The 143,831-nt window shown below is 45.9% G+C and overlaps 4 protein-coding genes across 6 annotated transcripts; 2 read left to right on the top strand and 2 right to left on the bottom strand.

Annotated features, from left to right (window-relative positions):
- Positions 1-26,805: 26,805 nt before the first annotated feature.
- On the top strand, positions 26,806-27,888 carry CCR4 (C-C motif chemokine receptor 4; the record flags this gene model as incomplete). Its single annotated transcript, XM_084247503.1, has 1 exon — positions 26,806-27,888. One exon carries the CDS (start codon positions 26,806-26,808, stop codon positions 27,886-27,888), a length of 1,083 nt encoding a protein of 360 aa, XP_084103629.1.
- Positions 27,889-47,829: 19,941 nt separating this feature from the next.
- GLB1 (galactosidase beta 1) lies at positions 47,830-110,007 on the bottom strand (the record flags this gene model as incomplete). The annotated part of the gene is made up of 16 exons (XM_084246578.1): positions 47,830-48,030; positions 60,049-60,303; positions 62,637-62,768; positions 63,849-63,962; positions 66,898-66,987; positions 68,417-68,491; positions 78,242-78,354; positions 81,337-81,377; positions 81,464-81,585; positions 83,006-83,060; positions 85,786-85,970; positions 89,777-89,871; positions 90,908-90,968; positions 91,422-91,572; positions 93,848-94,017; positions 109,936-110,007. 16 exons carry the CDS (start codon positions 110,005-110,007, stop codon positions 47,830-47,832), a joined length of 1,932 nt encoding a protein of 643 aa, XP_084102704.1.
- On the bottom strand, positions 106,060-107,403 carry TMPPE (transmembrane protein with metallophosphoesterase domain; the record flags this gene model as incomplete). The annotated part of the gene is made up of 1 exon (XM_084247607.1): positions 106,060-107,403. The coding sequence occupies one exon, from the start codon at positions 107,401-107,403 to the stop codon at positions 106,060-106,062; it is 1,344 nt and encodes a 447-aa protein (XP_084103733.1).
- A 16,430-nt stretch (positions 110,008-126,437) lies between the features above and the next one.
- On the top strand, positions 126,438-143,617 carry CRTAP (cartilage associated protein). Of its 3 annotated transcripts, XM_084246424.1 has the most exons (7): positions 126,438-126,995; positions 131,979-132,128; positions 135,043-135,214; positions 136,082-136,210; positions 140,268-140,413; positions 141,087-141,170; positions 143,546-143,617. In XM_084246424.1, exons 1-7 carry the CDS (start codon positions 126,522-126,524, stop codon positions 143,597-143,599), a joined length of 1,209 nt encoding a protein of 402 aa, XP_084102550.1. In that variant the 5' UTR covers positions 126,438-126,521; the 3' UTR covers positions 143,600-143,617. The 3 variants fall into 3 exon arrangements, with proteins under 3 accessions (XP_084102550.1, XP_084102552.1, XP_084102551.1); XM_084246426.1 differs by lacking the exon at positions 131,979-132,128; XM_084246425.1 differs by lacking the exon at positions 136,082-136,210.
- Positions 143,618-143,831: the final 214 nt, after the last annotated feature.

Genomic DNA, 143,831 nt, shown 5'->3' with positions numbered 1-143,831 from the left:
TTGTATGTCTAAAAATGTCTATTTTGCCCTTAATCGTGTATATTTTTGCGGGAAATATAGGTTGAAGTTAGCTTCTTACAGCCTTTTCCAAATTTTTATTGTGCTAAAATACAACAATTTACCATTTTGTATTCAGTGACATTAAGTACTTTCATAATGTTACACAACCATCACCACAATCTTAGCCTTTTGGAACTGTTGTATTCAGGCTTCTGTTGTTTTTGTTGAGAAGTCAGTTGTCAATGTTAGCATGGCTCTTTTTTTTTTTTTTTTTTTTAAGATTTATTTATTTATACAAGGACTGGGTACAGTCAGAAGTGCAGGAGGGTGAGAGAATTCGCCAGAGCCAGAGCCGGGAGCAGAGCAGGCAGAAGGACTGAAGTACACTGCTGAGGGGAGCAGCAGTGGGCAGGAGAGGTCTGCGTGCCATGTGGGACCCTCCTCCAGTGGCCGGGGAGCAGCCTAGGATCGAACCGGTGCTGCAGAGGCTGAGGGCAGCTTTGCAACCCAGCGCTCAACCCCCGCGCCACTGGGGAGGCCCTCAGCATGGTTCTTTTGAGGGTAACTTTATTTTAATGTCCACTCTCGGATGGTTTTCTTTTTATCTTTGTTTCTTAGCAGTTTTACTATGATGGTTTTACATGGGGATTCCATTTTATTTATGTTATCTGACATTCATAGTTGTTTTCAATCAATAGCTTGACATGGCATTCCATTAATTTTGGAAATTTTATATTTCCATATAATTGCTTTTACCTTATTTTCTGTGTCTGGGACTATTAAAGATAAATCTTTTTTTTTTTTTTTTAAGATTTATTTATTTATACAAGCACTGGGTACAGTCAGAAGCGCGGGAGGGTGAGAGAATTCACCAGAGCCAGAGCGGGGAGCAGAGCAGGCAGAAGGACTGAAGTACACTGCTGAGGGGAGCAGCGGGCGGCAGGAGAGGTCTGCGCGCCATGTGGGACCCTCGCCTGGTGGCCGAGGAGCAGCTGGGGATCGAACCGTCACTGCAGAGGCTGCAGGCAGCTTTGCAACCCAGCGCTCAGCCGCTGCGCCACCGGGGAGGCCCTCTTGTTTTTTTTTTTTTTTAAGGATTTATTTTTATACAAGAACTTGGGTACAGGCCAGATGTGGGAGGGTGAGAGGACCCACCCGAGACAGAGCTGGGAGCAGAATAGGCAGACTGACCGAAATACACTGCTGAGGGGAGCAGCAGGCGAAACAGGTCTGCCATGCCATGTGGGAATCTCCGTGGCCTGAGGGGATCGAACCAGCACTGCAGAGGCTGCAGACAGCTTCACAGCACTGCGCTCAACCACCTGTGCCACCAGGGAGGCCCTTTCTTGCTGCTTTTTTATTAAACTATTTCAAAATACTTTGATTACAAAAATTTGCAAAGATTATACAGTTTCAGTATACCCTTTGCCCAACTTCTAATGTTAACATATCAAAACTAAGAAATTAGCATTGGTTCAGTGTTATTAACTGGACCACTAATGTACTTTTTCTGTCCTAGGCTTAGCTCTATTACTAGTTACCGTCGCCCTAATCTCCAATCTACTAGTTTTTATCAGTTTTTTAATGACCATTGAACATGAGTATTTGTCAGGTATTTACTATATTTCCTTTCCATAATTTGTTAGAAGATTCTATTTTGGGCCTCCCTGGTGGCGCAAGGGGTTAAGCACTGCACTATGAAGCAATCCACAGCCTCTGCAGCATGAGTTCAATCCCCGGCTGGCCAGGGAGCAACCCACATGGTGAAGCAGACCTCTCCTGTCATGCCTGCTGCTCCCCTCAGCAGTGAATTTCAGTCAATCTGCCTGTTCTATTGCCCAATCTGTCTGGTGAATCCTCTCACACCCCTGCATGTCTGGCCTGTACCCCAGCTCTTATATACATAAATAATCTTTTAAAAAATAATACTCTATTTTAAGTATAATGTTTTCTTAAATAAAATTTCTATTTAGCCTTGGCTTTGTCTGTCATAAACCTTTGATATTCTCTCTGATAATGGGTAGTCCTGTTTTCCTTCTTAATTTTCATATTGGCTGTGTCATTAAATTCTGAAACTCCATAAAAGACACCAAAATTTAACATTTTAATGGATTGAAGCAAAACCATGTCGTAGGAAACTCAAAGTACTCATTTTATGGGAAATCTATAAATTTGGGGAAAGTGGTTAGAAATTTCAGAAGAACTAGTTTACATAACTTCAGAAGTTCATGTTTATGTTAATTCTGTACAAATTATTCATGGTCTTTGCACTCTGACCACTAAAAATAATAGTAAAATCTTGAGTGAACTAAGAATAAAAGTCTAAATTTCTTTTCACTGCAGGTCACAAAATAAATACAACACATGGTAAAATGTCAGAGTCAATGGAGATTCTACTGTCCAGGTATGGAATGGCTCTGGTTTTAGCCTGAGCAACCCAAGAAAGTGACCTCACCCCATTGCCTTACTCCTCAACATCAACCGTTTTGCTTCCCATAAAGCTCAACAAGATGCCATGTCACTATACGTAGGCAATCATGAATTAGTGGCCTTATTATAGAAGTTAGTAACTTAAGAAAGGGACTATCAAAGTTTTGTCCGTTCATTGAATTATTCCCAGAGTTCTTCAAGTCAGTTACAGAGGAATCTCTTCTACAGAAGTACTTCATACAAAAATACTATTCTTTTGTATATATAAATGTATGGGCTTTATTTTTTAAGCATGAACTTTATATATTTTATAATGTCAGCAAACATTTTGTGCATTATAGTTTGAGGAATAAATATTAGACGATGTGGGGAGTTCAGGAGTTGAAGGACTAGTTCAAGGACAAAGTTTGGGGACTAAATTTGTGGCTGACTTCCAGCAGTTCCACATACAAAACAAGTTCATGTCCCCAACTGCAAAAGGATTTGGGATGTCATGGCTCATTCCTACTTTATAGTCAGTGAGTGGTAGGTTAGGCATTGTTTAGGATGATTTAAAATCAATTATAGTCTCTATCAGTTAACCATTTCCAGTGGTGGTTTTTTCTTTTTTTAAAAGATTTATTTATACAAGAACTGGGGTACAGGCCAGATGCACGGGAGGGTGAAAGGATTCACCAGAGACAGAGCGGGGAACAGAACAGGCAGACTAATGAAAAACACTGCTGAGGGGAGCAGCAGGAGAAACAGGAGAGGTCTGCTCACCATGTGGGTTGCTTTGAGACCAGCGGGGATCGAACCAGCACTGCAGAGGCTGCGGACAGCTTCACAGCGCTGCACTCAATCGCATGCGCCACCAGGGAGACCTTGTGGTGTTTTTTTTCAATTCTCCCAACAAGTCTGATTTTTAAGGCAGGGTTATGACTTACACTTACTCTGATCCTCCATGCTTAGCCTGCTGCCGGAATGAAGGCACACCCGTAATTAAGGAGGAGGATGGTAGCTTTTTGATAGGGACTAGGATGTATGGAGTTTGGAGCAGGATTTGGAAATGAATACTCCTCTCAATATGATCTTAGCTCAAAGTCACACATGGTTTTTGGCTGGGTATTCATATGCTTTCGCTTGGTGGGTTCTGTGATATGTATGTGCTTTGCTCAGCCAAGCCCTTTTGGAGCCTGCTAGGACAGGTGTCCTGGCAACTTTGTTTTTGTGGGTGGGGTAATTTCCTGGTGTTTTGCTCAAAATATGTCAACTTTGATTTTAATGATTGAGGCTTATCTTGGCAACTTCTACAGTCAAGTATTCCCTATGTTTTGTTTTTTTTTTTAAAGATTCATTCATCTATGCATACAAGAACTGGGGCACAACCCAGAGGAATGGGGAGTGAGAGTATCCACCAGAGACAGAGTGGGGAGCAGAACAGGCAGACTGACTGAAATACACTGCTGAGGGGAGCAGAGGGCAAGACGAGAGGTCTACTGAGCCATGTGGCCGGCCGGGGATCGAACTCGTGCTGCCATGGCTGTGGACAGCTTCATAGGTTGTTGCAGTGGCTGTGGATAGCTTCATAGGTTGCACCTCAACCCCCTGCGCCACCAGGGAGGCCCTCCCCATGTATTTTAAGATGCCTATCCAATCTCTTCAGACCTATTTCTACCAAGATGTACTATCCCTGGCTGAAGACAGTATTTTCTCTGAGCTGATCTTACTGGCATTGAATCTGAAATTTTAATGTTTCTACACTGTTTTGGGGCCCCTAATGCACAGGGAAATTTCAACAGCATGCTGGGTCATCTGCCAGCTGAGTCCAGTTAACTGGAGGGCTGGCACCAGGAGTGCTTGCTAAAAATGGGGTAATACTGGAATTCTGACCTGGTCAGTTCAGGTTTGGGGACTCAAGTTTAGGAACGTGCCCACAATTTAAAGTTCTGTGATGGGAATGAGGAGAGGAAGGGTGAGGGACCCTCCCAGAACACACTGTTCTACACCCCTCATGTACGGAAGGCTGGGCAGGAGCCAGCATGTCAACATTCTCAGCCAATTCCAGCAGATTCTCTGAGAAACAGGCTTTGTCGTGATTCCAGTACTGCCTGTTATTGCTACACTTTCCACATAACATAACCTCTCTTGAAAAGTCCCTCCAGGACATTTTTATCCTAAAGCAAGGCAGGCCAGGATCCTGGCAGAAGACCACCTGGAAGAAGTGGGAAATAGTATTGGCAGTGTGTGCCTTTTGTGGGTGGGACAGTTTGCCCCGTTGGGACTCAGGCCAGTTAATACCCTCTATTTTTTTAAGGGCCTTTCTTTACTCATTTGGGTTCTGCTTTTAAATATTTTTATTCTTAGATAAGCATGTGCAGATGCATAACTGTGAACCTAAAAAGGCTCATCTTCCTATTTTTCAGCTCACTAGTATGTATCTGCCACCACCAAACTTGACGTGCTGTAAAACTGAATCCGTCTTTCTTCCCCATCGATGGGCTTCCCTCTGCAACTTCCCCATCCCTGCCAGGGATACCTCTATTGTTACACTTGGAAACTTTGACAATGCCTTTTATTTATTTATTTTTAAAGAATTGTTTATTTATACAAGCACTGGGTACAGTCAAAAGCACAGGAGGGTGAGAGAATTCACCAGAGCCAGAGCGGGGAGCAGAACAGGCAAACCGAAAAAATACACTGCTGAGGGGAGCAGCGGGCACGGCAGGAGAGGTCTGCGCGCCATGTGGGACCCTCGCTGGCTGGCTGGGGATTGAACCGACGCTGTAGAGGCTGCGGGCAGCTTCGCAGCCCAGCGCTCAACCACTGTGCCACGAGGGAGGCCCGACAATGCCTTTTATTGTTGAATAGTTCTTTCTTGCTCACTAGCACTTATCACCAGGTTATCTTTTTTTTTTTAAGATTTTATTTATGCATACAAGAAAAGGGGTATGGGCCAGAGGTGTGTGTATGGGGGGGTGAGAGAATTCACCAGAGACAAAATGGGGAACAGAACAGGCAGATTGACTGAAATACACTGCTGAGGGGAGCAGCGGGCGAGTTCAGGAGAGGTCTGCTGCACCATGTGGGTAGCTCCCTGGTTGGGGATCAAACTCATGCTGCAGTGGCTGTGGATAGCTTCACAATGCTATGCTTAACCCCTTGCGTCACCAGGGAGGCCCTAGGTTATCTTGTATATTGATTTATTTATTATCTTTTACCTCATCACCCTCTGTTGAGCTCATTCACTGCTGTATTCCCTGTACCTAAATAGTGTCCAGCATAGAATAAAAACTGAATACATACATGAAGTGAATGAAGAAATCTATGTAAGATGTTACACCTTAGGAAGCAGTTAAATTTCAACTACTTGGGCCTCCCCGGTGGCGCAGCGGTTGAGCGCTGGGTTGCGAAGCTGCCCGCGGCCTCTGCGGCGCCGGTTCGATCCCCGGTTCGATCCCCGGCTGCTCCCCGGCCACCAGAGGAGGGTCCCACATGGCGTGCAGACCTCTCCTGCCGCCCGCTACTCCCCTCAGCAGTGTACTTCGGTCCTTCTGCCTGCTCTGCTCCCCGCTCTGGCTCTGGTGAATTCTCTCACCCTCCCGCGCTTCTGACTATACCCAGTGCATGTATAAACAAAACAAACAAACAAACCAGCAAACAAATAAATAAAGCATGCCTCTATTAAAAAAAAAAAAAATTTTCAACTACTTATGCTTTTGTTTTTTTTTTTTTTTTAAATCTGTGGTCACTCTGTGCATTGTCCTAGAGCAAATATTTCTTACATGGCTCCATGAGCGGGCTCTGTTCAAGGCGCTAGGGGTACTGCAGTGAACAGGGACAGAACTCCATGCTCTCATGGAGCCCACATGCTGCGTTTCCTGTTTTCAGTCTCTGAGCATACATGTCATTTCTCCTGAAATGATGCTGTCCCCCCGTTGCCACTCTCATTGTACTTCTTCTCCCTGTTGGTGCGATTACCACGACTTCCTCACTGCTGTCTCTAGTCTCCTGGCCTCATCTTCCCCGTGGGCATTTCCTCCTGTGTTGTTACCACGCTGCAGACCTGCGCTTGGGAATCCCAGGTCTGTAACTCACAAGCTGATAGCACTTGGGCCAAGTGACAGTTTCTTCACCCGTGTCATCAGGGAGTATAGCAGATACTGCTGTTCCTCTTCTGTGTCCTCTGAGATCCCCTTCCCATTTCCTGGCATAGCTGGTGTACGCCCCCTTCCAGCAACTGACACCAGTGTCTGCTGGCACTTTCTGGAAGATGGCAGCTTATGCTGCGATGGGAATCGTGTCAGTCACCTACCGAGCACCAGGCGCTGTGTGTCATATACATGCCCTTATCCGCAGTAGCCTGAGATAGGTATTATGAGCCTTTGTTAGGTTTGGGCTGTGTCGACCAGATGTTGACTATGAAATGAAGATTTTTGTACGTTTTATCCGGAAAAAGCGGGACTAGAGGATGGGAAGGAAAGGGGAGGGGGGGTCAAGCAAAGGTATCATAGGGGATAACTTAGACTTCATCTCACAAAGGAGAGCACTGAAAATAGCAAAGCACATATGCAGGCTTGTCCTAAACAGGAGCATGGAAACTGGACTAGTCATTGGTTAAGGAAGTCATAAACTTCTGTGCAGTCTGATGCTCTGTGCTTAGTGACAAGATGGCTTCTGTCTCCACCAGTGAACACTGGACTTGGTCATCAAGAAACTTGAAGGGCCTCCCTGGTGGCGCAGGGCTTAAAGTCTAAGCGCTATCAAGCTATCGCCAGCCACTGAGGCATTAAGTTCGATCCTCAGCTTGGAGCTAACCCACATGGTGCAGCAGACCTTTCCTGACTTGCCCGCTGCCCCCTCAGCAGTGTATTTCAGTCGATCTGCCTCTTCTGCCCCCCACTCTGTCTTTGTTGGATCCTCTCACCCCCTGCACCTCTGGCCTACACCCCAACTTTTGAATACATAAATAAAAGTAAAATCTTAAAAAAAAAGAAAAGAAGGAAAACTTCTATTTGTCAAACACCTAATAAGAATTTTCTTGTTAAGGGCCTCCCCGGTGGCGCAGCGGTTGAGCGCTGGGTTGCGAAGCTGCCTGTGGCCTCTGCGGCGCCGGTTCGATCCCCGGCTGCTCCCCGGCCACCGGAGGAGGATCCCACATGGTGCGCAGACCTCTCCTGCCACCCGCTGCTCCCCTCAGCAGTGTACTTCAGTCCCTCTGCCTGCTCTGCTCCCCACTCTGGCTCTGGTGAATTCTCTCACCCTCCCGTGCTTCTGACTGTACCCAGCGCATGTATAAACAAAAAAAACAAAAAAAACAAAAAAAAAACAAACAAACAAATATAATAAATAAATAAAAACATGCCTCTATAAAAAAAAAAAGTTTTAAAAAAAAAAAAAAGAATTTTCTTGTTAAGTATCACAACAAACAAATGAAGTAATAATATGCTAATTTTACGGGCTTCCCCGGTGGCGCAGCGGTTGAGCGCTGGGTTGCAAAGCTGCCCGCGGCCTCTGCAGCGCCGGTTCGATCCCCGGCTGCTCCCAGCCACCGGAGGAGGGTCCCACATGGCGCGCAGACCTCTCCTGCCGCCCGCTGCTCCCCTCAGCAGTGTACTTCGGTCCTTCTGCTCTGCTCCCCGCTCTGGCTCTGGTGAATTCTCTCACCCTCCTGCACTTCTGACTGTACCCAGTGCATGTATAAACAAAAACAAACAAAACAAACAAACAAATAAATAAATAAAAACATGCCTCTATTAAAAAAAATAATATGCTAATTTTACAGGTGAGGAATCAGTGGTAATCTATCTGCTTAAGACAGAATTAATAAGTGGGAAAGCCAGAATTCTACCTTAGTTCTTGCTGACTCCAAACATTCTGAGATTGCCATGCCACCAAGCAAAACAAATTTCTTTTTGGGAAACTGGGTTGCAAACAGGCCAGAAGTATAAGAAAAAGATGGGGTTATCAGAAAGCAATCCCTTGTAGAGTGGAAGATTGTTCTGTGAGTTTCTGGAAGAAATTTATATAAAATTAAGTATTATTACAGCTCTTACAATGGTTTCATAACATTTTAAATTAACTCCTGTACTTACCTCGTTTTTCTCTCCACAACCACCTTTTGAGAGAAGTTGCCGTAGCTAGCCAAAGCAGAGAAAACCCTAGCCCCAAACTGTGACTCTGAAAACCTAGGGCTGCAGTGTAAAGGAGAGATGACGAAATTGGGAGAAATTCTGGCAGATGGGGGCTTATATGCTGGGGTGGGAAGGATTCTGTGGGAGGTATAGATGGGGAGGAGTTCAGCTTCTGGGAAAAGAAAGGGTTCTGAGAGAAGACAGAGGGGCCTTGTAGTTACAGTGGTTTGATTTTGGTGGGTGGGATGTTGCAGGGAGGGTTGGGAGAGACTGGTTCTATAGGCAAGAGGCCAAGAGTGAGTAAGAAGCAGGAGACAGTCTCAAAGGGGAGCCTGGGGTAGGTAAGGAGAGCTCAGACTAAGAAAACCCAAGGGGAAAACATGTTAGTAGGAATCTGTAGTTATGGTGACAGGTGAAATTGGTGGGAGAGGAATGGTAAGATTCTGCCTTTTTAAAAAAGATTTATTTATACATACAAGAATGGGGTACAGGCCAGAGGCGTGGTGGGGGGTGGGTAGGCGGTGAGAGGATTTGCCAGAGATACAGCAGGGAACAGAACAGGCAGACTGACTGAAGTACACTGCTGAGGGGAGCAGTGGGCGAGTCAGGAGAGGTCTGCTGCGCCATGTGAGTAGCTCCCTGGCCAGCCGGGGATCAAACTCATGCTGCAGTGGCTGCAGACAGCTTCATAGGTTGCGTCTTAACCCCTTGCGCCACCAGGGAGGCTCAGATTCTGCCTTTCATTCAGAAACTCACTCAGTAACTTAGGGTGGGAGTTGGGTATGATTCTGTATTTTGGTTTTGGTGAATCAGGGAGAGCTTCTCTTTCCCAGATTTTGTTATTCAACCCTCAGGAAAGAGCTCTGGCCCAGAACCCCCTAAGGCAGCCTTTACTGCCTCATCTCCAAGTGTGGTTTAAAAACTCATCTACTCCATGCTGAGACACTGGACCTTTTTGACTTCCCTCAAAATCATCTCCCCTCCTAGTCCTCACTTTTACCAGGATTTGGTCCACTTTTGAGCAAACCAAGAGACTTTGGAGAAGTCTCTGAACCTCCTGCCCTAGCTCAACTCATAGGACCATTGCTGGACTCAAATAATATGCTCTGTGGGAAATGCCTTAAAAATAGCTCTGTGGTGGGAGTTCAATGCTGTCATTAATTCCGCTGCACTGCAAATTACATCAGTCAGAAGGGGACGAAGAGGCCCTGTCCAGCAGTTGGATTAAAAATTTTGGTATCACAGGGCCTCTCTAGTGGTACAAGGGGTTAAATCTCAGCACTATCAAGCTATCCACAGCCACTGCAACATGAATTCAATGCCCGGCCAGGAAACTACCCACATGGCGCAGCAGACCTTTCCTGCCTTGCCCACTGCTCCCTCAGCAGTATTTCAGTAGATCTGCTCCCCATTCCCTGTTCTGCTCCCCACTCTCTAGAGAATTCTCTCACCGCCCCCTGCGCCTCTAGCCTATACCCCAGTTCTTGTATGCGTAAATAAATAAATCTAAAAAAAAAAAGAAGAGACAAAAGAGGTTTGGTGCCCAGAGAGGAAAGTGCTGCAGGGGCAATTCCCTTCTCAGTCACATGTTTTGGTCTGGGATGGTCTGAGGGCTCCTGTCTAGTTCTTGTCCCACCTGAGCAAGAACCCTCCTTTCTGCTAGAACCCTCATAGTATGGAGACGCCTCCCCCACGACCTCCCAACACCCAAACCATTTTCTTTTTTTTTTTTAAAGGTTTATTTATTTATGCATACAAGAAACAGGGTACAGGCCAGATGCGCAGGAGGGTGAGAGGATTCACCAGAGATAGAGTGGGGAACAGAACAGGCAGACTGATGAAATACACTGCTGAGGGGAGCAGCGGGCGGGACAGGAGAGGTCTGCTGCGCCATGTGGGACCCTCCCTGGCCGGTGAGGGATCGAACCCACACTGCATAGGCTGCAGACAGCTTCACAGCGTGGCGCTCAACTGCCTGCGCCACCAGAGGAGGCCCCATTTTCTTCTTGTTAAAGAACATTTCCTGGGATTTCCATTGGCTGGGCCCAGTCCTGCCAAAGCCATCTTGATCTGCCCCAAATCTGGAAATGCCTGCTCCCAAAGAACTCTAGGTAGCAGGAGCTACAATCAGTCTCCCTCCACCCTAGCCTGACCTCCTCCCATTCTTCAGAAGGTTAGAAATTACAAGATTCTGAGCTGGATTTACTTGCCTGTTTACTTACAATTCATTTTGTCCAGCAAGGCACATGGAGACATTGCTATCTTCCTCCTTTCTGCATGAGAAAGCTCATCTCGGGTTTGATTCCCTGCCCTGAGGTCACATGGCAGAAAGCCGGTGGAATCTGGCTCTACCCGAAGTTTGGACTTCCTACTCCAAAACTTTTGCAAGTTGTTCCTGTACTCTTTCTGCCTCCACTCCCTGGCTGTGTGGCAAACCCCTAGTCAGATGGGGAAGGACAAAAGTAGGGCAGTTTCAATGCAGGATGAAGATGGCTGGCTTGTGTGAGTTGAGAGTGTAGTCGCCCAGGCTGGATGAGGTTTAAAGAAGGTGATACCAGGCCTCCCTGGTGGCGCGACCGGTTAAACACAGCACTATGAAGCAATCCACAGGCTCTGTAGCATGAGTTCAATCCCCGGCCAGCCAGGGAGCTACCCACATGGCGAGGCAGACCTCTCCTGCTTCCCCCGCTTCTCCCCTCAGCAGTGTATTTCAGCCAGTCTGCCTGTTCTGTTCCCCACTCTGTCTCTGGTGGATCCTCTCACCCCACCATGCCTCTGGCCTGTACCCCAGCTCTTGTATGCATAAATAAATAAATCTTAAAAAAAAAAAAAAAGGTGGTGACACCAAGCAGGTCTTTGGGGAGAGAACTGGAGTCAACTTGGGGGAAAGTGAGAAGGGAACTGATGTCAGATGGGACAGTGTGAGCTGGGCTGGGGTAGTACATAGTTCTCAGCCTCCTGTTCCTCACAGCGCTGAGCTGACAGCGCGCACGACTGAGCTGTTCCTCTGGCTCTCTCCAGAAGCGCCCCTAAGACGCGCTTCTCTTTGTGGCCTCGATTGGTCACAAGGCCAACGACCCGACACACGTCACTCCTTCGCGTCTGCGAGGCCAGCGAGAACAGCCTCCAGCGTCGCAGGGGCTCACTGCACTCTGATTGGCTGCGAGGCCGGTGCCTCCAGATGAGCCACTCAGAGGCAGCCACCTGTCTTCCTTGCCTCTGATTGGCTGGGAAGAGCGCGCCTAGAACGGCCACCAGCTGCGACCTGGGAGTCCCCGTGACCCCGCGACTGTTAAACGGCCCAACCGCCAGGTGCCAAGTTATTTCATTTCAAGCTCTCTGGGCGCTGAGAGAGGTAACTTGACTGGAGGCGCGTTTGGGTCAGCGGGAGGCTGGGCCCGGGATGTGGGAAGGAGCAACGATAGGGGCTGGGCAGAGGCACCTGCCTCTGAGCGTTGGAAAGTGGGTTCACTACCCCTATGAAGGCTAAGTTGTGGGGCGACTGGAGCTCAAAAAATTGAGGGGAACTCCCCCAAACTCCACCTCGGTGTATAGAAATCCCCTCCCCCGCTTCCAGCGGGTGACCCTGAGTCTTTTCTGCCCTTTAGTGACTCTCTAATTGTAACACCTGGGCAGGCTGAGGGGTGGGGATGAGGTGTTTGGGGCCCGGGCATCCCCTGGCCTCGAGGGCAGGGCGGGTGTGGAAGATGATAAATTATCTAGTGATGCCCTGAGTGTGGGTTGACTCCTCCGAGTGTCAGAGCTGATGTGAAGGAAAAAATCGTTCCGAGCTCTGGGCCTCCCTGGTGGTGCAAGCGGTTAAGACGCAACCTGTGAAGCTATCCGCAGCCACTGCAGCATGAGTTCAATCCCCCAGCCTGCCAAGGAGCTACCCACATGGCACAGCAGACCTCTCCTGTCGCCCCCGCTGCTCCCCTCAGCAGTGTATTTCAGTCAGTCTGCCTATTCTGTTCCCCACTCTGTCTCTGGTGGATCCTCTCACCCCCCGCATCTCTGGCCTGTACCCCAGCTCTTGTATGCATAAATAAATAAATCTTTTAAAAAAATTGTTCAGAGCTCAGCCCTGGGTATTAATGTAGGCCCATCACTTCCCAGTGCTGTGATGCTGCTGGGGCAACTAAATGCATTTCAGTTTCCCTACCAACATGTGGAAGATAATGAAATAACCCACGTTAAAGAGTTGTTGTGAGGAATGATTAGAGAGCAGTCGTAGATTAAGTGTATGCCGGACAGAGTGTGTGTCACAAGGTAAACATCCAAGCATTCATGTTAGAGTTGTTATTCATGTGATGTATGTGAATGTGAGAGAATAAGATGATGATTTTTCATATTTGAAAAGGATCCTGATCCCCAATGATAACTTCAGTTTATGTCTCCTCTTGATGACTACTGTGATCTACCACACTATACATTTTTGTCTCCAAACTAGATATTTTCCCAGTCTCTGCTGCTGAACCTGCAATTTTTTTAAACATTTATTTATGCATAGAAAACTGGGGTGTAGGCCAGAGTTGTGGGGATGTGTGTGTGAGGGGGCGAGTCAGGAGAGGTCTGCTGTGCCATGTGGGTAACTCCCTGGCCGGGGATCAAACTCGTGCTGCAGATAGCTTCATAGTGCTGAGACTTACCCTTGCACCACCAGGGAGACCCTCAAGTTTATTTTAAATTAGTACATTATATCTGTTTTAATCTTTTTTATTCTAAAGTCAGTGATGAAATGGTTGCACATGGATATAATCAGGCAATGGTGCTTAAATAACTGCCAAAACAGAACTAATAAATTCTAGATTGGGTCAAGAACTGCCATATGATATAATAGTTGGTGTGATATCTTTACCATAGAATTATTTGAAGTTTTTTAGGTTTTAGCCTGTAGTAAGATTTTCTTCCTAAATTTTCTGAGCTCTGTAATAACAAACTATGACTACTAAACCATGAGGTGTGTTAGAATGGCACTGTTGATGATTCTCTTTACATGCTACATGTAAGAATTATGAAACTTATGGGCCTCCCCGGTGGCGCAGCGGTAGAGTGCTGGGTTGCGAAGCTGCCCACGGCCTCTGCGGCGCCGGTTCAATCCCCGGCTGCTCCTCGGCCACCGGAGGAGGGTCCCACATGGTGCGCAGACCTCTCCTGCCGCCCGCTGCTCCCCTCAGCAGTGTGCTTCGGTCCTTCTGCCTGCTCTGCTCCCCGCTCTGGTGAATTCTCTCACCCTCCCACGCCTCTGACTGTACCCAGTGCATGTATAAACAAAACAAAAAAACAAACAAGCAAACAAATAAAGAAAAACATGCCTCTATTAAAAAAAAAAAATCTAAAAAAAAGAATTATGAAACTTAGCTCTCAATTTCATGAGAAATGTATATATCTCTCACATGTAAATTTTCCGTGTTTTTAAGAATGGTGTAGTATTCTTTAGATCTTGTAAATTAATTTTGAACTTTTGAGTTTAATTTTTTTAAGACTTATTTATGCATACAAGAGCTGGGGTACAGGCCAGAGGTGTGGGAAGTGAGAGGATTCACCAGAGACAGAGTGGGGAACAGAACAGGCAGATTGACTGAAATACACTGCTGAGGGGAGCAGCGGGCGAGACAGGAGAGGTCTGCTGCTCCATGTGTGTAGCTTCCTAGCTGGGTATCAAATTCGTGCTGCAGAGGCTGCTGATAGCCTCATAGGTTGCATCTTAAACCCTTGCGCCACCAGGGAGGCCCCTGAACTTTTCAATTTAAATGTTATATATATAAGATTGAACTGAAAAGCTGGTTTTGTTACTCCATAGCACCTGACCTAAGAAAGGCCCTAGTATGCAGATGAGGATGTGACAGTGAGATTGGAGGAGCAATGGACTCTGGAGACAATAGGAGCACTAAAGAGAAGCTAGTAGAGAAGGTGAAAGAAGCTATAGTAATTTTTAAGCATATTAAATGGGTGAGTTTATATATTTAAAGATTTTATTTATGCATGTAAGAACTGGGGTATAGGCCAGAGGTGGGGGAGAGTATTCACCAGAGACAGAGTGGGGACCAGAACAGGCAGTTTCGTATGTTGAGATGTTTCATAGAGCTTGACTGACACTTTTGACCAAATCAGTCCTGCTTCTCAATTATATGCAAGAGTAATCCTTTCCCAGCTCTCAGTAATTAATCATAATCAGTCAGCCTTTTTTCCCCGTAAATAAGCTAAGAGATTCAAATAAATACATCTTGGAAGAACTAACATTATGTGTGTCTCATAAAGTAAACTGAGCCAAGTTTCAAAAAGGTACAAGGGAATAGGGCTTTTATGATCAAGACATACTGTAGTACCAGGGATACATTTTTCTCTCGTGAGCTTTCTTACATAAGGCCATTGTATAAGTGTGAATGTTGTTCATCTAATAATTTTTTCATCCAAAATTCTATTAATAGGGACACACACACATAAACATTCTTGTTTGAAAACATCTTCACAGAATCACTTTGTGTTTATTCTATAAGGTTTAAATATTTTCAGAAAGGAGATTTTGGTAGCACTGGTAATATGTGAAAATGTTTTTTATTAAAATAGATTTTATTTTATATACCAGGTAACTGTTCTTACCTCGCCATGTTCTCAAATATGGCACAAGAGAACCTCAGTGGCCATGTGGACATAAGGTAAATCCTTGGTCTTTCCTGTTTCATCTCCTTCTCCACTTGATTTTGGCACAGAGAGAGGCTTAGTATATCCCAGCCCACAGCTCTGTGCGGCTACCCATATTCTGGGACTGAGTGTTGATGTGGGAGTGTCAGGGAAATGGCAGGGGATGGAGGACAGGGAAGAGAGGAGGACAAGGATATTTATTCCTAAAGGATGGGAGAGACTGTTCGACATCTGGGAACACTAAGGGAGGGAGTGTTCCTGGGGAATATGGCCCATGATTTCTCCTGCTGCTTCTAAACAGTTTCATTTCTCTTTGTTGAGAACTGTGGGTTTTGCAGTTTTTGGTCTCATTATTTGACTCATCATGGTTCCCTTATTTTCTGATATTTTTTTTTCTCTTTAATCTAGACCAAAAAATGATGGTGCATCTCTGCAATTTGTCTTCCAGTCTCCACAGCCACCTCTTGCTTCCAGAGGAGCTCTGCTTTCAGAGCTGTAGGAATAAGATTTTTTTCCAACTTCTCTCCTTGTGGTGCCTCATGTCACCTTCTTGAAAGTCAGAACTTTCTCTGTCATGGAAATATCTGTGATACTCTTTCTCTACTGCCCCTCTCACATATAAGATGGCAGTGTTAAAACTGTACTGAATGTTAAAAAAAAAAAAAAAGTAAAAAAAATCTACTCCTTAAAAGAACCTGTATGTGTACATTTTGTGTCTCCAGCTGCGTTTAACCAGGAAGGTATAGAACCTTGGGGTTAAGGAAGAAGAACTTCAGCCAGGCCTTACTTAACGGTAGAAAATCAGGGTAGAGGGAATTGGTTATTCTAGAAACATGATTTGGTGGATGGTGTGTGTGTGTGTATGAATTGAGTATGTCACTTCAGAGGAGGAAGTGTATGTGCAGAGTGTATGTCCTGACGAATCCTACTCCTTGGGTGATGATGTTGACACTAGGCACTGTTCCACAGAGCCGCTGTTGCCCATCAGTAATCTCCCAGTGTTTTACTACATGGGCTCCCAGTGTCAAACAGCTGCAGTTTCACCAAAGGGGCTAGAGTCTAGTAGTAAAACAATTATTTGGGGAGCATCCTAATAATGTAAAAAGTATATCTCTGAAACAAAGTCATTGAAATTGGCCTCCTGAATTGAGGAATGAGTGAACAAACTCAAAAGCCAAATAGTTACATATATGTTTCAGTTGATTAATACAGCAAAGATTAAGAGGCATGTGTTTCACCAGCCATGCTCTAGTCTTTGACATTCTTTTTTTAAGATTTATTTATGTATACAAGAGCTGGGGTGCAGGCCAGAGGTGTGGGCAGTGGGTGAGAGGATTCACCAGAGACAGAGTGGGGAGGAGAACAGGCAGACTGACTGAAATAAACAAACAGAGTGGGGAGCAGTGGGCAAGACAGGAGAGGTCTGCTGTGCCATGTGGGTCACCTCCCTGGCCGGGGATCGAACTCGTGCTTCTTAGTGCTGCGACTTAATCAATCCCTTGCGCTACAAGGGAGGCTCCCTACACCACTCTCTTTTTGCTACAATCACAGCTGAGCTAATGTTCAGTTTGAAAGAAGAGGATGAAGACACTTTTTTTTTTGGTTTTGTTTTAAAGATTTATGTATACAGGAGCTGGGGTGTAGGCCAGAGGTATGGAGTGGGGGGGTATGAGGATTCACCAGACAGAGTGGGGAGCAGAACAGGTGGACTGACTGAAAAATACACTGCTGAGGGGAGCAGCAGGTAAGGCAGGAGAGGTCTGCTGCTCCATGTGAGTAGCACCCTGGCCACGGATCAAACTCGTGCTGCAGTGGCTGCTGATAGCCTCATAATGCTGAAATGTAGGCCTTTGTGCCATGAGGGAGGCCCTGGAAGACCTTCATTTTAAGCAGCTTTATAGTCAAATATTTAGAGGTCTGGACCTTCCTTCTTTAGTCTGCCAGCATCTACATTCAGTAGAATAGAACTGTATTGCTCATTGGGACCCAGTTTGTTCCAGGTTCTGGGTTCTAGTTTATTCTTTCTGTCCCAACTGACATCGGGATTGAGCAAAGCCAGACACATGACTTGCAGCGCTGCTCCAGTCCCTCTGGCTCCAACAAATACGAAGAGCAGGGGACCAATCCAGGATGCTTCATGGCCTGCCTGGGGATCTGGTGGACTGTGGTTACGGGAGAGGTCTTGGGCCAGGAAGGAGAGGAGAACAGATCTGCAAGTCCCTGCACTCTCTGCTTAGAATTCTCTCTTTATTCCAACGAACAAAGCCAGGTATGATTTCTCTTTTGTGAGGGAATGAAATATAATACTGTGCTTTATAAAATTACCTGCTTATTTTACAATATAATTCTCCTCAATCTTATATTTTACATATTATACACTATTATGTCCCCTCATATACTTGTGTCCATCACCTATTGTGGACTGTTAACCTGACAACATGGATACTTCATCTTGAAATCCCCAATTTCCAGTGTGTAGGAGGGTTCAGGAAATTACGTTGAATCATTGAATGATTTTTCACATAGGAGAATTGGTCAGAGCTTAAATTCCTAGAAGAAATCTCTTAGTCAAAGGATAGGTACAGTTTAATCTGAAACATACACTCTCAAATTGACCTGCTTAAAAGACTGTTCCAATTTATATTCCAAAACACATTTTTTTGTGTGTGGTTACAATTACCTTAATTTGGGGGTTACATTTTTGTTCTTCCATAAGTGTACATGTTCCACTTACCTGTGTATGGCTACAATTATTCCAACAAGCTGCTTTAGCTTAATTTACATCGTGGTGCTAACAAGCTTATACCATGCTTTGTTATGTTTGAAATGTAACCATTTTCATTTATCACTAAATAGCCTAAATATAATTTTCAAGTCTGCATAAATGGCTCAAGACTATATAAATAGGGCCTCCCAGGTGGCGCAGCCGTTGAGCACTGGGTTGTGAAGCTGCCCGCAGCCTCTGCAACGCCGGTTCGATCCCCAGCTGCTCCCCGGCCACCGGAGGAGGGTCCCACATGGCGCGCAGACCTCTCCTGCCACGTGCTGCTCCCCTCAGCAGTGTACTTCAGTCCTTCTGCCTGCTCTGCTCCCCGCTCTGGCTCTGGTGAATTCTCTCACCCTCCTGCGCTTCTGACTGTACCCAGTGCATGTATAAACAAACAAATAAATAAAAATACATGCCTCTTAAAAAAATGTACATGAAGATTTTATTAAAGATAAAAATATTAAACATATATTTTTCTTCACCTGTTTTACCCATTAATCCATTGATGGACACTTAGGTGAGTTCCATGTGAATATGAGTATAGCTATCTTTTTGAGCTAGTATTTTTATTTTCTTTGAATACCCAGAAGTGGATTTGCTGGGTCACATGGTAGTTTTAATGTTAATTTTTTCAGTGCCTTCCATCCTGTTTTCTATAACGGTATAATAATTTATATTCCCTATTCTCCACATCCTAGCCAACACTTGTGATTTCTTGTCTTTTGGATAGTAGCCATCCTAAGAGTATCTCATTGTGGTTTTGATTTGTGTTTTCCTGATGATTAGTGATATTTAGCATCTTTTCGTGTGCCTGGTGTCCATCTGTGTGGATTGTTTGGAAAAATGTTTGTTCATATCCTTTGCCCATGTAATTGGACATTTTTTTTTTTTGGTTGTTGAGTTATGTGAGTTCTTTATATACTTTGGATATTAACCCCTTATCAGATAAACGATTTGTATTTTTCCCCTCTGATTTGCTAGGTTGCCGTTTTGTTTTGTGGATGGTTTCCTTTGCTGCACGGAGGCCTTTTAGTTTGTCCTATTGTTTAGTTTTGCTTTTGTCGCCTTTATTTTTGGTGTGCAAAGCCTGATGTTTTATGAATAAAATTCAAAACTTTTTCTCTGTGACACAGATGAAACTGCATTAGCAGAGAAGCCTTAAGACAATATGCAGATGCTGACTTCCAATGGCTATGAATTTTTTTCCTTTATTCAGGTCTTCCTTATACTGAAACCATGGTGGTCATAATGGGCTTTTCCTGTTTCTGCTTATCTTGCAAGAACAGCAGGGTGGCCTTGCAACAATGGGACAAAAACTCTCCTACCCATTTTAAAAAAGGGGGAAAAAAACCTGTTCTTTCATAAATTGACCACTTGTGTCTAAGAGTGCAGGCCCTTGAGCTGTTATTGCTAGGACCAAAATTATCCATGGAACATGGAACTAAGGTGTTTGGCTTGGTTTGGTGTTTGGTTAAATGGGCAAAATCAGAAGTGAGGGGAGCTTTGGACCCAAATTCAAGTTACCCCACGATTTAGCAGAAAGCAACTGATCAGCCTCTACCAACATGCATTTTCCACATTTTTACTTCAAGACCACAAACACTGCCAAAGCCCCATCTTTGGGGAGACTGATTTAATTAATACCTTTTGCTTCAGATTCCTTCTAGAGGACATTGTATTATAAACTGGTACTTTTTAAAAAAGCTGGTGGCTTGGTTTCTTGGCTTCTGTGCCACTGGGTTCTAGGCCCTCATTCTGCAATGTTAGATATATTTTTAAAAGATTTATTTATTTATGCATATAAGAACTGAGGTACAGGCCAGAGGTGTGTGTGGGGGTGAGAGGATTCACCAGAGATAGAGTGGGGAGCAGAACAGGCAGATTGACCGAAATACACTGCTGAGGGGAACGGTGGGCGAGGCAGGTGAGGTCTGCTGGGCCATGTGAGTATCTCCCTGGCTGGCTGTGGATTGAACTCATGCTGCAGAGGCTGCGAATAGCTTCATAGTGCTGTGCTTAACCCATTGTGCCACCAGGGAGGCCCAATGATAGATATTTTAAAAATATTTTTTAGATATTAGCTTCTTATGAGATACTTGAGTTTTAAAGATTTTCTCCCATTCTTTGCACTGTCTTCACTCAATGTCCTTGGATGCCTAGAAATTTTAAATTTGTTGTAGTCCACTCAATCTGTTTTTACTTTTTTTGCATATGCTTTTGGTGTTATGTCAAAAAATTATCACCAAATCCATCTCCAATTTGTCTTCTTCAAAGAGTTATATGATTTTTGCTTTTTTTCCCCAGAGATTTATTTATTTATGCATTCAAGAGCTGGGATAAAGGCCGGAGATACGGGGTGTGAGAGATTCACCAGCAACAATGGGGAGCACAACAGGCGGATCTACTGAAATCCACTGCTGAGGGGAGCAACGGACTAGACAGGAGAGGTCTGCTGCGCCATGTGGGTCACCTCCCTGGCCGGGTGTTGAACTCATGCTGCAGTGGCTGCGGATAGCTTCATAGTGCCACATCTTAACCCCTTGTGCCACCAGGGAGACCCTTGGTTTTTGCTTTTATAGTTAGGTCTTTGATTCATTTTGAATATGGTATAAGCTAGGGGACCAACTTTAATTTTTTGTAGGTGACTATCCAGTTTTCCTAGCACCTTTTGTTGAAAAGTCTGTGCTTTTCTCATTAAATGATCTTGGCACCCTTTTTGAAAATAATTGTCCATATATGTGAGGGTTTTTTTCTGGGTCAGTTGAACTGGTGAGGAGGGCTGTGTGTGGAGAAGCCCCCACCTTGCCACATACAGCTTTAGTCTCTGCTCATTGGGTGCTATCTGGGTTAGGACAGGCAGTGTCTGGCCACATGCCAGCCTGTGACTACCTACCCTACTTCCTTTCTTCTTTTTTCTCACTCCCTGTGTAAATAAATCCTCTTATTGTTGTTTCACACTGTCTCTGCTTTTGGGTGATGTCCTGCTGTTATAAGTGTTGAATGAGGGCCCACCCCCCAGGTTTGCTTGATTTCAGGCTTTTATACTCTGGGATGCTATGCACCAGCCCTAATAGCCCTGTGCCCAGGTATCAAACAACTGTGGCCAGGTACAGCCATATGTGTGACCCTGCCTTCAGCTTTCTCTCATTTTGAGCTGTAAATAACAGGTGTGACACTAAAGCTTGCATCTTTAAATTGTCACTGCATTGCAGCTGATCCCATGAAATTCCTCCTGAAGGGTTTGGGAGTTTATGGTTTCTGTGGGTTGGTGTGGTATGTGGGGCCAGGGGAAAGTTCTTTGCCATCTTTGGTGTAAAAATAAGGCTTGGTACACTAGGGGGCGCAGTAGTTTCATATTCTGCTTGCTTTCTTGTTGGATGCCTGTGCAGGCCCACTTACCACCTTGGTTTGGGGGTGGGTTTAGCCAACAATATCTTTTGTTAGTCTGCTTCTTGCTGGTCATATTTCAGAAACTCAGCCCAAAGGAAGATGATATCTATGAAAATGTCAAGATTGCAGGCATTAGCCCTGACCATGTCTCTAGCTATGGTCTCTTGAAAACACCACCTCCTCGCTCTGGGTTCTTCTTCCACCCATCTATGAAATAGGTATTATGACAAATTTGATCACTTGGGGTGAAGTGGAGGGTTATTTAGTATTGAAATGCTTTTTGGAGGGAAAACCTATCTAGTGTTTCTCCAGGACAGTAGCACTATTCCTTTGCAAACCTGAAGGAAGATTGACTTTCCTGAGGGCAGTAACCACTGTAACTTAGACATTTGAAACTTAACTTGAGTCACCCGGGAATTGAATGTGGCCCATAGAGTCTAAATCCAAATATTTTCTTGTTTCTTAGTTATGCCTAAGGGCAACATACCAGACTCAGGTGTTTTATGAGAGCAAATGATTTCTGTGCATGTAATTTATCCTAATTTTTACAACTAATGCCATTATTGAGCCTATATACATACCAGGACTGATGAATGCTTTACAAACGTAAACTCATTAGTCCTCCCACAAGTCTCATGCATTATCACCCCTTTTTCATAATTTTTTTTTTTTTACATAAAGTTGGTTGAACTCAAAGTAAGTGCTCTTAACCAACAAGGCTACCAGAGCTGTCTTTCCTCCCTCAGGAATGCAATCCCATCACATGGCCAGGTTCAGTTAGACCATAAAGGATCACCTTCAGGCCACCAACCAGTGATCACTTATAATGATTTTAATCTCTAGATATTTCATGTTCTAGAACCTTTTTGCTCCTACCCCAGGCCAGTGTCCCTGGGGATTCAGGCAAAGTGCTCGAGGAAATTGCCAGGGCTTATGCCTCACATCTTCCTCACAGTACCCTCAGCTCTCCTGCTTGTCCTGCAACATCTTTTATTCCAACATAGAAACTTCCTTAGTTTCTGCGCGTGATGGGCATAGATTAACTGGGCAAAGACACTTGAGACTGTTTTTTAATTACTTTTTAAATTTTATATATTTTTACATCATTGTTCATAAGATGTGGTATATATACATAATGAAATATTACTCAGCAATCAAAAAAGATAAACCCATGCGATTTGCAGCCACATGGATGGAGCTGGAAGGGATCATGCTCAGTGAAATAAGCCAGAAAGAAAAAGAAAAATACCAGATGGTCTCACTCATAGCAGGAATTTAGAAAACCTAAATAAGGGACCAGGAAAAATACTAATTATAATAAAGTAAAAATAAAAATCAACAAGCAACTATAAACCAGAGACACTTGAGACATGTTCAGTCTGTTTCTGCCCTCCAGAGTTTACAATGATTGGAAAACCCTCACAAGCCTTGCAGTGAAACACTCGACCCACTTCCAGCATTCCCCAAGTTTATTTGACTATGGATCAGCATTTATATTTTGCAGGATGTCTATGGATTTGGTGCCATAGCTCACATACTAGGGAACATTGCTCTAGGTCAAGTTTTCTGAACCTCAGTTAATCTGGCCTGGATAACTATTAGGGAGGGCTATTCTGTTCATTGTAAAAATTTTAGGCTCTTCCCATTAGAATTCAGGAGCAACTCCCCAAAGCCAAACTAGAATGTTTGAAAATAGTGCTCTCTGTCACCTGGGGGCAAAGAACATGGTTGAGAATCACTCCTGAAACACATGCTTTCTCAATAGAGGCAATATTGCCCTCAAGGAGGCAAAAATTGGTTCTTGGAGGTAAAAATATCATTTCTTTTATGTATAAAGCACAAATTTATATACACTACATCAACACATAAGCAGTTTACTTGTGGTATTCAAATTTCACTCAGAGGTGATTAGGAAAAAACATCTGAAAAGATTCCTTTAAAGCGGTGCTAATAAAAAGTTGATAAACTCTGTTCTAGCTCAGTTTTTTAGTGCCTATGCATTCCACAGGAAAAATAACATTTGTGGCTCTTTTAAGTTGAACTCGTTAGCTAAGCAACTATAGACACAGAGGGGAAAAAAAAAGCCATTTGGAAGCTGGCAGAAGCTTTTATTCCCCCCAAACATTTATTTTATTTATTTATGCATACAAGAACTGGGGTATAGGCCAGAGGTGCAGGGGGTGAGAGGATTCATCAAAGACAGAATGGGGAGAACAGGTGGATCTACTGAAATACATTGCTGAGGGGAACAGCAGGTAAGACAGGAGCGATCTGCTGTGCCATGTGGGTAGCTCCCTGGCCGGGGATCAAACTTCTGCTGTAGTTACTGGTGATAGCTTGATAGCGCTGAGACTTTAGCCCCTGTGCCACCAGGGAGGCCCCTGGCAGAAGCTTTTTTGTGGTACTCAGAAGACTTAGGTCTGCAGTCAGCCCCTTGGCTCTGACAGCTACTCAAACCCAAGGGACTCTGTGAACCTAGCTCACTATCAGGTGGAAATTGCACAGCTTCAATGGAGTGGACTAAAGTCACTCCCAGATGCACACATTTGGTTATATTTTTCTTTTTTCTACTGTGAATACCCTTTTTCTTCTGTAGTTTAGCCTCTCTGACCACATCAAATCCCACTTGTTTGGAGAACATCACTTATCACCATGGATGCACTGAGCATCCGTGATGGGGAAATAACAAACAGCTCACCTATGCAAAATATAAAGATCATTTCTACTGCATCTAACCAGATAAAAGAAAATTTTTTTAAATTAAAAACCCAACAAATTTTTTAAAACTAAGAGTTTTTCTTCTGAAAAACTGACTTCATTTTCTCCCTTAATTTAGCAAGCTATTCACTTTCAATTTGGGATAAAGAGTGACTAACAAGTCAATTTTATGCCTTTTGTTTAAAGCCGCTTAAACAGCATAGACAAATGAGGGATGGAGCTGGCGATGACAGGAAGCCACATACCCTTCAAAGGCACCTCTCTTTCTTAGTGCTGTGCTTTTTGAGTAAGCCTGTCATTGTTTCACAGACCTTCTTCGGAGGCGCTTGGAGAAAAAAGCAAGGTAAGTGGGGACTGGGGGTTATTCTCAGGGGCTCTGGCCATACACTGCTTTCTAGAGAGGCATGTGGACTTTGGCAGCCCTCAAAGCTGGCCAGCCACTCACTTGGTGACAACACAGGCATCTTGGCCATTCCAGTGCTCACAGTTGGCTTCTGTTTTGGATCTCATACCATCTACCTGTTCCCACATCCTCCTGGTCTGCAACTGATGGGCATTCTTACACACAAGACTGGCCCTGCACACGTCTGGCCAAAGCACACATGCTCAGAACCCACAGATAATTTTCATCAAATATACAACCTGCTCTCAAGACCCCCAGGCTAAGAAACACCCTAGAAATTACAATTACAAAATAATTCCATACATTTGTTAGTGATGTTTGGTTTTGTTTGTCCTCCTGATTAGCACCTAACTCCTAAACTTTTATTCTTTTCATTTTCACTGGCAAAACGGTGGAGAAAGAGTAGAATGGGTTGTTCATTCAAGTAGAATTGATATGTATCTAACAAACTTTTTTTTGACATGCTGTGATGTACCAGGCCTTTGGCATCCGTTTGCAGGAGTGAACCAAAATCTTTCTCTTGAGAACACATAGTTTGGGTGTGTGGCAGTGAGTGTGGGAGGTAGGGAGTAGAGTAGATGTGAGTTACTGAACAATTAGAAAAAAGAGGAGGTGGTCTTGAGTCTGAAGTTCATCATCTTTGAATTGCTCTGATTCACATGCCAACGTGTATGTAACTTTCAGAAGATTGTAACCGATTCATCTGCCAACTTAGGAAGGAATTGACAGTGGTTGGGTGCATGTGTGTAGCTTTCAGAAGGTTTTAGCCCCTTCTTCCAATTTATAGAGGAAATTAGGGTTGTTTGGTTGGGGAGGTGGAGATTTTGTTTCTGGCCACGGTGTGCCTTTTCTAGATCTGTCAGGCTAATTCCCCTTGGACAGTGTATAGGATTGATTTTTATATGCAGGGCTGATCAAAAAAACACAAATTTCCCTCAGTTTACCCATGGTGTACTGCAGCTTTCTAAAGGGCCTTGAAAACAAACTTGTTGCATTAGTGTCCAGTTGGCTTAGGAATGATTAGCCACCCATTCCTGGAACGTCAACATATCACCCCTATGGTGCTTCTAGAGTGAGCAGAGGCTAGGCAGTGGCATGCCGCAGCAGCTTGTACTAACACCCAAGAGCTGACTATTAAATAGTCAGGAATTTTGGGGTGGGAGTATTTTTTTTTAAGATTATTTTATTTATTTATGCCATACAAGAGCTGGGGTGTAGGCCAGAGGTGCGGAGAGCCGGGTGAGAGGATTCACCAGAGACGGAGTGGGGAGCAGAACAGGCAGACTGACTGAAATAGACTGCTGAGGGGAGCAGCGGGTGAGACAGGAGAGGTCTGCTGCCCACGTGGGTCAGCTCCCTGGCTACAGTGGCTGGTGATAGCTTCATAGCTCTAATACTTAACCCCTGCACCACCAGGGATGCCTTGGGTGCGAGTATTTACACCACAGAGAGCAGCAAATGCCTGAAGTTAGAGCCACTATCCCTTTACCACCCCAAATCTGGTTACCGGAGCAACGTTGAGAATTGGGGCCCAAAGCGAAAGTTCTACACACAGCTGTGTGGTCTTTCAAAGTCATTTAACTTCTTTGAATCTTTCATGAGTTCTTCTACCCCGTGGCTCAGTATACTTGCTTGGCTTATAGTATTGGTTTTTTGTTGGGGGTGGGATGGATAGGAGCACGGGAGTGGGATTAAATGCACCACCAGTGAATAGGTTTTGAAACCTAGGAGTTGCAAAGCTTACAGGAGGTATTAGAACTTTTACATAAAGGCAGGTGACCAGTCTGGTTTTCTTCTAGCCCAGTGGATTACCTAAGCTACTACTGAATTACCAGTTACAGGGGAAACATGCATAGATTTATAAATGTTTGTTTTTTTGTGTCAGCAAAGTCCTGGGTACAGTGCTGTTGGGGAGATCAGTGGGTGTTGGCTTCCCTGCAAGTGATTTCATTAACTAGACTATATAATATCTTTTAGAAATAAATCCTTGAAAAACCCCTTTATGTAAAGGAGCTCTCACTATCCCCACTTACAAAGGAGAGAACTGAAGCCCCCAGCAGGAGGGGCAGAGAAGTGCCAGAGATGGGATTTGGACTCTGACTCCAAAGGGTGGGATTATTTCATTTGCATGGTTGCACTTCCCTGGGCGGAACTGAGTCCTTCCTCTGGGGAGGGCTAGGAAGGGTGCTTATGACCCGGGGCAAGAATATTAAGCTGCAGACCTGTGCATTCAACACTGTTTTGCTCTTTTTTTGTTCTTAGAAATCTTGTTTGCTCTTCCCCTCATTAGCGTCTTCTGGTTGGGCCAGACCTGGCTTGAGAAACGTATAGGCTTGAAAATGAACCCCACAGATATAATGGACACTACCATGGATGAAATTGCCTACAACAGTTACTATCTAGATATCAATATTCCCAAGCCTTGTACCAAACAAGGAGTCAAGGCATTTGGGGGGCTCTTCCTTCCCCCCCTCTATATTTTGGTCTTTCTCTTTGGTCTGCTTGGAAATGCCATCGTGGTTCTGGTCCTGCTCAAGTACAAGCGGCTCAAGTCCATGACTGACGTGTACCTGCTCAACCTTGCCATCTCGGACCTGCTCTTCGTGTTCTCCCTCCCTTTCTGGGGCTACTATGCTGCAGACCAGTGGATTTTTGGACTAGGTCTCTGCAAGATGATTTCCTGGGTGTACTTGGTGGGCTTTTACAGTGGCATATTCTTCATCGTGCTCATGAGCATCGACAGATACCTGGCCATTGTGCACGCCGTGTTTTCCTTGAGAGCAAGAACCTTGACTTATGGGGTCATCACTAGCTTGGCCATTTGGTCCCTGGCTGTATTAGTTTCCCTTCCAGGGCTTTTATTCAGCACTTGTCAAACTGAGCGCAACCATACCTATTGCAGAACCAAGTACCCTCATAACTCCACAAACTGGAAGGTTGTGAGCATACTGCAGATCAACATAGTAGGAATGGTGATCCCCTTCGGGATCATGCTGTTTTGCTATTGTAAGATCATCAGGACCTTGCAGCACTGTAAAAACGAGAAGAAGAACAAGGCGGTAAAGATGATCTTTGCCGTGGTGGTCCTCTTCCTGGGGTTCTGGACACCCTACAATATGGTACTCTTCCTGGAGGGCCTGGTGCACCTGGGGGTCCTTGAGGACTGCACCTTTGAAAGACACCTGGACTATGCCATTCAGGCCACAGAGACCCTGGCTTTTGTTCACTGCTGCCTTAATCCAGTCATCTACTTTTTCCTGGGACAGAAATTTCGCAAGTACATCATACAGCTCTTCAAAACGTGCAGGGGCCCTTTTGTGTTCTGCCAATACTGTAGACTCCTCCATAATTACTCCCCTGATACCCCGAGCTCATCTTACACACAGTCCACCGTGGATCATGATTTCCATGACGCTCTGTAAAAAAAAAAGAAATTGCAAAGAACGGGGTGCATAAATTTCCCAAATTAAGAGTTTACTTGAAATTGTATTTTAGGAAGAGGTCTCAGCAAATTTCAGGAAGAAGACTGACAATCCATTGCAGAAGGAGGGGTTCTTACCCTGCAGTCAGCTTTTTCTCAGGTCATGTAGGAGTTCAGTGCAGCAAGAGTTCTGTACTGAGGTGTGTCCTTTCTCACCCCATGTTTACCTGCAGGAATAAGTAAATCTTATAATTCTGAGTACAGTTTCAATGAGGTTATAGAAAATATTGGAAAGGAAAGACCATTCCCTTTTCCCCTGAGCTAATGGGGTTCTCCAAAGGGAAGTGCAGAGACTTGACTTATGGACTGCTGTGTAATTATGTCTTGCTGTGAAAACTGGACCCTTTATTAATTTCTAGATTTTGTGGATACAATATAGAAAACTTTGGCACACTGTTCTAAAATTTTTCTAGATATCTATTTGAAGCATGGTATTTCCATGAAGCGAGGTGTATGCAGCAGCAGCTAGTGAAGTCATGAACCTAGATCTTGATGCTTTCATTGCAAAGGATTATTTGTTGCTGGAAGCCAAACTGTTTGTGCTGATTACAAGTTGTAAGGACATGGAGGCATTAGTGTGGTCTGATTTCCAAACAAAAAGTACAGGCATTCAAAATTCAAACGTCCTTATGAAAATTCAAGTTCTATTGTGAAATTTCATATGCCCATGGACAGTTTTTATTTTAATCATAACAGATGAATAGTCAAAGAAATAGATTGTTCCATGTATATTTATTTGGGGTCTTTTACTTGTTTATAAATATTGTCTCCAAAACTAATAATGAGGACTAAGAAATTATGCAATTGTCTCCTTAATTATGTTGAAGTGCTCTCATCAATTGAGGTAGAAATTTTTGCTGATGTGGCATAAAAATGACTGTTAAGGGCCTCCCTGGTGGCCTGAGGGTTAAGTCTCAGTTCCTGGCCAGGGAACTACCCACATATGGCACTGCAGGCCTCTCCTGTGTCTCCCACTGCTCCTCTCAGCAGTGTATTTCAGTAGATCCATCTCTTCTGTTCCCCACTCTATCTCCGGTGAATCCTGTCACTCCCCGAACCTCTGGACTACACCCCAGGTCTTCTATGCAAAAATAAATAAATAAAATCTTAAAAAAAAAAAAGAAAAAATTATGAAATTGTGAAAATAGCCATCTCCTTTTTTAAAGTTCTGGTAAGATTAAAAAGTTTGGTCATTGATTTCCTTTCAGTCAAATAATCACATAATTAATAATTTCATACCACTAAGATAAATCTCTGTTCTTACTCTCAGCCTTAATTAATCAGAATTAAGTAAAGATTTTATTTAATTAAAAAATATTTTTTTAAGGATTTATTTATTTTTATACAAGGCCAGAGGCGCGGGAGGGTGAGAGGATTCACCAGAGACAGAGCAGGGAGCAGAACAGGCAGACGACAGAACTACTCTGCTGAGGGGAGCAGCGGGCGATTCAGGAGAGGTCTGCCGCACCATGTGGGATTCTCGCCGGCTGGGATCAAACCCACACTGTAGAGGCTGCGGACAGCTTCACAGTGCGGTGCTCAACCCACTGCGCCACCTGGGAGGCCCTAAATAAAGATTTTAACAATGTCTGGGGACACCTGTAATCCCTCCAGAAACAAAGCTTATCTTGCAAGCTACTAATTGGGTTATCCCATTTTATTTTATTTTTTTTAAAGATTTATTCACTTATTCATACAAGCACTGGGTACAGTCAGAAGCACAGGAGGGTGAGAGAATTCACCAGAGCTAGAGCGGGGAGCAGAGCAGGCAGAAGGACCTAAGTACACTGCTGAGGGGAGCAGCGGGTGGCAGGAGAGGTCTGCGCGCCATGTGGGACACTCAGCCGGTGGCCAGGGATCGAACCAGTGCTGCAGAGGCTGTGGGCAGCTTCGCAACCCAGCGCTCAACCGCTGCACCACTGGGGAGGCCCTGGGTTAACCCATTTTAAATACTCTGTAAGTTTACAATTTATTGCATGCACTATGTTTCTAAGCAAAGTATTTCCAGAAAAATCTATTTTCAGAAAAGTAATTTTAGAAGGGTAAGTTGATGTTGCCTTTATAGAAAAATAATAAACTTGTATATAGTCCCACAGAGCCTTTTTGCCTGCTCATGTTTGTGTTTGATGCCTTGAGGGGATGAGAACCTGAGGCTCCCACTGCTTGGCAGAATGTCTATGTCATGGAGCTGCCCATGGCAGCAATCAAAGGGTTTCACCACAAAGATCTCCACCTCTGTGTGCTGCAGATTAGCACAGATAAGAAGTAAGCAGTGGGCCAGGTTTCTGCGCAGCATTTCTTTAGAAAAACCTCTGTGTGGCATACTAGGATATGCTAATCCTAGGCCTGTATTCCATGAGATCCTTTCCCCTCTTAACCTCCAGTTCTTCTCATCTATAAAGTAGAACATATTTCCAGGTGATTGAAAGAGAGAAGTTGATTAAAGCAAAGCACTTATGTTGCTAGGTCATAGAAAAAGGGTGGTGTGGGATCTGCTCAGCCAGTGGCTGCCTCCTCTTTCCTAGTAGAGCTGTGATTTGATTCATTGAGTCACATTAAGAAAGAAGTGTTAGGGCACCAGAGACAAATGCTGCTCAAAGGGGTTTAACCCTCCCTTGATGCCCATCATGTACAGTATGAAACAAGGGTGAGGCGGAGTCCACCCAGCTTCCATTTCTCCACCTGCGTGTGGGGTCATCCATCCTTCTTGTCACCCAAGGCTTCCCTTCTTCCAAACATGGGGGACAATCCCCCAGGCTAGGAATTTAGAACCTCGGTGACACCCAGACAAGACCCTCTCAGCGTAACAGTGTAATCCCCCACGGAAAGGGGAGGTTCCGGGCTCACTGCCCCACCTAAAGAAGGGTGGAGCTGAGATGCCAGGGCAAGCTAAAACGGACTTGGGAGAGAAGGTTGGGAGGAGAGAACCCCAGGGGGCCCGTGGAGCAGAGACATGTGAAGCAGAAGCCACCCTTGCTTCTCAGCCTTGGTCTTGTACCAGGGACTTGGGGGGCATGGAAAGAGACACTTGAAAAAGATGTGGGTGAGAGGCCCCTGGGGAGGCTGATAAAGGCTGATACGAGCCTTTATCTTGACTTGTGTTTTGACTTTGTTCTTTTCCCTCCAGACTTGGCCGGGCCCCTTCTTTCCCTCTCCTACGATTCCCCACCAGAAGGTGCCTTCAACGTGTGGCAATTTGTTGCGCCTCAGTGGCCCTGTGTTGGGCCAACCCTGGATGGGTAACTTTGGATATTTGATTAGAAATTATCTTTTCTTCTCTTCCTTTTATTGCACCCAAATTCTATTATTTTTTATTTTTTTTATATAAAAAAATTTAATATAATTAAAAAAATTTTTTTTGCGAGCCAGGGTCTCGCTATATTGCCCAGGCTGGAGTGCAGTGGCTATTCACAGGCGCGATCCCACTACTGATCAGCACGGGAGTTTTGACCTGCTCCGTTTCCAACCTGGGCCGGTTCACCCCTCCTTAGGCAACCTGGTGGTCCCCCGCTCCCGGGAGGTCACCATATTGATGCCGAACTTAGTGCGGACGCCCGATCGGCATAGCTCACTGCAGCCCAGAATTCCTGGACTCAAGCGATCCTCCTGCCTCTGCCTCCCGAGTAGCTGGGACTACAGGCGCGCGCCACCACGCCCGCCCGGCTGCACCCAAATTCTATTAAAGTGCTCTTCTACTGAAGGTCTTAACTAAAAGTCTGTTCGTCTTTGTGTGGCAAATGGCAGAATCTATTTAGCATTTGGGGGGGGGGTGCCTCTCCTTCTGCCCACTAACAACAGAACACTAAAAAGAAAGTTTCTCTTTAATAACAGAAACATGGAAAGCAAGCCAGGATCTCTGCACAAAGGTAGGTGTAACTATGAATGTTTAGACATTAGACACATCCCTTCCTTGTTGCAACATGCCTGGTTTTTGGGGAACACAGACCAGGTCTAATTTAAGTACAATAGAAAGAGGTTTGCTTTTGGGGTGATGTAAATAAACATTTTGGAACGATGAGATGACTATGTACAGCATTGAGAATGTAATGATTGAGAATGTACTAAGTACTGCACTGGATACTTAAACATGATTTGTTTTTATTATGTGATTATATAATTATGTGATTATAGTAAATGATTACAACAACAACAGCATGATAGGAGATTGCCCTGTATCTCACAGTAGGCACTCAAATTCTATGGAATAAATAAATTTCATCTTCTCCCCACAAGAAGGAAAATTATAGGGTGATGCCAAACCTTTAGGGAGATTTTTCCTGAGAAAGTTTCACAATTTAGGCATTTGATGCAATTAATTCCTATTTGTTGAACACATGTCTATTCTGTGCCTAGCTGATTGCTAGGTTACAGAGGAAATAATAGGATAAAAGAGTAAGTTCTGAACTCACGGAATTTCCAATCTGATAAGGGAAAACACAAGATCAACTGCAATGCAAGTGGGACAAATCTCATTTCAGAGTTATAAACAAAATGTTTTGGGACTGCAGGGGAAGGGGAAAGCGATTCATGTTCAATTTTTCATAATACAATTCACTTTTGATGTAGGTCCTGTGAAAAGAGCATGAGTTTGTTGGAAGGAGGGAGGAAGAACATTGTAGGCTGAAGAAACAGCGGGTGAAAAGGCGGGCTCCAGGGGTGAAGAGAGAGCACGGTGTGTTTAGGGAGAGGTGAACAGGTGTTTTGGAGTTAATGTGAATAAGGTGGGGTGATGTGGGCAGGGTGAGGGACCAAGGAGGGAAAGAAAAAAAACCAAAGAATAATTGTAGACTTAAGAGATAGTAGTTTGAGCTACTGAATCAGCTGCCATCCTCCATGGCACTTCAGACGGCAGGGGCGCTTGGGAAGGGCATGCTGTCCAAACACGCCCTGGGTAGCACCGGAGCCCTCATCCTACCAGCTTCCCCGAGGCAGAGATCCCTGGGAGCTGTCAGCAGCCCTCTCAGGTATCCTTCCTGGGGGCAGCACAGTGAGCCGGGGCAAACGCTTGTCCCCTTGCCTTAATTTGGGACAACCCTGAAGAAGCGTTGCAGTTCCCTAGCTCCCCATAAGACTAGCTGAGGCATCTGTTGCGACTACACTGCTGCTCAGCTTCTCCTACTGCCCTTCCTCCCTGCCTTGACCGTGTAGTCCCAAAAGGACTCAGCATAGATCTCCGTTATGCTGATCTCAGAGTCTGGTTCCAGGGGCCCCAACTGACACAGGGACTGGCAGATCTCCTTTGGGGCAAGGGAGCTCCTATATAAATAGAAATTAACCCTGGGTGTGAGAAAATGAGGGCGCTTGGTCATTCACTGACCTCTTGATTATCAATCCCTTTTGACTCTTGGCTCTTATGCTTCTATTGATCAATCTCAACTTTACTCCCATGACATGCCTGCCCCGACGCTGAGGCATCTTCCCTTACGCCTCTCTCTCTCTTTAAAGATTTATTTATTTATGCATACAAAAACTGGGGTATAGGTCAGAGGTTCAGGGGGGTGAGAGGAATCACCAGAGACAGAGTGGGGAGCAGAACAGGCAGATTGATTGAAATACACTGCTGAGGGGAGCAGCGGGCGAGGCAAGAGAGGTCTGCTGTGCCATGTGGGTCACCTTCCTGGCTGGGGATCGAACTTGTGCTGCAGTGGCTACGGATGGCTTCACAGTGCTGTGACATAACCCCTTGCGCCACCAAGGAGGCCCCCTACACCACTCTTTTTTTGCTATAGTCACAGCCCATCTCCACCCTTGACTGGTCCACAATCACCTGACATCCTATATCCTGTACTGATCAGCAGCTTCCTCCATTCAAATCAACCAATCATGGCTCCACGCATTTTTGTGATCATAATACTTTCCTCTTTAAAAGCTGACAATGGGGGGCCTCCCCGGTGGTGCAGCAGGTTGAGCGCAGCACTGTGAAGCTGTCCGCAGCCTCTGCAACGCGGGTTCGATTCCTGGCCGGCCAGGGAGAAATCCACATAGCGAGCGTGGCGTACCTCTCCTGCCAAGCCCGCTGCTCCCCTCAGCAGTGTCTTGGGTCCGCCTGCCTGTTCTGCTCCCCACTCTGTCCCTGGTGAGTTCTCTCACCCTCCCACATGTCTGGTCAGTACCCCAGTTCTTGTATAAATAAATCTTTAAAAAAATAAAAATAAAAGCTGACAATGGATCCAAGGAGGTCCAAATTCCCCTTTCAGAAAATCAGAAATCCACCTACTGCTTTCCTTATATTGAAACCCATTTCCACCTCTTTAAAGGCGATAAGGTTGGCTTTATTATTATTTTTTAAAGATTTATTTATTTATTTATACAAGCACTGGGTACAGTCAGAAGTGCGGGAGGGTGAGAGAATTCACCAGAGCCAGAGCGGGGAGCAGAACAGGCAGACTGACAAAGTACACTGCTGAGGGAAGCGGCGGGCGGCAGGAGAGGTCTGCGCACCATGTGGGACCCTCCTCTGGTGGCCGGGGAGCAGCTGGGGATCGAACCGGCGCTGCAGAGGCTGGGGCAGCTTCGCAACCCAGCGCTCAACCGCTGCGCCACCGGGGAGGCCCGATAAGGTTGGCTTTATTACCACAAGAAGTTGAGGCTAATAGGAAACAAAAGGTTAATCATAAATTAGACTAAGTGTACCAACTATTACCATCACCTAACTCTCCAGCACAAGCAGTTACTCAATTATTTTTCAGTGAATCAATTTTTCCTTATCACTTAATTGTTATATACTGGCAATTCTAGTTTCTATTTCACTACACAAAGGTCACTGGTCCTCTGCAAAATCCCCATTATATTTCTAATAAAACTTAATATGACAGAGGTCACAGATTAATTGAATTGCCTCCTACTTCCAGAAATAAGTGGGCGGTCTTTGGGTGAAAAATTACTTCATTAAGACTTTTGGTATGAACAGAAGTCTCCATTTTTGCCTTCTCCGGGAAATTGTAAAATCATAGCAGAGAATGAATTTAAAACCCCAAACTCCATTTTATTTTTTTATTTTTTTTAAAGATTTATTTATGCATACAAGAGCTGGGGGTACAGGCCAGAGATGTGGGGTGTGTGTGTGAGAGAGGATCCACCAGAGACAGAGGAGGGAGAAGAACGGGCAGACTGACTGAAGTACACTGCTGAGGGGAGCAGCAGGTGAGACAGGAGAGGTCTGCTGCGCCATGTGGGTTGCTCCCTGGCCGGCAGGGGATCGAACTCCTGCTGCAGAGGCTGCGGATAGCTTCACAGTGCTGTGCTTAACCCCTTGAGCCACCAGGGAAGCCCAAACTCCATTTTAAATAAAACTTGGAGAAAGAGAGAGGTTTCAGCCTCCAAAATATGTGTCCAGTCTCTGAAAGCAGCTGCAATCAGGCAAAGACCGTCCAGGAAAAGGTGGTGAGAGGAGCCGCGTGGGAGGGGACAGGCCTGAGAGGCGTCTGCAGCGCGTTTCCTGAAGGGAGGAGACGCTGGAGGTGGAGAGACTCCAGCTAGCACGCTCTTGTCAAAGCCCTTCTCGTCTCAGTTTGGTTCTGAGAGCACAGGAGGCAGATCTGCCAAGTTAGCAAATTTGCTGGAGTCAGCCTGTCTCTGTGGAGGCCTGGGGTGTGAAAACAGCTAGCCTGCAAAATTACCAGCTCCCCGGCCCCCCCACGGCACGTCCACACACCACACAGTACAAACTTAGGCACCCTTAACAAACGGCAGACACTAAGAAAAATGTGACTCAAGTCAGGATAGGAACGGTATAGAGGTGTGGGAATATAAATTTCAAAAACATGGTCAATCTCTATCTCAGCTCAAAATGCTAAATGGGCTCCCCAGAGGCATCCCAGTTAAAGATGTAAGGAGATAGGGGCCTCCCTGGTGGCACAAGGGGTTAAGTTGCAACCTATGAAGCTAACTGCAGCCACTGCAGCACAAGTTCGATCCCCCCCCCCGCCCCCCCCCCCCCCCCCCCCGCCGACCAGGGGGCAACTCACATGGCGCAGCAGACCTCTCCTGACTCTCCCGCTGCTCCCCTCAGCAGTGTATTTCAGTCAGTCTGCCTGTTCTGTTCCCCACTCTGTCTCTGGTGTATCCTCTCACTCCCCCCACCCCCACCTCTGGCCTGTACCCCAGCTCTTGTATGCATAAATAAATAAATCTTTAAAACAAAAAGTAAACAGCACAGCTTACAACAATGTAACAACTGCACGTGCCCCCATCAGGCAGCGCAATCTTAATGGTGAGAGGGCAAAAAAGCCTGAAAACCATTTACCCTACAGGCTGCTAGAGGGAAGGGCGGGTGGGGCTGGGAACTAAGTGGAGAGGGGCCCAGCAGCCTAGAGTAAAGGGCTATGGGTGCTTGGATGGTGGGGGTGCTGTGGTGACATCCATGTGTGGAGGGGTGAGCTTATTCCCCGAAATCATGCACAGTGTTGTAAACCAATGTTACCTCAATAAACAGAAAAAAAAGCAAATTTTTTTTTAAGTCCTAAACTACTCCAGGAAAATGTATTCAACTTTATTTTCTTGTCGTTTCATTTTTCCATATAGATCTTGTCCAGAAGTAAGATTAATTTGGGTCGATGCTGTTAAAACATTTGTTTTTGAGCTCGGTTGAGATATTATGGATGTTAGTCATTCTGTAGAGGGAAGGATTATGCTTTCTCTATGCATTACTTTCAAAATCTGCCAAAATAATAGAGATGTTTCTATTTTAGGGAAAAATGAGGGAGACTTGTGATTTTGGAAAACTGAGTAATGAAGTACAGAGAGAAATTCTACAAAAACGTGACTCACAGATGAGGTTAGTAGGAGGTGCTCATCCTGATATGACACCCGCTTGTAGAGACTCTGCAGAAGATGCTGTCAGCCCTGGGCGTGACGTAATACCTACCTGGGTGGGCACTAGCGCCTATGGCTTGAGATGGATGCAAGACAGCATGTAGTAGGGGCCTGCAGCATGTTCTCATTCTTTTGATCACACAGGAGGTAAACCAGCCCTATAGATGGAGTCCATCCAGGCAGGAAAAAGATCTTCATCAAGACTGGACTGTACAACCTCTCCATGGTTGCACTGGTGTAGGGTAAATGGTTTTCAGGCTTTTCTGCCCTCCCACCATTAGGATTGCCCTGCCTGATAAGGCACCTGCATTTGTTACATTGTTGTAAGCTGTCTTATTTACTTCTGTGGACCGTGGCTCAGTACTGAGATAGTCACCCAGAGAAGCAGAGGCGGGAGAAGCAGCAGCAGAGAGAAGGGGAGAAAGAAGCCAGAGAAGCCCAGAGTGAAGACTTGTCGGAGGCTTGTAGGCCTTCTGGCCTCCTGGCCCCTCTGCCTGCCGTTTATCTGTTTGCCACACTACCTGTAAAGCTCAATAAAACCCTGAGAAAGCCACCGAGGGCTCCAGGACTCTCCTTTACCCAGGTCTGCTTGAATCATAGAAACCTGCTCTGTGACCATCCTGCCCCTACAATTGCCGTAAGTCAGCAAGGTAATTTGAAGCAGACGGGTGTGGAGCCCACCAAAGACCTCAGGAGTGACTGAGGAGTAGCAGCCTGTGAGCCTGTGACAACGCTGGACGTGCCATGGCAGCACAGGTAGTGACCAGAGTCCAGGAGCTGAGGGAAAAGTAGAGATGCTGCAGCATAGGAGGTGGACAAGGTCCGGGAGCTGCGGGACGAGACCTTGCCTGGAGGAGGAGACGGCCTGAGAGGAACAGCCCAGGACCCCTGAGCAGCAGAAACATCCAGGAAGAAGGACCACGATTCAGAGCTCGCCCATTGCTGATGCAGGAGAAGACCGATGGACTTGGACTGATAATCCCACCAGAGGGTGGAGGAACTTTGGCAGGGTAATGTTCTGTTTTGGGAATCCTGGGGGAGGATGGTATTGTTTGTACATCCCAGGAGATGGGAATCTGGGGGTGGCCAGTGGGCCTCGGTGGCCATCAGCAGCCTGTGTACTGCCCAGCAGCTAGGCAGAGGACAGGCCAGCTTAGCAAGGCAAAAGCTGGTGCTGAGATTGGGCAGCCGTGAGCGGCTGTTAAGCAGCATAAGCATGCTAAAGAAGGCCAGTGAGTCTCTTCAAATCACCTGTGGGTGATGCCCTGCTCATTGTTAAGTAATGGTGAGGAGCTGAGGAACCCGTCCTTGGGGGACAGGTGGGGAACGTGGCTTGTGGTGGAGCCCACAGCCGAAGAGGAGACCGAAGAGAGGCTGCATGTGGAGCTTGTATCCACGGATCACAGACCCATGTGCTTGTGCAGTGGGTTGGCCTGAGTGCAGGGGTCTGCGTGTGCATTGGCAGCTATGAAAGCCCAGTGTTGGAGTGACGGCAGACAGAAACCCTGAGGATTGGGCGATTACCCCCAAAGAGTACAGAATGGCCAATCCCAGAGTAAGTGCATGCTGGGGGTGGATGCGGTGTGCAGTTTGTGGTGGAGACCACAGCCAGGTGGTTCCCCCCTTGTGTGAGCAGTGCCTTAGGCAGCAGAAGTGGTGGATCATTGGCTGGTGCCAATAATCATCTTTTGCCACTAGGTTGGTGCCCTGTCTGGAATTGTTTGTGTTCTGTTGTATTTTCTTTTGTGGGCCATGGCTGCTGTGTTTGTGTTTGTTAAAGGAAACTTGTAATTACTTGTGTATAGAATGTATGGCAGAAAACCCTGAGGGGGTGGACTGTGGGGTACATGGTTTTAAGGCTTTTCTCCCCTCCCACCATTAGGATTGCCCTGCCTGATGGGGTACCTGCACTTGTTACATTGTTGTGTTATTTACTTCTGTGGGTCATGGGAGGAGTGTTGAGATAATCACCAGGGGAAGCAGAGGCAGGAGAGAGAAGGGGAGAAAGAAAGCCAGAGAAACCCAGAATGAAGACTTGCTTGGGGCTTGGAGGCCTAGTGGCCCCCGGCACCCCTGCCTGCCGTGTACCTGGTTGCCACACTACGTGTGCAGCTCAATAAAAGCCTGAGAAAACCACCGAGGGCTCCAGGACTCTCCTTTACCCAGGTCTGCAGGATCATAGACATCCTGCCCTGTGCCCATCTTGGCACTACAACAGGTAAAGCTCAATAAAAGCCCGAGAAAGCCATGGAGGGCTCCAGGACTCCTCCTTAACCCAGGTCTGCTCGAACCATAGAAACCTGCTTTGTGACCATCCTGCGCCTCTAACTGGTTAGAGGGATTCCTCTTAATTTTAATAACATCACCATGAAAACATTACGTGCAAATAAAATGCACAGTAGTTGAGGAGAAGTATTTTGTGGCCTAACTGCGGTCCCGTTGGAAGCACACTTCTGAGGAGGAGTTTCAGAGGGTTTGTGCATTGGGCAAAGAGTGAACATATAGGGGGATGGATTTAAGTTGTCAATGAAAGAATCTTGAAAACTTTTTGAGGGCACAGACTCGTTGAGTCCACCACTAGGAAGACTTCCAATTAAAGTGCAGCGAGCACTTTACAATGAGGGTTTTCCTCTGAGATGATAGATAACATTTAACAAGAGACCTTTAAAAGATAGGTACAAAAGCCAATTTAAAAAAAATTTTTGTTAAAGATTTATTTATGCATATAAGAGCTGGGGTACAGGCCAGAGGGGTGTGTGTGTGTATGTGTGTGTGTGTGTGTGTGTGTGTGTGTGTGTGTGTGTGTGTGTGAGAGAGAGAGAGAGGATTCACCAGAGACAGTGGGGAACAGAACAGGAGCAATGTCTGAAATACACTGCTGAGGGGAGCAGCGGGCGAGGCAGGGGAGGTCTGTTGCACCATGTGGGTTGCTCCCTGGGCAGGGATTGAACTCATGCTGCGTGGCTGTGGACAGCTTCTAAGGTTGCGTCTTAACCCCTGTGCCACTGGGGAGGCCCTGGTACAAAAGCCAATTTGGAAAACAGTTTGATCATTCTTTCTAAATAATTTGCTCAGATCTCAACACCTTGGTGGGGATTCCATTGGGATTCCTCACCCCCAGGGCCTGGCTACTCATCTCAGGGATGCAAACTAGCAACTGTCTTTTTTACTTTCCTTCTGACTCCTCTTTCTCTGTCTGCTAATTCAGGGGAGCCTCATGTTTCTCAGGGTGCTTGCGAGGAAGCTGGATCTGGAGGAGAAAGGCATATAGGTGTCATTTCAGGATTATAGGTGGGCGTGTTTAATTTTTAAATTATTAGAAATTCAGTGGTAGGAGTGGACAAAGAGGAGGAGAGAGGTGAAGCTAAAAGGATGGCCAACCCACATGCATGACGAAAACGTCTTATAAAAACCGGACTTTCTTGGGCCTCCCTGGTGGTGGCACCTGGGGTTAAGCACCGCCCTATGAAGAAATCCGCAGCCTCTGCAGCATGAGTTCGATCCCCGGCCGGCCAGAAAGAAACCCACATGGGGAAGCAGACCTCTCCTGTCTCGCCCGCTGCTCCCCTCAGCAGTGTATTTCAGCACATCTGTCTGTTCTGCTCCCACTCTGTCTCTGATGAATCCTCTCACACTCCTACATCTTCTACCCCGCACCTCTGGTCTACACCCCAGTTCTTGTATGCATAAATAAAATAAATCTTAAAAAAAAAACACACTGGACTTTATTATATTCAACGCTATTGATAAATTGCAATATAGACCACCCTTTTGTCCCCAATTTCTTCAAAGCTTCTGTAAAGTGCTGAAGATAACAAAGGCCCAATGTGGGTGAGGTTTTCATGAAACTCAGGGACTCTACTTTTGAGTCAAGTTACTGCAAAAGAATGTGTGGGATGGTGAGATGGTTCAAGAACTGAATAAAATGAGTGGAAGCTGAGGCAGAGTATCTAGGCTTATGAAAAAGCCAGCCCTCCAGGAGTTTGTGGAAATCTTGGAAAGGTTTTTAGTACAAATCTTATGTCAGTTGCTAAAGCTGACCCATCAGCTGGCGTCTGGGCCTGTACGTAAAAACTGGAAGCATGTGGGCCCACCCTCAAGCTATGAATGTAGTCATAGAAGCATTTTTTCATCCAGGAAGCACTGATGGAGGACCTGTTGTGGGCAGGATGTGCTGTACTAGGTACCAAGCATACAAGAAATGCAATCTTACGGTGCTAGCCGGGAAGGCTCTCGGTGAATGGTAAATAAATCTCCAGCATATAATGATCTAAGTGCCACAGAGAGTGAAGCTGAGAAAGCAGGAACAGCCCCTGCCGCAGTGAACATCAAGGGCAATCTGGCTCTTAAAGGACAGTGAAAGCTCGCTCTCCTGTCCAGGTCTTCTGCCTCCGAGGCTCACAGAGTATTTTGCCATCATGGTCCTAATATGCAAGTCCCAAACCTCAGACTCAGTGACTTGGATCATTGTTTATATGACCTTTGCCTTTAAAAGAGGGACATTTCTCTTCTTTGTTGTCATTGTTACTTTCATGAAGTGTGCTTCCTGAGCACAGGACTGTCTTGCGGGAGCTCTGTGCATCCACATCACAACCTTGCAGCCAAGCTAACGGGAGAGCGAAGGATTAAGTGCAAGTGTCGTCAAAACACGCATTGGCCATTATTTCAAAAACCGTTAGGTGAGATAACTGATAACTGTCCTGATGTCCCCAGTTAGCTTGGGATCCAACACTCTTTTTGGAGTCGGGGGTGGGTGGGGGGCATTTGTACCAAAGAAACTGTCAGATCTTCACACAATTATTGTGAAGGTGGAGAGGTTTTATGAGACATGTCAGCTTCTTTAAATGGGACTTTAAAAGAACAGTTCTTCCCTATGCATTTCCCTGGAACAGCAATCAGAAGACAACACATTTTCTTTTTATTTTCCCCTGCCCCAGAAAACACAGTCTCTAAGTTTAAAGCTGAGGCGAGAAACCGTGTGTAAGGGCAGGAATGACCACTGAGCAGGTTGTCTAGGATTCCATGCAGACCGGGTAAAGGAGGAGTCAGAGTCCTCAGTGGTTTTGCAGGCTTTTTATTTAGATTACCAGGTACATGGCAGGCAGAGGTGCTGTGGGGCCGGTAGGCTGGCAGGCCTCCCAGCCCCCAGCAGGTCTTCACTCTGGGCTCTCTGGCCTTCTCTTGGCTTTTGCTTCTCTTTCGGCTTCTGCTGTTGTCCCCGTGACGCCGCCCTTAAAAGCCCAGTCTCAGCCCAGGTGAATCCCATCTACCTATGCCCACACCCTACTCCAGGTGCCCGCCATCAGGCATGCATTCAGGACCGCAAGGATCCATCATCTATCCTGATGGCGGGAGGGCAGAAAAGCCTGACATTTTTCCTTACCCTACACGGTGAGTCCTGCAACAGAGGAATTTATGGAAGTCTGTCACAGTAGGAATCAAGTAACGGTCCTGCCCAAAGTCCAAGTCTTCTTTCTTCCCTTTCTTTTATTATTATTTTTAAAAAGCTGCTTTTTCTAAAGATTCATTTTTATTTATTTAACGCATACAAGAACCGAGATGTAGGCCAGAGATGTAGGGGGTGAGAGGAGTCACCAGAGACAGAGTGGGGAACAGAACAGGCAGATTGACTGAAATACACTGCGGGGGGGAGCAGCGGGCGAGACAGGAGAGGTCTGCTGTGCCATGAGGGTTGCTCCCTGGCCGGGATCGAGCTCAGTGCTTCAGCTGGCTATAGCTTAACAGGGCTGAGACTTTAATCCCTGCACCACCAGGGAGGCCCTCTTTTAATGGATGAACAAACCTAAGGCAAATTGCTCTTTGGGGCAACTTAGCAGAGAGGATGCCAGGCTGAGGCCTTGTTTAACTAGCTGATACTATATGTGATGACCCTGAGGTGGTCAAGATGGGAAGTGGAGGGGAGAGGGAAGACGAGGGTCAGGGTAATCCCGAGACCTGTGTTCGCTGTGCTGTGACTGCCGTGTCTTTGCAGCTTGTTTCCCCTTTCTGGACTCAAAATTCTTTGCTTCATGATACAGCTATACATCTAGAGAAATTGAGCTCCCTTACGGGTTTGCCTCTGGGGCTCGGTGAAGTCAAGGAGGGTTGTCTTATAGGGCCGATTCTGGCTTTGCTGAGAAAGGGAGATTGTCTTTGGCTCTGGGCTAAAACGCTTACAAAGGGGCAGAGGAACTTCTTCCCTATGTTTATCAATTTATCACTCTTTGAAAATAACTAGCTATGGGTTTTGTTATATGTTCTATCAAATGTGCATTTTCTATTTCATTAATTTCTTTTTTTAAAGATTTATTTATTTATGGGGTACAAGCCAGAGGTGTGTGGGGGGTGAGAGGATTCACCAGAGACAAAGTGGGGAACAGAACAAGCAGATTGACTGAGTAGAAAATGGCAAAATTTTGCTAACAAGAAAAAGACAAGACCAAGTTGATGCTGAAGGGTTGAAGGGTGCTCCGCTCAGTGCGCAGGGCTGAAAGTTTGGGTCAGAGCTGCTCTGTGGTGGTCACATTCAATATGTTGCTATCTAGGTAACATGGACCCTGGTTATCCTCCAAAGCACTGCTATTTGCGTGCCCAGAGTAACTCTTAATAACAGACCATTTTCTGCCTCTTTCCTTCTGAAGGACCAGAATTCAGTTGTTAGCCAAGTTGGCTTCTGCAGGGTGTGTCATGAGACTGGATGACTCTGCTATGACCTCAGGATAGAGCCTGGAAGATGTAGTCCGATAAATACTTTCCTATTGTCAGCTTATTAGGCAATCAGAGACCTTTTTTTTTTTTTTTTTGTGGGACCCTCGCCGGCAGCCAGGGAACGAACCGGCGCTGCAGAGGCTGCGGGCAGCCTCGCAGCCCAGTGCTCAACCGCTGCACCACCGGGGAGGCCCGGCAATCAGAGACTTTTAATAGAAAGCTAGACAAAACTAGTCTTCTACCCAGTGGTCTGCCATCTAGTTCTTCTTTCTCATGTTTAGTATTGCAAAAATCTGACCTAGTGGAACGATTTAGCATTTAGTTACCAGGCAATCTCACTGAGGGCTCTAGGGGTGGCCCAACAATCTCTGATCACTGCAAATGAACTCTCCTGTGTGGCTTCTCAGTTGTTTTACTGTATTTGTTCTTTGGGCTTTGCAAATGTGTGTTGGTGTTCCTGGGCGAGGCAGAGAGCAGAGATGAGCTCAGCCACTAGGAGAGCTGCGAGGTTCTTAACGACAGAAGCACTTGACTTGTCAATTTGTAGTGCTTTCTACCCACTCCCAGCATCCTGTGTCCATCTGTCCTCGAGAAGGAGCTCCCTCCAAGAGTCCCCACTTAACTACTCAATGATAATTCCATGTAATGCTTCTCCGCTCACTTCTCTCAGAGAAACCTGTGCTCATGAGACTTTTCAGCTAAGTTCCTGGGGAATTTGCTGAATGTCAAAGGACAAATTCTAGCAGAAGAGAAGCTGGGCTCTGTGGTTGGAGCTTTGGCAGGGAGGGAGGCCCAGCGTTGGGAGTGAGCCATCACCCACGTGCTGAGTCCTCACTTCCTGACCTGTGTCCATCAGGGCCCTACTCATGGCTCATTTACCAAACCTGGGGCCACTGCTCATACCTGGGCTGACAGGAAATCAGGATGTATGGCTGAAATATTCTATTCTTGTATTTGGGGTTTTTGCAAATGGGACCCAAAACTTGCTCCTTGTGTCCCAATCAATTAAGGAAACCTGCATGGGGAAGAGAGTGTGGAACTGGGAAGCAAGAGATTTAAGTCTTAATTTTGGCTCCCCCAATATTGAGTAAAACAGAATCCTTCCAACTTCCAGTTTTCCTAAACCACAAATCAGGGGGGCACATCCGCTATCCCATGTCTTCAAAAGATTCTTAGAAAGACTGAATGAGATATTGTATGCAAATAAAAAATGTTAAAAAGTAATTTATATGTGCTTATTATTATTAAGCATCATTCACATTTAAGACCATAACCTAGAAACTTCAGAGGGTAAGAGTTAAATGAAAATAATACAATTTCTGGAGCAAACCTTGATCCCTGCATCTCTCTCCTCAGGCTTCCGGTTCTGGAGTTCAGAGGACTAAAGCTGGTGGAAGCTTCCCACAGGGGAAGTCCCTCAGGGTACAAGTAGAATAACTACCTGGAGGGGGAATTTGTGCAGAATCTTCACTAGGCATTTACAGGCAACCAGGCAGCTGTTGGGTGTCCAGTTAACAAACTCAGGAGTGAAGATTGGAGGACCAGGGACAGTCCTGACAGTAATGTTCAGGCAGACCTAGAGCAGGGACTGGGCTAAACCCAGAACCACCTCACTCCAATTATCTGGATGTTGACAGGACTTTCCTCAGAGCTCATAGGCTGTGGCCCACACCAGCTGTGGTATACCACCGCAGGCCAGACAGAATCCCTCACACTGACTAAAAAAGTGATTTCAGAAAATGACTTTTTTTGTTCCTAAGGCAAGAAGAAGAGACTACACAGATAATTTTCTATTTGTGTTGTCTGATAGAAGATACATTGTTTATTGTGGAAGCAATCAAAAAACACAAACTCAGATGAACACTAAATTATTTCATTCTGAATAAGCTGGATGAGAGAGAGAGAGAGAGAATAATCAGCTTAAGGCAGAGAAGGGAAAAGGGTAGAAGGGGTGCTAACTAGGGATGGGGGGCTCTGTTGAATGTGTCTCAGCCTTTTCTTTATTACTTGTTAGTCTCAAAAAAAGACATTCTGGAGGCTTTCCTGGTAGCCTGGGGGTTAAGTCTCAGTGCTACCATCTCAGCACTGAGACGGCCTGAGTTTGATCCCTGGCCAGGGAGGTGACCCACACGGCGCAGCAGATCTCTTCTGTCTCGCCCGCTGCTCCCCTCAGCAGTGTATTTCATCAATCTGCCTGTTCTATTCCCCGCTCTGTCTCTGGTGAATCCTCTCACCACCACCACTCCCACACCTCTGTCCTGTACCCCAGTTCTTCTATGCAAAAATAAATAAATAAATAATAATAATAAAAAAAAGAGGGCCTCCCTGGTGGTGCAATGAAGCTATCTGCAGCCTCTGCTGCACGAGTTCGATCCCTGGTTGGCTGGGGAGCTACGCACATGGTGCAGCAGACCTCTCCTGACTCACCCGCTGCTCGCTTCAGCAGTATATTTCAGTCAGTCTGCCTGTTCTGTTCCCCAGTGAATCTGTCTCTGGTGAATCCTCTCACGCCCCACATCTCTGGCCTGTGCCCCAGCTCTTGTATGCATAATTAAATAAATCTTTAAAAAAAAAAGACATTCTGAAATCCTTGGGCAGTTTCTTAAAAAGTCAAACAGTTTGCCCTGTGACTAAACAATTCCACTCCTAGGTATCTACTCAAGAGAAAGGAAAACATATGACACAAAAAATTGCAGTGGATGTTCAGATCAGCATTATTCACAATAGCTCCAAACTAGGAACAATTAAAACGCTCACCAGCTGACAAATGTGGTGTCACCAGCAAACAAAATGTGGTCTGTTCCCACAGTGGGATACTACTCAGCAAGAAAGAGGAATAAATTCCTGAACATGCTACAACATGTGTGAACCTCAAACACATTTTGACAAGTGGAAAGATGTCAGATACAGAAGACAGCACATGGTGGTCCCAGTCACATGGAATTTTTAGAAAAGGCAAAACTACAAGAGATAGAAAATGGATTAGTTGTCTGTTGTTTGGGAGGGAATGATGATTTCCTGCAAGAAAGAATTTGTGGGGTGAAGGAGTACTGGATTGTGGTGATGCCGGAACAACTGTATAAATTTAGCAAAACTCCTCAAATTGCAGTTTGATATGGGTGAATTTTATGGAATGTAAATCATACTTCAGTAAAGCTGCTTAACACAAGATATTCTGCAGGTCCTGTTAATCTGGGGCTAACAATCTGGGGCTAACTGACCATATTAACATTTTTGTTTAGGTCATTCCAATCCTTTCCTGTGGAAACATACACCTGTATTGCTCTATTATGTATGTGATGGGCCTGAACTGGAGCAGATGTTCTGGGTCAAACGCTGCCTCTGTCACTTACAGCTGTATGTCCTGGTAAGTGGGAGAAGATGGTACATTCCTCCAAGTTGTTGTGAGATGAATCAATTAAGAATGGGGCATCAGAATGGGGCATGGCATAAGGCAAGGGGTCAACAGACGAGGGCTCCACCCCCATGGCAGGCTGTGCATGTGTCCCTGCAGATCCATGTGCGTGCACAGCATGCACACTCACGTGGACAGTGCTGACTGATGTGTACCGGCCCTGCTGAGCATGTGGTATAAGCTGTTCTTATGTCTAAGCACACAAAATGGAATCAAACTTAAGGAGATCTGCTTGTTTCACACAAGAGATCATGTAAGTGCTTTCGTATAAGCAAATACAGACCCACAGGCCATTCGAGGCTATACTACTGTACCAAATTCTGTAGTCTGCAACTATTGATCATTTAGGTTGTTTGTATAATCATTTTGAGCTGTCTGTATGGGTGCCTAGTAGATATCACAGAAATTCAAAGGGAAGTCAAGGATCAGAAGAACAGCCGTCCACTAGATCAAACCAAGACTTTCCATTCCTTTGAACTTCAAGTTAGTGAAGTGGCTTATTCAGCCCACTCAAGTCTAGTTATGATCTAAATCAGAACTTATAATGTAATACCAGCCCTACATTAAAAACAGTACCACTGGCTGAGTACAAATTTTATTTAACAAAAAGACATGATTTTCCCAGAATAAAAATCAGAAACAAATGGAAAGCTGCTATTTTAACTCTTTACAGAGACACATACGTGCTACCTGCCCCCCCCCCCCCAACACCTCCTCATCCATGAGACCCCAGACAGCGGTGGGCCAGGAACCGCGAGGCTGCAGGGAAACCTCAAATGAAAACACAAACTCTATGTTCCCCAATCAAACCCTCAAATCAAATGTTGGCATTACAAGTGGGAAATGTGAGGTATGTGCAAGAACCCCAAGGGGTCACAGTCTTCAGCCATGATCCATGGTCCGCTGGCGAGTGGTGATCCGACAGGTGATGACCGGCAGTCGCGGCTACTTCAAAACCGGCTTGTCCACGAACTGCACCGCGCACAGCTGCGGGTCCCCGTCACAGGGCGCTCGCTCCAGCTCCAGCACCGTCACGGAGTTTGGGGCCGATGTCACCAGGATGTGCCGGGGCACAAACAAGGTCAGCTGGGGACCCCAAGCTGGCCAGTAACGGCCAAGGTTAAAGCCATTAATCCATACCTGACCCTGGAGAAAGACAGAGAAAAGGATCAGCTCTAGCTGTACCAACAACCCCCAGGAACAGGAGCGCCTGGCCACATGGGGGCCGCAGTGGCAGAGGCAGGAAATGTCCCCATAGCAGGGCTCTCCCACCACAGGCCAGGCCTGGCTCCAGCATCCTGCGGGGATGACTGGACATATTGGGGAGGTGGGTGGGAGAAATAATAAAAATCTGCCCCACACAGCCACGCCTGCATCAAGAAAACATACACATGGGTCCCTCTGGCTTCATCAGTCACACCCGTCTGTGGGGTAAATAATTCATCAGCTTTTTACACCACTAGCCTCTGTGGCTATCACCGGTGGTCTTGAGCGTGTTAAGGCAGAAAGTGTATAGGCGCGGGCACGCGTGCCTGATTGTGGACACCTGGAGCATGGGTGTGTGCGCATGTGCAAGTGGGCACACCCGCGCCTAGGAGGGAGGGAATAAAAAGGCGGTGTCGCCCTGGGGGTGGGGCTTGAGTTGCTGTCTCTCTGCTGGTCTGTTTCCTGCATGCTACTATGAGCCTCTTAAGTAGCCAAGGGCAACAAAGTTCTTTTTTTTTGGAATTAAAAAAAAATTTTTGCGTAGAACTGGGGTGCAGGCCAGAGGCGCGGGGGGCGGGGGGGTTGGGGTGTGAGAAGATTCACCAGGGGCAGAGTGGGGAGCAGAACAGGCGGACCCTCTGAAATACACTGCTGAGGGGAGCAGCAGGCGAGACAGGAGAGGTCTGCTGTGCCATGTGGGTCAGCTCCCTGGCCGGGGATGGAACGCAGTCCCTAGCAGTGATAGCGCTGAGACTGAACTGGTAGGCCAGCAGGGAGGCCCCCAAAGTGCCCTTTTGAACTGTTAGAAGCAGTGGTGAACCTACCCGGCCTGGGAGAGTTGCACAACACTGTGGCAACTTTGCGTTTCTGAATCTCGTCCCGGGTGCCTCCAGATACCAGCCCCTCCTGATGCCTGTCTAGAGAGTTGCCAACCTGCCTCCTCGGGAATGAACTTTCCTTCCTTGCCCCTTCTGGGGTGGGTCTTACCACACTGTCGGTGGACAGGGATGGGCACAGGGCCTGTAGCCTGGGGACACATGTCTTAGGAAGCAACTCAAACTCTCGAGGAGGATGTGGAGGCTGGGGGCAAGACAGGTCCATCATGGGGGTGTCTATGCTGTGTTTTGGGGGTTTTCACGCTAACAAGCGAGGCTGGGAACTGCAAATTTCAAGGAGCACAGGAGAGCCTATAAGCCGCAGACAATTTCTGTGAGTAGGACAAGCTGCCTTCACAACAAAAGAGAAACTCCTAGAGAACAGGGACCATGTCTGGGTGTGTGTGCAGGGCTTAAGGTCCGAACAGCTGGTTGAATACAAAGAAAGAGGGAAGGAGGGAGGTCATGCACACTTGACAGAAAGCAGGGAGAGAAAACGTGGGAGAGGAGGTGTAATGAAAAGGGAGGCACGCCAGCTCCTTTTCACAGCCTGCTGTCAGCCTGTACGGGCCTCGTTTTCCTCCCAGGTTGGGCGACCCGTGTTGCCGCTTGATACTGAGTGATGCAAAAGCACTTGGGAGTGTGAGCACGAGGCACGCGCTCACGCGCTCACGAGGCACCCAGGCTGAAAAGCCAGAGAGCACAGGGCTTGTGCCTACACAGGGCTTGTGCTCACACGCGCTCACGAGGCACCCAGGCTGAAAAGCCAGAGAGCACAGGGCTTGTGCCTACGTGAGCACTAACGCCTGGGCTGAGAAGCCGGGGTTAAAAGGGGAGTTTCCTGGGGGCTGGGGTTTGGGCTGTGTGGCTGTCTGCTGGGCTGTCTGTGTGCCTGGCCCCTGATGCAGCATTAAAGGCATGGCTCCAAAATTCTCTTTTTTGAGTGCCCAACTCAACAGTGACCTTGAATCAGTCAGACCCTCCCTGCCTGGTCTGGGTGGTTGCACAACAGGGAGGATGGAATAAAGGGAGAAGGGAGGGAGGAAGAAGAAAAGAAACAGCTCCTCAAAGCGGCCCACGTATATTGGGGTTATTTGCTGAGTGCTGGCCCCAGGTGCTCCCTGACACCACTGTAGTCTCTCACCCTAGAGCTTCTTCGTTGCTTACCTTTGGGTATTTTTCAGCCTCCAAATGTTGCTTTATTCTACCTCCCTTGGAATTTGTTTCCTGGGTTCAAATCTTAGTCCTGCCACTCATTGTCTCACCTTGGGCAGGTGCTGACTCAGTGCAGGGGTGAAGGTACAGGAAGAGAGCAGGGCATGGCCAGTGCTCAGCACAGCGCTGGGCACCAGGGAGTGCTCAGTGACCTGGTGCCCAGCGAGGAGAAAAGCACAGCCTTTGCATGCCCAGGAAAGGGGGATGGTGATTAAAAACCACGTCTGTCGAAAGAGGACGACAGTCTCACAGTTCTCATAACCGCCTGACTCTCAGCCGCAGAGATGCTCTCTATCCATCCTGCCAGGCATATGAACGAGGACAACTCTGCTAGATTTTGTATCTCTTTAAAACCTGGTGGTGGGGCTTCCCCGGTGGCGCAGCGGTTGAGCGCTGGGTTGTGAAGCTGCCCGCAGCCTCTGCAGCGCCAGTTCGATCCCCAGCCGCTGGGTGAGGGTCCCACATGGTCCTTCTGCCTGTTCTGCTCCCCGCTCTGGTGAATTCTCTTACCCTCCCGTGCTTCTGAATGTACCCAGTGCTTGCATAAATAAAATAAATAAATCTTTTTTTAAAAAAAACAAACCTAGTGAAGTGCAGTATGAGACGCAGTGGAGGGGAGGGTGGGTTCAATGAAGGACTAGTGAGAATCACAATCCGTTTCTCTGCATCCCCAGAGCCAGCCAGTGCTGTCTTCATGTCACAGATGAAAATGGGGCTGGCCAGGCCTGCGGCAATGCTACTGGGGAGGGCGGGGCCCCTTCACTTCTGTGTCGGTTATTAATAAAACGTGGATCCTATGCTCAGGTTTCCCCAACTCCTCATGTTCAAATGCTTTGTTTTGGCAATTCTCTACCTGAAGTTGCTGCCAGATTGTTCTATACTTTGTTTTCAAGGCCAAGTAACAGAAAGTCACCTGTGTTTTGAGATGGTGGAAGTTAAATATACATTTATTTACTGTGATTTGTTCAGGAGCACATCTTACAAAAAGCCTTGTTTCCTTTATTTCAGGAAGGGAAAGTTCTATTAAAATTCTCAGTATGACTACAGAATATTTTTTATAATGAGGTATTTTGAAAAATTCTGAGTTTAATTCAACCGCATGCCAACGCCTTCCAAAGCTAGGTAAACTTCAGAGACAGTTATTCTGATCAGATAATAGAAATGTCTGGAATATTCATATTAGAAGATTCCTTATTAATGAATGTCTTTATTTTAAATCTAATAAACTGCAACCTTATTCTTGTACTTTCATTATATGTAGTTAACAAGCCAAATTGCGAACAAATAAAATATTGAAGCTATTGGTTTAAAAAGAAAAAAAATCCATGCTCAGACTACTACAGCTGCCTCACAGGTCTCCCCACTTCCTTGATTACCGCTAGAATGCAGGCTTCAAGCAGCAGCAAAATGAAAATCAGGTGACTGTCACATCTCCCTGCTACTAACCTCACAATGGCCCAATAATTTGTAAGTGTGAAAATTCACTTAAAAAGAGTCAAACTTGGGCCTCCCTGGTGGCGCAAGGGGTTAAGATGCAACCTATGAAGCAATCCGCAGCCTCTGCAGCATGAGTTTGATCCCAGGCCAGCCAGGGAGCAACCCACATGGCAGAGCAGACCTCTCCTGTCTTGCCTGCTGCTCCCCTCCGCAGTGTATTTCAGTCAGTCTGCGTGTTCTGCTCCCCACTCTGTCTCTGGTGGATCCTCTCACCCCCCCACCTCTCTGGCCTGTACCCCAGTTCTTGTGTGCATAAATAAATAAATAAATCTTTAAAAAATAAGAGTCAAACCCTTTTAAAAAAGTTCTACATTAAAAAATAGACTGATTTTTTGTTTCTCTTAAAAGCTGATGCTGAAATTAGAGAGGGTGACGTATGTGAGCGGATAAATTAAAAGCCAATATGCTCTTAACGGGCTGGCATTTGTAGGTTAACGCCCCATGGCCTCTGGGTCTTCCTGTCCCAGCTAAAGTGATGCCATGGCAAAGTCTGACTTGCTCTGACCAAGGCTTCACCCCTGGGAGACTCCCCACTCTTTGCTGTTGTAACCATTACCACCACCTCGGTGATAATAAATGTTACATTCCCAGAAATGTCTGACCTACTTTGAGAATCAGATAAATCTATATGTCTGTTTAAAATTTTCTAGATCTACATAATCCTCATAAGAGTTTGAAGCAAAACTTTCAATTCTGTTTTAAGCCGTGGTTTAAATTTTTTCAAATTTGTTTGGGAGTGCCTTCAAAAGCAACCAGCTAGGGTTGAATATGGTCTTTATCATACTCTTAAGAAGACAGTAAATTCTTGGGGGATTTTAAATGGAAAAGACCTAAAGTTCATTTCTCAAGGTTCAAAGTTCTTAACATACACAATTCATGAGTAATTGTTAACTTGGAAAGGTAATTTTTTTAAAAAGGTAAAATGGTGAGGGACTTGCTTAGATGTTAGATTTCACTGAGGTACACAGGAAAAAATGAATTCCCTCCTGCCTTCAGACCCAAGAGTGCAGTTAATGCAAATCACACTCGTTTGAGTCTTCTGTGGCAAGAGTATTGCCTAATTGTATGGGTTCTCTGTATTTTAGGATAGACTCAGATAGAATTAAAATCATGACAACAAAGTGTTAGGGAACACTTCCTCTCCTCACCAAACCCCACGTACAAATTCCTTTCTTTATCTGCTCAAAGTTCATCACTGCTTGACCTTGTCAATGGAACACCTCACATAATGAAGATCACTGTGCTGCCTCCCATATCCGGAACAATGCTAAGGCCAGGTGAGTTAAAGCTAGCTCCAGGGAGCCACATACTTTGTTATAAAGTCCATGCATTAAACACTGTAGGAGGGCCTCCCCAGTGGCGCAGTGGTTGAGCGCTGGGTTGCGAAGCTGCCCGCAACCTCTGCGGCGCCGGTTCAATCCCCGGCTGCTCCCCGGCCACCGGAGGAGGGTCCCACATGGCGCACAGAACTCTCCTGCCGCCCGCTGCTCCCCTCAGCAGTGTACTTCAGTCCTTCTGCCTGCTCTGCTCCCCGCTCTGGCTCTGGTGAATTCCCTCACCCTCCCGCGCTTCTGACTGTACCCAGTGCTTGTATAGACAAAACAAAACAAACAAACAAACAAATAAATAAAACATGCCTCTATTTAAAAAAACAAACAAACAAAAAAACAACAACACTGTAGGAGACTGTTGAGAAAATGGGGCAACTCAGGTTCTTTCTTGCCTCCTGCTGCTAGCCTCCATGGCTGCCACCTGCGGCCTTGCTTTCCTCCTGGGTTTCATTGTCCACACGTGAGTGAGCATGTGTTAGCGCAAAAAGTGCTTGGGAGCGTGAGCACAGGGCACACACACCTGTGATTACTTGGGCCAAGAAGCCGGAGAGCGCGGGGGCACCTGGGCACGATCATTATGTCAGAGAGAGATGCTGGGGGCTGCCTCCCTACCTGCTGGTGTGCCTGAGTCCAGTCCCCTGCTTCAGTATTACAAGCCTGTCAAACCTCGCAAGGGCTCCAAGATCTTTGATCTGCTTGCTGGAATCCACAATGAACCTGCCCACCTGGGGTGGCTGCTTCCCAGACTCTGCATTCAGAACCCATTCACTCTGCTTAGACACAATCTTCACACATTTTGTGATTAGATTTATATTTGTGGGAAGAAGTCTGATTATCTAATTTCCAAGTTCACAGGACTTGTGACTAGAAAGAATGAATTTAGGGGGAAACTATAGTTTATGGGACAGAAGAATAACTATTTACTAGGCCCAAAAGTTTTAAAAACATACCAAATTCAGAAAGAAAGTAGGGTCCAAAGTGCTAGGATCTGAGGCTCATTGTAGAAATGGCAACAGTTCTTTGAAAGCCCACCTTTCTAAGAGGCATGACAGACCCTGAGCACCTCTCCCTGGTACATTCTATAAACTGTTCAAAAAACTGCTACAAAGTTCTCAAGGTAATATCCAAACTCCTTGGTAGGTGAAGCCACAAGACTGGCATCTTTCTATCACTAGCCTTGCTTTTTCTGAGGTGTTTCCTTGACACCAAAAATTCTCCAGCTCTCTGGAGACAACTGCGTGTCCAACAATTCTGTTCAACTCTGACACTGTTGTAGGGTAAGGAAAAAGAATCAGGCTTTTCTGCCCTCCCACCGTTCGGATAGATGAGGAAACCCTGTGGTCCTGAATGCATGCCTGATGGCGGGCACCTGAAGTGGGTACACCTGGGCTGAGAGACTGAGTTTATAAGGGTGGCGTCATGGGGACACCAGTAGAAGCCAAGAACGAGCAGAAGCCAAGAGAAGCAGAGAGAACTCCAGAGAGAGCCCAGATGGAGTGAGGATTTGCTGGGGGCTGGGAGGCCTGCCAGCCTCCCGGCCCCCCAGCACCTCTGCCTGCCATGTGCCTGGTAAATCTAAATAAAAGACCTGCAAAAGCCACTGAGGACTCTGACTCCTCCTTTACCCGGTCTGCTGGGTCAGAAAACCTGCACTGTGGCCCATCCTGCCCCTACAACTCTGTACCTAGAGTGTCAGATCCCAAAAGTTGAAGGGCTTGTTCCCACAAGACTGTCTTCCCTTCAGACACTAGTCACAACGCCATTTCTACAATGAGCCACAGATCCTAGCTACGGGGACTTCTCAATGAGCAGCTATAAAATCAGAGGCTTCACAATCCCCTCCTCAGGGGCAATAATTTGCTAGAATGGTTCAGAGAATGCAGGAAAATATCTCACTCACACGCATGAATTTTTCATAACGGCTACAATTCAGGCACAGCTAGATGGACAAGAAGCTTTGGGCCAGGTATGGAATGAAGTTTTCCTGCTTTCCGAGGGCTCCTCCTGGGAACTGGATGTGCCCCTAACCCAGTCGCTCTCAGAATCTTTTTTTTTTTAAAGATTTTATTTATTCAGGAGAGGTCTGCGTGCCATGTGGGACCCTGGCCTGGTGGTTGGGGATCAAACCGGTGCTGCAGAGGCTGCGGGCAGCTTCGCAACCCAGCGCTCAACCGCTGCGCCACTGGGGAGGCCCAGCTCCCAGAATCTTGATAGGAGTTTTTATAGAGCTCAGTCCCTCCCCCGACTTCTCCCCCAGGGTTGGTGGGTAGGGCTACCGTTCCAGCTAAGAGCAAAATCTTTTAGTTGGTCTTGCTGGTGGATCAGGTCTCAGAACAGAAGTGGGAATCAGAAAGACTAAATGATTAGAGAGTTGGAAATTTCCAAAGCAAGATGGGAAAAAAAGTTTAAAAATAAAAGGGACTTCTGTCAGCCCTTTGTTATAAATTCTTTTGTGACTTTTTTTTTTTTAGTGTCAAAAGAGGGAATGTTTGCATTTAAAAAATCCAAGTCAGGGAGCTGACCCACGTGGCACAGCAGACCTCTTTTGTCTCGCCTGCTGCTCCCCTCAGCAGTGTATTTTTCAGTCAATCCACCTGTTTTGCTCCCTACTCTGTCTTCAACACCCCCACACCTCTGGCCTACACCCCAGCTCCTGTATGTATAAATAAATCTTTAAAAAGAAAATAGAATTCACTCAGTATTCTATTTTGAATCTGAGCTTTTCAAAGCATAGCTTTGGTTAAGGAAAGCGGGACATTATCCCACCCCTCTCCCCACCATGCTCTGCTGATGCAAGAGACTTAAAAATGGGCCTCCCTAGTGGGGCAAAGGGTTAAGATGCAATCTATGAAGCCATCTGCAGCCACTGCAGCACAAGTTCAATCCCTGGCCAGAGGGCTATCCACATGGGTCAGCAGATCTCTCCTGTCTCCTCCGCTGTGCCCCTCAGTGGTGTATTTCAGTAGATCTGCCTGCTCTGCTTCCCACTCTGTCTCTGGTGAATCCTCTCAATCCATCTCTGACCTGCACCCCAGCTCTTGTATGCATAAATAGCATAAATCTTAAAAAACAAAACAATAAACAACAAGGGGCCTCCCTGGTGGCGCAAGGGGTTAAACAACACACTATGAAGCTATCCGCAGTCTCTGCAGCATGAGTTCAATCCCTGGCCAGGAAGCTACCCACATGGGTCAGCAGATCTCTCCTGTCTCACCTGCTACTCCCCCTCAGCAGTGTATTTCAGTCAGTCTGCCTGTTCTGTTCCCCACTCTGTCTCTGAGTCCTCTTACCCCCCACACCTCTGGTCTGTACACCAGTTCTTGTATGCATAAATAAATAAATCTTTTAAAAAAAGATTTATTTATTTATTTATACAAACACTGGGTACAGTCAGAAGCGCGGGAGGGTGAGAGAATTCACCAGAGCCAGAGCGGGGAGCAGAGCAGGCAGAAGGACTGAAGTACACTGCTGAGGGGAGCAGCGGGCGGCAGGAGAGGTCTGCGCGCCATGTGGGACCCTCACCCGGTGGCCGGGATCGAACCGGCGCTGCAGAGGCTGCGGGCAGCTTTGCAACCCAGTGCTCAACCACTGTGCCACCGGGGAGACCCTAAATAAATAAATCTTTTTAAAAAAAATGCAGGGAGGCCGCAGAGGCTATTAATGTGAGACTTGAGCACACCCATCTGCAGAGAGACAGCACAAATGTCACCGCATTGACAGAACTCGGCAGTTTAGGCATGGCACATATGACATGGCTGCAGCACCAGAGAACCACCCACTTACGGGGGTCTGTGGGCAGAGGCTGTTTCCCTCACACAAACCACTCCCAAATGAGTCTTATACTCGATGTTGGCCAGTGAACCAGAAAGCCACATCTGACTCAAGTCAAGCCAAATAACCAGAAGTGTTTTTTTTTTTTTTAAATCAGCCAAGTCACCTTTATCACTAACTTCATTCACTAAATCAAAGTAGGTTGTTTATGATAGTAAGTGAACAGTGTGAGCCAAAAGGCTGGGTCAGGGGCTATGCCAGGGCTCAGCAGACAGGATGTCTTGCTGCCTGAGGACAGAGTGTTAGAAATGACAAGTGTAAAGAGTGTTAGAAACGGCTGGGGCTTTGGTTTCATTTGGTCCACGCCCAGCCCCACACTGCTCAGTCTCCCAGAAGCCAAAATCCAGTGCCCCGTGGGATGTGGGATTTGTCTTCTGCAACTGCTGAGCATTCAGCATCTCCAGGGGCTGGGGAGACTATCCTCGGCAACAGGGACCGCTGCTTGCCAGGAAATAACAAAACCGTTTGTTCTATCATTGTGTGTGTCCTCTGACCTCCAGACCTGTATTACTCAGGTCTGTGGGTGGGCCTGTGTGTATGTGATTAAAATTCACATACCACAAAATCTGCTCACTTAAAGTGTACACTGCAGGGATTTTTAGTATGCAGCAGAGCTGTACGCACACCACAATTGTAGAACATTTTCATTATGCCAAGAAGAAACCCTAGACCCATCAGCACTCACTCCCTATGTCCCCCGAAATACTGCCCTTCCCCTGGTAGAGGCAACACTGGTCTTTTGACCCCAGATTGGCTCATTCTGGACATCTCATATATGGAGTCACAGCACATGGGGTTGGTGACTGGCTTCTTTCATTTAGTATAATGTCGGCAGGGTCCACCCGGGTTGTGACCTGCATCGGTGCTTTCTTTTATTTCTGAGTAAAATTCGATTGACTGAACACACACCACGTTCTGCTTCTTCACTTATCGGTTGCCAGACGCTTGCACTGACAGCAGGACATCAGGTATATGGCACAAGTGATAGCCGAAGCCCCAGACAACCGCCTGTCGTAGGGAGTCTGGGCAGATGGGAGTTGTGTGCACCGGCCTAATTCTCCACCTTTTGGCAATTTTGGATCACAATGCTGGGAGCAATTACGTACTAGTTTAGGAATGGACATACCAATTAGCTGGGTTTGGAGGGCGTCTGATCCCTGTGATATAGTTAGAAATATTTTATGTTTACATAGTTTTAAGCATCAAGGGGCAGAACGTTCATCAGACCGAACAGATCAAAGTCTCTGACGAAATCAACACCAGCTCCTGACCGGCCTTCCAGGTCCTGGACAGCGATGCCGGACTTTTCACGGGAGACTTCAAGGCAGACTGACTTGGGGCTGAGGCGCTGAACTGTCACCTACTTCTGTACAAAGTTTGCACTACTCTCACATAAATTCCTTAAGTCTCTGAGCCTCTATCTGCTCATCTGCAAACTGGTGATAATGACACACATCCTACCACAGGTGCCTCTTGTGATGATCGCAGAGATAGTGTCTCAGGTTTCGAGCAGAACGCCTGGGTCTGTCACTCTGACTGTGACACCTTTATGAGCTGGTCAAGGTGAATGCATTCTGACCTCCCCAAACAACCCAGCTTTTTCCATGTCTGCACTTTTGCTTCTATTCTTCCACCTTAAATTCCCTCCCTAACAAAACTCCTGATTCTCATGAAGGGCCATCCCACCCCTGGGGCTGTTTCAAGCTCCATCTGAGTCACCCAGCCCGTCTCATAATGACTATCATAGATCCATTTTCTTTCTGCTTGGGGTCTCCTGAAAGTTCTTTTTCTGAGGGCACTAAATGACACCACTGGGGAGCAATGGTTTGTGTTTGGGTCTTATCTGCCATAGCACCTGGCAAAACCCCACGACACCAGCAGGACTGCGCACACTCCTCCTATCACTTCTTCCCGGGGCCCAGCGCCGGCAGCTGTGCGCCTTCTCTTGCAAGCATTTACACAGCCCAATGGGATGGTGAGCAAGCTGGGCATTTAAAAAAATGCCCCTCATAAAGCTTATGACTCAATGGGTGAAACCACGGTCACCCTAGGGCCATGGAGCATCACGACACCGAGTTCAGGTGGGGCACAGAAGGGGCTCAGAGGACAGGGCAGCCCTTTCCTGGACTCAGGGTCTAGGAAGCTTCCTTAGAGGAGTTAATGCCAGTCTTGGGAGAGGAAGATGGGACGGCTAGGTGGGCACAGTGAGAGGATGAAGAAGCATGAAGAAAGGAAAAGTAAGACACAGCAGGGCACCAAGAGGGAGATGGGGAAATGAAAGTCGGGGAGAAACAACAGGCGGGGACAAAGACCAGCTTGCTAGCTAAAGCGGGAAGATGCGGGACTTTGTTTTCAGATCCCAGAGCACCAAGATATCACTTCTTGACTGCAAGATAGAAGTTGGCAAAGAAGACAGAAAGGCTGACAAAATGCAGGAGGAAGAAGTATGAGAACAGGATATTGGCTTGGAGGAAAAAGGTGTGTGGGGGGGATTCACAGCTTAGACTTCCTCCTAGACACGGCTGGGCAGGAAGTGAGAGTGGAGGCAGAGATAAGTCTAACAGGAAGCTGAAGGAACAAAGGAGTTACACCTGATAGCAGCTAGGAGGGTGAGTCCTCAGCCCAGAGGGTGGGGGAGGGTAAGGCAGCTTAAGGTGGTGAAGGTTAGAAAGGCCAGTTGGGGAAAGGTGGGCACCCCAAGGACTGTTGGGCCTGTCAAAGAATAAAGGGCTTGACTGGGAAGACCTGAGGATCATACAGACCATGGGGGACACGACTAGGCACAGGGCTGTATGAGGTGGGCATAAAGGGAGCAGAGTTAGGCATGGATAAGGAAAAGTAAACTCCCTGAGATTCGCCCCCTCGTCTGGACCAGAATTCTTCAGGATAAAGAGGAAGTGCCCCTCAAAATCAGAATGCTAAGGGACTATGATGTTTCTTAGAGGAAGCAGGAAGCCACCATTCATGAAAGGACGTTGTCAGACAGAATATGGGCCAGATGGGGGTACCTCCAAGCTGGTCATCAAATCCCTGAATATCTGTCCCTGCCTGACTCTTGCGGAATGGACAAACTATCAGTACAGAGAGCCTTCCCTTGCCCTCCCCGAGCTGTCACCCAGCCTTTCATTAACAGCTTTTTATTCTTTCTCACACACTGAAAAACAGCTGTTTGAGCTCTGAACGGAAACACTTCCCGTGAAGAAACATACCTTAGTCCATCCAGAAAACTGGATAAAGGTGTCCTGGGGCAAGTCTGGGATGTCACTGGGGATGGAGAAATTCCCACTATAGAAGGCCGGGAGTGTGTAGTTCGCTGAGCCTCGGGCACGCGCTTCATCACGGGGGCCGCTGTGACGGCCACCCCAGCCCCCAAGGTGGCTGCGCACGGCATCCTCAGTGTTCAGCGGAAAGATGGTCCAGTTTGTGAGGATAGTGGAGTTGAGCGTGAGGTTAGAAACCAGACCCTGTGAAAGAGAAACAGCAGTGAACGGGGCTGGGAAGGAAAAGGTTTCCAGTGTCTCTGAGTTCCAATCCTGAATTTCTGGAAAAGCAAAATGGGATACGAAACCCCAACAGTCAATGAGACTCAACCTGTGTGTTAATGGAACCCAGGTCTGACTTGAGGTGGAGGGACATCCCCTGGGAAAAGGTACATTTCCCAAACTACACTTTTCTCTCTTTGGACGCCAGGATAGTCTCATGGAAGCCCCAGAGTTCTGCTCTTCAGACAGGGAGACCGTGACCTCCAAGTCCCTAACCCAGTCTGTGGTTCAGAGCCACTGCTAGAATGGACGAAAAGATGGTGGAGTCTGAGGATCCGGAAAATGAATGGAGTGGAGGAAGCAGAAGAACAGCCATTTTGCTGAAGTAAGGGACGGAGGAGGAGGATGCAGACTCTGCTGTGGCCTTTAAGTGAAATTAAGTCTTGACCTTGGGCAACTTGGCAACACACACACATGCATGATCATACCTGAGTCCATGCCTATCAGAGGACTAAATGAGATGAAATAAATGACAATACTTTGAGCTCTGTAAAAGGACAGAAAGGGCAGAACCTCCCCTGGTGGTGCAGTGGTTGAGCGCTGGGCTGCGAAGCTGCCCGCAGGCTTTGCAGCGCCGGTTCGATCCCCGGCCCCTGATGAGGGTCCCACATGGCGCGACAGATCTCTCCTGTCTTGCCGGCTGCTCCCCTCAGCAGTGTATTTCATCAGCCTGCCTGTTCTGTTCCCTGTCTGGCTCTGGTGAATTCTCTCACACTCCTGAGATTCTGACTGTACCCAGTGCCTGTATAAATAAATAAATAAATCTTAAAAACAAAAACAAAAAAACGGACAGAAAGGGCAGTGATAAAGAAGGGGGATCCTCAGACTTGTATTAAGCAGCTTTGTCTAGCGGGTTTCATAGCATCGACGCTTATGTTCCTGGCTCATCAACTTTCCTTTCCCAGTCTTTTATTTGGGGAAAGTATCCCTCCACTATGGGGTCCCAAGTTGCCCCAGGACACCTCTCAATACCAAGCTTCCATTGCTCACTTAGTAATTCAATGAACATTAACCAGGCAACTATGCCAGGCTCTCTGCTGGGTCCTGAGACTAGATGGTGAGTTCTTGTCCCTGCACACACAGGTCAGCCTGGCCTGTGAGAGCCAGGCAGGGAGGTCACTGATTTTAGCACAAGGCCATGGACACTAGCCCTGGAGGTAAAGAGGACCCCTGTAGAGCATCCCCTAAGTGTGTAATTGTCTTACCTTCAAGTTGCCACCAAGAGGGCGAGGAAATAGTCCAGACACCATCCTGTCCTCCACCCGCTGGTACCACAACTCCCTCTGCCCATCTTCTCTCCTTGAGCAAATGGGGAGCTACCCACAAGGAACCTTTATCTCAATACTGTTGTACCTCATGGAGTATCTTACCCCGGGTATAAGCTTAACAAGTGTCTGCTAAATAATACTCTTTAAAATATGTGGTAGAGGGCCTCCCTGGTGGCGCAGGTGGTTGAGTGCCACACTGTGAAGCTGTCCGCAGCCTCTGCAGCGCGGGTTTGATCCCAGCAGGCCAGCAAGAATCCCACATGGCGCAGCAGACCTCTCCTGTCTTGCCCGCTGCTCCCCTCAGCAGTGTATTTCAGTCAGTCTGCCTGTTCTGTTCCCCGCTCTGTCTCTGGTGAATCCTTTCACCCTCCCACGCATCTGGCCTGTACCCTGGTTCTTGTATAAATAAATCTTAAAAATATATAAAAATATGCAGTAGAAAAACATATTTGAACTAACCACCTGGGTAACCAACAGAGGGAAGAGGCAGTGCCCCAAGGGAAAAGACTCTTTACAATTCAAGAGTTTGTCATGGATCGTCCCCACCCAGGAAATAAGAGACTGAATGCTAAGTTATCTTGGTTGGCAAGGGAGTGCCCTCTGAGAGAGTTTGGTGGGTTTTGCAAGCAAAGGAAAAGCAAGGTAAAGTGGCTTCCTCCTTCTGCTTCTTCCTACAGGCTGACTGAACTCAAATGCAAGGGCAATATGTTCTGTGTGCAATGCTCAGCATCGCACCAGCTGCAGAGAAAAACAGGTCTTCAAAATAACTCAGCTTCTACAGTCAGGGTAAACAAATCAGGGTAGGTTCACTCATCCAATGCAGCAAAGTACTCGGGCTTTTAAAAATTGCTTCTATGTTATCCAGCTGCAGGGAAGGAATGCAGGCAGGAGGGTTTTAAATAGATCTGTAGAAACTTCTTCAGGCAGCTAAGGCAGTCCTGTGAACCCTTCAACCTCACTCCTCACGGTTAGTGTGGCTGATCCTACCTTAAAATCACTGATGTTATTGCCATAGTTCACCCGTCCCATGTTCTCCACCAGAAGGTCAAGAGCGGCTCCAGCTTTCCCAGTTATGTTCAGCGTGAGTACATAATTTCGCTGGAGGATTCCCTGGGGGACCTGTGGATTCAATGCCAAAGAAAATGAATGAGGACAAGGAGATGAGTAAAAAGGCTGATGCTCAGTTATTCCAGCACCTGTTTTCCTGCCGGAAGTGTCACCTGTCACCAGACAGGTGGTCCAGTTCCTCCCCTCACTGCTTCCTAATGGGAAAGTCACCAACTCTGACCAAGGAAAGGCACAGGCTGGTTGCCGTTGCTCCACAGTGTTTTGCTGTGCATCTACTTTTAATGGAAAGAGAATAAAGAGAAAAATTCCAGGGGAGGGGTCTCATTATTGGAACTGTTTCATGTTCTCTCAGCAGAAAATATAGTTGTAAAAAAAAAGTTTTTAAAGAACGTGGAGAGGTGAAAGAAAATCAGATAAACAAGATAAAAATCAATGAGTTAGGTGGAGTACTCTTGCCTCAAAATACCTGATATGGTGCCTTAACCACGAAAATTATGTAATAGGATGAGGGAAAACAACAGATATTTTAGCAACAACATATTCCTAATTTTTGAAAAGGTTAGATTTGAAAAAACGATAATGTTTACACAAGACCACAATTTCACTAAGATAACTTCTAAATCGGAAGCCTAGAAACAACCACCATCAGTATTCACATAATGTCTTAGAAACGTGCTCCTGCTAAAATGAACGCCACTGATGACCACAGAAGGGAAATATTTTCACTAAAAAATTTCTGAACAGGGGCCTCCCTGATGGCGCAGGCGGTTAAGTGCTGCACCGTGAAACTGTCCACAGCCTCTGCAGCGTGAGTTTGATCCCGGCTGGCCGGCGAGAATTCCACATGGTGTGGCAGACCTCTCCTGTCGTGCCCGCTGCTCCCCTCAGCAGTGTATTTCGTCAGTCTGCCTGTTCTGTTCCCCACTCTGTCTCTGATGAATCCTCTCACCCTCCCGGGCATCTGGCCTGTACCCCAGTTCTTATATAAATAAATAAATCTTAAAAAAATATTTTTTTCTGAACAAATTCTCTTGGCTAGGAAAGCGTTCTTTAATTATTTCAGTGAGGGGACCCCACCCCCGAACTCCTACCCCCACCTCGGGCAGACATACACAGTTCAGACAGTCTTACCCCATCCACGGAGACGTAGGCCCGATCATGGACACCATTGAAAGGTGAAGAGAGGGGTGTTGGTTGGCTGCAGTCTAGAGGAAGCATTGTTCGGTACAGGACGAACCCATAATACTGGTTAGAAAGGGATATAAGAAAAATGTGTCACTCTTGCTGTTCATTTTAAGAGAACTTGGGTTCCATCTGTGTGAAAATGATGTTTCCAAAATCATTAGGAATGAGACGCTTTCCCTGTAACCCACAATTCTGTGTTAATTCCAAACACCAAGAAATCAACAACAACAAAACACTGGACAAACAAAAACCAACAATGCCAAGGTGAAACTCCATTTAGTAAAACATTCTCCGGGTTTTTGGGTTAAATCTGCTCTGACAGACAAAACAAGAGTTAATCAGAAACTGTGAAGTGGAGGAGCAGGGGAAACAGAGAGTGAGAGACAGGGGTGAAACCTGTTGCTAAGTTAGAAAATAATTCTAGATGCTGGTACCCATGGTTTGAAAGGGACCACACAGTCTCGGAACAACAGCACAGACGTAGGTAGTGGCTTTCTGCAGTGGACGTTAGCAAGGGCGAGCTGGACAAATCCTCAAGACTCCAGCATGGGAGAGAGAAAAAGTTGCCCACTTCTAGGATCTCAAAAGAAAGGACATGCACCTCAGGCAAGTGGAGAGGTGATTAGAGGAGCTGAAAAGAACATTAATCCTCAGGTTGCAGGAAAGGTCTGGACTCAAGAAATGCCAGGAATCCTGCCTCCCAGATCTTCCTCTCTCTCTCCCTCTTTTTTTTTTTTTAAAAAGATATTATTTATTTACTTATGTGTACAAGAGCTGGGTGCAGGTCAGAGGTGCAGGGGGTGAGAGGATTCACCAGAGATAGAGTGGGGAGCAGAACAGGTGGATCTACTGAAATACACTGCTGGGGGGAGTAGTAGGCAAGACAGGAGAGGTCTGTTGTGCCATGTGGGTAGCTCCCTGGCCAGGGATAGAACTTCTGCTGCAGTGGCTGTGGATAACCTCATAGTGCTGAGACTTAACCCCTTGCGCCACCAGGGAGACCCTGTTTTTGTTTTTTTTTAACTAACTATAGAGCGAAGTCCTAACTCAGAAAGCAGAAGGGGTCTGAAAAAGGGTGACTCCAGGTATCTGTGCATGAGCCTGGAATCCATTTCCTGGGTACTGGTGCTGTTACAGCACCCATGTCTGCTCTGCAGTGCTCGGCACTCTGGGAGGTGCAGAGGGCAGGTCGACGCCATAGTTGCAGACATGAACATACAGCCAGTGGATGCTAGAGCGAGAGAACAAACTCTACCCAAGGTTAGTGAAAATTATCCATTTTATTGATCACAAAGCCAGAGCTATTGGAAGAAAACTACAAATGTAAAAATAGTAACTGGGGGCCAATACACTGAATCTAAGGTTAGATATGGTATTATTACATCACCTTATTGTTCAGACACCTTCCAAAGGTGATCTCCAAAGGAGAGCCAGAAGGAGAATCCAGGTAATTTTCCAGTTTAAAAAATGGGGCTGAGATATGCTGAGTGTTTAAAGTTAACATCACCACAAAAGGCTAAACTGAGCCTCCCCGGTGGTGCAAGGGGTTTAAACACCGCACTATGAAACAATCTGCAGCCTCTACAGCACGAGTTCGATCCCCAGCCGGCCAAGGAGCTACCCACATGGCACAGCAGACCTCTCCTGTCTCGCCTGCTGCTCCCCTCCGCAGTGCATTTCAGTTAGTCTGCCTGTTCTGTTCCCACTCTGTCTCTAGTGGATCCTCTTACCCCCCCATCTCTGGCTTGTACCCCAGCTCTTATATGCATAAATAAATAAAAATCTTAAAAAAAAAAAAAAGGCTAACCTGACCTCCTGGGCACTCTGATATGATGCTTCAAGAAAGACACATCATCTTTGTCGTGTGCAGGAAAAAAATTTTTATTGAATCTAATCAGTGAGCAGGAGTCTACAAAACACCTGCCCTAAACTCTTCAGGAGTGTCTGTGTTGGGGAGATGAGAGAGGAGAGACTTAGGAACTCTTTGAGAGGAAAGACTAACAGAGCACACTAACTAAAGGAACTGCTTAATTGTGGATTGTAAACTGGGTTGAAAATGTGAAACTGCAAAGAGCATGATAGGAATGACCAGGATACGTAAAGTAGAATGTATATTTGACAGTGGGACTGAGTCAATGTTAACTTTAAGTGTGATTATTATACTGTGGTCCCGTGGGACGTGTCTTCTTAACAGATATACACCATTTGGTGGGAGGACTTCAGGGACTACACCTAAGGGGAGAAGTCAAATATTGTCCAAAAACTAACAATGATATGAGGAAAAAAATAATAGTAATAAAAATTAAAAAAAATTTAGGGGTGAGGGGTTATGATTTTGACAATTAAAATGATTTTTTAAAAAGTAGCTACACACACACACACAGGCAGAGAAAAATAAAGCAAGTAAAACAGCGGAGTCTGGGTGAAAGCTGTACTGATGTTCTTTGTGCTATTCTTGCAACTTCATCAGATTTGAAATTTTCCAAAGTAAGAAGCTGGGGAAAACTTTTAAAATAAAGATGGAGCAATGCCTAGAGATTAAACAAACACTCTCACACACACTCATTGTGCTGTGTTCTCTTTAAAAGTAGGAGAAACAATCTCTAAGAATCTAATCTATCATGAACACAGTCCCTGCACCTTTGAGCTAACTAAGGATAAGTAATTGTCTTTATTGAGTATTTAAAATAGCCATTTTCCTCTGATACCATGAAATAAAGGTGATAGCGCAGAAGTGCCCTGAATTTATAGTGTGTAGAGAACTATGTTGAAGCAGAGTGAGCCTACGACCTGTTCGAGTGATAATAATGAATGTGGGGAAGTATAAGATCATCCCCCTGAAGTAAAGAGAGCCTGGTAATCCATGGTTCATTTACCCAGGATTTGATCCATCTGCTTACTATTTTGGCCCCTAGGTTTAGAACAGGCGCCGCAAGGCATTGCAGAAAGCTCATCTTTGCAAATACATGATGATGCATTACCTGCACAGGCCTACCTGTTTCACCTGTACAAACGTCAAGGGATAACGGCTTTGTATGGGTCCAGCGGGACTCAGAATGCCCAGAGCTTCCTCCACTGTCTTCAACTGAAAAGAAACAAAAGCAGCACTCACTCACTGAGAATTGGGGACAAAGGGACTTGCAAATTATCAAGGACCTTACTGGGTCAACCAAACCCCTAAATAAACCTAATTGTTCAAATTCCACTCAATGCTACTTTCCAGTGACCTCCAATCCTCTCCATCCATTCTCTAACTCTTAATGAAAAATAAATGCTGGTCCTCTTAAAAGGAATTTCAAACATGCCTATTTAGAAATACAACCTCCTGAGAGAAATACAAAAGGCCCTTACCTTTATAATTATATCCTACATAATTATATTCTACATAAATTTAATTCCATTATGCATTGATTTGCTGTCTTAAAATTATATATATTTAGTTAACAACAAAAAGCTATTTCTGCTTGCACAGTTTTCCTTCCTGGTAAACAGAATGTGCTTCTGAGACTAAGCTAGATTTGTTTTAGCAACGTTGTATTAAATATGTGCGGTCATTTTCTGTTGCATGAAAATTAATATTGCCCAGCTTTAAAACTAACCAATCTTTTCCTTAAGTAGCAACAGCAGTCAACAAGTAGAAGGCACTCCTTTTATAAGTGTGATTAAAATTTGGTTAATCATTCTACACATTCTCTGTAGAATGTAACACACGTACTGACACCAGGTGGAAAGTCACAGCATCAAAGCACTTCAGTGGAACAACTGTGCAATCGTGTTTGGCATTTTGTTTCAAGATCAAAATTATGATGCTATTTTAGACTATCATGATGCTATTTTAAACTATCAAGATTCTTAAGAAACACGTCACTCTTCACGTTGTTTTGTTTTTCTTGAGTTAACACTCGTAGGAGTTAGGGATAATAAGAGGGGAAAACCAGAAGACACAGATGGTCAAAACAAATGGGCTTATGTCATTCATGACTATTTAGTGAAAACTTTTTCTTTTTCCCTAGAATAAAATGCCCTTATCTCCTTTTTTTTAATGAGTAATTTCTAATCCCCCCCCCCATGTCCCATTTATCATATAACTCACAGACCAAGAAAATTAGGACATAATTTTGTGATAGGGCTGTAGGACCTATCAGAATGCCCATGACTTGGGGGGAAAACTAAGAAAGGGTGAATTATGGAAAAAGATCCTCACCAGCCATAACAACATGGTGGCATGTTATTCTCACAAAGGCTCCTGGAACTGTTAACTTGACAACTGATAATTCAGTCCATTTTGCTTCAGTTATCTACGAACGCCTCCTACCCCCGCCCTATTGCTCATCCTGTCAACATGCATTCATCTCCTCTCACCTCTCATTTCCCCAGAAACATCGTCTACCTCATCAGTCACACAGAAAACAAATTCACAGAAAAATAATCATATTTCCCAGGCATAACAACACTTTCACTCGTGGCTGCTAAATTCCACTTCCTCACACTCAACAATTCAATTTTTCTCTTACCTTTTCCAGAATAACTTTTCCATATGCAAACTTTGGTGTGGATGGAGGGATAAGACCTTCTGGTACATTTTCAAACTATAAATCAAGTGGAAAAAGATAAAAAAAGAAAAGAAGATTCAACATTCAGACTATATTGAGAAAATTCATTTTTAAAAAGTTTTTGGAAAGACAAAAGATTTCCTTCTAAACAGAATCTGATAAGTGTATGTCTACTTCTAAGTGTGTGTCTGTGTTTTAAGCTTGAGGAATCATTCAAACAATGATAGAACAAAAGACTTGCAAAACAGAGAGCAAAAACAAGCAATCAGAAAGAGGGGGAAAAATAATAGTAATAAAAATTTAAAAATAACCATAGTATTTAGGGATGAAGTGTTAAATAGAATCTGAAGGGAGAGAGCCAAGAGTAAGAGAGACTATTTGTACATTAAATCTTATCTGTGGGTTAAAGTTTTCTATCAATGTCAAATTTGTTGTGGTTACATAAGAGCATATTCCTATCTATAAACATATACTGACACTGAAGCATTTAAGGGGAAACAGTCATGATGGATACAACCCTCCAATGGTTAAGAAGACAGATGAGGGCCTCCCTGGTGACCTAGGGATGAAATCTCAGTGCTATCACTGCTGGGCCTGAGTTCGATCCCCGGGCAGGGAGCTGACCCACATATGGCGCAGCAGACTTCTCCTGTCTTGCCCACTGCTCCCCTCAGCAGTGTATTTCAGTAGAGCTGCCTATTCTGCTCCCCACTCTGTCCCTGGTGAATCCTCTCATCCCCTGAACCTCTGGTCTGCATCCAGTTCTTATACGTTAAAAAGAGAAAAAAAGACAAATGAGGGGCAAATGATGGAACAAATAGAAATGTTGCCATGGATGAATCTGGGTGCACAAGATACAAGTGGTCTTTGCACTATTTTTATTCTTGAAACCTTTCTGTAAGTTTGAAATTATTTTTAGATAAGAACCTACGAAATAAAATCTTGAGTATTAATGTATATCAGAATATACACATACAAATCAATATATTTATCTGCTGTTTCTTGTTTGATCAATTTACAACATTAACATTGATTTCTTTGATATGAGATTTTAGCTCACTTGCATTATTCCAGGTATCTCTTTTCTTGTGAACATGATTATATCACCATTTTTAGTTTCTCGGCTGGTTACCTTTGTAGCTTTAAATAATATCCTGTACCTTTGTTTCTTAGTTCCATTAATTAAGACATATCATCCTTTATGCCCAAACTTTTTTAAAAAAGATTTTTATTACTTATGTATATAAGAACTGGGGTGCAGGCCAGAGGTACGGGGATCGAGAGGATTCACCAGAGACAGAGTGGGGAGCAGAACAGGCAGACTGACTGAAGCACACTGCTGAGGAGAGCAGCGGGTGAGACAGGAGAGTCTGCTGCGTCATATGGGTTGCTCCCTGGCTGCCTGGGGATCGAACTCCTGCTGCAGAGGCTGCGGATTTGCTTCGTAGTGAGGTTCTTAACCCCTGTGCCACCAGGGAGGCTCCCGCTTTTAACTTTTGTTTCTAATGTCTCTCCCTTGTGACTTCCTCAGTTCACTGAAGCAATGTCAAGATAACTTCCCAAAACTGCTATGTGGAAAGTAAACTTACTAAACCTTTGAAAATGCCAAATGTAGTTGATGATATAGATGGGCACAGAATTCTATGTCAAAAATCTTCTCATGTTTGTTTAAAGGTAACTGGCTTTTTTACTGTCCAAAAACTTACAGGCACTCTATTCCTTGTGTTCTAAAATTTGGCAACATTATGTCTGAATATGTATGGTTTTCACATTCATTATGCTGCGTAACTCTGGTATCCTTTCCTGTTTTGGAAAAAAATTCTGTATTTCTTTAATATTTTCTTCTTTTTTTTTCTTCCTTATAACTAAGTTTAGGGGAGGGCAGGATTAGGGAACAAGATGGGAAAGACAACAGACCATGGCAGCGGATGATGGTGCTTTGGTGGTGGGTGTAGCGTGGTGACATAAATCTGAAGAGGTGTGAACCTGTACTCCTGAGTCACAAAAGGTTGTAAACCAATGTTACCTCAATAAAAAAGGTAATTAAGAAAAAGTAAGTTAAACATCTGGAGTGCTGCACTATATATTTCATCTCTTATCTCCCATTTCCATCACTGCCTTCAGGTTCTAATTTCTAGATTATATTTAATTTCCAAGAACGCTTTCTCGTTCTCCACTACTCCTTTTTCAGAGTATCCTGTTCTTATAGATGCAATATCTTCTCAAATCTCTCAGAAGAATATAAACTTGAGAGCTTGTTTTGCTTCAGGGCTCTCCTGTCCCCTGAATTCTCTATTGCCTTAGAGATTTTCTGTTTATTTCAGCTCAGTCTTTCTCTTTCCTGTTGAGGTTTTAAAAATGTTCTTAAATGTCTGACCATCCCAGAAATATTTTGAAAACCCTCGTGCATGGACAGCTTCCATCTTGTTGACTTCGTTAAAAAAAAAAAATGTTTATCATTTAGTAACATTTTGAAAGGGGGAAGAGATAGCCATCTTGATCTGAAAGTCCTTTTCATTTCTAATATTCTGTGAATCTGAATTTCTGTGAAATTTAAAGAGATTATAATAAAATGATTGTCATCATTCATTTTAAAATGAATGTCAAGCCAGAGTTTCTATTGATTATAAGCAGAACAAGATGTCAGATTTCTCTGTGGAGTTTCCCCGTAAGTTTAGACTCCATATTCCTTCTCCTTTTGACAAATGACCTACTCCACCATGACTTCCACCTCACCTTCTAGCTAATAAAACAGAAAACAATCAACAAGCAACTATAAACCAGAGACACACTGGGGAGGTGGGTGGGAAGGAGTAGGATCAAAACAAGGGGGGTGGGAATTGTATGGGGACTATAACCAAGATGAAAATGCATACATTGTGCAAAAATGAAAAATGATGTAAAAAATATATAAAATAAAATAAAAATAAATAAAACAAAAAACAAATCCACATAAATGACCTAAGAGCACTATGATTTGTTTTCTGAGGTTCCCTATTTACCTGCACATGCCATATCTAACTCCTAAAATCAAGGTGGATTCCAATGTAACTAGGTCTGCAATCTCTACCACATCTGAAGAAAAAGTCATCGCACAGACACCTTTAGTCCATCAGCATTTTGCTCACTGTAGTAAAGGGATTATGTGCCGGTGTTGGCATCTCATTTTCTAGTGACCCTCGAAGCTAGTTATTTTCTTTTTAGATATGAGACTGGGGAACTTTCTCAAGATTATAGAGACAGTGAGGGAGGGTGCTGGGATTTTGACTCCAAGTATACAGCTGTTTCTATTGCTCCATCGTGCTACCTTTATTGTTGTAGTGATAATAGAATAAAAAGTATCCTTACCTATAATTTCAAAACCCAAAATACCCCAAACCTTCTCTTTTCCAGTTTTGCTCTTAAACCCTCCCCTTATGTACATGTATAAAATAGAGGGTAAGTTTGTATTCTCTGCTGCCACTGACAATTTTATTTATTACATATTGCATTCAAAAGGATATGAAAGAATTTATATAACCATTCTTACAACAATAGGAGTTGAATTCCCAATTTTTGATTTTATAAATAATGTTGCAGTGAGCAACTTATCCTTAAATTAAAAAAAAAACAAGGGCAACTAGGTCAAATAATATGAACATTTTATATGATTTTTAATTAGTAGTATATACCAAAAATTTCAACCAAATGTCTATACTTATTTGTTTTTTAGCCAATTATCTATCTGGATCTTGGTTTTTTAAATCAGTGAGGTGAGGGCCTCCCCGGTGGCGCAGCGGTTGAGCGCTGGGTTGCGAAGCTGCCCGTGGCCTCAGCGGCGCCGGTTCGATCCCCGGCTGCTCCCAGGCCACCAGAGGAGGGTCCCACATGGCGCGCAGACCTCTCCTGCTGCCCGCTGCTCCCCTCAGCAGTGTACTTCGGTCCTTCTGCCTGCTCTGCTCCCTGCTCTGGCTCTGGTGAATTCTCTCACCCTCCCGCGCTTCTGACTGTACCCAGTGCATGTATAAACAAAACAAACAAATAAAAAAAAAAATGCCTCTATAAAAAATAAATAAATAAATAAATAAATAAATAAATAAATCAGTGAGGTGAACTCATAATATTATAATATCAGTATTAAGCCTCCACCTGTCCATCCCATTTGTCACGGTCTTTTCTCTTTTTAATAATTTAGAGATTTTTCACTACCATAGAGAAATGTCCTAATCTCCTAACCTACTATTGTTTCAGAAAAGAAATGAAAGAATATACCAAAACACTATATTCTGAAACTTTATATCACCATAATAATTTGTGCTTTAAGTATAGTTTTCAGATCAAGCATATGAAAAATGGGAACAAAATTATTTTTAAAAATTGGTCTTAAATTCATGCAAAAGCATACAGTATAAACTCACCACTGCCCCTCTCAGGGAGGAGACGGGCACTGCCCTACAGTCTTATGGTTCATCCTCGAGGTCAAAGTGTTAACCATATCTGGCTGAGTTTTACCCACACCAAAGAGCCTACATTAGAAGACAAAAATGTCAATCTTTGTCATGCCTTGAACAGTCATAAGTGAAGAGGCCGTCTGGTGCCTTCAACAACCTTTTTGAAATGTTTAGCTCTCTCTTTCTTCCTTAAAACACTTCAAAGGCACTCCATGGTCTATAATCCAAACTCCTTAACAAGGCACATTCATGAGCATTAATGTTCTCAGTGGAAGAGGACACCATGTCACCTGTCCATCAGGAAGGAAGTAGAGAGGTGATGCTTTATACCAGGCAGCAAGAAGAGAAGATCAGCATGCTAGAAGAGACCTGAAGGGAGTTAAAGTTTCATTTGAGATTGGAAGTCTAAATTCCTGTTTCAGTCCGTCCACGCTGAAGTTTAAAAATCTGGTGCCTCTGTTTACAATAGCTAAGATATGGAGACCACCTAATGCCCCCAAACTGATGACTGGATCAAGAAGATGTGGTATATAGACACGGTGGAATACTATTCAGCGACCAAAAAGGACAAACTCATGCCATTTGCAGCAGCATGGATGGAGCTAGAAGGGATGCTGCTCAGTGAAATAAGCCAGAAGGAAAAAGATAAATATCAGATGGTTTCACTGGCAGGTGGAATATAGGGAAACCGAGCAAAGGATCAGGAAAGAGACAAAACTTGCAAGCTGACCATAGATTGGAGGCATCCAGCAGAGGAGGGCAGGGAGGGGGGTCAAAACAGGGGAGATAAGAGCACAAGGGACTGTGGTGATGGATTAAGGGTGCTGTGGTGGTAGGAGAACACAGGAACTACACCTGAAGGGAGAAATCAAATATATACGAAACAACGTAAAAAATAACTAAAAAAAAAATTCTTGTGCTTGGTTTTGGTGCCAAAATGTGTGGCAGTGGGTCAGAGTGGTCCAGGCCATGTGGTGCATAGAGCAGGGATCCTTGGACAGCAGCGTAACAGGGACTGTAGGGGGCGCTGCTAACAACACAAATTATGATTCCATGAACATTACCTCTTAAGTGTAAAATATGAACTCAGAAAAGCTTAAGCATTCTAAGGGAATTTGTGTATACTATTACAGAGGGGAAATAACCATAAAGGAAAGAATTCATACATTTGGCTACATAAAAAGTCAAGATTGTTTTTCACAGAACAAAGAAATCTGGACACCGTGAAAAATGCCATAATAATAGAACTCATCATTACAGAAAATCAATGTTTTCTTTTAAAACTATCCCTTTTATATATCATATGACAAGGTCAGAAGGAGAATTGAGTGAAGACTAATTGAAAAGCCATTTTTTCCTCAGATTCCTTCTCCCACTCCAAGTCAAGGGTTCTTCAACTCTCGTGCTTATCAGAATTACATTCTGTAACACCTCTAGCGATAAACACCAAAAAAGGAAATAACTAAATCTATGTTTATTTGGTTAGTGACATAACCAAATCCTGTCTGTGATTACAGTTAATGTTACCTGTCACGAATAGACCTTAAGAGTAAGGGGATGTGGTGGTTTTACCCCATCACCCATTTGCTGAGACTGCTCCCCTCAGTAAGTGAAACTTAATTGCGCTGAGTATGATCTGCTTTGAGCGAACTTGCTTCTAGTGAAAAGAACACAGCAGAAGTGATGGAAGGTAATAAAAAGATTGCAGCTTCCATCTTGGAGGCTGGTGCATTCTCTCTCTCTCTCTCTGCTTTTTTCCTCAGATTATTCACTCTGAGGAGCAGCCTGCTGAAGAGCTCCACAGTGTCCAGGAACTGCAATGACCTGCCATCAGCTAAGCAAGTGCTTTGAGAAATGGATCCTTCCTCCCCAAGTCTTCAGGGTCTGAAGTTTGACCCCAATGGCTTAACTACAACCTCTACTTTGTGAACTAGAATATCCAACTAAGTCACCTCTAGATTCTTTACCTTCAACTGTGTGAGATAATAAATGTTTGGTGTTTTAACCACCTTTCACCTCAAACCTCAAGCTATCCTTACAGATAAAGATTTAAGAAAATGAGTATGCAGTCAAAATCATAACCAATGCAAGGAAACAAGTTTCACGAACTTGAGCTCACGGAAACAACACAGCACAGTATTAGAAAATCTTTGGGTGCTGGAATTATCAAATGCAGATATGGAGTAGAAGCATCTTAGTGTGCTTAAAGGAATAAAAGGACAAAGTGTACATATAAGAGAGAGCAATAGACTTTAAAAATAAATAGCATTAGAAAAATATAGCAAATGATGTCCAAATGGTGGGTGAGGGATAAGGGAAAAATAACTCAAATCATTCAAAAGAAAGTAATAAAGGGAAGACAAAACAGAAAAGGTAGACAAATACATTATTATAAAATAATGTATTATTATTTTACATTATTATACATCTTATAAAATAAGATGGTTGAAATTAGTGTGTCTTAGGAGTTATAATGAATGAGCACGAATAAATCACCAGTTAAAAGACAGAACTTTTCAAAACAGGTTTTTAAAAAATCCAGCTATATCCTGTTTACAAGAGCCACATGAAACATATATATAAGAGTGTTGTAAAAGATCAGATGGCACTAAGGCAAAAGAATACAAGCAAGCAATATTAACAGCAGACAAAAATGGCTTGAAGGCAAAAAGCACTGTTAGAGATAGAAGGTTACCACATAATGATATAGAGGATTTAATTCTCAATTTGCATATCCAATAACATAGCTCAAAAGCTGACAAAACTACAAAGAAAGGGTAGGAAGATGGGTCAAAATAGCGGAGGGAAGAACACAAGGGATTATGGTGATGGTTGACGGTGTGGTGGGAGACTTATGGGGACTACACCTGAGCAGAGAAATCAAATATTGTACAAAAATGAACAACAATGTTGGGGCCTCCCTGGTGGCACAGGCAGTTGAGTGCAGAGCTGTGCAGCTGTCCGCAGCTTCTGCAGGGCCGGTTTGATCCCTGCTGGCCTAGGAGCAATCCATGTGGTGAGCAGACCTCTCCTGTCTTGCCCGCTGCTCCCCTCAGCAGTGTGTTTCAGTCAGTCTGCCTGTTCTGTTCCCTGCTCTGTCTCTGGTGAATCCTCTCACCCTCCCGTGCATCTGGCCTATACCCTGGTTCTTATATAAATAAAATAAATCTTTTAAAAAAAATGAACAACAATGTAAGAAAATAAAGTTTAATTTAAAAAAATCCATAAGCTTAATCTAATGAATGCGTATATACATCAATTATAAAATGTATATATAACCTTTTCAGAATACATGGGATATTAATTAATATTGGTATATCGGCTTTTAAAACTAGGATCAACAAGTTTCAAGGGGTTGGGATCATACAGACTGTATTCTGTAGTTAGAATGCAAATATGGTGGGTCATTGAATAATGTCTTTTCTTTCAATACCATTTTGCTATAACATTGATGAGGAAAAAAAATCAGTATAGGTGAGGGCCACTCTCTGTGGAGTTTGCACAGTCTCCCCACATCTGTGTGGGTTTTCTCTGATTTCTTCCCACAGCCCAAATATGTGCACACTAACTTAATGGCATGAATTATAAGTTGGGTGTGTATGTGGGTGCGCCTGTGATGGAAGGGTGTATTGTCCTGTGTAGGTTCCTAGTGTGTACCCTGAGCTGCTGAGATAGCAGCTGAAATAAGCAGACTGGAAAATGAATGAATGAATGAACATAAAACATTGCTTAATGTTAAGAGTTTGGGGTTGGGGCCTCCCCGGTGGCGCAGTGGTTGAATGCTAGGTTGCGAAGCTGCCCGCAGCCTCTGCAGTGCCGGTTCAATCCCTGGCTGCTCCCCGGCCACTGGAGGGGGGTCCCACATGGCGCGCAGACCTCTCCTGCCGCCCGCTGCTCCCCTCAGCAGTGTACTTCGGTCCTTCTGCCTGCTCTGCTCCCCGCTCTGGCTCTGGTGAATTCTCTCACCTTCCTGTGCTTCTGACTGTACCCAGTGCATGTATAAATAAATAAATCTTAAAAAAAAAAAAAGAGTTTGGGGTCTTTAATTAGAAGTTTGGTGCTACTTTTCTGGCCATATATATGCCCTGTAGGAACTTAACTCTTGTGTATATCAACTAGCCTGCGGTCAGAGTGGTTCCATTATGTTATTTTGCTTAAAGTTATGGTTTCCAGGAACCCATTGATGACATTAAAGTGAGGAATTATTATATAATATAAATAAACAAAATAGACAAATACTTATGGTTAATAATTGAAAAGCAAACTTTTAAATAATTCAAAGGTCAAAGAAAAATCAAAATTATAAATAAATATATTACATGTCAAAATTTATGAGCTAGAGCTATAGCAATGCTTGAATATAGAAGGCAAGATTCAAAAGTTCAGCTTCAAGCAAAGGAAGAAAATATTAAAGATAGGAATGGAAACAGAAAACAAACATGCAAGAGAGTTTGGGAGTGTATTGTCCTGTGTAGGTTCCCAGTGTGTACCCTGAGCTGCTGAGATAGCAGCTGAAATAAGCAGACTGGAGAGTTTGGGAGTCATTATTTAGCAGAGATCAAACCATAATAAAAAATAACATAAGTAACATTTTAACCATACATTCAAAATTTGGTGAAATGGAGAAATTCTAAGAGTATCTAAGTAAAGATCATATTTTTCTGTTATGATACAGTTTAACACCTAGACTTAAATTGAAACTACAACATATTTAAAACCAAAAAAAAGGTCCATACCATTTACAGGCAGAAAACCTTAGTTTTTTAACTTCAAAACTCAGGTGACTGAGCAGAAAAACTGTGGGTTTTTTTAAAACCCACAGCAGAGACAGGAAACCCCACCTGAGTGCTTTAGATGCCTCAAAAGGTCACATTAACAGGACTAAGCAGTTCAGGTGGCAGGCCAGAAAGAAACAGCAATCACTTCTGTTCCCAAACAGAACTGAAGCAATGCTGACAGCTCACATCTGCACTGCGCCTCAATGCCTATGGAGTTTCTTTCCTAGATTCTTCAGCTCTTCATGAGAAGAAACACTTTCCTGCCTTCCATATATAATAGTAACAGTACCCGTATTAGACAACGTGTGTCAGTTCCGTACAGGATGCTTATATATGTTCTTTTTAATCTTTATAAGACACCAGGTGCAGTGGGCCCAGTTCTACAAATGAGTAGCCCAGTAGGAACCTGTTAATAAGGTTACCGTAATAAGATGGGGCCAAGTCTTAAGGCTGGTCCATCTCCTACATCATCTCATCAGTCTTTTGACTAAAGCTCCTCAGAAGTTGCCTGCGGAGCATAGTGAGGCTCGGGCAGGCTCTGTCCAATACCAGCCCTCCCCAGCCTATATAAGACCCACCTTCTTAATAACATTTCTCACAGCAAAATACTTCTCAGTGAGGTCCCCTGCCTCAGTCAGGGGGGCATCATAGTCGTAGCTGGTAGGCTGCGGTTGGTAGGGTATGTTGGCCCCTGGAAGACAAAAAGTACCCCACTAGATACTAACAAAGTCTCAGCTTTGGAACCCCTTTGGGGTTTGTGGGCTCAGCATCATGGAGGGAGGAAATAAAGGACACGTTAGACCAGCGACAAAGGGGTGGCTCTCAGGATGTGCGGTTTCCTCCTGCAGGCAAGGTCCTTTGCATCTCCAAAGCATGTTCCCCTTCCACTGGCTCAGGGGAAACTCACAGCTGCGACCCCTGCAGATGTCAGTGCTGGAGGAGCAGGAAATCTGAAGCTAACCAGACCTGCTCCACGCCACTACCCAGTGATGGCGGAGCTTGGGGCCTGACAGCACCTCTGCCTGTCAGTCCTGCAGTCTGCCATCTCTCGTGATCAGACTGTGTCCTTGAGAAAAGGAGACTAAGTGGAGGAGTGGAGGCGACTGAGAATCAGCCCAAAACAGCTGCGGGGCCATGGGACCAAACAAAACGGGAGATGACCCCGGACACATGTTGACACACACAGATTCCAGTGTAACCTGGAGGCCTTTGTAATGTCGGCCAAGAGTGTAGGGGGAGTCTGTCTCGCAGATCCCCTTTCAAAACCCGCACGGCTTCGTTCCCAGCTTCCCAGTGAGGCTCCTGAGGCTAATGGCTCTCACCTCTCACGTGAGTCCCTCCCTGCAAACTGGTCTCTGCTATGCTGCTTTCCCCGAGGCTAAGACCCTGCTGGGAAAGGTCATTCCAATGACTGGCCAATGTAGAGACGTAACATCTGGTCCCCTTGCCTGAAAGGGCCACGCCAGTTCCAGACTCCTCTAGAATCAGCCCAGCCAATTTCGACATTGCCTCATGGCCCAACTTTTCCCTCTACCCAGTCCTGCTCCCCAGTCTCTCACCGGTGTTGCTCCGAGGAGCACACCCCTATAAAACTGCCTGCTGGCATCCCAGAGTCTGTTCCAGGGGGATGTCATGTCCACGAGACCATTAAATAATGCCAGTACTGTGTAACCAAAAGACAACAAAAGGAAATGACCTGGTAATTATTATTCAAGGGGCAGACGCCAGACCAGAGGCGCCCAACCTAGTCACAGATGTTGGTCACGGACAGGTTATGTGCAATATTAGGCGGGGACCCTCTGACTACGCCAGTACTTAGAGAACTTAGCCATGCAGGAGAGTCATACAACGCTTATTAAAACCCAGATTCCTAAGCCCCACTCAGGGACTCTGACTCAGCCAGTCTGTGAAACTACATTTCTCACAGGGGATGCTGATGCTGCAGTCTGAGGACTCGGGGCCACCCCCTCTCTCTTCCACTCCAGAGAGCATTTTGCAATGCAAGTGTGTGAGCCTGAAGTTATCTTAGGACAATCTATAGCTAACCTACTTTTACATTAAATAAGGCACAAAATTTGATAGTTCACCTGTGGTTTTGTAGCAAATTCCTTTCACACAGCTCAGGAATGATGGAGCCCTGTGTGTGTGTGTGTGTGGGGGGGGGGATCCTACTGATGGTGGTGTTGACAGGTGTTAGGATAAGGGTCAGGTCATTGCCCCAGAGCCCTTTCTCATTAGTCCTTTGCACAGAATCTACATTCATTGTTTCAAGAGCTGCCAAGTTCCAAAAGCTATCAGTCTTGATTCCTGGATTGGACGTTTAGTCTCAATTTCATGAATGGCATCCAGGTGGAATGCCATCACAAAGTTTTAACTGTTTTTAATGAGAAGGCAGATACACAGAAATGATCTAAAACTTCTAAAACTAACCTTGATAGTGACATCTGACATTTGCAATAGCTCCATTTCTTAGCTCTAATAACATTAAAAACACTTATAAACAAAGTGTTCTCCTAATCCATCCCACCCCACAAAAAAGATAGCAGCTCAAAGGGAAAACTTGATTAAGAGTTGATAGTATTTAATTATAGATGCTGAAAGATACAGGCCAAAATTAAGCCTCCAAAATTCATCAGTGATATAAGGGCGTCCTTAATGATTCAGAGAAAAAAGTGCAGATGTGAAAAGAGGTGTGGAATGAGGCTTAGAGAAAAACCAATATAGACTAATTTGTTTTTGTAAAGATTAATGGCAATGAAAAGAATTCTGTCATAAATTTTCCTACTGAAAAAGACCACATAGAAATGTAAAACGGTGCAGTGGCTTTTGGAAGCACTGTGACCGTTCCTCAACCTCTAGCGTTACCACATGACCCAGCAACTCCATTCCTAAGTATGTGCCCAAAAGAACTGAAATAGGGATTCAAACATATATGCATACATCAATGCTCATAACATTATTCATGATTGCCCCAAAGTGGAAACAACCCAATGTCATCAACTGATGGATGAATAAACAATATAATGAACATCCGTATGATAGAATATTATTCAGCAACGAAAAGGAATGGTGCATGCTATAACACTGATGAACCTTGAAAAGATCATGCTAAATGACAGAAGTCAAACACAAAGGATCACCCATATTGTATTATTCTATTTATAGGGACTATCTGGAATGGGCAAATCCATCACGAAAGAGACTAGCCATTGTGCAGGTCTGGGAGGAGAGAGTGGGGTTTTGATGGGTATGCGATTTCTTCTTGAGATAATGAGAATGTTCTGGAATCAGATGCTGATATAGCAAATACCCCTGAATCACACACTTTAAAACCATGAATTTTATAGTGTGTGACATAGCTCAACAAAGCAAAATGTTAAAAAAGATTACATCATATTATATGAACAAATAAGCTATAGCTGGAGGCTGTAACTGAGGCTCGCCCAGTTAGTCTGGTTTAAGACAAGAGAGTTTTTAAATGCACAAGTTATGTTCTCTACAATTTTTAAAAAGACACATGATTTCTTTTAAATTATAGAGATGCTCCTTGTTGAAAATTTAGGAGAAGACAAACAAAAATAGAAAATAAATTTCTGTAGGCACACCCTGCCAAAATTAAGCACCAGAAGTTTCTAGCATAAGCTTCTACAAACAGATGTTAAATTACTCTTACCATTCCAATAGGCAAAATTGGTTCCTCCTATAAACATGTACCTACAAGAAAACAAGAGAACAGATAATACTTCACTGTGAGCCCACAGCTATGGAGGGCACCCTCTCCTCCAGAAATTCACACTCACAAGTTCACACTAGCTCCAAGGGCAAGAATGTTATAGAGGGAGGAAGCCACATTTTCAGCCTTCACTGTTGAGTGAGGTTGACCCCAGTGGTCTAACCAGCCAGTGTAGAATTCAGAATTTACCTAAAAAGAAAAGGGAATTGAAGTTTAGGATAAACTTATAACCTTCAAATACTGTGACTTCCCTGTAACTGTCACCCCAGGTTCTTCATCCAGGAGCAGCTGGAGAGAGGAATTGATACCCACAGCTTAGTCCAGAGTCAGGGGACCAGCAAGGACTTCCCATAACTGCATTGTCCAAACTCAATTCTCAGGTGCCAACAATACGGTATTTCTAAAAAGTTCTAACTGCATCAATTTTTTTTCACCAATCCCCTGTTTAAAAATGGAGAGAAAGTTTGTTGGGCGAAAGAATCAGATGGCAAAATATTTTTATAAAAGGAATCATCTCCAAATTCACCCTTTGTGTGAACCCAGATTTTCAGATCTCAAGTTGAATTAAAGTGAGAGACATTTGTCCGGTTTTCTGTCAACCAGGCCCCACATACTTCATGTTTCTTTTGGGCATTACCCTGCCAAGTCCTTAATCTATTATAGACAAAGAAAAAGAAATCTGGGTGTGTCGTGGGAACTTCTTGTCTCAGGCTCTTGGAAATAGCTCTACCCTGAGTCTGTGGTTGCAGGTTCCCCACAGCTCGCTAAGAGGAGACCAGACTCAGAACAAGCTTTTTTTGTGCAAATGTTTGTACCCAGGTGAGGCTGACTGACCTGCTGCAAAAGGCTCAGGACAATGTGGGGCATAGCAAAAAAAGAAAAAGAAAAAAGGCCAGCCCAGGATCCTTTTCAGGATCATACACTACATTTCACAAGCACTGCTATGGGGAGCACAGTGGTGGGCGAATGGGCTGTATGCACCTGCTGGACTTTAAGGTCATGTCCAGCCACCTGCCAGCAGGCAACAGTCCTGCAACTCAGTGTGCCAGCATGCCACCTTCCCCGATGCTGGTCAGAAATGCAGACTCTCAGGCCCCAGCCTGGGCCCAACAGATCAAAATGTGCATTTTAATAAGATTCCCACGTGGCTGGCAAGCACACTGACAGCGGAGAATCTCCGTCACAAGGAGCCTCCAGGATCACAGACCTGGCTCAGCCCCAGGCCCTGCCATCCACAGGCTGCAGGAACCTGGCAAGTGACATGTTCTCTGAGCTGCGCTGAAAATGGAGATGCTGCTCCCCCTCACTACTAATGAGAGTCGCCACGAAGACCTAGTGGGGAGCAGCATGAACAGCACAGAGCCTGGTGCCTGGCAGGGTATTCACATTACTGCCCATCTGGTTCCATGCCAGGGCGGGCCCTCAGACTCTGATGGGGACTTAGCTTCTGCGGCCACTCGTGGGTTCAAAGGGTGGTCTCCGCATCCATCAGCTGCTGGCCCCAGAGCAGGGAAAGCCAGGGTCTCTCCCCCTTGGATGGCCCATCACCCTGCTCCCCACCACTCTGATGAACTTGGCACAAGCAGGCAGGCACTTCCCCAGGTCTTACCAAGGGCCCTCTGGGCTCACTATTCCTCTGGGTTAGGAAAGCAGCTGTGATGTTGCTGTCTGAAATGATGAGAGGGAGAAGGAAGGTCAGTGGTGGCAATGACAAGAAGATAAATAGTCAGCTACAGGACTTGAACCTGAGGCCTCTGCCCTGCTCTCCCCCCATGGGCTGGGAACACGTGCCCGGGTGAGCTGAAGTCTGCACCCAGACCGTCCACGTGAGGGATGTGTGAGGCCCATGGCATGTGGCTTCCTCTCCGGACAGGTTCCCGTGGCCTTGGGAATTCATGCAATGGGCCTGTCTTCTTCATCTGTGTTCCCCCACGGCTGGGGCACATGCCTGTGGGCTTATCTCTGCCCATGGGTGTCTGACTCTTACAGGATGGGTTTGCTGTGAAGATACTTCCTTGTGGCCTCTGCTGCATTTTCCCCAAATAATGGAGGCTACTCTGAATTTGAATCTCATCAGCCATTCCAGACACTTGCTCTCAATTTTCCCTTCTGAAATATTCCACTAGGGTATCCATGGGTTGTCTTAGATCCCATATCTTCTGTTCTTCCTTCTTCTTCTAAAAAGAGAGGGGATGGGTCGCCTGGCATCAGTGAAAGGGTGAGCCTAAACAGTGTCTCCAACCAGAGAGGAGGGCGTGCTGGCCCCAAATTTCACAGTCTGGTTTCCATAGCAGGAATCCCAGAGGAGAAAAGACACCAGGCAGGATGTCCAGGTGACCCTTGTTTTTGGACCAACTTTTGGCTGTAAAGGAGAGCTTTCAGGAGGGATGGTGCTGCTCAAGAAGCAGTGGACTCTCATGTACTCTATAGCTGTATTTCTCACTACTCAGCACCAGGTGGCATTCCAGCTTTAAATATTGTTCTTGTAAATCTCCTCCTGTGAGCTGACCTCTGGCAATACCCCCTTCCACACAAATGAGCGAAGTTGCCACATGCCCCACCTGCCCCAGCACAGTGCCCTTGTAGTGGTCTGTCCTGCAACCCACGGCAGAATCACCCCTGTTGTCACCCTACCTACAAATAATGCTTCCCACAGGCTACTATTATTACAACTGAATCTTCCATTCATTCCCCAAACAGAAAAGACTGTGCTTTGACCGTGGAGTATTACAAAGCCATAAAAAAGATGAACTGCAGCCATTTGCAATAAAACAGAGGGAATTCGGGAGAATTACATGCAGCAAAGTAAGTCAGAATAAAAATAAATACTGGGCATTTACATAGCAGACCATTCGATAACAAAAACACACTTTCAAAAACCAGCAGACGTCAATAAACTTCCTGAGGGTGCTGAGGTTAAGAGAGCGTTGCGAGGGAATGGGACAAGAAGTAAACGAATAGTCACACCTGGAAAGAAAAATACTGTGCTTTTCATCACCATGGCGGCAAATGTGCCAAAGCAGAAGGAAGCCAGCCTGCCACTTCCTGTGCAGCTCCCTGCAGATGAGCTATTTCATCACCAAACGGTCTGAGCAGGGTGCCACATTCTCAGTTCACTTGAAGGCAGTGCTTTTCTCTTTCAGTAATGTACAAGAAACTCTTTAAAAATACAACCTGGGTCTTGTGTATGTCCTTCTCAAGAACGCGCTCTGTTTCTCAAGAACGTGCTTTGTGTGTAAATACAGCGTCTCCCTCAGAGGGAAGCAGGCTGTTTATGTTACATCAAGAGCTTTTCTTGGGGAAGAGGGTGGAGAGCAAGTTTTTATTTTGTAATATTTCAAACTTCTAGAAAAGTTATGAGAATAGCTCCGAGAATTCTCATGTCCCCTCTTCCCAGCCTCTCCAATTGTTAACATTTTACCACATTTACTTTATCAGTTCCGCCCCCTCCTATAAATATAGTACTTTTCTGAGTCATTTGACAGTAAGTTGCAGACATGATGGTTCTTTACCCCTAAATACTTCACTGTGCATTTCCTAAGAGCAAGAACATTTGTAAATAAACATGAAACAATCATAAAAACCAGGAAATTAACAGGGACACAATACGTTTCTCTAATTTACAGACATATTCAAAGATTTCAATTGTCCCAATAATGCCCTCCCTCCACAGCACAAAAAGATCAGAGGCTGGATTTGGTTGTCATGCTCTTTAGGAAAACTGTTCTCAGCTTCATGGAAGACTCCCTTTGTGTTTTCTGTAGCTAGAAACGTCCTATCGATAGGGTCGCCCACCCAGAACTGCAGTTTACAAAGCACCAGAGACGTAGGTGAAATGACTTTAAAGAACCCCCCAAACTACCTACTGCTCACCAGAGCTCATTTGTTGTGAATTATGCAGGAAGATGATGGAGAGGTGAGGTATGCTGCCTGCACTCCAGGGTCGACATGCCAACCACATCCAGGCAGCGGCTAACCTCCAAGGTCACCATGGTTGAGAGCCAGCCCCCAGCATCCAGCCAAGGTAGAGGGACAGGGAGAGCAAAGAGCAGCAAGCAATCCCGGACTAAGCCTAGAAGGTGACTCCCTGAGGACATGCCCTGAAGCAGTCACAGCTGGAACTGGTCCTGGGTTGGCTGATTCCAGGGAGGACAACACTCCAGGTTCCCGGCCAGCTCCTCCAGACCTCTCATCCCAAAGTCCAAATCAGCTTAAACAAAATCCTTTGCAACAGAGGGTGCCTATCAATTGTTCTAGCTTACCTGCTACTTGAGAAAGGGAAATTTGAGAGCTCTCATTCAGTATGCCCATGCCACTTAGACCAGCTGCCCAGAACAACCGATGGAGCAAGACCCAAGTCCCAGTAGGGTTTTCTGTTACTCTAAACACCAACCTGCTCCAAAGTCGACCGTGGTGTAGAACCCCTGCAGTGCCCCACACTTCAGAAATGCTTGTCGTGCCCCATCGGTGGTGAACAGAAGCACGTTATCACCCAGGTAGTAGTGGAACCTCTTCTGCAGGAAACGCAGGTAGTCATAATCACAGGAGAAGTAGCTGCCATATTCATTTTCAACCTGCATATTGCAAAAAAGAGGGGGGAAAATATCAGACCCCTATGCAGTCATTCTAACGCAAGGCTCTGTCTAGAAAATACCTGAGCATCTCCTGAGATGAGGCACGATGACTGCCACAAGGATCCCTTCCACTCAGTCCTCAAGTCTCTCACTTTCCAAAAAGCAAAATACTCAGCATAAAATCTTACCTCCTACCCCACCCCCCCACAAGTAAGAGAAAGAAAACCAAAGTACTGTGCTGGTTTTCAGATTGCAGTGATATTCTCCTTTATAACAAAACTTTGAACATTATATAAGTAACACCTGCCCATGGCAGAAATATAGAAAATGGAGAGGGGCCTCCCTGGTGGCGCAAGGGGTAAGACACAAGCTATGAAGCTATCCGCAGCCACTGCAGCACGAGTTCGATCCCCGACCAGGGAGCAACCCACATGGCGCTGCAGACCTCTCCTGACTCGCCCGCTGCTCCCCTCAGCAGTGTGTTTCAGTCAGTCTGCCTGTTCTGCTCCCCGCTCTGTCTCTGATGAATCCCTTCACCTCCCACACCTCTGGCCTGTACCCCAGTTCTTGTATGCATAAATAAATAAACTTAAAAAAAATACAGTTTAAAAAAAAGAAAATGGAGAAAAAGGAAAAGAAGATGGAAAAAATCATCTGCTAATGGGTTGTTATGAGGATTAACTGTGTCAATACAGGAGTAGGCTTTGCACACGACTGGGCACCTGGGGACTGCTCAAAAAGCAAGCACCCAGGAGTACAGTCAGGTTCTGTATCTTCCAACTAGAGGGGGAGAAAGAGCTGGGGGGTTAGGGAGGTGAGAGGGGAACACACAGAAAAGGACTTGAAAAACAGATAGAAACAGTCACAGTGAGATGAGATCACTGATTTTTCCAGAGTGGGGTGTCAGCACACTTTTCCAATAAAGGATTAGAGAGTGAATACTTGAAGCGTTCTGGTGGCATCTGTCTCAAATGCTCAGCTCTACTGGAGCCCCAGAGCAGCCGCAGACAGGACATAAAGGACAGCGGGGCTGTGTCCCAAACAAAAATGGGCGCGGGTTAGATTTGCCCCCCGCTATGCTTGGCAGATCCTCATGCCAGAAGAGCTATCTCATCCCATATGCACCTTAATAAAGCAACATAGCACTGTAGGCTTTCAAAGCTGCTGATCCTTTATTGCAACCGGTATAAGCAGGGCTGTAATCTCACTCATGGGACGAAGCAGAAGTTGTGGGTGGAAAACGTGCTCCCAATTCTTTTTACCTCGGATATTATCAACAGACGTTGGTGACTTTACTTCTCTTAGGTGCAGACTTGGCACAGGCTGACATAAACGTCTGCACGAGCGCACCAGCTTAGCTGGCACAGGTTTAGCTAATCCCTCCAGAAGAAAATATTTGTAGACGGCTGAATCATAAGGCTGGCTTCCTGCAGCTGTGAGACAACAGGGTCGAGGGCCCTCCACACCCACAGGCAGAGATTGGCGCCTGTTGGTCTGAATTATTTTTGCCCTGGCTGCAGACAGCTACCTCCTCTCTGGCCTTTTCAGACTCTTGGGTAGCCCAAGAGAGCACCAACTTTGAGAACTGAGTGAAACCAGCATTAAGACAGTGAAATTAGCATTTACAGAAAGCTTGACTCAGCAAAAGACTCTCTACCCACTCAAGTTTCTTTCTCATCTAATCCACCGGCGTCTGTTTAATTCCAGAACTATCTGGTGGGCGTATGATGGGCACACATGGGAGATGTGACTACGTGGCTGCCGGGAAGACATGTGGGGAGCAGAAGGGACTGGGGCTACACCTGGCAGGGCCGCCCTGCTACAAAAGCTGCACAAACAGACATCGAACAGGGACCCAAGAGCCCAGCCGATGCCCTGAAAGTCAACTGCAAAGCCCTGGGGACACAGGGACATGGTGTGAGCCACGCCACAGGTGACGAGCAGGGTGTGAACTGGACATGAGAAGAATGTTTAATAATCTGGAGTGATGCTTATGACAAAAGACTAAAGTTTGAAAAGTGGATAGGAAACTGGTCAAGCAGTATGAACAGACTCTGTACAAACAAATAATTAAAAGGTGTAGGAAAAAATTCAAGGAAATCTCCCTTGAAAGTAAAAAGTTTTGCTTCTGGTTCCTAAGGTTTAAGTGACAGTTATGGTGTTTGTTTTTTCTGCTTTCTTGTATGTTTCTGTACTTCCCAAAGCATACTTGTTTATTTACTGATCAAGGGACCAAGAGATAGCTGCCACAGAGGTAGAGATGTGAAGGCGAGGGTGGGAAGGAGGCCCAGCATTCTGGCAGGATCCAGGGTCAAGTTAAAATCATCTGAAGTTGCCAGGAATGGACACAAGAGGAAACATCCCCACAATACAGTCAACTTTCCTCTCCTCCAGAGTTCATATTTAATTACATTTTTTGGTGGCATTTCAATAACCAAAAAGTGCAGAAAAGTTGTGAGCAAAACTTGAAAGTGATTTCAGGAGAGGTGGAAAATGCAGGAAACGAAAGAAAACCTGTGAGCAAGAGAAAGGAAGAAGACCCAGCTGTGCGGAGCAGACACACCCAAGAGCTGCACGTGAAATCTTTAGACAGGAAAATGTGTAAGTCTGCCCAGTGGACTGAAGACGCGTGAAGGGACATCAAGTGCTACTTGTCCCTCTTTGAGCAGCCCCTGGTGTCTCCCCACCACGCAGTGTCAGAAAAGACACCCTAGTCAGCTCAGCCTCCTCAATGCCTAGTCACGTCTACACCCAAGGGGCGGGGGCACGCCCATGTTCCTTCCACCAATGACCTAACCCTACAAGCCATCCATAGGACTCTTCATAAAAAGGAAATCTGCCTTATGCTCCCAAAAGGAGCACTGTACTGCACCCCTTGATACCCTAGAGTGCAGCCAGTTTTATATAACTTTATTCCTTTCAATAAGAGCATCCTTGGTAAAATATCCAGGGAAGCAGGGTTCATGTATTTTTTTTTTAAAAGATTTATTTATGCATCCAAGAACTGGGGTGTAGGCCAGAGGTGGGAGGGTGAGAGGATTCACCAGAGACAGAGTGGGGAGCAGAGCATGTGGATTGACTGAAATACACTGCTGAGGGGAGCAGTGGGTGAGACAGGAGAGGTCTGCTGCGCCATGTGAGTCACCTCCCTGGCTGGCGGGGATCCAACTTGTGCTACAGTGGCTGGCAGTAGCTTGATAGCACTGTGTCTTTAACCCCTGCGCCACCAGGGAGGCCCCCAGGGTTCATGTTTTACCAAAGCAATTTTACAAACATCATTGAAGGTCCCAAATTATCACATGGAAACTAAAATACTTGCCACATGATCTACCCCACGGTACACAAGTCTTTGAAGAGCAACACACACATGGAAGGAGGAGAGTAGGGGCAGGAAGTGGGGAGAAAGCAGAATGACACAATTCACTGCATCCTCTTTCTGTACAGGTATGAGCTGACTGTGTAGACACCAAAGGGGTTCAGCTCCTGCTGCACCTTGCAGCCAGAGGGCAACTGGGCACAAGAGAAAGAGACAGATCACGCCTTCAGCGGGCCAAGCTTGCAGTCCTGATTTTGCCACCTGCCAGGTGGTGACCTTGTGAAGGTCTTAACTAGCACAGACTCGTACATGACAGGCATGGAAAAATAATAACGCCTCCCTAAAATGCAATTTAAATAAATTGCCTGTGGCATCTGTGGCATTGGCTCTTAAAGAAGCCAAATTGTGAGGCTCACGGCAGCATCACTCAGGTACAGAATGTGGAGAGACGGAAGCTACCCCACCCGTCCATGTTCGTCTCCATGGTTACCTGCACTGTTATAATGGGCCCTCCATTCTGATACAGCAGAGGCTTCATTTTGGGCAGGATGACTCCCAGCCACTTGTTCACAGCCTCAAGGTAATCTGAAAACAAGACAGGATTCACACCATCACATACCTTTTAATACAGACAGACACAACCCTGGGTCTGGCAGCAGAGATCACGGTATGCTGGATTCAGCAACTACCTTCTGAAATGGGTAGCTACATGTACTGCAAGTCTGATAAAATTTGTCCTGCAAGGAATCGTCTCTTCAGCTGAGCTCTCAGTGGGTGAGGGCTGGGACTGGTCTCTGTCGATACCGTAGGGCACAAAGCCTAGAGTATAGCAAGCACCCAGACTGGTTGTGTGGCATGGGGAAAGGAGTGGCTGAATGGTATCTCTCTGTCACAGTGGAGCTTTTTCTTATACTTTATTAGAACTTAATTTTAAAAAGTTAATTTTTACATTGTCAACTGGGGATGCTAGGGTACATTATAAAGTTGCTATAAGGATTCAATCAGATGTATGAAAATACTAATAATAAATGTCCAAGAAATGTATGTTGAGGATAATGTAGCAGCCATTTCCACGGTAAACTTAATCAATGTGGCTACTCTTTGACCATCTTCACCACCAGCATCACCAAGAGAAATTGAGGTCTTCAGAAGCTAGAAAGGCAGCGAAATGGGACTTTCTGACTGGTCAGGGTTTAGAGCTAAAATAATCTCTAATAGTCTAAAAACACAAGAGAAAACTATGACAAAAAACAAAAACCAAAAAACCTCTGTAAAAGTAAACAAAGAAATAGAAGGCACTTTAGCTACAGAGCAATCAAGTGGCCACAGACCAGAAGCTACGTCCGCCATTTTGTTAATTAGCTGCTCTTACTGGTAGCATAATGTACTAAGTGGGGGGTGGGGGGGGAGAGAAAACATTATTTTTGCTACTGCTGCTACTGTCACTACTTTCTACACACTCACACTTTGGGGTTGTTCAGTAGATGATCAACATCCAGGCCTTCACTAAGCTTTTAGAAGTGTTCGCACAGAAGGACCCCAGCCTTCAAAATACCTGACCCCTTTGATATAAATTACCTAAGTTTTCATAATTTCTCTCAAGACCGCTGCAACAACTTACATGGATCAGAAGAACGGAGAACAACAGATGGGTTTTCTAATAACCAAGCAGGTAATCCTCCCTAGGACAGGGGAAAAAAGGACGTGATTAGGAAGTCCATTCCCTGCAAGGCGCCAGGGAGACAGATGCCTCTGGCAGTGAGGGGAAGCGCAGTTTCATGGAGAAGGGGTACTTCCCTGAGTTGGCCTTCAACTTTGAGGGAAATTAGAAATTGTAAGATAATAAAAATAAGATCGTCTTGCATGAAAACAATATTTTGAGAATCAAAGCCTTTTATTTAGATTATTCCACTTAGTTCCGTCATTTCCCTGTGAGATAGATGGAACCCACACCATTTTCTGCCTTTTATAGAGCAGGCACTTCCTAAGGTAAAAGACATCTTTGCTGGCGAGAGTCGCAGGCTCCTCATTATCTGGGATTAGAGACTCATTTAAACTATTCTCTTTCCCCTGGCTCCCTCCTGCCAGCCCACCCTGTTGTGCACCACAGAAAGGCCCAGGGCGGCCACACTCACCATGTCCCACTCCGCGCAGATATAGGGCCCAGGCCTCAGGATAACCAGCAGCCCCAGCTCCTGTGCCAGTTGAATAAAATGCTCCACATCATGCTCCCCAGTGAACTGGTACTGTCCCTTTTGGGGCTCATGGAAGTTCCAGGGCACATACCTATCAAGACACACACAGCCCTTTCCTGGACACTGGACCAAGTTATAGTGGTGGGGAAGGGCACCTTCTTAGGACTACTACTAACGCAATGATTAAAAGAAAAAAGAGGGGAAGGCCTGGTTAAGAAAAATTATCTGGAACCTGGAGATAAAGGATAACTGCATTTCCTTTTGATGTTACACTGGAATGTTGTCCTATGGGCCTCCCCAAGGGTTCTTCAATCTCTGGGGGAAATATTTTGTTTGACTTACTTTTTACTCTCGATAGGGGAATGACTCTGAAGTTACACATTAACTTGTAGATGTTTGCCTGGTAGAGATGTAAATGATTATTGTCATAGAGAGAAGATAACTAAAGGTTATGGTTTCATTACCTGTTACTATCATAGCCAGTCTTAACTCTAAAGATAAATTTACTTCAGCATAGCTTTCTTGATGATGTAAACTCTTCCTCAAATTCTCCTGCAAACCATCTTTACCATCCAGTTAGTTCCATATGTTTGACACATCTTCACTATGTCTAAATGCTTGTAAGTCATGTTTTTAGGTTTTTGTAATTATACTTTCCCTAAGTCATTGGAGTAGGGTGCTCTGGGGAAGACGGGAGAAATAGCTCAAACTTCCAGATGGCTATAAATAACTAATCAAATATCTGAAACCAATAAAATGTTATGTTAATTATGCCTCAATAACAAAAAAGAAAAAAAACCCAGATGTCCTGAGTCTCTGAACTACCTACAGAACAATAAACCCCCAGGACATACAGTCCTCTCCCTCTGGCTGCCTCTTGAGAAGTACACCTTGTTTTGAGGTTCCACAGCAGCTACCCAGCAAGTCAAACTTGGTAGGGACACCCTTAAGCTTATGACCTACAGAGAATGCCCACTCTCACTTAACGCTTGACTTTATATAAGTCAGTTGGGGTGTATGAACTTCAAAGTTGATCAAAACAATCTTTATAGACACTCTAATAATACCTTCCATTTTTAAAAGTCTATGTGAGATGATGGATGTCAACTCCACTTATTGTGGCCATAGTTTCACAATATATGTAAGTCCAGTCATGCTGCGGTGCTGCATGTCAGTTATACAGCTGCAGAGTTGTTACCCTGGAGCACTGTCTCTCATTCTTCGGGGGAGCTATATACAATGCTTTGTCAATTGTATCTCAATGAAACTGGGAAAAAAGTCTTTCAATATGGTATAAACATTAAAAGCAATGAAAAAATACATAGAATTGTATCAATGTTAATTATTACTAGATATAAATTAAATATGCCTTGGAAAGCTTTAGAAAAATGAAAATAGAAGTGCCAAAGTAATAAAACATGCTTATTTCTTGAAGAATATCTTTTAATAAAGAATCAGAAAACCTCCAATCTAGTGTGTCCTCCTGACTGGAGATTCTGTCAGGAAGAGCATGCAGGAAAGGGAGGGACAGATGCTCCTCCCAGCACCCTGGCTGCCTGCAGCACAGACACAGACAACTTTGAAGCCACCCACCACCCTCACCAAGAGCTCTGTGATGATGTCCGCTGGCTCAAATCCTCTTTCCATGACCCCATTTGAGGGAGGAAGTGTTCCCTGGAACAATCCTGATCCCCTAAAACTTAGCACTCAAAATACAGACAGGAGCCAGTAAGCCTTAAAACAGAGTAACAAGTGTGATTCTTCCTGACCATCTGTCCCAGGAGACTACCCCTTGGTTTCTGGTCCTTTATTTGGAAAAGTTATCACATTAGCCTTGCAAAAAACAGCAGCCAGGACCCCAGACCTTCTCCCCAGTTAGTTACTTTGCAATAGCAGAAGAGATGAGAAGACAGAATTTTGGCCTAATTGGATAACCAGCTATAGAATTCTCCAGTAGAACCATCAAGACAAAGGAGGTTTCAGGAATCTACCTGACCAGGTGCATTTCCCTGAGAGTTAAGAGAAGCAGTGGCTGTCTGCAAACACCCTACCTTCACAGAGACATGTGCTTGGGCAGTGTCTGGATCAGCAGCTGTACAGGGGGACGGTGGTACCCACCTCATCCCTATGGAGTCACTATGCCAAGTGCCTGGTAAATGGTCATGATCATTGGCCAGTGATTGTTACTCCCTTTTGCCTTTGTGATAGTTATGGAAGAAGGACTGGTCAAGCTTGTGACAAGCCTCTGCAAGCTTAAGATGTTTTCCCATTTCTGAGCACAAAATAGCTGCACTGAGAAATGCAGCTGTCCCCTCTCTCCGGGGGAGGGTGAACTGGGTCGGTGAGAGGGACCGCCCGCTGCTTACGTCTGGATGGCGTTCAGCCCCGCCATCTTCATCTTCAGCAGCCGGTCCTTCCAGTAGAAGCGGGGCACTCGGAAGTAGTGAATGCTGCCAGAGATGTAGCGGAATGGCCGGCCATCCTTGAGGAAGCGGTCGTGCTTGTAGTCGATTTCGAAGGTCCTCGGGGAAGCATCCTACAGAGCAAGAGTGGGACCACGTGAGAATTTCCACCTTCCCCATTTCAGAAGCAAGAGACTCCTGGCCTATTTAATTTGCTTGTTGTGCTGATGACATTCATGCTTGGTTTCTAGGCTGCTGAGCCAGATCTGCTGGATACCCTCAATAAGAGAAACCGGGGGGACCCATGTATAGGGGGGGTTCTAGTGGTTTTCCTTCCTGATGCCAGCACTAATCTGAACATCAGTGGCTGGGATGTGGAAGTTACAATCCCAAAGAGAACATTCTGCTGGTAGTGACTATAGCAAAGCCCCTGCACCCCCTCCGTGGCTGTGACCCTCCTGGGCACTGGATGTACCTCAACAGTGATGTCACTGGGACTACCAGGCCCATTAAGAAAAATACAACTGGAGGCATCCCTGGGGATGCAGGGGATTGAGTCTCAGCACTGTGAAGCTATACGCAGCCACTGTAGCACAAGTTTGATCCCGGGCCAGGGAGCTACCCACATGGCACAGCAGACCTCTCATGTCTCCTGGCTGTTCCCCTCAGCAGTGTATTTCAGTACATCTGCCTGTTCTGCTCCCCACTGCTTCTGGTGAATCCACTCACTGCCCCACACCTCTGGCCTACACCCCAGCTCTGTGTGCATTGATGGATAAAAATAAATCTTTAAAAAAAGAACACAGATCCTCCCTGGTGGCGCAAGGAGTTAAAACGCAACCTATGAAGCTATCTGCAGCCACTGCAGCATGAGTTCGATCCCCGGCTGGCCAGGGAGCATCCCACATGGCGCAACAGACCTCTCCTGACTCACCCGCTGCTCCCCTCGGCAGTGTACTTGGGTCAATCTGCCTGTTCTGTTCCCCACTCTGCCTCTGGTGAATCCTCTCACGCCCTACACCTCTGGCCTTGTACCCCAGTTCTTGTATGCATAAATAAATAAATCTTTAAAAAACATACACACACACAATTGCAACCTGCAGGCCTGAAAGCGAGGGATTGGAAGCCCAGGGCCCTGAAGCCTCATCCTGGGTGCCGCTCTCCAGCCCTGCATCTCTTCATCTATAAATATGCAGACTACCAGGCCAAAAGAACTCTATAGCAATACATTTTGAATTGCAGGCTTTGACCCAATTTGAGTCATCAGCTCAGTATGGGTGATGATGGGCACATTTTTAATGAAAGAGAACAGAGTGCATGTATACGTGTCTCTTCATGGGGTTGCAATGTTAGAGATTTCTAGCATTCAATTGAAATGTTCAGAAATACTGTTTGGGGGTGAATTTAGGAGCAAAAATGCTTGGATTTGAAAGGTCTCAAAGGGGAGCCTATGCGACAGAGAGGAAACACTGCCCTCCTGTGGATGGCAGGAGGCAGCACCATGTCTCAGGTGGGTTCTGGAGGAGGGTGGCAAGAAACCAGCTCATTGCATATTTTTGCTTCCAAAGGTCAAAATATTAGTTTTTTTAAAAAGATCCCCCCCCCCACAGCAGTACCGTGATCTGTAGAACTTGGCGTTGCCCCTGAACCCACATCTGGAAGCAACTGTTTGAGTGCATGCGGGCTAGATCACACGATGGGGTCAAAGTACTGAGACTTAACTCCTAATAGCTTATTCGGCGGCAGTTTATTGAGTCATCACCCAATAAAGCTAACTCAAAAATGAATAAATAATCTAACAATCATAATAAAAGGCAAGAATGTCAAATTTTAATATACCTTTATTTTTTCTAGTAAACAAGATTTAGTTGTTATTCAAAGGCAAGAATCTTCTAAAGGAAATCACAAAAATATATTGATCATTTCTCACACCAGGTGCCCCAAGGGATGGTTTTGAAATCATTTTCACAGCACATATGTGATGAATTGTCAAATAATTCATCCGGAATTCAACCAGTTCTGTGAGTTTAGAGGTGGCTCATGAGTTGGGAAAATTCTTTGCACAGGTAGAAAAGAAGAGGGCAACTTTGAACAGAGTTGGAAAAGGGAAGGGAGCGCTTGAAGTTGTCTTGCCCAGGGGAAGAGGGTTCCAAGGAACAGAAAAAAGGTTGGTGAGAAATGATTGGTCTTTGTCCCCTACAGCAGGGTGCCATCTCCGCATTCAAGCCACCACTAAGTTCATTTATCTCCCTACCATTCATTTACAGCTATTACTAAGCACCTACTATGTGCTGCATCATCAGAGAGAGAAGCCATGCCCATGTGGCCACAGCACACACATGTCCATCTAGCCAAGGCCCCACATGTGAGATGGTAAAGCAAGGATCACATCATCACGTTGTATTGCTTAAACTTACACAGAGCTATATCTCAATTGTATAATTGTCAATAGTTATGGGGGGAAGATTAGAACAGAGTGCTATAGTGATAATAAATGGCATATAACCTAGGCATGGGGGTGGGGGTGGGGGGTAAGTTCCCCAGAGGAAGGAACCCCCTAGACTGTGGTTCTCAACCTTTTCTGCACATCAGAATCTCCTGTGCAAGCTTTTAAAAATAGCAAAAGTGGGGCCTTACCCCTCAGATATTCAGATTTTAATTGATTTGGGCCAATCCCAGGTATTGTTGTTTCTGAAAATAGTGCAGATGATGTAGTGTACAGACAGGGTTGAGTGCTACTGGCCTAACCTAAGCCCTAGGATGAGGAAGAGTTGGCCAAGGGGAAGGCGATGCTGGCAGAGGGCACTGTGTGTGAAGACTGGTGGAGAGAGGGCAGGACGCAGGAAGGAATCTCAAAACAGATAAAACACGGTGGGGGCTGAAACAGAGTTGCGGCCAGGGGCCAGGTCAAATCAGCCCCGAAGTCCAGGTGGGGACTTGACATCAAGTGCTCTGGGCAACAGCCTTGTGAACAGATCATGAAGGTGATTCCATGGAAGAAGCATAGAATCAGGCTTGTGTCTTCAAATGTTTAGCACTCTGACCTTTGCCTGAGGGCCATTAAACAGGAGCAGAAATATGGCACATTGTGATGGCAGTGAGGTAAAACTGAGGTAGACAAGCGGGAAAACTCACTGAACCAGAACGTTGGGTAGATGCCAACCTGAATGTGAGGAGACTTCACTGCCTCAGGTAGAAACATTTAGGGGGGGCGGTACGGAGGGAGAGAAGTTGGGCGGTAGGGGGAAAGACTTAAAATACTTATCAAGGACAAAAGTCCTTGATACAGAGTTAGAAAACCAAGCCAGCAGCTGTAGATGCTGCAGTTGTGTCTTCAAATTCATGCTATTTCCCTTGGCCAAAGATGCACTAAGTCATTTTTGAGTTCAAAACATTCAGCAAAGGATGGCAAGGCAGAGCCACGGCAAACGACACGTGATTCCCATGACAAATACAGTAATTCTGTGTTAGCTGGTGGAGATGCTTTTTGTGTTGCTGTGTGGACATAAATGGCAACACAAATTGGAGGACAATGGAAAATGTCCCCTGTTGGCAGTCACCCAAAGGGACTGAGAGGTCAGGAATCATCCCAGCTGTTGTTATACTGAGTTGTTTCAAAGTCAACTCATAATTGATGCCAAATAAAAATACTGTACTCATTAAATTATGGCATTATGAGGAAATAAAGAACATTTGAAACTTAAGAAAGGAAAAGAAAACAGCTATAAGCAAATAGTGATCTCCACCTAATGATATATGTGCGGAAGTGTTTGGGGGAAGTGCATTCAGTTTGCTACTTACTTTGAAATGCATCCAAAAAATAAGCTGGGGGGCCTCCCTGGTGGCATAGGGGTTAAGCCTCATTACTATCATCTCTACAGCCCAAGTTAGATTTCCAGCCAGGGAGCTGACCCACATATGGCTCAGACTTCTCCTGTCTTGCCCCCTACTCCCCTCAACAGTGTATTTCAGTACATCTGCCTGTTCTGTTCCCCACTCTGTTTCTGGTGAATCCTCTCACCGCCGGCCCCCCCCCACACCTTTGGCCTACACCCCAGTTCTTGTATGCATAAATAAAGAAATCTTTTAAAAAAAAATAAGCTGGAATGACAAACGGAGGGAGGGATGGCTTAACAGCAATATGTTAATAGGAGACTCTGGATGGCGACTATAAATTTTCTTTAACTCTCTGTATTTCTGAAAAATTTTCCTAGTAAAATGTTGACACAAAAGTGGCAGATGAAATAAATGACAGTTTCCATGGTGTGCACAATCTACATGCACAGATACATACATATGATAAAATCGTGCGAGGTTCCTGAGAGGAAGGGGTGCTAGTCTATTCTTGCTGTTCGGGAAAGATGTCTGCCCTAGACAGGGAGAGGAGAGGGAGAGGGAGAGGGAGAGGGAGAGGGAGAGGAGAGGAAGAAGGGCTTTTTGAAACACACCAGTGTCAGCTACACGCCTTGTGTCAGCCCCCAGTTCAGTATGCTTTGGGCTGACAGTGTCTCAACGCACGCTCACACCTCAAGCTCTTGTGACTTCCTCACCCAACACCATGGCCACCTATGCGTCCAGGAGGCAGGCTGCACCCGGCAGGGGTGGAGAACTGCATCCTCCTCTTTCTGGAGGCACTTTGTGTACTTCCCAGGAGACCCATCTTTATAAGGCTTTTGCTTCTTCGACTCTAGTCCCTGCACTCATGGGTTACTTCTCAGCCCATCTGCACCCAAGTCCTTGTTTCTCGTTCTGCTTCCAGAGGGAACCGAGAGGAAGACAATTAGTACCAGGGTTGATCTAAAGAGCAGATCTTCAGCTTTGTACGCTGGACCTGGCTTTCTCGTATGTCAAATAGCAACAAGAACCCCGCTGTCATTGCTAAGGGGGCGGTGACACCCCAAGGTATGCAGACACAAATACCAGGCACAGGAATGGACAGAAAGACAGGAGCTGGCACCTGCGTAGCTCTATCCCTGGAATGGGGCAGCTAATTGGAAGGATTGCGAAACTGGCTGGCGGTTAACAGATTTGGAAGCTCTGAGAAAATAGGCTGATTGCCAGGTCGGGTCAGCCATCCACTGAGGGCACTCTGTGAACGCCACGCCATTGTGACATCACTGCCATGGCAATGTTTAACGAGACCTACATCTTCTGCCAGAAAAGTGAGACTCGGGACACGATCGTGGGGGAATCTGGGGGGTAGGTGCCCAGCGAGGCAGAACATAAGGCCGATAGAGGGCACTTTATGAACATGGTGTTCACTTCCATGACTCCTGAGTCATGCTCTTGGCTGCCTGGAACCTGGACACCAGGAAGTGAGGTGGCCCACAGGAAGTGAGGTGACCTACAGGGAAGTGAGGTGACCATGCCACGGTTGCCTTGGTATCCTCAGGAAGGTGTGAGGTGGCTCAAATGGTGGGGATGTGAAAATAGAGACCAGACTGTATTTCTGACTGTGCCCCTCATGACAGCCCAGGGGAGACCCTCTGCAGGAAGGAATGCTCTAGGGAGGAGGACCCTGGTATCTTGCAGGCAGCTGATGAGAGGAATGACAGAAGAAGCTGCCATGGCACTGGGCTCACTAGCATCCTGGGGGATGTGGAGACTCTGGTATGACCAGGAGGAACCACATAACCATCCAAGCGGGTGGACATAATTACCACAAGGGCCAACTGGGCCAGAAAGGCAACGCAGGTGTGTTGACCAGTGGCAACCTTAGGTCATGATTCATCAAGCCTAGCATTCCTAGAGGGTTAGATGCTTTGGCAACCAGCGAGGGTGCTGCCTAGAATGTCTGAGAAGAGAAAAAATATCAAGAACTTGTGAGCTAAAGGCTCACTTTTGCAGGTCGGCCACTGCCATGGAAAATTGGTCCCTTCAGTTCCCTGATGCAGACAACTGACTGAACAGAGGGCTGGATGGATCCACTTGAAGAAGGGGCCTGTGAGTCCATACCAAGGACACATAACAAGTATCCCTCCCAATGGGACTTAGGGTACCTGCATCCTAAGGTAAGTGATACCCCCGGACCTGAGGATCACTGCATGTGGTCTAAGCTGATTCTGATACCAGGGTGCCCAAGATGCCATCTCTTTCCCTGGCTGCACTTTGGGCATTGGGAGCACAGTGGGGAGTCCTTCTCACAGAGGGGCCACCAAGTCAGAGGACCCGCCCCAGGGTTACTTCCCCAGTCCTGAGTGCATATTGGGGTGGTTTTACTTAAGACCCAAAGAACCCTCACCATGAGTAACAGCCATTATGTAGGGAAGGACCAAGGGCACTTGGAGAATTGCCTGCTTCCCAACTCCACCCACTCCAGACAAATCTGAAGCAAGATCACAGTTTCTCCTGGATCCCCACAAAGATTTAGAGGACATTCCTATCTCATCCCCATTCAAATCCCTCAAAAAATATGTCATGGTGGAAGACGGTGAATTGCATTTTTAGCCAAGCAGTAACCCAACGGGCAGCTGCCAGGTGGATCTAGTGGTGTTACTGGAACAGCATAACACAACCTCTGTCATCTGATATGTGGCTAATGTTCTAATGATGTCAAAGTTATCATGACAAGAATCACAAGCAGTTTGTACAAGCCAGTTCTTTGAATACGTAAGTAAATAAAAATAAATCTCTAAAGAAGAAAAAAGCAGTTTATTTGTAAAAGGGCAGGATAGGCAAGTTCTATTACTCCAGGCCCTGTTAACTGCTCTCTTTCTCCCACAAAAGACCATGGCTGTTTGGACATGCCATTGTTGTTTATATAGCCTGGTCTGATAAATAAACATCACCATGTTATTTGGACCTGGGGAGCAGTGACAAGACTGAATTTGAAGCCTGGAAAAGCAGCATCCAAGTGTCAGCTTCTCATTGGCAAAGGTCACGGTTGACGTAAAACAGGGAAAATCCACTTTATGACTCCAAGGGGGCCCTTCTCAACATTTAAGGACCCGGGCCTCCCTGTGGCGCAGCGGTTGAGCACTGGGTTGCGAAGCTGCCCGCGGCCTCTGCAGCGCCGGTTCGATCCCCGGCTGCTCCCCGGCCACCGGAGGAGGGTCCCACATGGCGCGCAGACCTCTCCTGCCGCCCGCTGCTCCCCTCAGCAGTGTACTTTGGTCCTTCTGCCTGTTCTGCTCCCCGCTCTGGCTCTGGTGAATTCTCTCACCCTCCCGTGCTTCTGACTGTACCCAGTGCTTGTATAAATAAACAAACAAACAAATAAATAAAATACATGCCTCTTAAAAAAAAAACAAAAACATTTAAGGACCCAAGAAGATCCAACCTAAAGAGCCAGCTTCTCTCTATCTCTGCACTGTGGCACCCCTGATGGGAGTAAGGTAGTCAGGAAATGTGGGGCAGAAGGAGGGGTGGAGACCTTCATAGCTTATTCCCTCAAAATGCAAATGAGATAAAATTTGCCCTGTGTGCATATTCCACCGCGTGTGAATTAATTGGCACTGGAACAGAATACTGAAGAGCCATAGTTTTATTTCACACTTGCAAGGGTGTGGTAGCATTGGTATTTACAATACACGAGGTCACAGACAACTTACAAAATAAAAAGCAATTCCAAGCAAGGCAAAACTCACACCTTCCCCAACACACATACCACACCCCCAACCCATACATAATACATCAAACAGTGGGAAAAAAACAGCAGCACACACACAAATAACCCTTGGCCCAAATACAAACACAAACACTGATACTGTCCAATATAACATTTTAAAGTTAATTATTCAGTTCAGATTACTTCAGTGGTAAATAAGCATGTCTCTTTAAAAAAAACACACGAAAATAACACTGATATTTATTTATATCATCAGGTAATGTGAATATACCCTGAAATTTTCTAATCCTCAGGACTAAAAATAATTATCTGCATTATGTGTGCACATTCCTCAATAAAGAAATAAAGAAATAAAAGGAGCTCAATGATATCACAGGTTAGGGGTCATGCTGAATTTGTGAAGACAGGATGTCTTCAAGTCCCTTGGTACAACTCTGCTAAGCACCTAGTCCATGCATCTCCGTCTCTAGCACGCTACATACCCTTTCAACTCACCCCAGGGACCCAGAGCCTGGAGAATCCTGATTTGAGCTCTTCACCATCACAGTGATAGAGGACCAGACCTCCCAGACCACTAGCACCCTAGGGCTGAGGGAAGGGGAGAAGGCAGAGGTGGGAGGGGGCTCACGCACATGGGCGTCCCAGATCACTCAGTTCACAGAACAGAGAGAAAGACTAGTTCAGATGAGCATAAAAGAAACTTTGAGCATGTCAGAGCCCAGAGCCTTTCAAATATCAAGTGTCATTGAAATAACTTTCCATCAGACAGGCCAGAGAAGTGAAGTAACCACAGAGAATGGCGATGCCCGATATGGAGCTGGAGGAATTTGTGGATGTTGGTGGGATTGTGAAGTGGTCTAACTGCTATGGAAAACAGTATGGCGGTTCCTCAAAAAGTTAAAAATATTACTACTATATGATGCAGCAATCCCAAATGATGTCTTAACACCAGGTCCCTAGTGTAGTCAAATGCATAAAAACAAACCAGGGATTCAAGAGAGGAAGAGTTATTGTTTAGTGAATATAGCTTCAAATTCGCAAGGTAAAAAAGCTTTGGAGATCTGTTTCACAACAATGGGAATATACTTGACAGTGAGGAATGATAAGCTTAAAAACTGTGAATAAATGGGTGCTGTTTTTCTAACTACAAAAAAAAAGACAACTGAGATAAGAAAAAACTAAATACTATTTACATAGGTAACTGCATTTGAATCTTGTGCTCAGATGTAACAGATACAGTTACTTAAGTCTCAGTCAGTGCAAAGAACACTTTACTGAGAGAGAAGACCTGGCTTCTAGAAATCTAACCAGATCTCCTAACTAGGTATTAGATAGCAAAGAATTGCTGTTCATCTCATTGGGTATAATCATAGCAACAGGGATATGATTTTTAAAAGGGGGCTCCAAATAAAGTATGTTGGTGTGAAATTATGGTTTCTAAGATTTTCCTTCATACACTCTCACCAAAAAGAAAAAGAAAAACCACGGGGCAAGGAAGGTGAGAAAGAATAGAACAGTCACAATCGTTGAATGTGGGTGATGAGTACATAGGGAGTTCAATTTTCTGTTCTCTCTGCGTTGTATGCATATTTAAAATTTTTTATCACTAAAAATTCTAACACAAAGTAAGAAAAAAAGAATGAATGGATGTCTGGAATGGATGGCAGCAGAATTACTATATTAAGATTTTTTATAACTATCATTGTCCACATGCTATTGGTCATTTAAAAAATAGTACATCTCAGTTTAACTTGTTTAACAGATTAAAAAAAAGCTAAAGTGAAACTGAAAGAATTTTCAAGCTTCAAGTAATGTTTCTCATCACTTCTCCCTCCCAGCTATTAACAAATGAAACAAAGAAGGTAAGTGGGTGAAGAACAGAGAAGGGAGGTGCAAAGATCACCCCAGGGTCCTACCTGTACAGTCACAGTGTAGGACCTTTCACAGTGGGGTGGAAGGTTTTCCAGCAGAAACCTTCCACCCCACCAGTCAAGCAAGGACTTCAGAGCAAAGAGGGAGGCTCACAAGACCACACAATGATCACAATCGAAAGAAAAAGACAGAGAAGCCAAGCCAAAAAAACCAAACAAAAAAACCCCCCAAAACTAGGACTTGATGAAAGCTAATTGCATCAAGTTCAGGGCACTGATGGAAAAGCTCCAGAATCAAGAAACCAAGGAAATAAATGGTATAACAGGCAAATCAAATACCACCAGCTACAGCAATGGTTGGAAGACAAATGGCAGCAACTCTTGGCCCAGTCTGGTGTATCCAAACAAAAGAGAACCGAAAAGACGAGAGGAATGATCCAAAAAAATGGGGTCAGCTTGCATGAACGTGTGAGCCTTCCTGAGGCGGGGAGGGGTGGGTGTCTGGGGGGGTGCCATGGAGAAGGGAGTCAGGGAACCTGGGAGCTGGGCCACCACCTTGAACTTGGCACCACCCTCTAACCCTGCCATCTGCAAGATGTGTTAAAAGAAAGGATCTCCAGGATCCCTTCCTCAGTTCTGAATTAGTTTTCATCCAAACTTGTTCCTGGCTAGAAGGATGATCACACACAAGGCGGGGCGGGGGCGGTGGAAGAAGAAAGCCACTGAAATCTCCAAAGACACAAAAATCTCCAATCAGAGGTCCTCGGTCAATACCTTGGCTGCCTGGAAACAAGTAAGGTGATCTTGAGATGCCCCGGGATTCCCTTAGACACCAGGGGACCAGGAGGAAAATGAAGGAGCGCCTGCTGGCCAGGCAGAGAGTGCACAGGGAGATGGCAAGACAGGCAGGGCAAAGCCAAGCCCCAGCAGTTGCCGCTCTGACAAGCCCCTGAGTCCCGCACAGGTAGCCGGCCACCCACTCACATTCCCCAGGGTAAGCTGCTCTGTAATCCTGTGTATCTGTGGCTCCTTAGCAAGCTGAGCGTGATGTTCAAGCATCACCAACACTGGCTGCCTCGGCGTGACTATGCCATGTGTACCTCACGCACGTCTCAACACCCTGTCCATGAAACAACCTTGAGGTAGATGCAATAATTATCCCCATTATAAGGTGAGTGAAGCTGAAGCTCAGTCAACACTGCCCACGCCACCCGACCAGTGAGAGAGGAGGGTGAGCCTCTCCAGCCTCAGTGGCGTTTTTGTTCCCTGTCTGAGAAAGACTCTCAACCACAAAAGACAATGCTGAGTCCAAACCCTCAGCTTTCTCAGGGACGCCTTTTCTAAGATGAGTGGTTATTGCTGCCCCAGCAGCAAAGAGGCTCTTGCCTCTGGCAAAAGGTCTGGGCCAACAGCAGGGTCTCTCCAGATACGGTAACCCTGGTCTGTTTCCAGTGGCCAGCAGGGAAGGCCCGATGGTTCTGTGGCCAGAGCACTGTGATGGGGGCAGGCTGCTAGGAGGGAAGTCACTGAGCAGGAAGGAAGACCCAGCATTCCACAGCCAGGAGCCAGTGGGAGAGACGCCTGGGAGGCCCTGCCACTCCCCGCGCCGGCCTCAACTTCCCCACTGGTAGAGCATGAGCCTCCATTTCTCAACAGTCAGACCCAATCCTGGGGGCTTCAGTTTCCTGACTCTTCTCCAAATGGAAAGACCTCCTTGCTGAAACTAGCAGCCTCCCTTCCAGGCCACGGCCCTAGGAGTTAGGGATGAATTACAATCAGACTCAAGCAAATCACCTTTAAAGGGCTTCAGTGTCCAAGCTGGTTCCCTGATTTACATGGTTAACTGTGTTTGAATCCTGCAATCTGGAAAGACCACTTTAATTGGCAAGGAGAAGACAGCTTCTAGCCTGGAATCTCCTGCATCTCTCATCATGTTGTCAGTGGCCTCATCTCTGCCTCAGTTTCCTCATCCTGAAATAGGGAAAAGTAGATTGTCCCTGATTACCTCATGAAAATGTTGAAAATGAGACAGAGTAGTGGTGGGGGGAGGGTGGTCAAATACCTTAGGGCTTCCTAGGTGGCTGTACTCTTACCCCTACCACAGGGCTCGTGTTTCTTTCACCCCAAACCCAACCCCAAAGGCCCAGGAGCACAGGCAACTAAATAGCATCATCAAGGTCTGGACCTGGATGAGCCAGGTATCAGCCAATAAAGGTGACTGACAGAACCCAGGGGGTAGAGAAAATATTTCCCAGCCACCAGAGGGGCCTTGTTTTGCCTGTTCTCCCAATTATCCTTCCCCAAAAATCTCCCCCTCCCTTCCCCAAAAAGCTCTGGGTCCATGATTCTGGAAACTGCCCGGGTCCCGAAGACAGTTTAAGAACATTGCGAGTTTCTTCCCCACTGTTTTCTAGAGGTATCCCCATCAAGCAACCCCATCCTTTGGTTCACCCCTATCAGGCCTGCAGATTAGGATTTAGTCCACATTGTCTGGGAAACAGATGCTATTCTCGTGTGACTTCTGTGGGCTGTAACTGGCCACTACAGAATAAACTGGTGGAAGCTGCCAGGCAGCCCCATCACTAATCAGTGTTCAAGCCAGGCTTGGGACCAAGCATGTTGCTGGTGGGGTTGTGCAGGAGAAACTGGAAAGGGTGAATGAAGCAGGCAACTTGTTCTGACGGGGGATGGAGATTGAAGCGTGTGGGCAATGAAGAGGTGTCCGGGCCCAGACGGGTTCAGGGAGCCCGCTGCAGGATGAGCTCCGTGATCTCCGCCCTGCTGCCCAGCCTCATGGGTATCCCGTAGTAGGCCGTGCCTGGGCTGACGTACACAAATGTAGTCTGGGCCACTTGGTAGAGACCAGCAAAGAAGGGGTTTAGGAGATAGGCCGCCACGTTCAAGGGGAAGATTTGCCCAGCATGCGTGTGCCCCGAAAGGATCAGGTTAATATCTGGCCGAGCCTGAAGGGCTCTCTTGGCAGCCAGTGGCTGGTGAGCTAGCAAGATGGTGGTGTGGTCTGGGCTGCAGCCCTCCAGGGCCTTCACGAGATCCATGCCGTGGCCAGAGTAGTGCAGGATGTCTGCCTCGATATCGTCTACGCCAGCCAAGCAGATCCACTCGTCACCCTCACTCCCACCAGGCTGGGCCCGCGTGGCAGAAATCTTCACGTTCTCATTGTGAAGAGGCCTGACATTCAGGGACTCCAGCAGCGTGAACCAGTTGCTGACGTCGGACGTATAGTACTCATGATTGCCCGTGACGAAGTAGGTGCCCAGGCGTGAGTGAAGCTGGCTCAGAGGAGCAACAGCCGTCCGGAGGAGGGAGGCTTCGGAATCGCAGAGGTCCCCCACGATCACGGTGACATCCGGGTGTAGCATATTCACCATTCTCACGAACATCTCCATCTTGGTCCTGCCCACGGTCGGGCCCAAGTGAATGTCTGAGAGCAGCACGATCTTGAGGTTGTCCATAGAGGGGGGCAGCTGGTGGATGGGCACCTCTACGGTTTTCACAGCGGGAGGCTGGGCAGCGTTCAGAAGCCCGACCACACTGAGCACGGCGGTCACCAACACGGCCAGGGCCGGCCTCAGTGTCAGCTTCCTCGTCTTATCAAGGCTGCCCACGACCTTTCCACTGCGCCAGGCCAAGAGCTGGTAGGCCTGCTCCATGCCGCTGAGCGTGCAGAGGAAGAACAGCATGATGACGTATGCCCCCAGGCAGGAGTAGGCGGCCAAGGAGAAGATATGGGGCTCCTCAGCCACTAAAAAGAGCATGGTGAAGAAACTGGAATGGGCCAGGACCAGAAATGCCACAACTGCCATCTTCCAAAGCCGAAAACAGGCCGACTCTGCGGCTGAGGAGTGGCTGAGGTTGCTGACTGCACTACGCCAGATGTAGAGAGAACCAATGAGCATGACTGAGTTGGCAAATAGGGACAACTGCAGGCGGAACAGCCAACGCCAGGCCCTGAGTTCAATGTTCCCCGCCAGATAGGAGCGGGAGATAATCATGGACACGAAGACAGTGCCAGCAGCCAGGGCGGCCTTCCCGCCTAGCGACAGCTGTCTGAAGATCGCCATTCTCTCTGTGCCTAAGAGGGTCCCCTGCTAGTTCTGGGCAAGCAGGCTCTGGAAGGTGAGTTCCTTAGAACAGTGGCCAAGGAGAGGTTTCCAGGTCAGCTCCGCCTGCAACCAGGAACTGGCATCAGCTTTGTGGGATATTAGATCTTCTTTGTCCCCGTTCAAACCTGACAGCTATTTACATCTACCCAACCCACTTTGAATGCAAACCACTCAAACACCGGTCAGCTGCTACACTTCATTATTAAAAATGCACACTGCTGGGGCCTCCCCTGGTGGCACAGTGGTTGAGTGCTGGACTGCGAAGCTGCCCACAGCCTCAGCAGTTCGATCCCCGGCCACTGGCAGGTCCCACATGGCGCGCAGACCTCTCCTGCCGCCCGCTGCTCCCCTCAGCAATGTACTTCGGTCCTTCTGCCTGCTCTGCTCCCCGCTGTGGCTCTGGTGAATTCTCTCACCCTCCCGCGCTTCTGACTGTACCCAGTGCTTGTATAAATAAATAAATATTTTTAAAAAATTGCACACTGCATTGTAACATGATGGGGCGTTTTCATTTTCTTACAGTTTTCTGTATGTTTAAAGTTTTTCCACAAGGTGCATGAACTACTGTTAAAAGGGAAACATCCTAAATCGGTGGTTCTCAAAGTGTGGTCTGGGAGACCCTCTCAGAGGTTCCATTTAGTCAAACATATTTTCAAAATACTAAGCCATGACTGCCTTTTCCATTCCCATTCTCTCATGAGTACACAATACTTTCCAGAGGCTACATGACACGCGATATGGCAAGGCTGAACACAGAGGAGGCTATGAGAATCTGTCATCTACTCAGACAGACATGAAACAGATTTTTGCAAAACTTAATTCCATTTTCACCCTAAAATTTTGGGAGAAACATTGCTATTTTTCAAAAAGTTATTAAGTTTATTAACATATAAGGTATGTATTATTTCTGGAAAAAAAAAAAACCTAACAAAATAGTTTTTTCTGTTTTAATGTCCAGGATAGTTCAAGTTTGAGAACCACCATTTGAAATAAATGCCAGCAAGGAAATCAGGGAAAGTGAATCTTTTGGTATTTTCTTATATTCTTGCGTTTTAGACCCAGGAAGGACACTTAGACACCTAACAGAAGAATTTCTGGGGTGAAGCCAGCTTCCATGTGAGGATATTGGCTTGGCAATGGGAGGCACCTCCCTGCAGATGGTGTTGCACAGCCAATACCAGCACCTCTACCATAAATCCCCTCTCCTCCCACTACCCTCTTAGATACGGGTTAGGATATGCAATCCTCCAACCCACCTTTCTCTGCCACTGTCTCCCTAGAGTGGATTAGTTCCACTGGCCAGGGGCTCTCACAGCTGGCTAGTAGCTCTCCTCCAGACCTCTCAAGACAAAAAAACTGGGGCAGGGAAACCACAGACCAGTAGCCAGGGGTTAACAAATGCTCAATTTGCAGTGATCTTTTCCCAGGAAAACCCCCAAATGCAACTATTTTTCAGCAGCTGTTTTCCAAATGCTTAAGAATCTCCACCTAGACTTTGCTCTCTTTTAGTTGACTGATTGAAGGCCTTTTATCAAAGGGTACAATTTACAAGTGAAGGACCCAAACTTCACCACTTCCTACTTAAAACAAGGCCCAGGCTGCCCAACATAAACTCTGGAGGCACCAAAATGGTTTGCTGACCGTGCAGAGGAACAGGTGCTCTTTTCTACTACTCCTTTCCCGCCCCCCAACTTGGGCGACTCAGCTGCCGGCCTTCCCGGGGTGGGGGCACCCGAGTCTGAGCTCGGACGGGTGGCCGGAGGCTGTGCTTCCTCTCGCGCCAAACCTGCTCGGCCCCATAGCTCACCTAAGGCCCCATAGCTCACCTAAGGCCCCATAGCTCACCTAAGGCCCCATCAGATCCTCCAGCAATGCCAGCGGCCACCTGCAGCTCGCCTCTTGCCCACCCTCGAAACCCGAACCGCCAAACCCTAAAGGTTTGGAAAATCCACGCCAAAAAAACTAAGAGGCGGGGGACGGCGAGTTGGGGACAAGGGGTTTGAAAAGAGAACAGCTCAAAGGAAATTAATCCAGTGTTCCCTTAGGGTTGGAGGTGCTCTCCTGACCCCGATTTTCTTCTTCCGGAGCGCCCCAAAGAGCACAGAGTGGGCAAGCGAGGGCGCCCCAAGCTGGAGCCCCAGGCGCCCTCCAAGAACGCGCGCTGCTTGGACTCCCCTCCCGGAAAACTGCAAAGCAGGAAGGTTTGGGCGCACCTCGTCTCACCCCGGCGTTGCACCGATGGGGAAGTGGCTCCTCGAGAATGGGGCACCCGGGCGGAGCGCACGAGCCACAGAGCCTCCGGGAGGACGCGCGCCCCGCCCGGCCCGGCCCGGCCCCGCCGGGAAGGCCAGTCCACTGCCTGCCCCGCGCGCATCGCGGGGTCCCGAGCTCCCTGTCCTGCAGGACCCGGGGTGGTCGCAGCCCCAGATGGATCTCCCGCCAGCTCGTCCCCCATCAGTGAATCCCTGCGCGAGGGTCCTGAGGACTTACACTCAAGTGACAATCAGAGCCCAGTAGCAGCGGCACCAGAAGCAGGGACAGGATGCGCTCGAACCCCGGCATGTCCACCCTCCAGCCTCTGGACTCCAGAGTCGGCGCCGGGGCCAGCCGCTCCGCGTCACTTGACTGAGGACCCAAGCCTGGCACCGCCCTCGCCGGCCCTGCAGCCAGCCCCGCGCCGGCTCCGCCCTGCGCTCCGCCCGCCGCAGCGGTGCCCGGGGCGGGGGAGCGGGGGATCCGAGGGCCGGGCCACCCCGCGGCCGCGTGACTGCTGGGCAGTGTCCTCTGACTTTGGCCGGCGTTTGCGCAAGGGAGGGACCCTTAAGATAGCAATCTGGAGGCCCCCCTGTCAGCTGCATGTTAACGCACCCCAGATAAAGTTGGACTTTAACTGGGGGTGCCCTGCTCCCTGGCAGGGGACAGATGGGGGGAAATTGAGGCCAGCTAAACCTAAATGGACAAGAGAGAATCCTAATCCATGGTTTCACAATGTGTGGTCTCTGGACCCTACCTGGCAATTGTTAGAAACGCTCCAGGGCCCTGCATCAGAAACTAAGAATGGGGGTTTTGTTAGGGGGAAAAGGATGTCCTAAAGCTAATTCCATACAGGCTTTGTGGGCTCCACCCCCACCCCAGGCCAAAGCCAAAGACACTGGGAACTCCAAATCCCATCACCACCAAAGGGAAGGTGGCTGGGACCTGAGGGTGGGGTTAAGCAGCCAGGTGGGTATAAAGCCAGACAGGTGGGCTTTGGAGGGGTTCCCCCATTTTGGCTCTCCGCCAGCTCGCAGTGTGCGGCCAGCTCTGAGAGTGCCTTTGGGTTTTCAGGTCGGCAGATCGGGTAGGACGCATTAAAGACTTTATTTCCCTATTTTTTCCCTGAGTTGTACATTTTCCTTATTTCCTTTTCCCTTGTAAATAAACCTTTTATTAGTCTTTTGTGTATGCCTGTAGTGGAGTATTAATAAGTCCCTTGTAAGCGTGCTGGTGAGGACTCACAGCCAGGCAACCTGTTCAATATCGGTGCTGCCCTATAACAGCTTGAGGGGGGGTGTTGGCCCAGAAGTCTGTATTTTTTTTCTTAAAAATTTATTTATTTATGCATACAAGAGCTGGGGTACAGGAGGAGTTGGGGGTGTGTGAGAGGATCCACCAGAGACAGAGTGGGGAACAGAACAAGCAGATTGACTGAAAATACACTGCTGAGGGGAGCAGTGGGCGAGGCAGGAGAGGTCTGCCTTGCCATGTGGGTTGCTTCCTGGCCGGCAGGGGATAGAACTCATGCTGCAGAGGCTGTGGATTGCTTCATAGTGTGGTGCTTAACCGCTTGCACCACCAGGGAGGCCCAGAAGTCTGTATTTTTAGACCCTCAAGGTTATCCTGGTGCATGCTAAAGTTTGAGAACTGCCGTTCCAGATCAGTGCCAGAGTTTGCAGAATTTCTGTTTCTATTGGGTTAAGACCAGTAACACCTCTCATGTCTCCATTTTGCCCCTGAACTTTTCAACTTCCCTGTCCGGGGGTGTATCTGTCAAATGGGCCTAAAAGAGTGTTGATTCTTTACTTTTGGGGAAAAAAGCTCTCTGGTTAATTGTCCAGCACTGCTGGTTCTCACTAGATCTGGGTTTGAAGTTAAAAATTCTCTCCTGACTGGTTCTGTAACAGGGTGGTCCCCAGGAAAGGAGGAGGTTCCAGGTTCCCTGCCCCACCCAAGGGAGGGTGGAGCTGAGCAGGAAGAGAAACGGCAGAAGAGACTGAGGAAGGAAGGAGCAGGATGGAGCCTAGAGACACGTGAAGAAACTGCGCTTGTCTTTTGGTCGTGGACTGGGTGACACAGATGTGGGTGAGACCCGTGGGGAGGTGACCATGGCAGCTTTTATCTTGATTTTGATTTTGCTCTTTTCCTTCCAGGCTTGTCTGGTTGTTTCTGACCCTTTTCTGTGGGTCCCCACTGGAAGATGCTTTAGACTTGTGGCAGGCTTTGGGGCCTTGCTCTGGGCCGATCCCATATGGATGGACTTTTACCCACGAGGGGATGGGTAACTTTGGGTGCTTCATTTAGAAACTGGACTCTTTGCCTTACCTGTATTGTTTCCTAGTTTTATTAAAGTTCCTTCCCATTAAAGTCTCCTATGTTTTGTGTTGATGTGGCAGATGGCAGAACCCATTTAGAATAGGCAGGTTTACGGGGTTTGGGCTGCCCCTCTCCCTGCCCTATAACAGTTCCTGACACTGAAAATCTCTTCCTGCCATTGGCAAGCCTCAGCTTTAATGGAACTTGGTTTCAGAGGAAGACACTCTTAGGGAAATCATAAGTAATTTTTTTCCAGCTTTCTTGAGATATAAATAAATACTGTTATAGGACAGGGGGAGGGGCAGCCCAAACCCCACAAACCTGCCTATTCTAAATGGGTTCTGCCATCCGCCGCATCAACACAAAACATAGGAGACTTTAATGGGAAGGAACTTTAATAAAACTAGGAAACAATACAGGCAAGGCAAAGAGTCTAGTTTCTAAATGTAGCACCCAAAGTTACCCGTCCCCTCGTGGGTAATAGTCCATTCATATGGGATCGGCCCAGAACAAGGCCCCAAAGCCTGCCACAAGTCTAAAGCATCTTTCAGTGGGGGATCCACAGAAAAGGCTCAGAAACAACCAGACAAGCCCGGAAGGAAAAGAGCAAAATCAACATCAAGATAAAAGCTGACATTGTCACCTCCCCACGGGTCTCACCCACATCTGTGTCACCCAGTCCACGACCAAAAGACAAGCGCAGTTTCTTCACGTGTCTCTAGGCTCCATGCGCCTCCTCCAGGTCTCCTGGCTCCATCGTGCTTTCTTCCTCAATCTCTTCTGCAGCTTTTCCTCTCCCTGCTCAGCTCCACCCTCCCTTGGGTGGGGCAGGGAACCTCCCCCTTTCCTGGGGACCACCCTGCCACAATACCACAAAATTCTAGATTAGACTAAACTAGGCCTGTACCTCTTCCTTTTTTGCCTGGCCTGTTCTTGCCTGGCCAGTCTTAGAATTCTATCAGTTTGGGGAGAATTCCCACACCCTTGATATCTGATCATATTCTTCATGCCCCACCTTTGACATCTGAGTCCTCCACCAGCACTTAATAAGAATCCCTTGAATATCCCTTCTTCCAATTTTCCCACCCACACCCCCCTCACTCTGCTGACTGACTAAATCCTTACCATAACAGAACTCATTAAGTCAAGTGTTTGGCTTTGTTTGTTACAATTTTATTTTATTGTACACATTTGCTTAATGGTCATTGAATTTCTAGGCCAGATTCAGCTACCTGAAGAAACTTTATAAATAATTTATATTGTTTAGACCCAAGGAAATGCAATCTGGAACAAATGGGAAATAACAACTTTCTAAAGACAGACCTAGAAATTCAAATCCAGTAAATGAAGATGTTTCCTTTCTCTGATAGCTGGGCTGAGAAATATCTGGCTGCTAGACCACCATTCACAGACATAGCTAAGAAAACAGGGTGCAGACCCAAAACAAGACCAACTAACCCTTCCCTAGTTTTGGTACAGGTTTAAGGATTCAAGTCACCTACATTCACCTGTGCTATTGAACCACAAAGAGCAACATTAATTCCAACACACATTGATCCCTGTTCAAGCAGTTCCCTTTTCGTTTCTGGAAGTTGGCAAGTTTTCTGGTTATAATATTGAAAATTAAGTTTGTCTTGACAGTACTGTTGGTGGGTTTTGGCGTTCTTGCATTTTGGGGTTCCTTGGTCTATGGCTATGGCATGAGAAGAATTCACAGCCGTGTCTTTAGCAGAAGCAAAAGATTGTTTACAGACAGAATGAAATTATTCCCAGAAAGAGGTCCGGGTAAACAGAGTCCTGGGAACGACAGTGAGGGAAGCAGGAACTCTTAAATGGGGTGCAAGACCTGTTCACTCTGTCCCTACCTGGGGTGCACTGTGCAGGCACTCCTAGGGCTTTGGTATGTTGGTAGCAGTTTCTAAGTCACTGGCCCTTCTATTGTGCTCCTAGGCAGGCTGGGAAGGGGAGAGCATTAGGCCAGAGTTGCCAGGATGTCAATAAGTGCTGTCCTTCCCATAGGAGGAAAGTTGTTTTTTCTCCCAGATACCTGCCAATTTTGAGGGATTCTGACACACACACGCACACACACACAAACACACCCCTTTGGGTGCTGCTTGCTCTCCTTGGCCTTTATGGCCCTGCCTGTTGGTTCTTCTCTGGGCATTAATTGATTTCCCTTGAGCTTTATCAGCTTAAGCAAGTGGGATCCCCGGTAGAGCTGGTCATTTAATTTTCTTTAGGCTTTGCCCTCCCTACCCTACATGTCTAATTATATCAGCTTCCTGATTTTCCATCTTGATCCTTTATGCTCTCCTCAGTTGGTACCTCTCTGTTAGGTCTAGTGAGACATGGAACTCCATGATACTGGACATTAACTCAAGCTGAGTTCAATTAAGTCATTTTAAAGTAGAAAGTAGTATTTTCTCCATTGAAGATTCATGGCAAGTTCACCTGTCCACACTCTGCTGAGGAAGCCCATACATACTTACCGCATACATACTTTAGATGCAAAAACTTTTCACCACTGACAAAAACCTTTAGGCCAACAACCCTCTAGGCTAATGATATGGAATCCATCACAAAAAGGTCACATGCATGAGATTATGCGTTTGAAAGATGAGATGATCTAGTGGAAAGAACAGAGAAAGGGTATCTGCCCTTTATGCTGGGTTAAAACTGCTTAAACAGAACCTCCACCTGTTTCTGAAGAAGCAACACCCTGTCCCTAATGTTGATTCCCTTATGCTGAGTCACAGTTGCTCAGTTCTTGCTTGGTACAGTCGCCAGGGATCATGCTCAGCGAAATAAGCCATTCTTTTTATTTCTTAGAGAACTCAAGAACCCAGAATCAGGTGACACCTTCTCTGAGCTTCCTCAGCCATACTCAATTATTTCTTTTGTGCCATTTTCTGTATCTAAATGTTAAAAATAAGTTTAAAAGTTTTGTTTTACTTTTTTTTTTTTTTTTTTTTTTTTTTTTTTAAGGAGAACTCTTGTTTTTTTTTTGTTTGTTTATTTATATATTTATACTAGCACTGGGTACAGTCAGAAGCGCGGGAGGGTGAGAGAATTCACCAGAGCCAGAGTGGGGAGCAGAGCAGGCAGAAGGACCGAAGTACACTGCTGAGGGGAGCAGCGGGAGGCAGGAGAGGTCTGCGCGCCATGTGGGACCCTCCTCCAGCGGCCGGGGAGCAGCTGGGGATCGAACTGGTGCTGCAGAGGCTGCAGACAGCTTCGCAACCCAGCGCTCAACTGCTGCGCCACTGGGGAGGCCCGTTTTGTTTTACTTTTAAAAAGTTAAAAAAAAAATCCTAGTGGTATTCCCCAAAACCTTTCATGTGATGTATAAATATAACCAGAATTCGATTTGCTCATTCCTTTCTCCTTTTTCTCTTGACAATTTCTTGAGAGACTGAGAAATAGTCACTGGCTTTCCTTTCTCAGGTGTTTTCGTGTCTAGAAAATGAATTCCCTCTCCTTGTGTTGTGAAGTCCTTCCTGAAATCTGCAATCCTGGTCCTTTAGTAAAAAAAACTAGTAAAAAAAAGTAGTAAAGAGACAGGCCCAATGGAATTGCAATTTCTGCTGTGCCACTTAAGATCTGTGTGACTGTGGGCAAGTTCTTAATCTCTTTGAGTCTTCATGGGTAAACTAGGGATAATAATATGTAATTTTCTGGGTAGTTGGGATGATACCTGTAAGACTTGGGTGTTGGAATTGTTGATGAAATCATAATTAGGCCAGTAGGTTAATTTTATGATTATGATAGGGGGACAATAGCTAAAGATTAAATAGCAGTTTTACATTAATTTATAGATTTTGATAATTACACTGTGATTTTATGAAAGAATGTCCTGTTTTTAGGAAACAAAAGGGGAGTCATCTTTACAACTGACAAATCAGTTTAGAAAAAATGTGTATACATACAGATTGATACAGCAAATGTGGTAAAATGTTGACCTTGGGGGAATCCACCAAGGAATTCTTTGTACTGCTTTTTAAGTTTTTTGAAAGTCTAAAATATTTGCACATCATACATCTGACAAGCAGCTAATATCTAAGCTCTACAAAGAACCCACACAACTAAAAAAAAAAAAAATTAATGGGCAGAACAGCTAAATAGATAATTTTCCAAATAAAATTTACAGATGGCACATGAAAAAAAATGCTCATCATACTTATTATCAGGGAAACTCAATCAAAACCACAATGAGATACTATCTCATGCCTGTGAGAATGGCCTATTGCAAAACAAACCAGAAACAGTAAGTATAAACAAGAATGTGGAGAAAATGTAACACCTACATAGTTGGTGAGAAAGTAGCCTATGGAAACCATTATGGAGGATTCTCAGAGATTAAAAATAGATCTAGGGCCTCCCTGGTGGTGCAAGGGATTAAGTGTCAGCACTGTGAAGCTATCCGCAGCTGCTGCAGCATGAGTTCAATCCCTGGCCAGGGAGGTACTCACATAGCACAGCAGACCTCTCTTGTCTCACCTGCTGCTCTCCCCAGCAGTGTATTTCAGTTGATCCTCCTGTTCTGCTCCCCACTCTATCTCTGGTGAATCCTCTCACATATACCCGCCCCCACCTCTGTCCTACACCCCAGCTCTTGTGTGCATAAGTAAATAAATCTTCAGAAAAATAGATCTACCATGATGAATCAGGCCTGGGGCCTATAGACCCCTGGAGGCTTTCTCTTTCCTTGTCCTGGCAAGGAAAGAATTCAACAGAGACCAGATTTAGGCAGAACAGCAAGAGATTTATTGACTGTTAAGAGGAAGGACAGGAAAGATCTCTTAGTGGAATGGGTTTCTGCTGAGGGGTAGGAAAGCAGGAGTTTATTGGGGCATACTGGGCAAGGAGTAAGGGAGTTCAACCATTAGATGTTTCCATGTTGTGTCTCTTACTGATTGGTTGAGGCCCATGGGGTCTCCTAGGTTACTGAGGCCCACTGAGTTTCCCACATTACCTGGCTGGTTCAGGCAACCAACTTTTGGTCTGTTGCTTTAGCATTGTGCTATTGTGTTGGTGTACTGAACATTACATCTTTAATTGGGTCGGGGTGTTCAAACCCATGCAGTTTGGTAAATGGGTTTGAGATACCTGGACTTGCAGGGGCGCCCTCCTGTTTCCCACTGATTGTTCTGATTGATAAACGGGCTTGGGGCACCCTGTTCCTGATCACCTGTACCTGTTTCCTAACTTTCTCAACTCAATGTGAGGCTTCGATTTCACTCCGACTAAATATCAGAAAATGCAAAACACTAGTTCAAAGGGAAATGCACGTTCCTAAGTTCATTAAAGCACTGTTTACCATAGCAAAATTATAGAAGCAACCTAAGGCCCCAGGGCAGATGAATGGATTAGGAAGATGTGTACATGTACACGGTGGAATACTACTCAGATATATATGTATAAAAATGAACTGCCACTTCTGACATGTAGAGGATCAAGTCAGTGAAATAAGTCAGAAGGAGAAAGACAAATACCAGATGGTTTCAATCGTATGTGAAATATAGAAAAACAAAACAAAACAAAAAGACAAGCAAGATCAAACCAAAATCTTAAAATTCTGTCTGTAGACTTGAGGCTACCAGAGTGAGTAGGTGGGAGGTGGGGAGAAGTGAGGAGGGATCCAAAGGATTATGGTCAAAGACTCGGGGTGTTTGGTGGTGGGTGTGGTGCGGTGATATCATCATCTGAAGAGGTGTGATCCTATACCTCTGAAATTATATATTGTATGGCACCCAATGTTACCGCAAAAAAAAAAAGCAACAATATTTTCCAAAGTCTGGATTATTACAAAATGAAGTTAAAATTGTTTTGGGGCCTCCCTGGTAGCAAAGGCAGTTGAGCGCAGCACTGTGAAGCTGTCCACAGCCTCTGCAGTGCCCGTTCGATCCCTGCTGGCCATGGAGATACCCAAATGGTGGGGCAGACCTCTCCTGTCTCTCCTGCGGCTCCCCTTAGCAGTGCATTTCGGTCCATCTGCTGTTCTGTTCTCCACTCTGTCTTGGGTGAATCCTCACCCTCCCGCACATCTGGCCTGTATCCTGGTTCTTGTATAAAAATAAATAAATTTAAAAAAAGTAAAATTGTTTTAATCCTTAGCATGTGGCAGATTCAGCTTTTTCAACTTTCTTTCCCAGCCTATTGACCCAAGGTGATAATATGCACAGACATTCTTCACCGAATTGAGGCAGACAGGGTTTAGCATAGGAGTTGTCCAACTAAGGCCACCAGGCCAAATTCACTCTACTCCCCTGCCTGTTTTTGTATGGCCTGCCAGTTACAAATTGCTTTTACATTTTTGAATAGTTGGGGAAAAAATCAAAAGCAGGATAACATCTTGTGATATTTGAAAGTGGTATGAAATCCAAATGTCAGTGTCCATAAATACCGCCAGGACACAAAACTCCCAGTGCTGTACTTCCACACTGCGATGGCAGAGTCAGCCCCGGAACAGACTCCGTGGCCCCCAGATCCTAAAATACCTTCTATCCGGCCCTTCACAGTAAAGGCTTGCCCAGAGATTTGATTTTTGCCAGGACCCCATGCTCTGCCCCTCGGGCCTCATTGCCTGGGGTTAGAGCCTGAGTTATTTTTACAATTCCTGTCCAAAGTCCCAAATATTGGGTGCAGAGATGTAAGACCTCCTACTCCAATTTGTGGGCCTTATGAAATGACCACGAGGAGGCTGTGGCCTGGAGGGACTCATTTCTGGTGAGAAATGGCCACATGCACAGCTAAATATGGTGTATGCTTTAATACAGGCCAGTGTGGCTCAAAGCGTGGTCCAGGGGCCAGTGGCATGAGATAAATACAGAAATTCAGAGTAGGTATTTAGAAATTTGTAGCAATTTGAGAAGTTGTTGAATCTAATAATGGCAGATGTGATTGTGAAATTTGAATGTTTATTTTTGTTTCCTTTTTTCTAGAAATTTAATGTATCAGGATTTTTACAAGATGGGTCCTTGATGGATGGGAAAGAACACTGATAACCAAAGAAACAACACTAACCCTTAACCAAAGGTATTTTGAGAAGCACAAAAGCACTTTTCATTAACAATGAAGGAGAGAGATGTCCACCCAGTAATGCAGTTGAGAATTTTGTTTTTCTGTCCTAACAGGATTCTGCACATAGGTCCAGACTCAACCTCAACTCCACTAATGGACCTGTTTTCCCTTATGGTTCTAACAGAGTTTCCCTATTTACAGTAGTAAATTTCAATTCTGACCTGGATCTCAGTGCAAACATTTAGCTAACTTTATGTTTCTAATTTTTATTATTTTTGTGTAGAAGATCTGGGGTATAGGCTAGAAGTACGGGTTGGGGTGGGGAGAGAGGATTCATCAGAGACAGGGTGGGGAGTAGAGCAGGTGGATCTACTGAAATACACTGCTTAGTGGAGCAGCGGGAGAGACAGGAGAGGTCTGCTGTCCCATGTGGGTTAGCTGCCTGGCGGGGAATCAAATTTAGACTGTGGAGATGATAGTGCTGACACTTAATCCCTAGGCCACCAGGGAGGCCCGTGTTTCTAATATTTAAAGAATTCCATTGAAATGATTATAATTTGGAATAGGTTTTAGAAGTACTAAATGATAGATATTAAAAACGAGAAACAAACAAGGCATCCAGTAAAAAGACTTGACAACTAAATGCTAGGTTGGACCAGGAAAAAAAAAAACATTGCTTCAAAAAGACATTGGGACAACTAGCAAAAGTTGATCATGTAGATTATGGATTAGAAAACAATATTGTGTTGATAATAAATTTCCTGATTTTGACAATAATTATGTGCTTAGGAAATACACCCTGAAATATTTAGGGGTAAACAGGCAAAATGTCTGAGACTCACCCTCAAATAATAATAATAATAATTATTATTATTATAATATAATAATTATAATAATAATTATTATTATTAATTTACATGTATATAACTATGTGTTAAATATAGTATACACATCTATTACATTCATATGATGAGAGTGCAAATTATGGAGAAATAGGGCAAAATGTTAACAATTGATGAATTAAATAAAAAGCATACTTTTCCTTATTCTTTTTTTTTTTAATTTTTAAACTTTTTTTTAAAGATTTATTTATTTATGTGTACAAGAGCTGGGGCACAGGCCAGAGATGCAGGGGGTGAGAGGATTCCCCAAAGACAGAGTGGGGAACAGAACAGGCAGACAGACTGAAACACACTGCTGAGGGGAGCAGTAGGCATATCAGGAGAGGTCTGCTGTGCCATGTGGGTTGCTCCCTGGCCTGGGATCCAACTCGTCCTGCTGTGGCTGTGGACAGCTTCATAGGTTGCGTCTTAACCCCTTGTGCCACCAGGGAGACCCCTTTTCCTTATTCTTATCTCAGTCCTCTCATAGTCATTTCATAGCCCCACAACTTGGAGCAGGAGGTCTTCCATCCCTGCACACTCTAATAAGGGCATTTGACAGGAACTAATAAAACAAAACATGATCCTGTAAAACAAATCAGTTTCCAAAGTCAGGCAATGTGTCTGTAGAGGCACAGTATCGGGTCCTGGCTCTTTAAAAGTCATTAAAAAATTAAAAATGGAAAAACTGAAGTCCTCAGTGTAAAAACATGCAGCAATTCTTTATCCTTCTCACATGTCTTGAAGTTTTCTGACACAGAGGTTCTGAGACCTGTGTTGTGGGATTAAGTTGTGCAACCAACGGATGGGTATGGTTATGAAACAATAAAAATATAAAATTGTGAAATAATTGGCCAATAGTTTCCTCACAGTTCCAATAAAAGTTAGCTGTGAATCAGGAACTGGATCCTGCCATATGACAGTCAGGAGCTAAGGGTGTCCTTGTCCCCATATCTCGAAATTCCTTTGAGGAGTTATAGATATCTAAAAACATAAAATGCCCCAAGTGAGGCCTGCCATAGGAAAAAAAAAATGATGACTTTGTTTTACATACTTTCTGCTATCGCCTTTCTATCTCCCTTCAGTCTATCAAGAGCAGCTGCTTCCCCCAGACTATCAGCTGCATCTTTGCAGAGTTTCTTTCTCCCCCTTCATGTCTGATCTAAGCCTATGATTCCTTCCTCAACCCCCTCACCCCCACCCTGTGCAGCCCACCCTCTTGGTCTCCAAAGCGGTAGTGACTGATGTCTTCTCTCAAGGATCACAGCCCTTTTCTAGCTCAGCTGCAGTTTCCAAGATATGGCCGGAAGTGCTATTTGATCTAACTGGCTACAGTGGCCCCCCAGTGTCTTAAAGTTTACATAACTGTCATAGTCAATTATGTAATTAGAGGAATTTAAATAATCCAGGTTTCCAGTTTCTCTTCAGCCAATCAGAGGGTGTGACCACAGCAGGCGCGTTCCCCTGGAGTAACAGTAAACTGGAGGTGGCCATGGAGACATTTGCTCAGGCTTCTGGTCTCTTTGGTTGGCAACAGTTTCCATTTGGTCCACTTTTGACATGACCTGCAGGTCTCAAAACAGATTGAAACTGGCAATTTCTGGGCCGATTTAAATTTGATGGCAGGGCCTCCCTGGTGGCACAGGCAGTTGAGCGCAGCGCTGTGAAACTGTCTGCAGCCTCTGCAGTGCCGGTTCGATCCCTGCCAGCCTCAGAGCAACCCACATGGCACAGCAGACCTCTCCTGTCTTGCTCGCTGCTCCCCTCAGCAGTGTATTTCATTAGTCTGCCTGTTCTGTTCCCTACTCTGTCTCTGGTGAATCCTCTCACCCTCCCGTGCATCTGGCCTGTACCCTGGTTCTTGTATAAATAAAATAAATCTTTAAAAAAAAATAAATTTGATGGCAACCTGTGTGCTTGCTGTACCAAACACATCTATGGAACACCTCGGATTCACTCATCTCCTGTTTCCCAAAGCTTAGGCTGCCCTTCAGCTGCCCTTGGTGCACACCTGCCACCCAAAACCAATCGTCTGGACTCACTGGAATCACACACTTCTTTTTTTTAAAAAAGCGGTTGAGCGCTGGGTTGCGAGGCTGCCGGCGACCTCTGCGGCGCCGGTTCGATCCCCGGCTGCTCCCCGGCCACCGGAGGAGGGTCCCACATGGCGCGCAGACCTCTCCTGCCGCCCGCTGCTCCCCTCAGCAGTGTACTTCGGTCCTTCTGCCTGCTCTGCTCCCCGCTCTGGCTCTGGTGAATTCTCTCACCCTCCCGCGCTTCTGACTGTACCCAGTGCGTGTATAAACAAAGAAACAAACAAATAAATAAACAAAACATGCCTCTATAAAAAATAAATAAATAAATAAAATTTTAAAAAATATTTTATTTTATATAGTTCTTACATCATTTTTCATCTTTGTACAATGTATGCATTTTCATTTGGGTTATATTCCCCATGCAATTGCACCCCGCCCCCCCCCCCCAATCACACACTTCTTTCCAAGTGTCTGGCAAAGAGGCTGGACGGTGCAATCCAGAAGGCAGGGGGGTTCACTGCCCCCACCTCTCCACCCTGGAGAAATGAAGTGCACTGAGAAAGGGGAGGGAAAGAAGCAGTGAGTGTCCTTTCCTTCCTGGCTCAGATGAACCATCTCCAGGGGTGGTTACTCTGTGTCTCCTGCCTGAGACTTTCCACATGGTCTGGTGGCTGCACCTGCAGAGAAATTGGTCTCTGTCTTCAGGGATATGGGGAGGCAGTGGCCAGCAGGGTAGCAGGTTGTTTTGACTTGCTTTTCATCTCTCTTCGCTTCACATGTCTCCCTCTTACTGTCATGGATCATGTCTCCCAAGTGTTAGCAATTACTTCTTGCCTTGGTTCTGTTTTCTCCAGAGCGCCAGATCAACAAGATGAAATGGCCCTGCAGCTCACCATTTCCTATACTTATTTTAGGCTTTCTCCAACTTAGAGGGCCCCCCCCCTTTTTTTTTGTTGTTGTTGTTTATTGAAGTAACACTGGTTTTTTTTTTTTAAGATTTAGTTTTTATTTATACAAGTGCTAGGGCACAGTCCAGATGTGCGAGGATTCACCAGAGACAGAGTGGGGAGCAGAACAGGCAGACCGATGAAACACACTGCTGAGGGGAGCAGTGGGCGAGACAGGAGAGGTCTGCCCCGCCATGTGGGATTCTCGCCGGCTGGCCGGGATCGAACCTGCACTGCAGAGGCTGTGGACAGCTTCACAGCGCAGCGCTCAACCGCCTGTACCACCAGTGAGGCCCAGTAACACTGGTTTACAGTGAGCTCAGAGGCTCACACCTCTTCAGATGCATGTGATCACACCATGCCCAGCACTAAGGCGCCCTTGGCCCCCCACCATCAACTTGGAATTTGGGAAATGTCCTCTTAGACTTTGCTCCCAGGACCACAGATCACAACTCAATCCCAGCTCAACACCCGGTGCAGTGCCTCTTTCTTAGTGAATGATCACTGAAGGAAATGTCTGATGTAAGACATTTATCTTTCCCTGTACTCTGGCTCCTGTTGTAACATGCTTTAACCAGGCCCTTGTCTTTCTTATGGAGATCACTTGTTGGGCTGAGGGGGCTGGGAGTGTGTGTGGGGGGTAGGGGTAGGCGTGGGGGTGGGTCTCCTATACTGATTTTTTTTGACTAACAGCCCCTTCGCTTTCTTCCCCAACTGAGTCTTCATGTGTTGCTCTCTCTGGTTGGAAACTTTTCTTTTTTGCCTCCAGTCTCCTTCTATTTGATCTTTTCAGACCCTCTACTGGAACCAAGCATGGCCTCTTACAAATAGTATTTTGGGGCTCACCCTCAGACTAGATTACTGCATAGATTGAATGTTTGTGCTCCCCTGCTCCCTATTCATAGGCTGAAGTCTAATCCCCAATGTGATGGTATTTGGAGGTGCAGGTCTTTGGGGGAGATTAGGTTATGAGTTCAGGGTCCTTATAAATGGAATTAGTGTCCTTATAACAGAAGTGTTATAACATCCTTATAACAGAGAGCCTTCTTGCCCTCTCTGCCATGTGAGGACACAGTGAGGAGGTGGCCATCTAAGACCCAGACACCAAATCTGCCAGGGTCTCAATCTTGGACTTCCTAGCCTCCAGAACTGAGAAATAAACTTCTTTGTTTATAAGTCACCCAGTCTATGGCACTTCTATTAAAGCAGCTTGAATGAATTAAGATAGTTACCCTCTTCGGAGGCCACATGGTAGCCTGTCCACATCTCTATTGCAGCTCTAATGGTAGTAATAGGAAGTATTCTCAAGACTTAATTTCCTGAGGCAAGAACTGATATCTTTTCTCAATACAGTGCCTGGCACACAATCAGAGCTCAATATAAGATTATATCTATGTGTGTATATAAATATATATATGCATATATATACATATATATAAAAGATTTATTTATTTATGCATATAAGAACCAGGGTACAGGCCAGAGGGAGTGGGGAGAGGATTCACCAGAGACAGTGGGGAGCAGAGCAGGCAGAGCTACTGAAATACACTGCTGAGGGGAGCAACGGGTGAGACAGGAGAGGTCTGCTGCGCCATGTGGGTAGCTCCCTGGCAGGGAATCGAACTTGTGCTTCAGTGGCTGCGGTTAGTTTCATAGTGCCGCATCTTAACCCCTGTGCCACCAGGGAGGCCCCAGTATAGGATTATACATTAACAACAAACAAGGATGCCTTATCTCCTCTATTCAATGGGAAGTTCCTTGGAGTCAAGAATGTATGATCCAGCTTTGCATTGCAGTGCTAAGGACAAGAACTGGGTGTTGATGGAATGAATAACTTCACAATAGAAAAGAGAACGTTAAAGTCACACTGACTCCTATACTCTCAGACATACTCAGAGACATAACTCTAATAAGATGAAAAGCCCCATCAGCAGGGGTCAGCCATATTAGACATATTAATTTCACTTCCTTTTTACAAAACTGTGTTGAGTTATACAGCTTTTTTTTTTAAGATTTATTTATTTTTATACAAGAGCTGGGGTACAGGCCAGATGCACAGGAGGGCGAGAGGATTCACCAGAGACAGAGTGGGGGACAGAACAGGTAGACGATAGAAATACACTGCTGATGGGAGCAGCGGGCGACAGGAGAGGTCTGTTGCGCCATGTGGGATTCTCGCAGGCAGGCCAGGATGGAAACCACAATGTTGAGGCTGCGGACAGCTTCACAGCGCGGCACTCAACCCGCTGCATCACCGGGGAGGCCCAACTGTGTTGAGTTATAATGAAAAGCAATGGTTCCATTCCCTTCCGTCTGCCCAACGACAACCTTGCCCCTCAAAGGTAATTACACTTAACTTTTGCCGTCCCCACTATATCCCCTGCCACAGTTGCCTGCGCTTAGTCTCTTGTACCCTTCATGTCTACTCCTCCAGAACCGTATTGTGCAGGGGCTGGTGTATTTGAACACTGTCTGCAGTGACCTTACAACATAGGTATTGAAAGACTGATGGGCAAGTGAGCCTGATGTATGCAACCTACTCTCAAGTGATTTTTAAAAGTCCTGAAATGGGATTGTGAGAAAGGAAAAATAGCACAATGACGGTAATTTTTGCATTTGGATGCAAAGGGTGTATAGGAGCTCTTTGTACCATCCTAACAACTTTGCTGGAAATCATTTCAAAATAAAAATTTAAACAAATTTTAAAGTGCTTTTAACATTTCATTGCTACCTTTTTTTTTTTCTTAAAGATTTATTTATTTATGCATACAAGAGCTGGGGTACAGGCCAGAGGTGTAGGGGGTGAGAGGATTCACCAGAGACAGAGCAGGGAACAGAACAGGCAGATTGACCGAAATAACACCGCTGAGGGGAGCAGCGGGCGAGTCAGGAGAGGTCTGCTGGCCATGTGGGTAGCTCCCTGGCCAGGGATCGCACTCATGCTGCAGTGGCTGTGGACAGCTTCACACGCTGCTACTTAACCCCTTGTGCCACCAGGGAGGCCCTCATTGCTATCTTTTGAAGAAACATACCAGTTTCTTGAGCATATTCTTTGGAGCGGACTCACAGTCACAAGGCAGTGCATCTTCAACGGGCATCTAAAAGAATTTTATTTAAGCGCTGTCTTTCCCACTGCAACGTAATGCTCTTGACAGCAATGCCCTTGACAGCGCTCGCAAAGGGCAGGCTAAGGACTCACAGCATCAGCAAGACCAGGGCGCAGGTGAAAGGCAAATCCCCAAACTTGCACTAGTTGAATCAGAAGCTCTAGGGCCACGCCCAGGAATCTACGTTTTCACGAGTCCTCCAAGTGACCATAAAGTTTAACTAGGCTCGTCTATCATCCATTAGGGCCGCGTCCGGCCTGTAAACTGCGGTCTCCAAAGGAAACCACCCCGGAGTCGGGCCCCAGTGCGCACGAGCCCGCGGGCCAGGCGCCCTCCCCGCGCGGGCAGCTGCGCCCAGACCCCAGCGGGGTGCAGAGGGGCGGAGGCCAGGGCGGGCCAGAGGCCGGTGTCTCCGCCTCCTAAGCCTCCGGCCCGCCGCGTCGCGCGCCCTCCTCCAGCTTCCCTCCCTGCTCCTGCCCTAGCTTCCCTCCCCGCTTCCTTCCGCCGGGCGCGATGGAGCCGGGGCGCCGGGGGGCCGCGGCGCTGCTGGCGCTGCTGTGCGCGGGGTGCGCGCTGCGCCCCGGCCGAGCCCAGTACGAGCGCTACAGCTTCCGCAGCTTCCCGCGGGACGAGCTGATGCCGCTGGAGTCGGCCTACCGGCACGCGCTGGACCAGTACAGCGGCGAGCACTGGGCGGAGAGCGTGGGCTACCTGGAGATCAGCCTGCGGCTGCACCGGCTGCTGCGCGACAGCGAGGCCTTCTGCCACCGCAACTGCAGCACCGCGCCCCAGCCCGAGCCCGCCGCCGCCCCCCTCGGCCGCTACCCCGAGCTGCGCCTCTTCGGGGGCCTGCTGCGCCGCGCGCAGTGCCTCAAGCGCTGCAAGCAGGGCCTGCCGGCCTTCCGCCAGTCGCAGCCCAGCCGAGAGGTGCTGGCCGACTTCCAGCGCCGCGAGCCCTACAAGTTCCTGCAGTTCGCCTACTTCAAGGCAAGTCGGCCGCGCCCCAACACCTGCCCCGCCCCGCCCCGCCCCGCCCCGGGGCGCCCCGACGCCCAGTCCCATCGTGGGCCGCAGGACCCGGCATTCTCCTGCCTGGCCCTAGCCGAGGACGCCTCCAAAACCTGCGCCCTGACCCCCTGCGCCTTAACTAGAGATAAAGTTATCTCTCTTGGAAGGCGGCCCCGAGACGTAGGACAGAGACTAGGTCCCTAGAACGTCTCACACTGTTTGGGACCCAGCAAAGTGTCCGATAGCTGTTATCTGTTATTATTTTTTTATTTTTTAATTTTAGGTTTTAAAGATTTATCCATTCCTGCATACAAGAGCTGGGGTGCAGGCCAGAGGTGTGGGGGATGAGAGGATTGGCCAGAGACAGAGTGGGGAACAGAACAGGCAGATTGATTGAAGGGCACTGCTGCGGGGAGCAGCAGGCGAGGCAGGAGAGGTCTGCTGTGCCATGTGGGTAGCTCCCTGGCAAGGCCGGGGAATCAAACTCGTGCTGCGGTGGCTGCGGACTGCTTCATAGGTTGCGTCTTAACGCCTTGCGCCACCAGGGAGGCCCTGTTATCTGTTATTTGAAGACCGACTCCTCTTTATTTTTTTTTAAAGATTTATTTATGTATGCATATAAGAGCTGGGGTACAGGCCAGAGATAGGGGGTGTGTGTGAGAGGACTTACCAGAGAGCTGGGGACAGAACAGGCAGACTGACTGAAACACACTGCTGAGGGGAGCAGCGGGTGCGGGTGTGTCAGGAGAGGTCTCCTTTGCCATGTGGTTTCTCCCTGGCCTACCGGGGATCGAACTGGTGCTGCAGAGGTTGCGGGTTGCTTCATAGTGAGGTGCTCAACCCCTTGCGCCACCAGGGAGGCCCAGACTCCTCTTTATCTTATAGAGCTTTACAGCCCCTGTGTCTCAAGTGAGAGGGTGCTTTCAATAATCACGCGGAAGAGGAATCGAGGGGTTGGCTAGTCCCTTTTTTTTGAGGAGGAAATTGAGGCCAGGAAAGGACAGGGACCCCTTCCCTGTCCCGGGGAGCAGACCGCGAGCCCTGGGATGTGTCCACATTGGCGCTGTCCGCTGCATTTTCTAAAATATAACACAGTTGCCCTCCTCTTTTTTGTGGCTGCTTGCATCCTGCCTGTGATTGCTGGCTAAAAATAGCCACAAATTGCCCTTCTCTCTACTCTGAGTCCTCACCCTTAGTGGGTTTAAGAATGGGCTGGATTCTCTAGTTCTGGATAAAGAGGCTTTAACTTGATGATTTCACCAGGTTTTGCTAAGAGAACCCTCTCAAAGCCCAGTTTCTACTGTGATTTCATTGAAAACGATTTTTAAATGAATATTACATTCCTTTTAATGACCACAAAACTAGTTTGATGTTATATCCCAGACTCCAGAAGTAGAAAAAACCGCTGGATTTTTCTTTTTCGACTATGCTTTGAGTCTTTGCAAGATCTGTTTTTCATATTTCCACTGAAACAGCCACGTGTATGTTGCCTACGCAGGAGCCAAACAGTCCAAACCCCAAATAAAAGAAGAGCTGGGTTGTTTGTATGCCTAGTTACAGTTTTATAGAAAGTACCAGATTCATAGATATCTGCCCTGGCAATAAAATAGCAGTTTTAAAACAAGGTAGGGGTAAAATTAATAAAGTTCCAGGACAATGAAAAATGACAGCTGGCTCATATAAGCACTATTTTTAAACTAAAAATGACTTAATTCTCTCTTTTTGTATAGCTCTTGGCAAATACAGTCTAAGCCAAATTTAAGTCACATAATCAAGGGGGAAGTGTCTTATTTTTAAGCCTGGAGGATAGAAGTTGGGATTTCTTTAATATCCAGGTGAATTTGAAACAAGTGATGTGGGGGATGAGGCAGAACGTTTGCCTGGAGGTGACCATAAGGCATAGGCATAGCTTTCCCTGTATCCAAAGTTAGGAAGTTCAAGGTTCCCCTTCAAAATCCTTTTTATGTCTTGTAACTATCACTTACTTACAAGTCAGTAAAATACCACCTGCCAGTATTTTGAGAGCTCTCGTGTGGCAGGAAAAGGTTGAACATTTTATTAATCAACCAAAATCTACACTTAATTGCTTCAACTGGAAATTGCTGAAAAAGTGATTTTAGGTGGTGTTTATATTATTTATTATTTTTTCCTAAATGATGTTTATATTTTCAAACTCAATTTCTGGGTCGAGAGAAAATGGTTGGTGGTGGGTTCCTCCCTTCTACCTGGCACCTGCTGGAGCTAGAATGTGCTGCTTGCTCTAGCAGGTGGTGGGTAGATGGTACTGTGTTCTGGTTTGCAGGCCTCTCGCAGTGGTTCAGGACAAAGGCCTGAGTTAAACACAGGAGAAGGGATGGTGGGCTCAGACTATCAGAGTCAGACAAGGTGGCTTGGATGTTTTACCTTGTAGAAAAAGGGCCATACTCCTGTGTGCAGCTCTCAAGCTCCCCAGAGATTTCATGTCACTGGCTGTGGGTTCTCTCCGCGGTGGCCATCTTCCCTGAAATGCTTGTCTTCCCCCACAGGCAAGGGGAAAAGTGGGCACTTTATCAATTCCTTAGTGACTCTGAACTCTGGACAGAGGCGGCTGCCTCGTAGACATTCGTACCTCATCCCAAGCCTGGAATCTGTCTGCCTCCTCCCACAGGACCTGCCACCATATCAAGGCTGATGAAGGAGGACCTGGTTTAGCAGGTAGCTGGCCCCCTGATTTAGCAGGCAGCACAGTCATGCAGATGGCTACCCTGGAAGGGTAGATGTGCCCACTCACCTTCTCCAAAAACCTGCCAGGGTCTGTCAGACGTTTAGCTGCCAACATGTCACTCTGAGTTCCAATTGGCAGAGCCTGAGATGGAATGAATAAAATCATCCTTTCCTTCCTTTTCGGGAAGGGCTTTCATTTTGTAAAACTCAGGTCCTGAGTTAGAGGCCTTAAAGATCCCACTCAGGCCCCTCTTTCTAAGTGCTCTCTGGAGAATGAGAGAATCCAAATTCATTGGCAAATGCTTTAAAAGGACTGCATTTATATTTCTTCCCTTCTCATTGCCAGGCTAGCCTTTTTCTGGCCAGGGTGTGACGCTTTCTGTGGAACATTTTCAGAGGCAGAGCCATGACAGGCTACAAACTAGCATTCCCCAAATACCAGCATTGACATCTGGGAGTCTGCTGTGGTCTCCACCCACAACTTTTCCAGTGCTGCCACTGCTGTTGTCTCCCAATCATTTGACGTCCTTCTGGGCCAATTTTGTATAGATATTTGCTGCCCCTTGATTTTCAGAAACCTGGAGTCTTCCAAATATTCCTTTATTTTTTTCTCTCCAAACCTGCTTCCCTAATTCTTGTCTCTGAGTGACCTTCTGCATTGACTGAAGGGTTCCCTAGGTATATGGATGGATGCTTATCTCCCCGACACCCCCACCCACTCCAGGTTGTGCCATGATTCCAGGGGACAGCCAGAGCCAAGACAATGATGGGGGACCCTGTGGTTGATGGTGGTGTGTCCGTCTGCCTGCCCTCTGAGGCCCCCCTCAAAAAAACACACCATTCCTTTCTGAGGACTTCTGCTCTGCTGGGTCCTGTCTCGCAGGGTACCAGGCTCAAAATTCCAGCGCCCCCAGACCATGCCACACCTGCAGACCCCAAGGGGAACATTTCTTCTAAACTCAGGGATGCCCTACTTCTTTCTTCCAGAACAGACATTTTCCTCTAGTTTCTTCTTTTCCTTATCCCTGCTGCATTTTCTCAAGACACAGGGCTTTTGTTATGCAGGTGATTTCTGTGCTCTGTCCCTACCTCCTCTGAGGTAGTGGAACTTGGAAGTAGCTGGCCGTCCCCCAAATTGGGAGAAGAGAGGAAAATGTGAAGTTTGTGAAAATATTTCATCACACTGTCATGTCCAGATCACGGATGCTTTGTGCATCCTGCTTAGTCCTAGCATCTGTGCCAGGTGCCAGGAATAGGGGCATGGGTAGCACTGGCACTGCTGGGCTCCTCGAGGAACATCCGGAAGGGGAGACGACATATTAGCATTACAGAGCAGCACTGTTGCCTCTGTATGAGACTAGGAGTGGGAGGGCAGAATACAGAGGAACATAAAAGAGAGGCTCTTAATCCAGATGACTGGGAGATCGGGGAATTTACTTGCACATATGGTACGGGACATAGGGGGCTCCTGATAAATACTTGCAGAGTGAATCAGTGAAGACGAGGTGGTGGTGGGAGTAGTGTTGAGAACAGTGCAATAGAAAGCTCTGTAACAGACATTTTTAACATGTCTCATATGAACACAAATGTTCATATGTATGTTGAGATTCCAGCATTAAAGACATGCTAGTGTCTTTTTGGGAAATATGAGGAACTTTCATAAGGTGGTTATTTACAAAAGTGTGCGCAGTGTCTGGGAAATCCACAAGGAATGGTCTCGTACCCACAGTCAGTAATGGTGGGCTATGACCACCTCTTGGTGAGAAGGAGTAAGGGAGAAAGCAGTCGCTGGGATATGAGAGGAGAGGGGCTGTCTGGAGAGGACCACCTGGAAGGGAGCCCTGACCCCCAGCTAAGAGACAATAAGAGTCCAAGATCACCGAGCAGAGAGCTGGCGACTAAATAACTCAGCCTCTTTCTCCTTCCTCCTGTCTCCTATTGGGGTTCCTCATTGGTGAACCCCATTGGAAGCTAGAGGTTATGGTCATTCAGGTCAACCTCCTGGGCATGGAGCAGGGTGGAGACGCGGAGAGCGGATCGGGGATGGCACAGAGGCCAGCTCGTCACCTTCAGGAGATAGATGCTTGTCCAGAGTGGTCGCACCCATTCTGAAGGGCCCCAGAAGTCACTGAGCCCTTAGCTGGAAATGTTGTATAGGATCACAGAGTTCCTGGAAGATGGAACAGACATTGATATTTTTGCAAAAATCACTGCTCGCCTCCCACTGAGTAGCTTTTATCTTTCTTCCTTGTATTTCAGGCAAATAATCTTCCAAAAGCCATTGCAGCTGCTCATACCTTCCTCCTGAAGCATCCCGATGACGAGATGATGAAGAGAAACATGGCGTATTACAAGAGCTTGCCCGACGCCGAGGACTACATTAAAGACTTGGAAACCAAGTCATATGAGGTCTATTTGGGTTTTTATACTGCTTTTAGTCACAATGTGCATTGTTAATGAACTGTATCTCAACAAATAGGTATTGGCATGTAAGGAGATCTAGTGACTTTGCATGACCTTTGATGAATATTATGATTGACTTGTTAGCATAGAGTCAATCCATCTAAGACTGAGATTTTTACGTTCCATGATTATGTTAAAGCCAATTCCAATTTTCCTTTAAAATCTATATTTTTAAGAAACATGGTCAGTTGATTGTTCAGTTTTAAAGATGGTGGAGTATAGATGTGTCTTGGAAATCATCCAAAAGTGACCAAGAACACAAGAAACAGAACCATAAGCCTCTACTTTTATTGGAACATGGAGACATATTTTTATATACACGCAACATATGTTTTAAAATGGAAGGGGAATGAAGGAACTAGAAGGACTGACTTGACAGAGACTATTTAAATCTGTGCATCTGCAAAGGGGAATTCTGATGAGAATTACTGGTGACAATAAAGAGGACAAATCTAACCCTTTTGAGCATTTACAATTGTCTGGGACTGTCAAGCTCACGCACTGGCAGCCTGTGTGCCCCGCGCAGCAGGGCAGGGTTGGAAAAAGGAATGTGTTGAAAGTACCTGTGGGGAACCATTAGATCCCAAGGGTTTCCTGTGGTGTCCAGTCTGCACGCTTACTTTTTTACTAGTGGTAAACCCCAAATAGAGTATGTGAAGCCTCTTTTTTATGGGGGCTCTTCTATTTTCCAGGGAAGAATACCCCAGCCTTCTGCAGTGCTGGTGGGGTGACCATGCTTGTCTGCTGGTGTCTGAGGTTTGGGGTTTTCAGTCCTCAGTCTAAATCCCAGCTCTCCCCTGCCTGGTCCTGTACCCCTTAGCCTTGGTGGGTAGACTCTCTAGAGTAAACCACCAGTCTCTGGTGAAAAGTGGCTTTGGGATGTGATCCCTTGGGAGGCCAGGTAGGTGCTGGGGCCCTCTGAACCCAGGCCTCTGATGGCTCTGCTCATTCTTTTTTTATTTCCCCCTAAAGATTTATTTATTTATTTATACAAGCACTGGGTACAGTCAGAAGCGCAGGAGGGTAAGAGAACTCACCAGAGCCAGAGCGGGGAGCAGAACAGGCAGACTGACGAAGTACATTGCTGAGGGGAGCAGCGGGTGCGGCAGGAGAGATATGCACACCATGTGGGACCCTCGCTGGCGGCTGGGGATCGAACTGGCGCTGCGGAGGCTGCGGGCAGCTTTGCAGCCCAGCACTCAACTGCTGCGCCACCAGGGAGGCCCTCTGCTCATTCTTTCAACCCTCTTTCATTTCCACGGCCAGTGTTAGCCTTGTGTAGTTCCTGAAGTACCAATGGGGCACGTAGCTCACTTTCCCTCTAGACCCTCCTCTGTGATAATTTGGTTTTCAGTCTTTCTATTTTAACTTTTACTTTAAGAGCTATTTATAAAGCTTGATTTATTTAGGCTGGCATACTTTTGAATGGGTTAGTTGGCGAAAGATTTGATAGAGCTATGGGGGCACAAGGGAAAATTTCCCTTGCCCCTCTGAGGTTCCTTTTGGGCTGGTCCAGCAAACAAATTAAATTAATTAAAATCAATCAGACAGATTAGTAGGAGAAAAAGAAAAATTTAATTATGCATGTATGGGTATCATTCACATGGCGGTGAAGTCTTACTTTTAGTCTTGCTAAAAGTTGTTGAAATCTCTTGGCTGCTGCTTGCTGCTTTCCCAGTATCCCACAGCAAGGATTTATACCTGTTTACTTTCTTCGCAGGGTTTGGGGAGAATTGCTGAGTGCATGTGATCAGTGCACTGTGCTGTGCTTAACTGCAAGTTCACTAGATCCTTCTTCCCTCCTTGGAGTCCTGGGTGTGGCAGGGCAGTCCTCCTCTGCACCTGGGGGGCTCCCTCTCTCCTGGCTTTCTTCTTGCTGCTGCTGCTGCGCTACCTCCTCTGCAGAGTCAGCTGCCAGAGCAGCTGCTCATTTCCCCAGTCTCCAGGCAAGGCCCCTTCAGTTCTCTGCCTGACTTGTTTCCAGGGAAATCCACCTTTTCTGAGATCTCAAACCTGGTGAAAATTGCAGGGTGTCTCTTAGATACCCCATTTCTAGAACAGCCAAAAAAGCAACCCCAAGTGGGAAATGCCATGCTTATTCCGGGGCTGTTCTGGTCCCCCCCCCCCCCCCCGTTAGCAGGCTTTTGCATGGATTCCATATCTCTACTTATTTTTGTGACACTAAGCTGCTTTGACAGCCCTTGTTTTTTCTCTTTTATCTGGCTCAGTCAGCAGGGAACAGGAATTCCTTGGAGTTTCCATCAGGCACATGACCGTCCTTCCCAGTAATGAGGGTTCACCCCTGGCTCTCTTAATTTGTGCTTCGCTGTTAGGGGGTTGGGTATCCAGTACCTGCTCTCAAGCTTCTCTCTTTTCCTTGATTCAATTTAAAAAATCAGCTTTATTGAGCTATCATTTACCTATATTTTCCAACTTTAAGTGTACAGTTTGATGAATTTTGACAAATATATGCTGCTGTGGTACTAACTCCACAATCAAGATGTCGACTATTTCGGTCTCCCCTAAATGTTCCCTCGTACAGTCAAGCCTTTGTGCCACGCCCTGAACCCAGGTCCACTGCTCCCATCTCTGTCACTATTGTTTTCCCTTCTCCTCTATTCAAACTTGATTTTATTATCAAACACTTGGTACTTTTTGAATTAAACCAAATAAATACACCTTTGTAAATAAGGCAGCAAAAACTAGATAGAAGCCACCTGTTGGCTACATATTTAATGAAGGGTCGGGGAGGTTTCCTTGTAATTAAGCAGGGGGAGCCTGGAGGTGGCCTGATTCCATTAGGGAGGGCAGGTCTGTCCTCAGCCTGGCAGGAGCTTCATTGCCTTCTTTCACATTCTAGAGTCTGTTCATCCGGGCGGTGCGGGCTTACAACGGCGAGAACTGGAGAACGTCCATCACAGACATGGAGCTGGCCCTTCCTGACTTCTTCAAAGCATTTTATGAGTGTCTCGCAGCCTGTGAGGGCTCCCGGGAGATCAGGGACTTCAAGGATTTCTATCTGTCCATAGCAGGTTGGTGGTGGGTGTATCTTGAAGCCGCCACTGTGGGATCCATGGGCCTTTGGATGACCAGAGTGACCTCTGAGGACCTTTTGAGCTTGAACGTGAATGGGTGACTGGGGTCGCCAGCATCTGCAGAGGCCAGGCTTTGACTTGGTTGCTGGAGAGATAGTGAGGACACTGCCAAGGTCGGGCCTGGAGAGACCAGTCCTGTTTCATTACAGATTCCTCAGAGACTTTGGAAAAAATAAAAATGTTCTATTTAGGTCCACCTTATTTTCGTTTAAAGGCTGTTAGATTCTGTTGCTTGCAAGCACCATAATTTATTCATCACCATCCCATTAATTGGCATTTATGTTATTTCCAAGTTTGTTTGCTGTTATGAACAGTGTTCTTGTGTGCCTCTTTCTCAAGGAAATTTCTTGAGATATATATTTTTAACTTTGAAAAATTTTGCCAAATTATTTGCCCCCAAATTTGACCCTGTTTTTCTTCCACCAGTAGAATTTGAGAATCTGCCTCACCATCCTCTCAACACTCGGCATTATGAAATTTTAAGATTTTTGCCAATTTAACAGTTTAATTTAGGTAGGATTCCTTTTCTTAGTTACAAATAAGGGTTAGCATCCTTCACCATGTTTATCATTCATTTTTATAATTTTTTTTCTGTTAGCATCCTTTGGCCATTTTTATATTGGAGGAGGAGCTTTAAGGAACTTTGTATATTAAAGATTTTTGCCCTTTATTATAAATACTGCAAATATTTTTCTTTACCATTTATGATTTTTATCTTTCATGTTTATCATGAGGAGGGTGCAGCAGTAGTCTTGAGGAAAGTAACGAATACACTGCCCCCACAATTTGTGTGTGCTCTTTCAGATCATTATGTAGAAGTTCTGGAATGCAAAATACAGTGTGAAGAGAACCTCACCCCGGTTGTCGGAGGCTATCCAGTGGAGAAATTTGTGGCTACCATGTATCATTATTTGCAGTTTGCCTATTATAAGTGTAAGTGATCCTCTTCTATCAGAGCTTGGACAAGAGACTCAACCCTTTTAAGACTCCGCTTCTCTGTCTATAAAATAGGAAAATAATATGTGGGGTTGCTATAAGAATTCATGATCTTGGGTGCCGTGCTCTGCATGAAAAAGCTTCATGGCCCCGTGATTCGGGGCACAGACCAGGGACCAGACTCCCTGCATTCAAATTCCAACTTCTCAGGCTCACTTTCCTTATCTGTAGAGACAATAGTACTGACCTCCTAAGTTTGTCATGAGGATTAAATGCGTTGATAGATGTGGAATGCTTAGGGTCCTCCACTCTGGCCTAGAGCAAACTCTGTAGAGAGACTTGTTTGTTTTGTTGTTATTTCCCCTCCTCCCCATCATTGGCCTTGGTTTTCAGACTGTTAGAGAATCTTTCCAGGCGGTCCTCCCTTGGGCTGAGGTAGGAGTTTAAGGATCAGAGTTCTGGAATCAGAGCCTGTCTCTTGACTTTTCCTTATGTCCTGTAACTTTGCCAAGTGAGACTTGCTTGAGCAGCATGCCCTGGAAGTTGTTATATCCACAGGAGGATTCTGAGGACAGGACTTCTATGTCCAGTGGCAGGTATCTGGCTAGATTCCCCAAGGCATCCTTCAAACTTGGGGTAGTTGGTCTGGGGCATACAGGGAGAGTGTCCTGGGAAGAATGGGCGACAACCTTGGCTGCCACAGCCCTCCTCCCCTCATGGGCATTTTGTTCTTTGTGGGTTCTCTCTTCTTACGACAGCCACCAACCTTTTTATTCCACCTCCTCTCCTCTCCTGGGCACACTGAAAGCCTTGCCTGATGAAGGTTTAAAAAGGAAAAAAATGAAAAAAAAATCATTTTCATATATATATGTACACATATACACACATATAATTATACAAATAAAAAATATATATATTATTTTTATTTTTTGCTGCTTATCAAGACCGCTCCTGAGAAGACAAGCATTTGCACCAGGTCTTCTTTTTTTTTTATAATAATAAATTTTATTTTTATTTTCCCCATACAATTTCAACCCCTCCCATTCTGACCCCAATCCCTCCCCTTCCGCCCCCCACCCCCCAAAAAGTGTCTCTGGTTCATAGTTTTTTGTTGATTTTGATTTTCACTTTCTTGTAGTTATTCATTTTCCTGGTCCCTTATTTAAGTTTCTAGATTCCTGCTATGAGTGAGACCATCCGGTATTTTTCTTTTTCCTTCTGGCTTATTTCGCTGAGCATGATCCCTTCCAGCGCCATCCACGTTGCTGCAAATTGCATGTGTTTATCTTTTTTGAATGCTGAGTAATATTCCATGGTGTATATGTACCACATCTTCTTGATCCAGTCATCTATTTTTGGGCATCTGGGCTGTTTCCAAAGCTTAGCTATTGTAAACAGTGCTGCTATAAACATAGGGGTGCAGGTGCTCTTTGGAATTGATGTTTCTGTGTCCTTTGGGTAAATACCTAGGAGTGGAATTGCTGGATCATATGGAAGCTCTATGTTTAGTAGGTCCAGAAATCTCCACACAGCTCTCCATAGTGGTTGGACCAGTTTGCACTCACACCAGCAGTGCAGAAGAGTTCCTTTTTCTCCACACCCTCGCCAACATTTGTTGTTGCTAGTTTTTTTAATATGTGCCATTCTCACTGGTGTAAGATGGTATCTCATGGTAGTTTTGATTTGCATTTCCCTGATTACAAGTGATGTTGAACATTTTTTCATATGCCTGCTGGCCATTTGCATTTCCTCTTCAGAGAAGTTTCTTTTTAGCTCTTCTGCCCATTTTTTGACTGGATTATTTTCTTTGTTGTTGTTGAGTCTCATCAGCTCTTTGCAGATTTTTGTGATCAGTCCTTTATCACTAGTGTTGTGTACAAAAATGTTTTCCCAGTTGGTGGGGTTTGCACCAGGTCTTCTTGAGTCAGGAAACTTAGCTCTCTCAGTGTTGAACCTGACCTTACCGCAGCTTGGCCCTCATTTACAGGTGCAATAAAAGGCTGATTCCTTAGCTTAGACATTTCTGACATCAACAGGTAGACACGGTGTGTTTTAAACAAGTGTCTTTCCCAAGGTCTCCTTTCATGGGGGCATGGCAGAGGCTTTATGTGCCATAGTAATGCTGGCACCAGCTGATTGGTACAGGATTATTTAGTATAGAAGACAAGAGTCTAGTTCCATGTAATCTATAAGCATGCATTCATACGAGGCAACACTTGGCTCACAGCAAATTCCCAGCAAATACTTATTAACAGCATACTAGGTAGAGGGAAGAGTTTTCTGTGATTTAGCTTTTCAAGAGTCCTGTTTTTAAAAATAAGTGGTTGATTAGTGCTTTCTTTCAAAGAGACTTCAGCAGCAAACCAAATATCTCAGAAAGGTACAGAGAAACAACCACAGCAAACCATCCATTCCTATACCCCGTCCCACTCTTAACTATTTGCTTTTATTCTGCCATAGTTGGAAGACCCCTCTCTTAATGAGAATTATGAAAAATTATGTATGTGGTTTTCAAAAAAATTATTTTGGAAATTTAAAGACATTGAGTTTAATTACCTCTAATTAGGGGGTAATTAGAGATTCCTGGGGGAATCTAGCCAGACACCTGCCACTGGACATAGAAGTCCTGTCCTCATAATCCTCCTGTGACTATAACAACTTCCAGGGCATGCTGCTCTAGTTGCCCATCACACACAACTTCAACCATTGTCTACACTCTGCCAATCTTGAGTTTATAATTTATAAAATTTTTTATTTTGGATGAAAGTATAAGCAAGTGTTTTAATCTCATTTTCATGAAAATCTGTGAGCCGTTCACTGGCTAGCCCTTATTGGACTTTGAAACACGGGGAAGAATCCTCAGACTCGGTCTCCTAGGCCCCTGGGCTCTGGTCTGTCACCAGAGCTTGGAAATCCCCACATGATCTGAAAATCACCCTGTGCATCAGAAACCTTGGCAAAGACTTCCAGACACTGGTAGCCCCAAACCTCTAGCTTTGCTGAATGCTAGCTTCCCAGCACATCTTGACTTTCTGGAATTATAGGTAAACCTTGTGAGTAAAACTTGCTTTGAAGTTGGATTCTTGAAAGGCTGTCCTGTTTTGAACTGGTTTTAGATTATCTATCACACTGGATTTCCTGAGGGCATGTGTTGGTCTTTACACTTGAACCTTTCTGCATCCCCAAAGGCCTTGTGAATAAGAAGTGCCCTTTAGCTGGTGTCTTAGAGTTGTCATTACATTGAGCAGCCACTGGGTGGCACAGTTTACTCACACCCAAGCTTGGCTTAGTTGAGCCAGAGCTTTAGCAAAGGTAGTGTTCCCAGCTTGTAAGTTGGAGTGGAATGTGCCAGAATAAATACTCAGGGGCTTGTGTCTCATTCTCTCTTCCTTTTGCCCCGCCCATCTAGCTTCTTGCTACACCCCCCCCCCCTAAATACCAACACCTGCATAATCCCCATGCTGAAGGTACTGTTATAGGTGAGGCAACTCTGATGGAGTCTGGAGGTAGGAACCCCAGCCTCCAGAAGATGGCAAGACCAGGTTGCTTTCCAATCTCTTCCAGACCAGAGGGTCCACTATCCTCTTTGAAAATCTTCTTTGAAAAGGTTTTTTAGGTTTGGCTTAAGAGCTAAAAATTGGGACGGGGGTTCCAAGGATCTGGACCTGGAAATTGTGGTTCCATGAGGGAATCATTTGCTGATTACACCCTTTCTGGCTCCCTCTGCCCCATGACAGTTCAGGTGTTGGGATCTGGCCTTCTCAGATTGCAGGGATGTGAGACCAGCTCAGGGCGGAAGAGACTGAGCAGCTACACAGGCAATTCTGCAAAAGCATCTGCCTCAATTCCAAAACTTTATAACTGACCTCCAGGATGCCATGGAGACCCAGCCGATTATCTGCCTGTCCCGGGATGGTTCTGGCCAGTCACAGGCTTCCTGCAGGAGGGACTGCAGAGATGAGGCTTGTTTACATCTTTTTCTTTAGGAAGCTAATGAGAATAATTGCAGGCATGGTTTGCTGATTTCTGGTTCTTCTTTCCTTCTTGATGCCAGTGAATGACCTAAAGAACGCAGCCCCCTGTGCAGTCAGCTACCTGCTCTTTGACTCTAATGACAAGGTCATGAAGCAGAACCTGGTGTATTACCAGTTCCACAGGGACAAGTGGGGCCTCACGGATGAGCATTTCCAGCCCAGACCAGTAAGTGCAGGAATGGTGCCTCCCTTCCTCCCTTCCATGCTCACTGTCAGGAGACTGCTTTGCGCCGTAACAGAAATTTCAGAATGAAGGGAATGAAGGGAACCTTATTTTCCCCTATAATATCTTTGTCTCTTATTTTGTTTTTTAAGATTTTATTTATTTATGCATACAAGACCTGGGGTACAGGCCAGAGGTGTGGGAGGTGAGAGAATTCACCAGAGACAGTGGGGAGCAGAACAGGCAGATCTACTGAAATACACTGCTGAGGGGAGCAGTGGGTAAGTCAGGAGAGGTCTGCTGCGCCATGTGCGTCAGCTCCCTGGCCTGGGATCGAACACATCCTGCAGTGGCTATGGATAGCTTCATAGGTTGTGTCTTAACCCCTTGAGCCAAAGATATTGGAAGGCCCAATATCTTTGTCTCTTAATACTTTATGGCTTTATTCTGATTTCTAAATCAGTTAAAATTGAGATGTAATACATATAGGATAAAAATTGCCTTTCTAGAGTACACTATTTAGTGACTTTCAGTCCATCACAGAGTTGTGTGATCAGCACCACTCTCTAATTTTGAACATTTTCTTTCCCCCTCAAGAATGCCATCCTCTCTGCCCTGCCTCTTTCAGTCCCAGCATTTAAAGCATATAAACTGTTCTCTGTTTGCATCTGAACAGGAAGCAATTCAATTCTTTAACGTGACTACACTCCAGAAAGAACTGTATGACTTTGCAAAGGAAAATATAATGGATGATGATGAGGTAAGTTTTCGTGTTTAGCACGTCTGGTTCGGAGAAAATATTACTCATGTCAGTGCAAAAATCACTAGAAGGCTGAGTCGTCCCTGAAATAAGAAACAGAAGGGGACCTTGAGAAATACAGCTTCTGTGGGTGTTTTAATGAAAGGCAGAGCCCTGGCAAGGCCCAGCAAGGCTTTCTAGGAAACCCAGCCAAAGTGTGGCTCTTCCTGATGGTGAGCGTGGAGCGGCGCTCCCGGGATCCAGCCCAGCAGTCACCCGCCATCCCTTGGAACTTCCTAAAATCAGAACAAATTCCATTTCTCAGTCCTAGGGGGATGCTTGCAAACCCCCATCCCAATTTTTCTATCAGATTTTCTTTTTTTGTAGGTTAGGTTCTGGCTGTCGGTCATTTTGTTGTTTTCTGGGATTTCGTGACATTCCTGGTTATTCTCACTGACTCCTTGCTTGGCCAGGTCTCCACTGGTGACGGCATGGTCATTTTGTGGTGGGGCAGCCTGGTCAAAGAAAAGCCATCATTTGGAATCGTGTTTAGAGAGAGGTGTTTGGAACGACCCCTAGATGCTTTCTAGGACGGTTGGGGGCTTGGCAGCCCTGGGAGCTGCAGCCCTGGGAGCTGGCAGACAGCTGTGAGCCTGCTCTGGTCCGACCCTCCCTTTGCAGATGGAGGGCTTAGGGACGGGAAAGTTCTGTGAGCTGCTTGGCCAGACCCAGAGCCCTGAGCTCTCAGGTCTGTTCCACTATCACATTTTTTGGTGGAGCACATCAAAATAAGACATCATCATGGAATTTGTTTTCTGTGCAGACTTTGCATGATGGGCTGGACTCATGACTGGCATTCATTTAATTTACATCACGGTTCTTTATAAAATGGGGCTAATAATGGAAGACAGTGTTGGGAGAATGGAAGACAGAACTACGAGTTTGTAACTAGCTAGGGGTTGCTGCCTGCGAGGCAGCCTTGTGATTTTATCATGGGCTCTGCTGCAAGGGCCCCCGCCTAAGACCATGGAGTGTATATCACTTCTAGTTTATAAATCACTTCCACAAGCAACATAAATGTCCCAGACATAATTAGTTTGTTGGTTGTTGGCTGCATGGTATGTAAACTTTCAGGGGTTGGGCATGGGAGGTGCTCTTTTTTTTACCAAGGGCAATTTTTCAGAGAAGGGGCGGGTGTTAGCCATCAACCACCAACACTCCTAGCAGGGGCTGGTGGCTGGGAAGTAGCTGTGGGCAAGTCACCAGCAACCCTGCTACACAGACCATGTAGGAGGCCTGTTTCTCTTATCAGCATTGCATGGGGCCCTTATTAATGAGCTGACGTCATCTCTAGGTCACAGCAGCCACACCAGTGGAAGCAGTAACTCTGGGCACAGCTGTCACGGCCATGCACGTAATCCCTCTACCCTGGCGTGTTGGTCGTACATGAAATCCCTGGGGTGTATTCCCTTGTGGGTCCAGAGAACCCCTGGAGAACTGTATGTTTTTAATTTCTAATCTCAGGCCTGACATGATGCAAGTATTTGGTGAAAATAATAAGACCATCCCCTTTGTGTCTCATCTACTTGATAGATTTTTCAATTACTTTGAAATGCAAGATTTTATGAATCTCTCTGCATTAAAACATCAAAAGTAGCAGGTAGGCTCCTGACCTCTGTGAGCAGAGGGGGTGGTCAGCATCAGTGGGTTCAACTTGTGCTCACCCTCATGCTTGGTGATGCTCTTATTCTCTGCAGCGAAGAGAATGTGTGTCTTTAACTGGTGGCCCAAGTGAGTGGTGGGAGAGAAATCAATGCAGAGAAGGAATCATGAAGTGGTGTGGGCTGTCTCCCATCGAGGCTTAGGGCTGATTGCAGAAGCGGGGAGCGTGTGGGCTCTTCAGAGTGACAGCAGCACACAGGTGCCCCTGCACCTAAGAATCCCTTCTTTAAGTGGCAAGACCCTCTGTCCCCGAAGTGCTCTGTGCATACGGACCCAGGCACCCCTCCTTCTGTGGGTTTACTGAGTACCTCTGTGCCAGGCTCAGGGGAAGAGTACCCCAGGTCCTGGGCCTTGAAGAGCTCACGGTCTTTAGTCAAAGCAGAAAGAGAACAAAAGAAAGTGTTCTTGTGAGATCACTGCAAATGGGAAGTGGGGGGCATGTCCAGAAGAGGGGTCACTTCACATCTCTGGGCATCGCAGAACACTGGACTCCACCTTCATGTGGCATAAAAGCAGGGTCCCTTCCCAGGGAGAGGTCAGGGCCTGAGGGCAGTGGCGAGAGGACGTGCCAGCCCTAGCAGGCAGAGGTCAAGGACCTCTTGGAAATAGCCTCTGATCACACACTTTTCAAGCCAGGAAGTCCCTTCACACAGGTGTCCTGTTTTCTCTTTCAGGGAGAGGTTGTGGAATACGTGGACGACCTCTTGGAGGCGGAGGCGGCTGGCTAGTTCACAGAGACTGAAGAGACTCTCCCTCAATGTTGAGGAAACAAACTCTTTGCCTTCCTTCTCCCAATAGCCCAAGTTGTTGATACCTCAGAGCTTTCACTTTATTCAGTGAAGTGAAAGGAAAGCGCCCGTCTCTCACGGGTGAGCCTGCCTGCCCCATGTCCACACCTGTCTTCCCCGTGTTCACAGCTGTGTTTTCCGTGTGCACAGCTGTCTTCCCATCTGCACACCT

The sequence above is a fragment of the Talpa europaea genome, assembly GCF_964194135.1.
Source record: "Talpa europaea genome assembly, chromosome: 11".
Lineage (NCBI taxonomy): Eukaryota > Metazoa > Chordata > Mammalia > Eulipotyphla > Talpidae > Talpa > Talpa europaea.
The sequence above is the reverse complement of the archived record's forward strand: the minus strand, read 5'-3'. Positions and strand labels throughout refer to the sequence as shown.

Excerpts from the sequence above, each read along its gene's own strand:
- CRTAP (XM_084246424.1), top strand. The coding sequence starts at position 126,522 with ATGGAGCCGGGGCGCCGGGGGGCCGCGGCGCTGCTGGCGCTGCTGTGC. Across the intron at positions 136,211-140,267 it reads GCAGTTTGCCTATTATAAGT|TGAATGACCTAAAGAACGCA; the intron begins GTAAGTGATCCT and ends TCTTGATGCCAG. Across the intron at positions 141,171-143,545 it reads ATATAATGGATGATGATGAG|GGAGAGGTTGTGGAATACGT; the intron begins GTAAGTTTTCGT and ends TTTCTCTTTCAG.